Source organism: Balaenoptera acutorostrata, chromosome 17 (genome assembly GCF_949987535.1).
Source record: "Balaenoptera acutorostrata chromosome 17, mBalAcu1.1, whole genome shotgun sequence".
NCBI classification, from domain to species: Eukaryota; Metazoa; Chordata; class Mammalia; order Artiodactyla; family Balaenopteridae; genus Balaenoptera; species Balaenoptera acutorostrata.
In genome coordinates, this window is record NC_080080.1 from 41,813,352 (window position 1) to 41,921,057 (window position 107,706).

The 107,706-nt window shown below is 38.7% G+C and overlaps 1 protein-coding gene and 2 pseudogenes across 4 annotated transcripts; 1 reads left to right on the top strand and 2 right to left on the bottom strand.

Moving 5' to 3' along the window:
* The first annotated feature begins 24,251 nt into the window (after positions 1 to 24,251).
* Positions 24,252 to 36,466, top strand: LOC130705515 (tigger transposable element-derived protein 1-like; annotated as a pseudogene).
* Positions 36,467 to 44,149: 7,683 nt separating this feature from the next.
* Positions 44,150 to 104,886, bottom strand: DPY19L4 (dpy-19 like 4). 4 transcript variants are annotated; one of them, XM_057532043.1, is made up of 20 exons: positions 104,756 to 104,886; positions 103,783 to 103,860; positions 99,206 to 99,316; positions 91,333 to 91,457; positions 89,090 to 89,180; positions 88,692 to 88,813; positions 88,431 to 88,576; positions 79,111 to 79,234; positions 73,490 to 73,624; positions 70,861 to 70,992; positions 70,661 to 70,759; positions 70,030 to 70,103; positions 66,900 to 67,058; positions 65,860 to 65,982; positions 60,554 to 60,674; positions 58,193 to 58,249; positions 57,395 to 57,477; positions 54,695 to 54,827; positions 50,878 to 51,036; positions 44,150 to 48,178 (listed from the first exon to the last, which is right to left on the bottom strand). In XM_057532043.1, exons 4-20 carry the CDS (start codon positions 91,393 to 91,395, stop codon positions 48,014 to 48,016), a joined length of 1,986 nt encoding a protein of 661 aa, XP_057388026.1. In that variant the 5' UTR covers positions 91,396 to 91,457; positions 99,206 to 99,316; positions 103,783 to 103,860; positions 104,756 to 104,886; the 3' UTR covers positions 44,150 to 48,013. The 4 variants fall into 4 exon arrangements, with proteins under 4 accessions (XP_057388026.1, XP_007164995.1, XP_057388028.1 ...); XM_007164933.2 differs by lacking the exon at positions 103,783 to 103,860 and adding an exon at positions 99,777 to 100,040 and having other exon boundaries at positions 104,756 to 104,870; XM_057532045.1 differs by having other exon boundaries at positions 104,716 to 104,756.
* LOC103020247 (60S ribosomal protein L22-like) lies at positions 76,075 to 77,111 on the bottom strand (annotated as a pseudogene).
* Positions 104,887 to 107,706: the final 2,820 nt, after the last annotated feature.

Below are 107,706 nucleotides of genomic sequence, written 5' to 3' on the forward strand. Positions count from 1 at the left end.
ACTAGCTCTCAGCGTTTAGCGCCTAATTAACTCTCTTGATATCCCGGCTAGAGTTACTAAGCCCATTTTACATTTACCTTCATTCTGTAATGTTCTTGTGTTTTTTATTAACGAAGTTGAAAAAAGTGTATTCGTAGATCGTGCACACGATCTATATTGAGTGCAAACTAACCTCTCTGAACCTTAGTTTTCATATTTGTAAATCAGGAATTATAATAGTGCCTAATCTTAGGGTTGATAAGAGAATTAAAGGCAGAACTTGATAATACAGGTAAGCTTTTTAAACAAGGCCTGACATCTAGAAACATGGGCAAATGTTAGCAAATATCATATAGTGCTTTCTTCATATACATGATTCTAGTTTTCTCCTATAAACGACCCTGTTACACATGTTTTAACCAATGAAAACACTGAAGTTCCAGAGTTATCATTTGCCCAAGGTTTCCCAACAAACAAGGGGTGGAGCCAGAACTTTGGTGATCTTTCCACTGTACTCAGGCTGCTTCCAACGTTCGATAGAGAGGATAAGACTGATGGCTATGGTCTTTTCCAGAATGAAATGGTAGAGCTTTGAAAAGTTTTAGGAAAAATAAATGGAAGTAGCTCCTCCATACATGAAAGTAAATCAGTGCTTCAGTGGCAACCATTGCCTTGTTCTCTTGCTGTGCAATCCTCTTTCTGGATTCTGCCCTGCCGCTCTCCCACTCTTTCATTTTGGTGCTTCCTGGGGTCCTGGTATTAGTCCTCTTATCACTGTAAAAACCATCCCTGCATCACTCCCCCCACTCCTGAAACTCTATCCTAGGCTCTAAAGAACACAGCTTGGAAATCATGTATTAGAGTAATAAAATCATGAGGACCTAAATTAACAAAATATCAATAGGAAGACAGTCTCTTCAGCAAGTGGTGTCGGAAAAGTTGACCAGCCGCATATAAATCAATGAAGTTTGAACACACCCTCACACCATACACAAAAGTAAACTCAAAATGGCATAAAGACTTAAAAACAAGACGCCATAAAACTCCTAGAAGAGAACATAGGCAAAGCATTCTCTGACATAAATCGTACCAATATTTTCTTAGGTCAGTCTCCCAAGGCAATAGAAATAAAAGCAAAAATAAACAAATGGGACCTAATCAAACTTATAAGCTTTTGCACAGCAAAGGAAACCATAAGCAAAATGAAAAGATAATCTACAGACTGGGAGAAAATACTTGCAAATGATGCGACCAACAAAGGCTTAATTTCCAAAGTACACAAATAGCTAATACAATTCAATAACAAAAAAACAAACAACCCAATTGAAAAACGGGCAGAAGACCTAAATAGACATTTCTCCAAAGAAGACATACAGATGGCCAATAGGCACATGAAAAGATGCTCGTCTTCGCTAATTATTAGAGAAATGCAAATCAAAACTACAATAAGGTACCACCTCACACCAGTCAGAATGGCCATCATTAAAAAGTCTACAAATAATAAATGCTGGAGAGAGTGTAAAGAAAAGGGAACCCTCTTACACTCTTGGTAGGAATGTAAATTGGTGCAGCCACTATGGAAAACAGTATAGAGGTTCCTCAAAAAGCTAGCAATAGAGTTGAACTATGATCCAGCAATTCCACTCCTGGGCATATACCCAGATAAAACTAAAATTTGAAAAGATGCATGCACCCCTGTGTTCATAGCAGCACTATTTACGATAGCCAAGACATGGAAACAACCTAAATGTCCATCAAAAGACGAATGGGTAAGGAAGATGTGGTAGGGACTTCCCTGGTGGTGCAGTGGTTAAGAATCCACCTGCCGATACAGGGGACATGGGTTCAAGCCCTGGTCCGGGAAGATCCCACATGCCGCGGAGCAACTAAGCCCATGCGCCACAACTACTGAGCCTGCGCTCTAGAGCCTACGAACCACAACTACTGAGCCCACACGCCACAACTACTGAGCCCACGCACCACAACTACTGAAGCCCTTGTGCCCAGAGCCCATGCTCCGCAACAAGAGAAGCCACTGCAATGAGAAGCCCACGCACTGCAACGAAGAGTAGCCCCCGCTCGCCGCAACTAAAGAAAGCCAATGCACAGCAATGAAGACCCAGTGCAGCCAAAAATAAAAAGATAAATAAATAAATTTATAAAATGCACTGAATTTATAGAAAGATTTGAGAAGAATTGACATCTTGAGTCTTTCAATCCATAAATATGGCATATTTTTCCATTTATTTAAATCTTCTTTAGTATCTCTCAGCAATGACTTGTAGTTTTTCAGTACAGAGATCTTTCACATCTTCCTTTAAATTTATTTAAATTCCTTCACAATTTATTTAAATTTTATTACAAATAATTTTTTAAATTTCAGATTCCAATTGTTACTAGTATATAGAATATGAATAGATCTCAAAAACATACTGCTGAGTCAAAAGAAGCAAGTTATGGAAAAAATAAGTACAATATGATATATGTGAATTATAAAACCCCCAGAATGCCATATACTGTCCATAGATATGTATGTATGTATACATACAAATATGTACACATAAATGGACTGAAGTGGCATTGTCAAAGTATAGTCTGCCATCCCCAGAGGACCTCCCAGATCCTTTCAGAGAGTCTTTGAGGTCAGAATTATTTTCACAATACTAAGATGCAATTTGCCTTTTTGCTGTGTTAACATTTGCGCTGATGATTCAAAAGCAATGGTGGGAAGAACTTGTAGCAACTCAGCATGCATCGAAGCAGTGACATTGTTTTTCACCAACACCACTTATTGGCAGTTTTAAAAAATGACGATTTCACTTATGTCCATGGTGACACAGTAACAAGTATTACTTTTATTAACTCTTGAACCTTGAATACATGTCATATCTTTTTAATATTCTCTATATGAAATGAGAAGCACACATAAAGCACCTCTGCTGGAAAGCAAAGTACAGTGGTTGTCTCAACTTGAGCTATTTGAGCTATGATCCGAACTAGCAGCTTTTTCATGAAACACCATTTTTACTTGAAAGAACAAGGACAGACTAATTATGGTTATTCAGACTTGGGTATTTGGCAGACATTTTCTCAAAAATGGACGAAGTGAGTCTGTCACTTCATGGAAAACAACTGACAGTATTTGTGGCTAATGATAAATTTTGAGTTTTCAAGTAAAAACTAGAATTCTGGACTGTGAACTTGACAGCTTTCCAATGCTTACAGACTTTTCTAATGAAATAGGTGGTGATATAATTAGGTTTTTTTTGATATTGGAATAAAATGTGTCAACTTTTGGGTGGTCATATAATTCAGAAAACCAATCAATATTTTTGTAATGGGTACAAGATGCATTCTAATTACAAGACAGAGCAATGGATTTTAATAGAACAGAGTTCGAAAAGTTAACTGATACAATTGCAGATTCCAAATTGCAACTAACCTTTAAAAAACCACCACTGGGCTTCCCTGATGGCGCAGTGGTTAAGAATCCACCTGCCAGTGCAGGGGACACAGGTTCGAGCCCTGGTCCGGGAAGATCCCACATGCCGCGGAGCAACTAAGCCCGTGAACCACAACAACTGAACCTGCACTCTAGAGCCTGCGAGCCACAACTGCTGAGCCCGTATGCTGCAACTACTGAAGCCCACATGCCTAGAGCCTGTGCTCCGCAACAAGAGAAGCCACTGCAATGAGAAGCCCACGCATCACAACGAAAAGTAGTCCCCACTCGCCACAACTAGAGAAAGCCCACGTGCAGCAACGAAGACCCAATGCAGCCAATAAATAAATAAATTCATATATACATATAAAAAATTAAAAAACACCACTTTCTCGAGTTTTGGTATAGTATCAAAGAAGAAAATCCACAATTATCTGAAAAGGCTCATAAAATTCTCCTTTTTCAACTACATAGCTATATGATCATCTCAATAGATGCACAAAAAGCTTTTGACAAAATTCAACACCAATTTATGATAAAAACTCTCCAGAAAGTGGGCATAGAGGGAAGCTTCCTCAACCTAATAAAGGCCATATATGACAAACCCACAGCAAACGTCATTCTTAATGGTGAAAAACTGAAAGCATTTCCTCAAGATCAGGAATAAGACAAGGTTGTCCACTCTCACCACTATTACTCAACATAGTATTGGAAGTCCTAGCCACGGCAATCAGAGAAGAAAAAGAAATAAAAGAAACACAAATTGGAAAAGAAGAAGTAAAACTGTCACTGTTTGCAGATGACATGATACTATACACGGAAAATCCTAAAGATGCCACCGGAAAACTACTAGAACTAATCAATGAATTTGGTAAGGTTGCAGGATACAAAATTAATGCACAGAAATCTCTTGCATTCCTATACAGTAACAATGAAAGATCAGAAAGAGAAATTAAGGAAACAACCCCATTTACCATCACAAAAAAAATAATAAAATACATAGGAATAAACCTACCTAAGGAGGCAAAAGACCTGTACTCAGAAAACTATAAAACACTGATGAAAGAAATCAAAGATGACATAAACAGATGGAGAGATATACCATGCTCCTGGATTGGAAGAATCAATATTGTGAAAATGACTATACTATCCAAAGCAATCTACAGGTTCAATGCAACCCCTATCAAATTACCAATGGCATTTTTCACAGAATTAGTACAAAAAATTTCACAATTTGTATGGAAACACAAAAGACCTGGAATAGCCAAAGCAACCTTGAGAACAAAATATGGAGCTGGAGGAATCAGGCTCCCTGACTTCAGACTATACTACAAAGCTACAGTAATCCAGACACTATGGTACTGGCACAAAAACAGAAATATAGATCAGTGGTACAGGATAGAAAGCCCAGAGATAAACCCACGCACCTATGGTCACCTAATCTATGACAAAAAAGGCAAGAATACAGTGGAGACAAGACAGCCTCTTCAATAAATGGTGCTGGGAAAACTGGACAGCTACATGTAAAAGAATGAAAATAGAACACTACCTAACACCATACACAAAAATAAACTCAGAATGGATTAAAGACCTAAATGTAAGACTGAACACTATAAAACTCTGAGAGGAAAACATAGGAAAAACACTCTGACATAAATCAAAGCAAGATCTTTTATGACCCACCTCCTAGAATAATGAAAATAAAACCAAAAATAAGTGAATGGGGCCTAATTAAACTTAAAAGCTTTTGCACAGCAAAGGAAACCATAAAAAAGACAAAAAGACAACCCACAGAATGGGACAAAATATTTGCAAGTGAAGAAACAAACAAAGGATTAATCTCCAAAATATACAAGCAGCTCATGCAGCTCAATATCAAAAAAACAAACAACCCAATTGAAAAACGGGCAGACGACCTAAATAGACATTTCTCCAAAGAAGACATACAGATGGCCACGATGCACATGAAAAGATGCTCAACATCACTAATTATTAGAGAAATGCAAATCAAAACTACAATAAAGTACCACCTCACACCAGTCAAAATGGCCATCATCAGAAAATCTATATACAATAAATGCTGGAGAGGGTGCAGAGAAAAGGGAACCCTCTTGCACTGTTGGTGGGAATGTAAATTAATACAGCCACTATGGAGAACAGTATGGAGGTTCCTTAAAAAACTAAAAATAGAACTACTATATGACCCAGGAATCCAACTACTGGGCATATACCCTGAGAAAACCATAGTTCAAAAAGACACATGTACCCCAATGTTCATTGCTGCACTATTTACAATAGCCAGGACATGGAAACAACCTAAATGTCCATTGACAGATGAATGGATAAAGAAGATGTGGTACATATATATAATGGAATATTATTCAGCCATAAAAAGAAATGAAATTGGGTCATTTGTAGAGATGTGGATGGACCTAGAGTCTGTCATATAGAGTGAAGTAAGTCAGAAAGAGAAAAACAAATATCGTATATTAACGCATATATGTGGAATCTAGAAAAATGGTACAGATGAACCTATTTGCAGAGCAGGAATAGAAAGGCAGATGTAGAGAACAGACGTGTGGACACGGCGGGAAGGGGGAGGGTGGGATGAACTGGGAGGTTAAGTTGGACATAAATATACTACCATGTGTAAAATAGATAGCTAGTGGGAACCTGCTGTATAGCACAGGGAGCTCAGCTCGGTGCTCTGTGATGGCCTAGTTGGGTGGGATGGGGGGGAGGGAGGTCCAAGAGGGAGGGGATATGTGTATTCATATGGTTGATTCACTTCGCTGTGCAGCAGAAACTAACACAACATTGTAAAGCAATTATACTCCAATAAAACAAAACAAAACAAAACAAACAAAAAAACCCACCACTCTCTCGAGTTTTGGCATAGTATCAAAGAAGAGAATTTACAGCTATCTGAAAATGCTCATAACATTCTCCTTTTTCAACTACATAGCTATATGAGGCTGGCTTTTCATTGAAAAGAAATTTTGATATTTCTACCAAAAGAACATATTGTAACAGTTTGAATGCTGAAGCAGATACGAGAATCCATTGTCTTCTATTAGTCATACATGAAAGAGATTTGCAAAAATATAAAACAATGCTGTTCTTCTCACTATATTTTTAATGAAAATAAAGGGTTTTTGCATAAAAATTATGTTAACACATAATAGGCCTGTTATTTTTATTTTTAAATGAATTATATATTTAAGTTTTTCTCAGTTTTAATTTTTAATATGGTAAATATCAATAGATATAACTGACATAAACAAAGGCTCTTAGGAGTGCTTAATAATTTTTAAGAGTGTAATAGGGTCCTGAGACTAAAAAGTTTGAAAAACTACTTTATTGAGGCTTGCACAGCAAAGTCTTTCCACTGTTTGGCTCTGAGAGAGAGGGGAAAGGGGCTAGGACAGGAGTAGGGTAGGAAGGGGCAGGTGGGGTGGTGGAAGGGTCACAGGTACTGCAGCTTTATCTGTAATATTTATATATTTAATATTTATATTTTATAATTAACATTTGTCAATTCTGGGTGGATGGTGAAAACATATGTCTAGTATATTATTTTTTGTACTTCTAAAATGTTTTTAAATTCTCAAAAATTTAAATAAAACATATTATTCTTAAGAAGTATAAAAATGTATTCATGTTTTTTTTTTTTGAAATTTTTCTGGTTTTTTTGTTTGTTTGTTTGTTTTTTATAGCTACTTTTATTTTATTTTTATTTATTTATTTTTTATTTTTGGCTGTGTTGGGTCTTCGGTTCGTGCGAGGGCTTTCTCCAGTTGCGGCAAGTGGGGGCCACTCTCCATCGCGGCGCGGGGACCGCTCTTCATCGCGGTGCGCGGGCCCCCCACTATCGCGGCCCCTCCCGCTGCGGGGCACAGGCTCCAGACGCGCAGGCTCAGCAGTTGTGGCTCACGGGCCCAGCCGCTCCGCGGCATGTGGGATCCTCCCAGACCAGGGCTCGAACCCGCGTCCCCTGCATCAGCAGGCAGACTCCCAACCACTGCGCCACCAGGGAAGCCCTGTATTCATGTTTTTACAGTCCCAAATATGTCCTCAAAACCCATGAAAACTGTTATGGGCTTATAGAAACAAACTATTATGGAGCATTGGTTATATACCATGACTCATACCAGGTACTCTACCCTCATTTTCTCATTCAATACTTACAACATCCTACAAGGTAGGTATTATGACCCCATCTTACAGCTGAAGAAAGTGAGGATCAGAGAAGTTAAGTAACTTTCCCAAAGTCTCCCAGCAAACAATCCTGGTGAAACCAGAATTTGAGCCCTTATTTGGGCTTCAGTATAATGGACCACCTTCTACCTGATAACTCTAAATTATAATTAGACCGTATGCTGTATTTAAATTGATTTAAATGTTCCAACTGAAACTTTTCTTGGAAATACTTCACCATGTTAAAAAACAGAAAGAGAAGCGATTTTCTGCAAGTACCAAAAAATGAGTCTTTCTGTCATGGCCCGCTGCCTGATGACATTTTCAGTATCTATATGTTCTGAGTTTTTTGTTTCTAAAGATGAGCTATTTTACATTAGAATCTTATTCCTCACAAATAAAATTACATGCCAGAGGAATTATACTTAAGCATAAATTCCTTCACTGCAATTCATAAGCACTAATAATAATTTTAAAAAGAGGGCTAAGTAATTGTTCTAGGTTTCTGAAATTGTAGTTCATCTTCATGGGCTATTTCTATTTTCTTTCTTAACATCAGTTTAACTAACCTGCTCCTTTAAGCTTTGACAGTTCTACCCATGTAGAATCATTTGCTGCTCTTAAATGTGGCAGAAGGAAATATAACCCATTTCTGCATTAAAAATAATAGTTCATATACACTTGTACACTGTTGGTGAGACTGAAAATTGGGTGCAGCCACTGCGGAAAACAGTATGGAGATTTCTCAAAAAATTAAGAATAGAACTACCAAGGACTTCCCTGGTGGTCCAGTGGTTAAGACACTGAGCTCCCAATGCAGAGGGCACGGGTTCGATCCCTGGTTGAGGAACTAAGATACTGCATGTCACGCAGCATGGACCAAAAAAAAAAAAAAAGAGAGAGAGAGTAGAACTACTATATGATCCAGCTACTCTACTTCTGGGTATTTATCCAAAGAACATGAAAATACTAACTCAAAAAGATATATGCACCCGTATGTTCATTGCAGCATTATTTACAATAGCCAAGACATGGAAACAACCTGCAAGTGTCCATTGATAAATGAATGGATGAAGAAGATTATATATATAATGGAATACTACTCATCCATAAAAAAGAATGAAATCCTACCATTTGCAACAACACGGATGGACTTGGAGGATATTATGCTAAATGAAATAAGTCAGACAGAGATGGACAAATGCCATACACTCAAATGTGAAATCTAAGACAGAATGAAACAAATGAACAAACAAAATTAAACAAAAACATAGGTACTGAGAACAGATTAGTGGTTACCAAAGGGGAAGGTGGTTGAGGGGTGGGCAAAATGGGTGAAGGGGGGGACTTCCCTGGTGGTACAGTGGTTAAGAATCCGCCTGCCAATGCAGGGGACACGGGTTCGAGCCCTGGTCCGGGAAGATTCCACATGCCACAGAGCAACTGGGCCCGTGAGCCACAACTACTAAGCCTGCGTTGTAGAGCCCGCAAGCCACAACTACTGAGCCTGCGTGCTGCAACTACTGAACCCGCGCGCTGCAACTATAGAAGCCTGCGTGCCTAAAGCCCGTGCTCCGTAACAAGAGAAGCCACCGCAATGAGAAGCCCGCGCACCGCAATGGAGAGTAGCCCCCACTCGCAGCAACTAGAGAAAGCCCGCGTGCAGCAATGAAGACCCAACGCAGCCCAAAAAAAAAAAAAAAAATGGGTGAAGGGGGTCAGCTGTATGGTGATGGATGGTAGCTAGACTTGTGGTGGTGATCATTCTGTAGTATATACAGATGATGAATAATAATTCTGTACACCTGAAACATATAATAAAAAATAATAGCTAATATAGTATTTATCATTTATGAACAAGGCACTGTGCTAAGTGTTTTACATATACCATCTCATTTAAGCCTCATAACAGTCCTACAATAGGTAAGTACTATTAAGTGTGCCCATTTATAGATGAGGAAACGGAGTCTCAAAGGAATTAAGTGACTTACCCGGTATCACACACCTAGTTAGTAATAAAATAGGGATTTGAGTCTCCATCTTATTGGATCCCAGAAGCCAAACTTACCATTCTACTTCATCAAGAAGATACCTTGCAGGAATTCTCTGGCTGTCCAGTGGTTAAGGCTCGGCGCTTTCACTGCCGTGTGCTCAGGGTTCAATCCCTGTTCAGGGAACTAAGATCCCACAGCCACACAGCGTGGCCAAAAGAAGATACTTTGCTGTTTGTTTGTTTGTTTGTTAATTTTTATTTATTTTATTTTATTTATTTATTTATGGCTGTGTTGGGTCTTCGTTGCTGTGCATGGGCTTTCTCTAGTTGCGGCAAGCGGGGGCTACTCCTCATCGCGGTGCGCGGGCCTCTCACTATCGCGGCCTCTCTTCTTGTGGAGCACAGGCTCCAGACGCGCAGGCTCAGTAATTGTGGCTCACGGGCCTAGTTGCTCCGCGGCATGTGGGATCTTCCCAGACCAGGGCTCGAACCCGTGAGCCCTGCATTGGCAGGCAGATTCTCAACCACTGCGCCACCAGGGAAGCCCTGTTTGTTTTTTAAATAGTTGTAAATCTGCAGAAAAGTTGCAAGAACTCTCACAACCCTTTCACCCAGATGTCTCAATTGTTAATATTTTACTACACTTCCTCCATCATCCTCTCTCCGCAACATCTTCTCGGACCACCCTGCTTCCTTGGACACCAATAGGGTGACCAGCTCATCCTGGTTCGGCCAGGACTGTCCCAGCTTTAAAAGTGAAAGTCCTACAACCCAGTGACCCTGGCTGCCTTCGGGACAAGCCCTAATGCTAGGCAAGTCGCCGTGCAACAACTCCTCACTTTGCCCCCAACTGCTTGGATGCTGGGTGCTGACATCTCCCCTTGGAGGAGGAATACGGGAAGGAAAAGGAAGATGGGAAGGGAAGCTTGTTGTAATTATTAATTAATCAAATGGCCTGAAGGCTGACACAGGACCTGAAAGGCACTGGAGTGTGTAACTTTAGGTCAAGGAAAAATTCACAAAAGAGATGGTACCAGATTTAGTAATATCATAAGAATAAGTGGAATTCTAGCAAACACTTTTACTATGTTGGTTATGTGTCACAGAGTATCTTGCAAGGTCCATATTCTGTATATGCTCAACAATTATTCAAGTAGGAGTTTCTGTTTTATGCTGATAATAAACAGCAGTAGCTGGTCATAGTCTCCTCATGAAGCCTTCATGTTATAAGAAGATTTCGTGAGAGTTTAAAATATTTTCTCTTATATCCTCGCAGCATTCTTGTTCTTCCAGTAAGTCATAAACTCTTGCCTTCTGAAATCTGGCCTCCCCCACTGACTATTATAGGAAAATAGAGTTATAATGAAAAAAAAAATGAATAGAGATATTATTACTATTGTGCACCCTAAAGATTTTTTTCACAAAGGGCCTCTGAGAATCACATAAATATAAATAAATTTAAATGCAGTTCATTTATTTGAAATTTTTTTTAAAAGCCATTGCAATACAATTCAGTTATGAATGTGTAATTTAAACTGTTCAAGTATTTTGCTAATAGTTACACTGCCATCTTGTGGCCTTTTGGGAGTGGTATTCATACCTAGATCACCTCTGATACTTCGCAACGTGGAAGAAGGAACATAACATGAGGCTGGTGATTGGAGGTAATCTAGTCTTTTTTTTTTTTTAATAAATTTATTCATTCTTGGCTGTGTTGTGTCTTCATTGCCGCACGCAGGCTTTCTCTAGTTGTGGAGAGCGGGGGCTACTCTTCATTGCAGTGCACGGGCTTTTCATTGCAGTGGCTTATCTTGTCGTGGAGCATGGTGTCTAGGTGCATGGGCTTCAGTAGTTGTGGCACGCGGGCTCAGTAATTGTGGCGCACGGGCTTAGTTGCTCTGCGGCATGTGGGATCTTCCTGGACCAGGGCTCAAACCCGTGCCCCCTGCATTGGCAGGCGGATTCTTAACCACTGTGCCACCAGGGAAGTCCCAGAGGTAATCTAGCTATCCTGCTACACCTAACTGAATCACATCTTCATAGAGACTTCCAAAAATAGATCTTTGGAGAGATATAATAAGTGAGTCCTATAGCTATCAAACATAAATTCCTTACTCTTACATTAACTTTCTCTGCAGCCTTCTCTGAGTCCTGTTCCGTGTTGCCATAGCACTGCACATCCACATCCTGGCATTCATCTCACCTCCTTGCGATTACTTAATAGTCTAATGTCCCTGCTAGACCCTAAGCTCTCAAGGGTAGAGTGGGAAGGAGCAGGTTAGTGGTTGCATTGTTTACCTAGTACAGTCCCTGGTACATAACAGGCACCCAATAAATATTTGCCAACTAAATAAGACATTTTATTGAACATGTAGCACCTACATTTCACATACAAGCAAATGTGTCCCTATAAACCAGAGCTGCAAACCTTTATCTCCTTTCTCTGACCTATAGCATTACTAAACTGCTCCTAAGACTTGTGATTCACTCCTATGTTCTAGGTTTTACAACCAAGCAACGTATTTAAAGCTCTTACAAGGCAGCATTCACATTGCAAACATCTGTCTTTATATGACCCATAAATAATTCCCAGCTGAATGGGTAACTAAACATAGATCTTCTTTACCTAATACAAGGAACGGGCACATGCTGATCGCCACGATGGAGTCAAAGCTGCGTCCTCGAGATCTTTCTGCTCCGACCTGCCAGCCTCACTCCACCTTCCCGTATAACCCTATCTACAGTGGCAGACAACCTTAGTCAGGGTCTGGGCCAGACAGGTGCCTCCATTTCTGCATTTCCAGTTTTCACAGAAAAAGGCACAGCCCTTCTGACTAGTTGGTAGTCTGTCACGTCCGGTCTATCAGCAGGGCATCTGGAGACAAGAAGTCATGGGAACTTTCATTTTAATCTCTTTTTGTTTTACTTCCAAGTACTATATACCTCTACACTAAAGGCTTGAAAACATAAAAATTTCTCTGCATACAGATAGGACAAAAATTCAAGGTGTGCTTTCAGAATTGGACCCCAGAACTTTACTGACATTCTCAGTAGCTAGAAGAATTTTGTTACATTAACATATCAACCTGGGCACCCACAGGCCATATTTACTCTCAATTTCCTCATGCTGTGGAAGAATCATAAGTGACCAAGGCAGATACTCAGCTCTTAGCAAGCACTTGACTTCATTCAATCTCATGGCATAAGATGAGTTTCCAAAGTGTTATCCAGACAAGGTCAGAATCAGGACAGATGAGAATATGGTGGCCAACGATGTGACTGCTTCAAATCACCTGACTTCAGACCCCATACACACACAGTCAGAGAACAGCAATGCTTAAAGTGGGGTCCACAGACTGGTGTCAGCCCGCAAACTGCTTGTTACTGGTCTGCGGCGAGCTAAGTACTGGGATTGAAAGTATGAGTTTGGAAATGTTCACAGTAAGTGGACATCATCCTGGCCTGCGGGCGAATTCAGCAGAGTTTGGAGGCTGGGGACCTGCGTGGCAGCTCAACATGCAGTGTGAACTGGAAAACCACACGTCAGTCTGTAACAGATTGAAGCTAAAACACAAAACAAAAAACTCGTTCTTCACCATGGGTGGTTTTGAGAAGCACTGTTCTAGCATGAAAGGAATTCTCAGCCACGCTTCAGAAGCCCGAAGTTCACTGTACACAACAAACAACAAAATCCCGGAAGGACCTTTATGAACGAAAAATAATTCAGTTTGTCATTTAAGCCAAATCAGACCTGACCCAATTCCTTCACGTGCTTCTCCGGGAGCCACACCCCCTCGGTCTGGAGGCAAGGTCAGCAGCGAGACAGGACAGGAGAATGCTCTGCGCACGCGCACTCACGCTCTCCCCACGCGTCCCCGCAGCGAGAAGGACTGCCAGGGCTTGGTGTGGCAGCCTGAGGAGCAGCGCCCGGCACAGTGCCTGATCCGCCCATGGCCACAGCAGGCCCCACACTTGTACTGTCCAGAGGTAAAGGTCTTCCGTTCAGCCGCATGTCATGTATCCAAACTACATTGTGAGAGAACAACACAGGACTCGAGACAAAGAGCCGCAAGACTGTCACGGACAACGAGAAACCTAGATGCTGGAACGACTCTGACTGTCACCAAGAGCCACATTCCTTTTGCAAATGTGTGGGGAACTCAGCTCTCGGCTCTAACTAGCTGCAAAGCACTTGCGCTTTTGGTGACTTCAGCTGTGCTGATAATAGAAGCAGGTCACTTCTGATACCCTGCCCTCCTCTACTCTGACAGTTCAGGTGGTGCTGCCCCCCATGAGCTCCTGGGAGAGCCAGGGACCGTCACTTAGCCAAAGGCAGGCAGCCCCCTGGCTGGTCAGCAGTCTGTGACTTCTGCCACATGCCTTCGACGGATGAACTAAGGTGCCCAGAGACTAACGCTGCCTGTGGCAGGCACTGGACCTGGACGATCACGAGGCCTAGGAGCTGGAAGCAGTCCTTCGTAAGCAGAGCAAGCGGGTCTACAAAGAGATGAGAATGGAGCAGACATACAAAGAGAAGCAGAGATACGAAACCAGGTTTAGCTCCAAGGAGAGAGAGAGTAACTAAACGCCTGAAGATTTTTTTTAGTATCCATTTCAGGCCAGTTGCTGCAGATAGAATTAAAGAGACTTTAAGCAGTATTGTGTTTTCCCTGAGTTTCCTGTCTTCCTTGAGATTTGTTTCTTTCCATGACGATGATTGTCTGTTCTTTGTAATCCCTAAAATCTCAGTATACCTCGTCGTTGCCAGTTCCCAGTTTGGGACACTGCATCACATGAATGATTTGTCCCTGCAATATCTTAATGATCCATTGCCACGAGGCAACCGTTGTACGATGCTGCATTTCACAGCGCACCCCTGGACAAGGTGTCTCGACCAATAGAATGGCATTGCCTCTAAGCACTCGCTTTTAAGAGTCTGCTTTCTTACTGAAGGTGAGACTCATTGCCACAGCATGATTTTAGCTTCTTTTTTTTTTTTAATTAATTTATTTATTTATTTTTGGCTGTGTTGGGTCTTCGTTTCGTCCGAGGGCTTTCTCAAATTGCGGCAAGCGGGGGCCACTCTTCATCGCGGTGCGCGGGCCTTTCACTATCGCCGCCTCTCTTGTTGCGGGGCACAGGCTCCAGACGCGCAGGCTCAGTAGTTGTGGCTCACGGGCCTAGTTGCTCCGCGGCATGTGGGATCTTCCCAGACAGGGCTCGAACCCGTGTGCCCTGCATTGGCAGGCAGATTCTCAACCACTGCGCCACCAGGGAAGCCCCATGATTTCAGCTTCTAAATGCTGATATAACGAACGCAACGAGCTGGTGTTAGCAACTCCAACAATGAAATTCCCATAGAAATGTCCTAGAACAAAGTACTAGAGTGCTTAACTTTGGACCAAGAAAAATTCACAGTAGAATTCGTAATTCTACCATAGATAGAGAAAGATGTCTTTCCTTGTTGGTCAGTGAAGGTGTCCATGGCCAAGGATGATGTGTGTCTCATATAATCTGTCTCTCAAAAGAAATTAGGGGATTTTAAACTGTGTTACCTAGGGTGTGCAGTATGATCCAGTGGGATTGCCCAGTGGGTGCTTGAGTCTCACCAATATACCAGCAGCGATCACCTTCTCCCCCAAATCCACAAGGTGAAAAAGACTGGCTCTCTAGACCACGCATTCTCTAAGGGAGGGATATTAGCCCCAAAGAGGAGAAAACTCGTTCTTGGAGGAGTGAAAAATTCTCTTTTTATGGATAAAGCACAACCTACATTCAGGTACATAGACAGATACATACAGTATGTCTGTGGTATTAAATTTTCATGGGGGAAACCATTGCAAAAAGAATACCTGAAAAGGCTCCCTAGGAGGCCATAAGAAAACAGAAGAAATTGAGAAACGTTTGTTTAGACTCACGCTAAATCCTGAGATTTCCACATGGAATGTGGTATAGAGTAGAGAACATTAGACAGAAGCCAGAATGTGGTATAGAGTAGAGAGCATTAGACAGAAGCCAGAAATTCAATTCTGGATTCAGTTCTGGCACAGCTGTGGGAACTTGGGCAAATCAATCCCTCTAAACCTGTTTTGTCTCTTCTAAAATGAGGATAACAATGACTTTTATAGCGTTGTCATCAGGCTCAAATAAAATGATGGATATGACTGTGTCCTGCCCTCATTCTTAAGCCCTTATCTCTACTTTTCTGACTCTCCAGGTCAAAGTCCCCCTTTTTGTTTCCTCCTGCAATTTTATGTAACATGCCACTGCTGTCAAGATCCATAGCATGGACAGTAGCTACTAAGGTATTAGGACCAGCATCTTCTGAGAGAAATATTTTAAACCAAAGTACAGAAAAATGTTCGAATACCATCATGAGTTTTGTTACTAGGACAAGAATCATTCAATCTTAACAACGAAACAAGCTAACTTACTATTTGTTAAGGGTAGACTCCTTTGGGCCTTTGTGATTTTTGGAAAATTTATTCTGGCTGGAATTTTACAATTTTATAAAAACGTAATCATCTTGTTTGATTACAGATGCATACACTTTCCAATGTCCATTCATTCTTTCATCCACTTTGTTCTTAAAAGGATTTCAGGTGGCCTTATTCTCCAATATATGTCACATAAGGGCTGCTCATTAAGTATCCTCTCATTCATGGGTTACTCAGAGTACTAATCCTTTCCGTGTATTTGTGGATAAGATTCTATACCATCCAAGGATTTCTTGTGCTTGGAGAGGAGCATTCACTACTATTTGGACTTTGTTTATTGCTCACATAGTTAAATCCAATAAACACATTTTTGAGAACCAATGTTTCTTAAATATTTAAATATTAATTATAATTTAATCTCTCAAACAATGTGAACTACAATGAACAAATTTAGCGTGGCTGATTCTGATTCAAATACTTTAAAAAGCAGTCAAAATCTAAAACAATTACAAAATGTATTACTCTTTATACCTAAATCTATTCTAAAATATTAACACTGTTGGTCTAATTAAATTATGGTGAATCCAATAGTTACTGCTGCTGCTGTTAGACCACTTTAGGTAGTAACTAAACTGCATAATCAGTTCTCATTGATTTTCCAATTAAAATATTAGGTTGCTGATTCTACTTTTCTTAGAGAATGAGATTTAATCCATCATGAAATGTTTTCATTATTACTGATAATATTTAACCACAAGAGATCTGTGTTAGTTCCTCAGAGCTTCCCCCAACCCCCGCCAAAAAAAGACTTAATGGACACTTTCTAATAGTTATATCTGCACAAAACTGTATCGTTTTAATTCTTCTAAAATTTTTATAATTTTTTGCCACTTTTTAAATTATAAGATCAATACATGTTTATGGAATTAAAACTAGAAAATACAGATAAGCAAAAGGAAGAAGTTAAAAATTGCCAATAATCCTATCACTTTACCATTATCAACATTTTGATATATAGGCAGTCCTTGCTTTGCATAGTAGTGCTGAACCATAAAAATGGCCATGCAAGCTGAAACGATGCAAAAATGATCTCAATAATCAATGGAAAACATTACTATTGTTTCATAACCTTTAAAAATTTTTGTCAGAACATTAAAAGCTCTCTGATGGTTATAAGTGAACAGGGAATTGAAAAAATAGAAAAACTAATATTTATGTAGTACATTGTAACTTAAACATTAGAAATATTGGGAATTAAAATATTTTATTTCCTCATAAAAAATTTACTAGAAGTGGGCCTCCCTGGTGGCACAGTTGTTGAGAATCTGCCTGCCAATGCAGGGGACACGGGTTCGAGCCCTGGTCTGGGAAGATCCCACATGCCGCAGAGCAACTGGGCCCATGAGCCACAATTACTGAGCCTGCGTGTCTGGAGCCTGTGCTCCGCAACAAGAGAGGCCACGACAGTGAGAGGCCCGCGCACCGCGATGAAGAGTGGCCCCCACTTGCCGCAACTAGAGAAAGCCCTCGGACGAAACGAAGACCCAACACAGCCATAAATAAATAAATAAATAAATAAATAAATAAACCCAAAAGGTAAAAAAAGAAAAATTTATTAGAAGTAGTTTCAACAGAGCTTGCCTTCTTCTCATAGATGGAGCGATCATCTTTTCCACACCTTGGCAAATTCCCATACTTTTTTCTAAATTTGGATCAGCTTCCAAAATTTTATCTTTTGTGCTTTCAATGTCATGAAATATCTCTGACAGGTCCTTTAATGTTAAGTTTTTTTTTGCTGATGTGACTTCCTCTGGGACATCTTCGTCTTTCTTCATTTAAAGCAATACATTCATGAAATTCCTCTGGTCGCATATCTAGTCTCTGAACAGTGACAACATTGATATACCCATGGTCAGGTATTTATTCCACAACTCCATTTACATTTGGTTCCAATTTTATTCAAACATTATCACTTTTTCTTTCTTTCTTTCCTGTAGCTTTATTTTGGTTGGTCAACTCCCTCTTTCAATGATCCATTTCTGTAAAATGTCACTTGGGGTTCTCTCTGGGAGTCAATGAATCAACATGCTTTGCTGTCTGTGTGTGAACTGACTAACAGATGTGCAGTTACCAATCACAGACTTTGAAAGAAGTGACCTAATGGGTCATTGATCATGACTCATCATGTATCTGTTATTTCCATAGTGACTCATAGATTGAAGGCCTGGCAGCGAAGTTTATACTTCATTTAATTCCTTACAGTTAATAGACCATGGTAACTGAAATTTGAACTGTATTGTGGAGGGACTGGTGTTATTTAACTAAACCAAGGTAAATGACATCAGTGTATACTGGAACCATGCAAAGCAAGGAAAGCCCATATACCCTTCCCAGTCCTTTTCCTATTCATCTGTATGCACAATGCTTTTTAAAAATTGGATCATCCTTGTGGCATATATGATAAATTGGCTCAACATCACTCATCCCAATGACCCTCTAGTGGCTTCTTTTCTGTAAGGAAAGCTAAAAATCAACATTTCCCAGAATCCCATCCAGAGCTCTGCATGTGACCTAAGGTCCAAGCAGAGGCGGTAGGGATTGTTCTAGGGCAGTTGCATGGTGTGGTTGTTGTTTCTTCTGCCTATCAGTCTTCCTGAAAATTCCTTAAGGCTATAAAGCTACAGTAATCAAGACGGTTTGGTGTTGATGAAATAATAGACAAATAGATCAATGGGACAGAATAGAGCCCCACATAAATAGAGTCAACTGGTCTTCTACAAAGGAGCAAATACAATTCAGTGGAACAAAGGCAGTCTCTTCAACAAATGGTGCTGGAACAATTGGACATCCACATGCAAAAAAAAAAAAAAAAATCTAGACACAAGCTTTACATTCTTCACAAAAATTAGCCCAAAATGGACCATAGGCCTAAAATGAAAAATTATAAAATGTCTAGAAGATAACACAGAGAATATCTACATGACTTTGGGTATGGTGATTACTTTTTAGATAAAATACCAAAGGCATGATCCACAAAAGAAATAGGTGATAAGCTAGACTATTAAAATTAAAAACTTCAGCTCTGTGTAAGGCAATGTCAAGAGAATGAGAAGACAAGCCACAAACTGGGAGAAAATATTTGCAAAAGATATATCTGATAAAGGACTGTTATCCAAAATTGTACAAAGAACTTTGCCCTCAGGAAAAACTATTTAACCACAGCTTAACAGCTGGGGCTTTATCAGAGTCTAAGTGTCCTGGGAGAAGGGAAATACCCAACCCCAGGCCACTCTAGCCATCCTTTCCCACCTAAGTGGGGGAAAGTGAGAAGCACTTGTGAAGTTCACATTCCAGAGGCACAGACTCACTAAAAGGCCAAGACCTAATCATAGGACTAGAGAATGCTTCCCCTTCCTCCACACCTTCCCCCACATATGCTAAAGGCGTAAGTACAGCACTTCAGTAGATTATGCCTACTTATCAAGAAAAAATTACAAGAGACACTAAAAGGCAAGCAGTATAGTTTGAAGAGACATAGCAAGCATCAGAACCAGACATAGCAGGGATGTTGGAATTATCTGACCAGGAATTTAAAACAACTATGATGAATATGCTAAGGGCTCTAATGAATAAAGTAGAGAGCAAGCAACAAGAGATGGAAAATGTAAGCTGAGAGGTGAAAATCCTACGAAAGAACCAAAAAGAATGCTAGAGATCAAAAACGCTGTAATAGAAATGAAGGGTGTCTTTGAGTGCTTATTAATGGACTGCACGTGGCTAAGGAAAGAATCTCTGAGCTTGAGAATCTATTAATAGAAAACCCCAGAATATACAAAGAACTCTTAAAACTCAGCAGTAAGAAAACAACCTCATTGCTGTTCTTACTAAATGGGCCAAAGACCTTAACAGATACTTCACCAAGAAGATATACAGATGGCAAATATATGCTCCATATCATATGTCATCGGGGAAATGCAAATGAAAACAATGACATACCACTACATACCTATCAGAAAGGCCAAAATCTGAAACACAGACAACACCAAATTTTGGAAGGAAATGGAGCAATAAGAACTCTCATTCATCGCTGGTGGGAATGCAAACTAGGACAGCCACTTTGGAAGACAGTTTGGCAGTTTCTTACAAAACAAAATCTATTTTTACCAGGCAATCCAACAGTTGTGCTCTTTGGCATTTACCCAAGGAGTTGAAAACTTACAAAAACCTGCACATGGATGTTTACAGCAGCTTGATTCATAATTGTCAAAACTTGGAAGCAACCGAGCTGTCCTTCAGTAAGTGGGTGGATAAATAAACTGTGGTGCACCCACATGATGGAATATTATTCAGTGTTATAAAGAAATGAGCTGTCAAGCCATGAGAAGACATGGAGGAACCTTAAGTGCATATTACTAAGTGCAACAAGCCCATCTGAAAAGGCTACATACTGAATGATTCCAACTATATGACATCCTGGAAAAGGCACAATTATGGAGACAGTAAAAAAATAAGTGGTGGCCATGTCTTTGGGGTAAGGAAGGGAGATGGATGAATAGGCAGAGTACAGAGAATTTTTAGGGCAGTGAAACTACTCTGTATGATACTATAATGATGGAAACATGACATTATAAAATTGTCCAAACCCACAGAATGTTGATTTCTTCTCCAAAATCCTCAATCCACTTAAATTTTTGCACCTTTTCTTCGTGGGCTTCTCAATTTTCCTGATTTTTTTTACACTGAACATGGATTGCTTTCAGCCTATACTATCTAATTACAGAGAGAACTAGAAGACAGAGGCAGCTCTGCCATTAGGTGATGTAGGTAATCATCCAGGGCCTCCCAAAGGCCAGCGTGTTGCTAAGCCACAGACTCCAGACTTCAACCAGGGCATTCTAGCCTAACAAGAAAATGTGAAATAGTCTACCTGTTCTTGCTTCTCATCAATATTTTCCTGCTTCTCCCATAAAGTGAACCTTGTATAAAGCATACAGTATAAAAGTCTCCTAATTTTCAACTATTTATGAAGGAGAGACATAGCATCTTGGAGCATTTCATTGGCACAATTTGTTGAACTACACACTGTCAAGTATTCGTTAGAATAAATAAAACTATTATTTAAATATATATAGAAGATAAAAGATTTCATTACACTTCGTTGCAAGTGCAATTATTCCAACAGTATTCTCAGTGACCTGGGTTAGGATTAAGAGAACGTCAAGTAATTCAACCCAACAAACTCAACAATAACCATCATGAGCTGGTCAGAGAATCATTTACACCAGCTGTCAGGGCTCTCCTGGTAACACATGGTAGAAGTTGATTAGCATTTTATTTGCAGCAAAAAAACAAAAACAAAACTGAAAAATAAAATCACCAGTGCTCAGTGACTACAGAACATTAAATAAATATTAGATAATAGAATTATGCACAATGCAAACATGTCTAAAAATGGGAGAGAGAACATGACAAGGGCAGAAAATTTGAATCAGGTTGCAGAAAAAAGACTGAAATGGGGCACCATAGATGAACACAACTTACCTGCCTCTCGTTGACTCTGCCCAGCCCCTCGGTAGCTCCAGAGCTGCCTGTGCTCACACAGGAATCCCCCATCCCATGACCACCACCACGATACCACCTTGAGGGCCCCTTGTGTTCAAGGGGCACTGACAACCAGGGTCTGAGAGATAATCAACAACACTGAGCTCATTGCTGGCAATTCCCAGGCCAATATCCCTTTTCAAAGTGGTGCTGTAAATTTCATTGACTTCTCATAGGAACTGAGTGGCTTTTCTTAGGGAAGTTAGCAGGTTGCCTAGCAACAGCACACTGTCGGGAACTCACACTGCCTGAGAAAACGTGGCCCTTCGTCATCCACACTGGCCTCACAGAACTGGGTGGAGGTGGTACCCATCTGTGCGGGGTGCCCCTTGTCCATCGCTAAGACAACAAACTAAGTGCAAAGGGGCTGATTTCTATGGACTCTAGGCCTGGGTCCCCTTGTCTTTGGCTTCCAGTTGGATTCACCCAATGGGAGGCACTGGCAGGAGAGGAGAGAAGGAGGGGGGAGAGGTTAGGTATGCACTTCCTGCCCACCCCCACTGCCCTCCCTCGCTGTGGTACCTCACTTTGAGCAGTGGCTCCTATCCGGTGGCCCCTCTTCAAGGCTACAGTTCTCCCCTGATTCCAGTAACACCCCTGCCCCCTTTGCCTCTTCAGGGCTAACAGTGGCAGCCCTGGGTAATTTTCCATCCTTTGTGGGCCCCTTATGGCCGCCCGTACCTCTCTTCAATTAACTGTTTGAGTGTGCTGCTCATCTGTTTCCTGCTGGGATCTTGACTGCTACACTTATGGCTCCTTTGCTGGTGTATTTTCTGGAATAAGAACACTGTGAATCACATTCATAAACTGGGGAGGCCTGGAACCCACCAAGATGGAGATGGATGCAATTAGGCCTCTGCAGCCATTCTTGTCAGTGGCCTGGACGCCGACCACACAATCCAGGTTCCAGGAAAGCAGCAGCCAGCCAGTTATGACAATAATCACTTTAAATCATACTTTGCCCCCTCAAGAGGAAGTCGGATCCCGGGATAAACTATCTCCACAGACTTAACAAGGATGAGTTTAGTTGTGGAATCATAGCTGTTAATTATAACTTTCCTATTCTTCAGCAGTTTTCACAGAGTTTTTTTAAAGACAAAAACATTTAATTAATATTTAGAGACAGTGCAATAGAAGAATCTCAGGAATGCAAAATCCATATATGTTTATTTTCTGTGGGTTCTCCTCAGTTACAAAATGCTGATTTTTTTCCTCCAGCTTTGAGATATAATTGACAAATAAAATTGTATAAATTTAAAGTGTATATGATGATTTGATACACATATTTGTGAAATGATTACCACAATAAAGTTAGTTAACACATCCATTAACTCACATAGTTACCTTTTCTGTGTGTGGGGTTTTAAGACTTACTCTCTTAGCAAATTTCAAGGACGTATATAATTCAGCATTGTTAGCTCCAGTCACCATGCTGTACGTTAGATCCTCAGAACTCATTCATCTTCTGACTGAAAGTTTGTAACCTTTGACCAACATTTCCTCATTTCTTTCAGCCCTTACCCCCGGCAATCACAATTCTACTCTGTTTCTATGAGTGACTTTTTTAGATTCCACATATAAGTGAGATCATGCAGTATTTGTCTTTCTCTGCCTGTCTTATTTCATTCAGCCTCATGCCCTCAAGGTTGATCCATGTTGTCAAAAATGGCAGGATTTCCTTCTTTTTATGGTTGAATAGTATTCTATTGTATATATATATACCACATGATGTACACTTAGGTTGTTTACATGTCTTGGCTTTTGTGAATAAGGCTGCAATGAACGTAGGGGTGCAGATATCTCTTCCAGATAGCGATTTCTTTCACATTAGCTACACTGGACATGTGCTGGGCACTATATTAAGCATTTTACATCAACCACTTGTTAAAAATCAACAATGAAAAGCAAAAAAGGTTTCATAAGAAAACCCCTTTCAAATATTTTAAAACAGCAAGTTTGTCTCTATTTAGAATGGTTTGAAGTTTTGTCTAAAGACAGGAAGTCAGAATGAATAAATGACATGAGTCCTTCCCAAGTTTATTCATTAGGAGTAAGTTCAGCTGTGAGTGACAGAAAATCCAAAACAACAAGAATCAATCAAGACAGAAGTTCAGGGAATTCGCTGGTGGTCTAGTGGTTAGGGCTCAGCACTTTCACTGCTGGTGCCCTGGTTCGATCTCTGGTTGGGGAACTAGGATCCCACAAGCCATGAGGCATGGCCAAAAAATAAAAATTAAAAAATTAAAAATTAAAATAAGAGGTTTAAAAAAAAAATAAAAAGACAAAGTTCATTTAGCTCTTGTAGGAAAGAGACCCAGAGGTAATATGTCAGAAGCCCAGGCTCCTTTTGTCTTTGTAGCTCTGCTGTCCTCAAAGTGAGGTATTCACCTCATGGTGCGGGATGGCTGCTCCACCTCCAACCATCCTGTTCATATTCTAGCTGGTAGAAAGGGGTGGGGGATGGCACATAGCCGAGGACACTCCACTTCATTTAAGGACACACTAAGAAGTTGCACACACCACTTCTGCTCACATCCCATTGGCCAGCACTTAGTCACATGGCTGCTGTGCCTAGCTGCAAGGGAGGCTGGGAAATGTAGTCATGGTTCTGGGTAACCGTGTGCCCAGCTAAAGTACTTGGAGGTATAGTAGTATCCTACTCTAAAGGAAGAAGGGGGGAATGGGTGTTGGGAGACAATTAGCAGTACCTGCCACATCAAACTGGAAAGAGTTTCTTCTCTACTCTTTCTCTACTCTCGTCCCTTGTCTCCATCCTCTTTGCTGCTATCTCTGCCTCAGTTAAAGCCCTTATCATATGTGACCTAATTGCTCCAGTGACCAGCTCACTGGTTCCTCTGCCATCATTTACACACATCCCCTGCTCTCCTTAAATCCAGCCAGCATTCTGCTGCCATAGGATCTTTCTCTGAGATTAATCAGATCATTTTGAATCTCCCTAAGGATAAAACCCAAAGTCCCCAGCAGGGCATGCAAGGCCTGCCAGACCTCGTCCATCTCTTTGATCTCTGGTCTTGCCATGGTCTCAACTCCTTACACCTTGATTCAGTCACACAGACTGAGCTACAGCTTCCCAATGGTGCCACATACTCTTCTCCTCACAGTCTCTCTGCTGGAGCTCATGTAGCCTAACGCAAGGCTGACTTAGAGACTCTGCTCAGACATGGCCTCTTCTGGTCCTCTCCCCACCACTGGCCTGTCAGTGCCCCATCCTGTGCTTCCACGGCCCCCATCAGAACATTTACCACACTGTACTTAAAATGTATGTTTACTTGTCATCACCAAATTTTGTCTCCCTAAAAGCAGGACTTATATTTAGTTCAAGAAAGTTTTCCTGGATGTCTACTACATGTTATCTGCTATGCTAAATAAGCAGCCTGCAGCGCAAAGATAAAGACTGGCATAAGCATTTGCTGTTTTTCATGTCCAGAATACACTGAACTTTCTTTCACCATTGCACCCCAACTCTCCTCTGGAGAACCAGGGACTCAGACTTCACCCCCAGATTCAGAGCTGGGCAGGTACTAGTGGAGGACACTCAAGAAGTCTTTGGAAAAGTCTCACATGGTGAGGAACTGAGGCCTCCTGCCAATAGCCATGTGTGCGAGCCATTTGGGAAGAAGATTCTCCAGCCCCAGTCATGCCTTAGATGACTATAGTCCCTGCCAACATCCTGATGGAAACTTCATGAGACACCCTGACCCAGAAACACCCAGCCAAGCCACTATCAAATTCCCAATCCACAGAAACTATGAGATAATGTTAATTTTTGTAAGTCACTAATTTTGGGGTAATTCATTACATAAACATTGATAATAAATACTGTCATGTTCATTTGATTTCTAGTTTTCCAGGAGAAGAAAATGAAAACTCAATGAAATAAATTTGTGTTAAATTAAAACTACACACAGAATGGTGCTCAGCATTATTGTATTCAACCAGAAAACTGGCTTTACACTTCCTGTTGGCCTAAAACGTAACACTGGTCTTTGAGTTTTGACCCCCTAGCATTTTGAAGACCTGATGAGAAACAAATGAGCAAACTAATAAAACACACCTTAACTCCACAACTTCATTCTCTAGCAAAAAAGTGATTTTAGATGTAAAGAAATGAGTCTCTCTCAGCACCACTGAAATGTTTCAGAGGATACTGAAATGGAGCACCATGGAATCCCAGCCGTGTCACACAGTGTTGGGGAGCACCCACCACTGCAGTATCTCCCACTCTTACAGCCATGGAATGTTGAAATTATGGAATGTGTTAAGTAGGGCAGAAATCAGTCTCTGTTCCTTGAAGAATGCAATTTAAGAGAAATGTTTAGTAAAGCAGTGGGTGATGGAGTTGGCTCCCAGACTGACCAACTTAAAGGAAGAGAGATCTCCTTCAGCCTCACCCTCTCACTTGTCCCAGTGTTACCCATCGCTTCCACTCAAGTGATGAGAAATAAATGAGAAAAAGAATTTCTCAATATCTTTCTCTAATTTTTCTCCCTGCTTTGTAACAGAACCCTATTCATGACATAGCTTTCCTAAACTGAATGTACTCTGCCTGGGTAGATATAACTAAACTAAGAGAGTCATCTACTAGTTGTCAGGGGTTGGTATGGGAGGGAGGAGCAAGTGGGTAGAAAAGAAAATGTTAACTGACATCACTCTCATACAGTGGTTCTCAAAGTGTTCTTCCTGGACCAGCATCATTACCATCATCAGATTACTTGCTAGAAATGCAAATTTTCAGACCCCACCACAGACCTACTGAATCAGGAAGTCTGAGCATGGAGCCCAAAGAGCTGTGCAATCACAAACTCACTAGGTGATTCTGATGCATGCATTATAGCCATGGGTCTCAAACTTTGATGCACATTAGAATCACCTAGGGAGAGTTAAACAATCCTAATACTCAGACCAACTTAGTCAAAATCCCAGCCTGTTGAATGGAGCCATCAGTATTCTTTTAGAGAGAAAAATTTTAGAACAGTTTTTAGGATTGCAGCAAAATGGAGAAGAAGGTAACGATTTCTCGTATACTCCCTGCCCCAAAATATGTAGCCTCCCCTATTATTAGCATCCCCCACCAGAGTGGTACATTTGTTACAACTGATGAACCTGCTGTGACACATCATTATGACCTAAAGTCCATAGTTTACATTAGGGTTCAATCTTTGTGTTGTACATTCTAGGTGTTTAGACAAACATATAATGACATGTATCCATCATTACAGCATAATATAGAGGAGTTTCACTGCCTCCAAATCCTCTGTGCTCTGCCCATTCATCCTTCCCTTCGACTCCTGGCAACCACTGGTCTTTTTACTGTCTCCATAGTTTTACTTTTTCCAGGATGTCATATAGTTGGAATCATACAGTATGTAGCCTTTTCAAATGGGCTTGTTGCACTTAGTAATATGCACTTAAGATTCCTCCATGTCTCTTTATAGCTTGACAGCTCATTTCTTTATAACACTGAATAATATTCCATCATGTGGGTGCACCACAGTTTATTTACCCACTCACTTACTGAAGGACAGCTTGGTTGCTTCCAAGTTTTGGCAACTATGAATCAAGCTGCTATAAACATCCATGTGCAGGTTTTTGTGTAGATGTACGTTTTCAACCCTTTGGGTAAATGCCAAGGGTCACAATTGCTGGGTTGCATGGTAAAAGTAGATTTTGTTTTATGAGAAACTACCAAACTGTCTTCCAAAGTGGCTGTCCTCCTTTGCATTCCCACCACCGATGAATGAGAGTTCCTATTGCTCCACATCCTCACCAACATTTCGTGTTGTCAGTGTTCCACATTTTGGTCATTCTGATAGGTGTGTAGTGGTATCTCGTTGTTATTTTCATTTGCATTTCCCTGATGACATATGACATGGAGCATTATTTGCCATCTGTATACTTTCTTGGTGAGGTATCTGTTAAGGTCTTTGGCCCATCTGGTTGTTTTCTTATTGTTGAGTTTTAAGAGTTCTTTGTATATTTTGGGGTTTCTATTGATATATTCTCAAGCCCAGAGATTCTTTCCTTAGCCATGTCCAGTCTACTAATAAGTCCGTCAAAGACGTTGTTCATTTCTGTTCCACTATTTTTTTTATCTCTAGCATTTCTCTTTGATTCTTTTTTAGGATTTTCATCTTCCTGCCTATATTTCCCATCTATTCTTGCATGCTGTCTACTTTGTACATTGGAGCCCTTGGCATGTTAACCATATCCTAAATGCCTAGTTGGATAATTCTAACAACCCTGCTGTGTCTGGTTCTGATGCTTGCTGTGCCTCTTTAAACTGTGTTGCTTCCCTTTTTAAATGAGACATTATTTTTAATGGAAAAGGAGATCTTTTGTTTCACTTGAACAGTGATAGTTCTTTTACAAACCAGTTCTTAGCTCCCAAAATGTCTTTTCAAGTCACATAGAAAGTTTAAAAACATGGTGTCCAACACTGAAACCCACAGGTTGGGTCAAGAGCTTGAAGAGGGCAGGACCCACACCATTTCATGGTACTGTTCATCTGGAAGAGTTTAAATGTGTACACGTATCCAAGGTGCATTCCACAGGCACCTCAAATGCAGCTGGCAACAGTGGCCCTTCAGGCACCCGCATGATGCCCACCAACCCAGCATTGGCCACGGCCACGCCCTGCCCACCTCAGGGCCAAAGAAGCCATAGAAGGGCTGTTGGCACCCACTGCTGGACTCACTCACTACACCTCCTGCTCCTTGGTCTCATCCCCCCAGAGCCCTCGGGAAGCATTAGCCTTGAGAGAAGCCTTAGCTTTTGGCCTTTTAAGACACACAAAACTAGGGCCACATGTGAAAGGAGGCTCAAAGTCTATGATTACAGGGCTGAGAGAAGACCAACCCAGCTCACAGGTGAGCCAGGAGAGAGATGGGTGAGCCACCAGTTACAAAAAAACCTGTGAAGGGCCTCATGTTATAAACTGTTATGCAGTGCAGTGTATTCGTTTCCCAGGGCTGCTGTAACAAAGTACCAAACACTGGATGACTAAAGCAACAGAAATTTATTCTCTCAGATTTCTAGAGGCTAGACGTTCAGAATCAAAGTGTGGGCAGGGCTGATTCTTCCTGAGGGCTCAGAGGGAGTGTCTGTCCCATGCCTCACCTAGCTTCCTTGGGTTTCCTGGGCCTGTAGACGCGTCACTCCAATCTCTGTCTCTACATGACTTCTCCCCGTGTGCCTGTGTCTTCCCATGGCATTCTCCTCTTACAAGCACACCTATCACATTGGATGAGGGCCCACGCTAATGTCTTCATCTTAAACTGATTATATCGGCAAAGACTATGTCCAAATAAGGTCACATTCACAGGTGAGGACTTCAACATGTCTTCTGGGGGACATAACTCAACCTATAACCTGCAAAGAATGGACTCCTCTCTGAGGGTGAAGGCAGGCCTCAGAGAGGAGGTAATGGAGAGCAGGAGAGACTGGCCAGGACCTTTACCTGAGGCGCTTCAAAATCGTTGACTGTTTTGATAGGTAAATGTGCAACCCAAGAGTTGCCGGGAAATTGAGAGAGGGCAGAAAGCACGGGCCTGTGTGGCAAATTCCACTACCCTCATGCCAGTTCTTCAGACACAGGCAAGTGCTCTCCTGAGTCTCCTGTTTCCTCGTCTGTAAAGTACAAGTATCACTACCTACCTCACAATGTGGATGGGAGGATAAGTGTCTGGCACAAATAAGCCCCCAGAAGAATGAAGTCCTACCTCCTTCCTCCCATCCCCTGCCGCACCCCCCGCACAACTCCCTCAATGCTCTTCGCATGGCTCACTGTACCAGGTTTTGAACATCCTTGGAGAATACAAACATGCCTTCTTTTACTGAGCTTCACTTCATTGTGCTTCACAAATAACGCTTCCTTTATACAAATTAGTTTGATGCAACCACGCGTTGAGCAAGTCTATTGGCACCATTTTCCACAGCATTTGCTCACTTAGTGTCTCTCACATTTTGGTAATTCTCACAATATTTCAAACTTTTCCATTATTATATTTGTTATTGGGGATCAGTTACCTTTGACGTTACTATTGTTGTTGTTTTGGGGTACCACGAAGCGTGGCCATAATAAGACAGTGAACTTAATGAAAAAAAAACTAGGCTTCTTGCACCAGTTAGCCAAGTGGTGAATGTAAAGGAAAAGTTCTTGAAGGAAATTAAAAGTGATACTTCAGTGAACACTCGAATGATAAGAAAGTAAACAGCCTTATTGCTGACATGGAGAAAGTTTTACCGGTGTGAATAAAAGATCAAACCAGCCACAACATTTCCTTAAGCCAAAACCTAATTCAGAGCAAGGCCCCAACTCTCTTCAATTCTATGAAGGTCGAGAGACGTGAAGAAGGTGCAGAAGAAAAGTCTGAAGCTGGTTGGTTCATGAGGTTCAAGGAAAGATGCCAGCTCCAAAACATAAAAGTGCAAGGTGAAGCAGCAAGTGCTGATGTAGAAGCTGCAGCAAGTTATCTAGAAGATCTAACCAAGATAATTCATGAAGGCGGCTACACTAAACAACAGATTTTCAATGTAGATGAAACAGCCTTCTATTGGAAGAAGATGCCATCTAGGACTTGCATAGCTAGACAGGAGAAGTCAATGCCTTGCTTAAAACTTCAAATGACAGGCTGACTCTCTTATTAGGGGCAAATACAGCTGGTGACTTGAAGTTCAAGCCAATGCTCATTTACCACTGGGAAGTCCTAGGGCCCTTAATAATTACGCTAAATCTACTCTGCCTGTGCTCTATAAATGGACTAACAAAGCCTGGATGACAGCACACCTGTTTACAACAAGATTTACTGAATATTTTAAGCCCACTGTTGAGAATTACAGCTTATGAAAAAAGATTCTCTTCCAAATATTACTGCTCATTAATGCACCTGGTCACCCAAGAGGTCTGATGGAGATGTACAGTGAGATTCAGGTTGTTTTCATGCCTGCAAACACAACATCCATTCTGTAGCCCATCAAGGATCATTTGATCGAGGAGTCATTTTTACTTTCCAGTCTTATTATTTAAGAAACACATTTTGTAAGGCTATAGCTGCCATAGATAGTGATTCCTCTGATTGATATGGGAAAAGTAAATTGAAAATCTTTTGGAAAGGATTCACCATTCTAGATGTCATTAAGAACATTCATGATTCATGGAAAGAGGTCAAAATATCAACATTAACAGGAGTTTGGAAGAAGTTGCTTCCAACCCTCATGGATGACTTTGAGGGGTTGAAGACTTAACTGCAGATGTGGTGGAAACAGCAGAACTAGTATTAGAAGTGGAGTCTGGGGGGGACTTTCCTGGTGGTCCAGTGGTTAAGAATCCGTCTTGCAATGCAGAGGACACCAGTTCCATCCCTGGTCAGGGAACTAAGATCCCACATGACTCGGGGCAACTAAGCCTGTGTGCCATAACAACTGAGCACACGAGCCACAACTAGAGAGCCCTCATGCCACAACTACAGAGCCCACACGCTCTAGAGCCCATGCACCACAACTAGAGAGAAGCCCGCGCACCGCTACGAAGAGCCCACGTGCTGCAGCTAAGACCTGACACAGCCAAGAAATTAAATAAATAAATTAAATAAATATTTTTTTAAAAAAAGAAGTGGAGTCTGAAGATGCAACTGAATTGCTGCAATCTCATGATAAAACTTTCACGGATGAGGAGTTCCTTCTTATGGATTAGCAAAGAAAGTGGTTTCTTGAGATGGAATCTACTCTTGGTGAAGATGCTAGAAGATAGCTGAAATAACAAAGGATTCAGGATATTACATAAACTTAGTTGATAAAGCAGCACCAGGGTTTGAAAGGACTGACTCCAATTTTGAAAGCAGTTCTGCCGTTGGTAAAATACTATCAAACAGCATTGCACGCCACAGAGAAATCATTTGTGAAAGGAACAGTCAATCGATGCAGCACACTTCATTACTGTCTTATTTTAAGAAATCGCCACAGCCAACCCAGCCTTCAGCAACCACCACCCTGACCAGTCAGCTGCCGTCAACATCCAGGCAAGACCCTCCACCTGCAAAAAGATTACAACCCTCTGAAGGCTCAGATGATGGTTAACATGTTTTAGCATTAAAGTATTTTTAAATTAAGGTATGTATATTGATTTTTTAAGACATGCTATTGCATATGAACTTAATAGACTACAGTACCACATAAACATAATTTTATTTGCACTAGGAAACCAAAAAACTCATGTGACTCATTTTACTGTGGTGGTCTGGAACTGAATACCTTCGAGGTGTGCCTGTAATCTAATGAATTGAACCCAACCTTCCTTTCAAGAACAAACACTTCTCCTTTTGCTTCAGGCTGGATGGTTCAGCTTTGGCTATTTCACAGCGAGTAGAGTAGGACTTCTAAAAGAAGTTTGATATCATCCACCTATTATACAAAAGTCTACCCACATAACTGGTATGAATCTCACTCAGTGTTACAGCTGACTCCAGACTCCATCCCGCCAGGCTGGCAGAAAATGTAACCCAGGTCATTCCTGGGGGTCTCACTCACCTTCCTAGGGGAGTATCAAGCTTTGGGTCTTAACATGATGCCAAAGTTTCTCTCAATCCAGCCCACATGAGCTCTTGGGTCTGTGGCTTCCATGCCAGGCATGGTGTCCCCACCAGTGCTGCACTCAGCCAGGCCCTGAGGGGCTCTGCCCTCCTCCACACCTGGCACAAGCCGGGGTCTCCCCGACTGGAAGAATCTGCCAGTGCCCTTCCTTCCCCACCAAAGAATGCATCCCGCACCCCACCACGTGCTTGAATGGGAGACTATAAAGGGGAAAATACGGGGTGAAAAACAAACTTCCCAAGAATCAGTCTTTCCCCCACAAAGTTTTTCCTAAAACTTACCCAAATAGAAGCATGAGAATACCAGGAAGTGAGAACCTCTAATTGCACACTTAAACAACCACCTTTAATATTCTAATAAAAATATTGGTTGTTGCTCCCTTCAAAAAAAGGGTTTTTTTCTTTTTTTTTTTTTTATTAATCAAGGTTTGACAAGTTAAACTCCTTGGAAACCATTTTATTACAAGAGAAGCTAAAGAGAAAGAGAAAACGTCGAAATAAAAGTGTTTGTGCTGGAGAGGGAGGCGTCTGTGAGCCTGGGAAACCATTTCCCCTCTCCTAAAACCATCTGCCTCATAGGACTGTTGGGAGGGTTCAAGGAGAGTAAGAGCATAAAACAGACCGTTCAGGCTGCACAGAACTTGATAAATCTTGTGTATGTTAATGTTGTTGTTATTACTGCATGTGGAAGGCAACTAGAAACCACCAACACCTAACACAATTTTTCTTTCACTGTAAATGCACACAGATTTAGAAGCAGCCTGACTATTTTTGCCAAAATTTTAAAAAGCCCTTTCCTGAGATTTTTAAAGGAACACCTAAACCCACAATCTGACCCCAAAGGCCAGAGCGAAGGGTACATCATTTGACTTCCTCCCTTCAACACAGCGGATAATCCCAGCTGTGACCTCAAATTCGGGGGCTGACAGCACTGGACGCAGAGCTCCCTAAACCACAAAACCATTTCTTCAGGCCACAGTCCATGTGGAGAGGAAGGGCCGTGCATTAAGGTTAGACGTGCAGCTATAAATCTCATGCATATTTAGCATTTGGAAACTAAAAATCTGAAAAAAACCAAACAGTGAAAGTCAGTCTAGGGGCGGTCCAGTGGTTAGGACTTGGCGCTTTCACTGCCAAGCGCCCGCGTTCAATCCCTGGTGGGGAACTAAGATCCCACAAGCCACGGGGCATGGCCAAAAAAAAAAAAAGAAAGTCAGACTAGCATGCCCCCTCTCCAGAAAGAAACACAACCCTACCCTGTGCCTTCCCCAAATGGGCAACTGAGAAATTAAGCTTTTTTTTTTTTTTTTTGCCACAATACTTATATTTTATTCTCTCTTCTTCCTAGTCGTGTGACTCCCCCCAAACATGTTGAGTTGCATCCCCTATCCACCTCCTTTTATCAGTAGGAAAAAGATCTGATACGAAAGCGTTGAAATTAAGCTTCCTAAAGAACCAAACTATCAAGAAAGCTACACTTGAAAACTGATACTTGGCTCACGGTGTCACACTATGCCACAATAGCTCTCAAGTACAGCCAAAATGACAGGCTGAGTGTAATTCTGTTAAAGTCAGGCAAGTTTCGAATGTTTAAAATAACAGTTGAAATAGCAACAGTTATACAAACAAGTACAACTGCTTCAATGAAATGCGACTTGCTGATCTCTTCACTTTTTGGTTTACACCAACTGGCAGCTTACTAACTGTATGCCTGGGGAGTAAAGTAACAGCTGTAGGCACAATTCTCTTCACACACCCAGACAGGGACTCGGGGCACATCTTGAATAATGGTCTCAGGTCCAAAGGGCATTAGTCAATAGGCACCATGTGAGTTCTCAAAAGAGTTAATGGAAAAACAGAAGCTGAGAAAACAGAAGCGGGGGCCAGGGAGGGGGGGGTGCAGTAAGAGCAGAGGGGGTAGGGAAAAGAGGAGTTCTGGAATAAAACAGCCATCTTTGAATGGCAAACACGATCATTGAACAGTGCATATTACACTTAAGCTAACAGTACCAACTGCTAGAGCTGGAGGTAAGTAAAATTATACCAATTTTTATTTCAAGGTAGTCATATTTATTGTAGTACTTATAAATTTTGCAGTCACTTAACATGTGTAAAGCTGTGTTACTGGTCTTATCTCTTTCTTTAAAGAAGTGTCACTGATGACGTTTTTCAGGATAGTGTCCCAACCCTACTTATTCCATAAGCCCTATAGTTTTTCTAAATAAAACTTTTTATGTTGAAATAACTTACAGGAAGTTGCAAAAATAACACAAAGATTCCCCTATATCCTTCACCCAGCTTCTCCCAATGGTGACATCTCATATAGCTGTAGTACAATATCAAAACAGGAAATGGAACGTTAGTCCATTATTGTTAACTATAGGCCTTCTACATATTTTCAGCATTACAAAAAAAAACTGCATTCATTCATGTGTGTGTGTGTGTTAAGTGACCCCTTTTGGTGTCATACACGCTCTCTCACCTCTCCTCACTACTCCTCCCTTTTCCATTCTACGAGCCAAACCAACCACTTACATAACCTAACTCGTCCTTATTTCCCTATTCTGAACTCCTCCCCCAATTATTTTCAATTTGTTTATCTTGTGCTACTATATTTATGTAAACTATTTAAGAACCTTTTGGAATAAGCAGGGGAAATATATATATATATATATATATATATAAGTCATTCCTTCTTGAGAGCTTCAAGGCTGGTGACCAAGTGGAGATTCAGGGAGAGCTGCGAGCTCAGTGAGGACACGGAAGCTCTGCACTGTTTCATTGCGCCTTGACCTGTGCATCTCTTCCATCTGGCTGTTCCTCAGTTATATCCTTTCATAATAAACTGATCATCTCAAGGGGTATTGGGGCTCAGGGCAGGCTGCCCCCAAATATGCCTAAGTGGCATATTAATTATTTTGAATTAAAGTTACTTAAGAAATAGCTGATACAAGAGGGACACTGACCCTCCTCCCTGTCCTCCTGAGAGCAGGAACTGAGTCTCCCATGTGAAAGGTTTCCTCCCTGCCTCTGGAGGTAAAAGGACACCCTTATCACCAGAGACACCCACTGCCTGGGCCGCAGGGAGAGAGCGGCCCAGGCCTTCCAGGAGCAGGGGCGCCCTCCATCCACACTCGACTGCTGCACTTGGCTTTGACTGGGTTTGCTCCTTCTTCCCATCAAGGTGCCTTGAACTAACTCTTCACCAGGTCGTTCCCAGCTCCCAAGTAGGCGCCAAATCTTTCCCATGACCACACTTCGAAAACTTCAGGAACAATAAGGGCATCAAAGTCTCATCACTTCCCGACCACCCCGCCCCCACCATAGGTGGCAGTAGCTAGCTGTAGTGGAATTAGTCTCAGAGAAGGTCAACTCTACCAGGAGCGTCCGGGAGAGGGTAGCAATAACTGAGCGCACCCGAGAGCCAGAGTCCCCCACCGTTCCGGCGGCGCTTCACTCCATTTGTGTTTGCAGCTGTGCCCCAAACTGCTGGCTACTTGCATCCGCCCCATAAAATCAAAAACAACGCTTGCGAACATTAGTGCCTCTGGGAGGACCGAAGAAAGGGCGCATCACCCACAGGACTCCAGAACTCTCGGGCCCCCGACTGGCCGCGGACCCCGAGGTCCCAGTCTCTCCCTCTCCGCTTCCCCGGTGCCCCGACGTCGCGCGGCAGTCGGCCACCTCCGCTCCCCCGGCGGCGGCGATGCAGGCGCAGCCTGGGGAATGGACCCGGGGGCCGCGGAGCTCGGACGGCGCCTCGCCGCCCGGCGCCCGCCGGTATCCACGCGGGAGCGGCGCACCCGCTGCTCCGCCCGCCGGCGGGATTACAGTGGCTACTGGGCAGCTGCACCTCGACGCGCACCTGGGCACGCCCCCGCCGGGCAGCCGCTGGCCGCCTCCGAGCAGTTCAAGCCGGCCGCGCCCCGGACAAGCGCGGGCCTGGGGCACCGCGAACAGCTGGTCGCCAGGCTGTGCTCCCGAGGCCACCAGCACGAGGTGTGACGCCCTCCAGGGGTCCCGCGGAGGCGACAAGGAGGGGCGGGGCCCGCGACCCTGTGAAGCCGTCTGCGGGAGCGCGGGGCTCTCTGAAGCCCAGGAGGAAAGGAGGAAGCAACGCCCGCCCCGGAAACCCGAGACCCAGACGCTGGGGTCTGCAGGCAGGAAAACGGCGGTCTGCGACGGGGATGCCGGAGCTCCCAGACACTAGGACGTGACCCGCTCCCCCATACTCAGCAGCCAATCCGCTCCCCTCGATTGGCGACGGGCCCCGCCCCCTCTCCATTCGCTTCCTGGGCAATTGGCCACCGAGCCTTTGCAGTTGTTTGCTGCGGGAGGGTTAGGCTTCCCTTCACTTTGTCAACTCGGTTTCCATTAATTAGTGCCAAGCAGTATTCTCTAAATACTCGTCGATTTCAGGATGCCTCTCAGCGTTAGCGAACTCGAGAGACTTGGTCTCAACACAGACCACCCACCAGGGGCGCTTCCTGGGGTGCCCATCCTTGCTGCAGTTGCCTAGATTCCAGGCAGAGGGCCCTTTGCGCACTGTGCAGCTGCACTCAGACGGCTCTAGAAGTGGTACACTGAGACCTCACGTTAGCCTCTATCACATGGTCTCTTGGCTTCTGTTTCCTTGAATAAAGCTTACGCACCTGAGAATAATCTGGAACTGATATTGAACAGGGTTCTTGGCCTTCCCCAGTCAATAGAAATTGACCAGAGGCCAGTCAAGAAATTCAGGCAAGGCTTTATTGGGGCCCTTGCTGCATCAGGGAGGAGCAATAACAAGTAAGGTTCCTTTGCTCACTCCCTGAGGGCGGTGAGCTGGTTCCTTATATGGGATGATGGTAGGGGTGTGTCCAGGGGTCGGGCCAGAGCGATGACTCAAGTGTTTTGCCCACCCCTTTGGTGGTGGTGTGTGCGGGGGGCATGTGCAGTAGTACCCTGCTTTTGCTCCGGGTCTTCATAGGTGGCAGTTAGTTTTGGGGTTTCGGGGGGTTTTTTTGGTCTTTTTGTATTTTTTGTCCATAATTCGTCCCAATTGTGCACGCACATAGTTATTTTTAGTCCCTTATAGTTTCTTTGTATCAATATGTTGTAGCTGGAGGAGACGTTTGTCCAGGTACAGGCATTGCAGCAGTGCAGCAAAGGGTACCAGGTCCCAGCCTGTCTCAACCTCTTTGGCGGAGGTTGCTGCTCAGTTCTTTCTGCCAAAGAGGTCCCCATCTCCTAGATCTCCCATTTCCATAAATCTGAGATAAGTGCCAGAAGCCAGCCAAGAGAGTAAATCTAGCTTTAAATCCCAGTTACAACATTTACTTGCTGTATGAACATTATCTGTAAAATGGACATAATAATACTAATTATTCTATAGAGTTGTCAAAGAATTAAATGAAAGAATTATGTCAAAGCATATAGTATAGTGACTAGTACAAAGTAAATGCTCAATAAGTGTTTATTGTTACTAAATATGGCCAGTGGCCTAGTCCAAAAATTCAAGCTGGGCCAGATTCCCTCTCTCAGAAACTTGAAATGAGTATAATAGATCAAGGCAATTAAAAAATTGGAGTTGAAGCTGAAATGATGCCATGACCCAGGTTTAGGAATAGGCCAAGCCAAAGGAATAAAAAAGCAGGAAATGAGTAAGCATAGGTAACTAACTGTTAAGAGAACAGAGGAGATGCAGTGAGATGCAGATGTCTGGTGAGGGACCATGCAGCAAATGAGAGACACTGGTTACTTAAGAGGTCTTGGCTCCTGATATTTATTTCCACAATGAAACTCCTCCCTCCTTAACTTTTATTAAGGTACGTTAACTTCTGCTCTTTGCAAGTGGAAGCGTTTAACTAGAGGATTCCCCAGTTGTGATTGGAACAAAATGACATGACATCACTTTGTTTCTCTGCTTCCATCTGGATTAAGTTAGCAACTATAAAACAGGAGTTTCCAGCTGGTTCTCTGCTCCAGGAAAGCAGGTAGTGATGAAAAGAAACCAGACCCTAACTCTGGTCATACATACATGTTTCATGTGACTAAAGCAGGATTAATTTCAGAGCTGGTCCTATAAATAAAGTATGACCATGAAAATTCTTTGCATTTCACCATTAAAGATGACTCAAAATTCAAATCCAATCATATAAGGTAATAATAGAATGGCTGAGATTTGTTTATATTAATGCTCACTGAGTAGGGAGTAAAAAAGGATCTCAAATATTAAAAAAAATTATATATGTGTGTATGTGTGTATCACTTTTTTTGCTTATAAAAATTATAAGTCCTTAGAATCATGTAAATATATATTGCTAGTTACTTGGTCCAATATACTTATATTTTATTTAATAAGCTCATCCTTAGGGCTGTTTTTATCTCCCCCTTAGGGCTAACCCTTGAATAATTAATTTCTTTTTTTTTTTTTTTTTTTAATGAGGATCTTGAATCAGATGCGTATGTTTGATTGATTGATTGATTGATTGATTTTGGCTGTGTTGGGTCTTCGTTTCTGTGCGAGGGCTTTCTCCAGTTGTGGCAAGCGGGGGCCACTCTTCATCGCGATGCGCGGGCCTCTCTCGTTGCGGAGCACAGGCTCCAGACGCGCAGGCTCAGCAGTTGTGGCTCACGGGCCCAGCCGCTCTGCGGCATGTGGGATCTTCCCAGGCCAGGGCTCGAACCCGTGTCCCCTGCATTGTCAGGCAGATTCTCAACCACTGCGCCACCAGGGAAGCCCTGAATAATTAATTTCTAATGCAACACAATGCTTTTTAAAAGACAATACTGTATAGGAGCTGTGAAAGTGCTTACATTGCTTTGTATTAGGAACTGGACAAAAACTTAATGTGAGAAAATAATAGGTTACATTTACAAAACACTAGCTATGTAGCAAGAACTTAAAATGCTTTACTTAAAATCTGATTTTTATTTCTCACCACTTACCCTACAGGGTAAACATTATCCTCATTTCATTGTACTTTGTCACTGTGGTTATGAAATCCACTAAATAGTATTATAACTGAATATTTGCATCAATTACTTGGGCCTATTTTTTCATTTCTATAGGACATTTATCAGACTGACAAACAGCCATTCCCTCATTCAATAGCTCTAGTCCCAAGTTTTCAGCTAAGCAATAATTCCATTAATTCTATTTCTTTAACAATATACTATCAAGAGAGAAAGTTGATTAGTAGGTACTGTAAATGACCTGCTAAATTTTTCTCCAGTCCTTAATTGCCTTAAAGTTTACATATACACTCCCACAGTTGGAATGGCAGTGTGAGGAGCCCCCTTGAAAAAACCTAACTGGTGACAATGATTTTTTTTTAATTAATTAATTATTTATTTATTTATTTATTTATGGCTGTGTTGGGTCTTCGTTTCTGTGCGAGGGCTTTCTCTAGTCGCGGCGAGTGGGGGCCACTCTTCATCGCGGTGCGCGGGCCTCTCAATATCGCCGCCTCTCTTGTTGCGGAGCACAGGCTCCAGACGCGCAGGCTCAGCAATTGTGGCTCACGGGCCTAGTTGCTCCGCGGCATGTGGGATCTTCCCAGACCAGGGCTCAAACCCGTGTCCCCTGCATTGTCAGGCAGATTCTCAACCACTGCGCCACCAGGAAAGCCCTCCGACAATGATTTTTTAAAAAAACAACCACTTAAAAAATCTCTGGAAATTGATCTAAGGACATATAGCAAATGAAGAAATATTTATTCCAAAAAATCTGCTAAAACTCTGTAAGAACAGCCAGTGCCTGTAGCATTTGACCCCCATGTGGTATTGGAATCCTCCCTTTTCCCTCCAGCTCAGCATGATGGAAACTCCACTCCAGGTGTGTACAGCCCCTCAGTACCCAGCCAAGGGCTACAGTATCTTCCTGAGAGGAGTAGGCTACCAGAATTTCTCATCTCCCCCAGCCACGTGTTGTAGAGGCTAAATTCCAAGCAAGTGAAGCCAAGAAATGAGGGGCTACCTTCTTTCACTTAGTCCCCACTTTTAGAATAGAGCCTCTACCTCAGGCATGACACACTGAGAATAGTGGGCCCCTGATCACTCTCCCCCCAGCTAATTTGTAAGACAGAGTTTCCAAATTGGGAGAGGCATGTCAAGAAGACCAGACCATCCCCACCCAGAAGCCTGCTCCTAAAGTAAGAGTGTCACTCAGACACATAACTCTGTCTCCACTCCCAGCTCCACAGCTGTGGCTCAGTGATTTTGCCTAGGGACAGAACCAGGATGTAAAGCAGAGCTCCAAAGCTATCCCCAAAGGAACTGACTTTATTTGAAACAGAGTGTAGGAAAGATCAAGTCTAAGCGGATTCCAAACAATGGATATTTTGATGGAAAGCAACTAAGAGGAAGCTGGTAGCTTTTTAAGAGATACCAGCTAAACCATAGGCCACCTAGCTTACCAGACAGAACCAGGGAAACAGACAGCTAAGAGCCCTCCTAGCTTTAGAACAAACCAAAAACATTGTTTCCTAATACTACACTTCAAAGGAGCCAGGATTTAATTGGATCAGATTGTGGTGCAATTTACGCCCCAGGGGATTGTTGAAAACTAAATAGAGCAATCAGCTGATGACTAGTGGAGCTTAACAGCTGGATAGGGTCAAGGAAAGATGGTAAGGAGCCCTACTAAAATCACTGTCATGCTAGAGTGTATGTGTACATGATCAAGGCAGTGACATCTGAGGACCAATAACAGAGGCTCCACAATGTGGAGGAAATAGACATCACTAAAACAGTCCATCCAACACTAAGGAAATAAGCCATCTATAATTAACAAGCTCCAGGGGACAGGGGGATGTCAATATCCAGAGTTGCTATAAACAAAGAATATCAAAGAGAAAGAAATTATTTTTTAAAAGAACCAAATGGAAATTCTGAAGTTGAAAAATACAGTAACTGAAATGAAAAACACAGCAGAGGGGCTCAACAGTAGATTTTAACTGACAGAAGAATTAGCAAACTTGATAAGAGATTATGCAATCCCAAGAACAAAGAGAAAAAAGATTGAAGAAAATTGAACAGAGCCTCAGAAAAATGTGGGTCACCATTAAGCACACCAACATATGTGTAATGGGAACATAAGAAGTTCCAACTTTGATTTTTTAAAAACTCTTTTTTTAACACATTTTTAAAAAATTTATTTTATTTATTTTTGGCTGCGTTGGGTCTTCGTTGCTGTGCGTGGGCTTTCTCTAGTTGTGGCGAGCTGGGGCTACTCTTCGTTGCAGTGCATAAGCTTCTCATTGCGGTGGCTTCTCGTTGCGGAGCACGGGCTCTAGGTGCACAGGCTTCAGTAGTTGTGGCACGCGGGCTCAGTAGCTGTGGCTCATGGGCTCTAGAGCGCAGGCTCAGTAGTTGTGGTGCATGGGCTTAGTTGCTCCACGGCATGTGGGATCTTCCCAGACCAGGGCTTGAACCCGTGTCCCCTGCGTTGGCAGGTGGATTCTTAACCACTGTGCCACCAGGGAAGCACTGATTTTTAAAAAACTCTTAATGTATATAACCAAGAAGCTGAACAAACTCCAAGTAGGATGCATACAAGGAGATCTACTTCAAACACATCAAAGTAAAAACGCTGTTATCAATAACACCTAATGTGAATAACAATGCAATCAAAATGAAAAGCATTTGTGCTTCAAAGGGCACTACCCAGGAAGTGAAGTGAACCCACTGACTAGAAGGAAATACAATTGTCCCTCCATATCCACAGGTTCCTCATCCCAGGATTCAACCATGCCATGATTTAGATTGATTGGTTTAATATGCAGATGCCAGACCCCCAGATACAGAAAACTGACTGTTTTATGCCATTTTATACAAGGGATTTGGGTATCTGCAGGGTTCCTGGAACCAATTCCCCAGCGTATGCCAAGGGACAACTGTACGGTTGACCCTTGAAAACATGGATTTGAACTATACAGGTCCACTTATGTGCAGATTTTTTTCAATAAATATAATACTATGTTTATGTTCTGCAGTTGGTTGAATCCACAGATGCCGAATCTGAAGATACGGAGACCCTCTATGGGCCTTGAGTATCCACAGATTCTGGTATACACGGGGCATGGCGGGGCGGGATCCTGGCACCAAACCCTCATGCATACCAAGGGACAACTGTATTTCCAAATTACATATCTGGTAAGGGATTTATAATCTAGAATTATAAAGACCTTTACAATTCAATAATAAAAAGACAACCCAGTTTAGAAATGGGCAATTTATAAATGAACATTACTCCAAAGAAGATATACAAATGGCCACTTAACACACAAAAAGATGTTCAAAATCATTAGACATAATGGAAATGTAGATTAAAACTACAATGATATACCACTTCACACCTTACTACAATGCCAATAATGAAGAAGAAAGATAATAGCAAGTGTTGGTGAGGATGTGGAGAAATTGGAAACTTCATACATTGTTGGAAGGATTGAAAACCAGTCTGGCAGTTCCTCAGTTACTACAGTTATCACATGACCCAGAAATTCTACTCTTAGATATAAATCCAAGAAAAATGAACACATATGTCCACCCAAAAACCTGTACACAGGGACTTCCCTGGTGGTCCAGTGGTAGAGAATCCGCCTTTCAATGCAGGGGATGCAAGTTCGATCCCTGGTCCGGGAAGATCCCACATGCCACAGAACAACTAAGCCCCTGCACCACAACTACTGAGCCTATGCTTTAGGGCCCGTGTGCCACAACTACTGAGCCCGCTGCTGCAACTACTGAAGCCCACGCGCCTAGGGCCCATGCTCCACAAGAGAGAAGCCACCGCAATGAGAAGCCTGCCACTGCAACAAAGAGTAGCCCCTGCTTGCAGCAACTAGAGAAAACCCCATGCACAGCAATGAAGACCCAGTGCAGACAAAAATAAATAAAAAAATAAATAATTTTTAAAACCATAAAAACTTGTACATGAATATTCATAGCAGCATAATTCATAACAGCCAAAAAAGTGGAGACAACCCAAATGTCCGTCAACTGATGAATGGATAAACAAAATGTGGTATATCCATACAATGGAATATTATTTGGCAATGAAAAGGGATACATGCAACAACATGAATGAACTTTGAAAACATTATGCTAAATGAAAGAAGCTAGTCACAAAAGACCACATATTATATGATTCTATTTATGTGAAATGTCCAAAGTAGAACTTTCTGTCCAGAGACAGAAAGCATATTAGTAGAATTTGCTTGAGGACAGAGTGGTTGTGGGTGATAGCCAAAAGGTGTGGGGTCTCTCTTTGGGGGTGATGAAAATATTCTAAAATGGATTGTGATGATAGTTGCACACCCTGTGATTATACTAAAAACTGTTCAATGGCACACTTTAAATAGGTGAACTGTATGGTATATAAATTATATCTCAATAAAGCTTCAACCAAAAAAGGTTCATATATAAATAAAAGACAACTTAAAATTCTAAGAAGAATTCTATTATAGAAACAAAACAAGGAGTGTAATTAAGCATGAAATAATTTCATTCTTGATAGAAGTACATTTAATGTTACAAAGTAAACTAGTTCATAACCCAACTCTTTTAAAGGATTTATGTTTACTGAAATTAACTTTTATTCTTTTGCAAAGATGTAGCCTTAGTTACAGGAAGAACACAATCTAAATATACATTGCTGTAGATGTGATTCAAGAGTCAACAAACATAAAATCAGTTGTATTCATCTTTGTTAAATAGCTGTACAAAGCTATTAATTTAAAATATGAAAGGGTTGTTTATGAGATATCTTACCCCATAAGTATGGAATGCATATTTCTTTTTGATACTATTACCTCACTAAATACAGTGGTCAGATGTTCAGTGTACCTCTTATAAAACTGCACATAAGGGGCTTCCCTGGTGGCGCAGTGGTTAAGAGTTTGCCGGCTAAAGCAGGGGGCACGGGTTTGATCCCTGGTCCAGGAAGATCCCACATGCCACAGAGCAACTAAGCCTGTGTGCCACAACTACTGAGCCTGCATGCCCCAACTACTGAAGCCCACGCACCTAGAGCCTGTGCTCTGCAGCAGGAGAAGCCACTTCAATGAGAAGCCCGCACACCGCAACGAAGAATAGCCCCCGCTCGCCGCAACTAGAGAAAAGCCCGCGCACAGCAACAAAGACCCAGCACAGCCAAAAAAAAAAAAACTGCACATAAGATTATATATACCAAAATTAGAATGTTGCAAATTCTAAGAGACTTCTTAACAGAAATGATTCAGAGATGCTTTTATGTTAAATTCAGCAAATATGGTTCTAAAATGCTCCCCTTTTTTTTTATTATGGAAAACAAATATAATGCTTAGAAACCTTAATGGATGGAAAATGGCTGAATCAAATACATTCCTTTGCAATTTTCACAACTAACTTTATTTAAAGTATTAATTTTACACATTCAAAAACTAAATAATGAGCTATTATTTCAATAAGAAATTGTTCAATTTTACTTGCAACTTTTCAGAGCTGTCATTTTAATACATATTGGGATCTAAAACTATTAGCAAATAGCAACAATAGAGAATATATATTTTAAAAACTGGACAAATGAGATAATACATTGAGATGTAAATCAGGAAGTAGTTATTTGCTTTACAATAGGTTCTTAAATACACAGAATAGTTCATAATATATGCCTTTTAAATATTCATGCATTTAACATAAATTTACCAAGAAATTGACTTACATACAACTTTTAGAAACCCCAAAATTTTATAAAGAGAGACACTACTTTTACCCACAAAAGGCAACAAAATGTTTTAACAGTTCAAAAACAGAAAGGGCCAAAAAACAATTGATTTCCCCAAAACAACAAAGTTTAATAAGATGGCTATTCACTGTTCCTTTCAAGAAATTAACAGCCTATTTTTTTAAAGCATATTTTTCAGCCCCAACTTGTAACACACTTTGACCTCCATTTCTACTTTTCCTTGAATCAATCTAGACTGTACGGAAGAGTGTCATAACATTAGGCTTTTACCAATTTGGGTTAATGTCCTGAAAAAACATGCTGTTTATATATTCAGAAAGTAATGAAGAAAAAAATTTAGAAGTGCAATGCATACTCCATAGGCTGTGAAACCCTACCAGTCTAACAAAAAGCACCCACACAGATGCCAAAGTTAGAGAAAATATAAACCAGCAGAGTCAATATCATACATCTTATCAAGTAAGTTTTACTTGTTCGATTGTTTGACATTTGAGAAGCTAAATAAATTAATTTAGCAGGCTAGAAATCCCATCACTACCCTTAACAAAGATTTGCTTACCAATGAATTAAAGTTAATAGTGAAAATAGCATAGTGAGGATTCTTTCTCTGTGCTTAATGATGAGGAAAAAGTTACCAAACTTTTCTTATGAAAAAGTAAGAAATGGATAATTGTTTTTGAAAATAAAAAGTAAACTTTTATTTACTTTTAACCTTCTTGTTTTAACCTCCTTATTAAGGCACTTATTTCAATAGTTTTGCAACATCAAGGGCAAAGTATCTACGTTTTGTATTTCTTTGAGAAATTCCTTCTACCCCAAACCCATAAATTTTGCCCCTTTCACAGTAGATCTTTATTGTCATACCTAACAACTGTAAGTTACCCAAATGGAATTACTTGCAGAATTCTTAATCATTTCTTACTCTACAAATAAGGAAATTAATTAAATGCTCCTCAAAGTTTTCTAGCACTATTGTTTTAACTATAGCTAAGATAGAAGCAAATAAGCTTATCTTTCATACCCAGTATTATTATTTCTATAATAAAGTTCACATTTTTCTTTTCAACTGATGCTGAGTGAAAAATTCATTATTTAAAAAATTCAATTAAAAACTTATCCAAACCTATTTTATTTAAGAAATAAGTTGACAGAAGCAAAAGCAACTTACTAATATGTCAAAAACAAAAACAAAAAACATACAACAATCAAAACTAATTCAGCATATTTGATCATAAAGTAAATCAATAAAAATTCAATTAAATATTTCATGCTACGTAGAAAGTAGGTTGTTCTATTTCCCTTTCAAAATATGCAAGCTGACTTTTAAATTACATTATTTTACATGCTCCCTCTAATTGTAAGTACTACCCTGTGACTATTCACTGTGTACTTAGGTAACTATGGTAATATTTTTGTAAGGCTTGATGCTAAATACTAGTGACTCACTATTAAGATGTACAGAGAACCTGAAATAACCTGCCTGTAGCTATCTTAATATAATTGTTAAAAGTTATATAAAAACGTGAAATGAGAACCAATAAAACTAATGCACCAGACATATGACACTGCCATCAAACAATTCTTAAGCTCCAAAAGAACAAAACATCTTAGAGCTAATCTAAGAATGCATGTGCTTTTGTACTTTTAAAATATATATTACAGAAAATAAAGAAAATGGAAAGATGTTCCTTTCTAATGTAGTAATTTAGAGTAATGAAATTGCAATTTTTACAACACTCTAACAAGTGAAAAATTTTTAAATCTGTTCACTTAACAGGTGTATAAGGTAAAACTGAACATGTATCCCATCTTATTAAAATGATACATCCATCCTGAATTTCTTTATAAGGCCAAATTAATCATTTAGAATTTCTTTTAATTAATAATTAAAAATATGAAAACATTTAACTTAAAGGAACATAACAGATTGTGGAACTGTGCTCTGAATTTTATTATAATTGTCATTTTGCTCTTAATGTTGAAGATTGTATCATCATTTCATAAATAATAGCACTTGTGTTTTATCATAAATACACCTCTATGCAGAGGTATGTTGAACAGCATCTGCACATATCTCCAGAAATTGTTGCTCATTTTAGTTGCTCATATTCTCATTCTGATAAAGATTTAATTTTTTACTTAATACTTCAATGGGAAACATGTGAATAGATTATATACTCCATATCCATATTTTTTAAAAACCTAAACAACATTCTTTTATTTTTTTCTTATTTTTAAATTTTGAACATTCTTTTAAATGTCTGTTTTAAAAAATACATAGGTAACAAGAGTTACTGTTTTATCATGATTCAATTGGTATCAAATTTATGGGCGTAAGTGAAAAAACTAACCACTTAATAGTCATAAAGTGATGAAATGCAATATCATACACTGTATATTACTAAGAAAATGCTCATTTACATAAGCAGCAGATGAGGAGAGCAGTATCATGGAAAATCTGGATATATCTTTATGTATATCCTTAAAAATCACTTTCCTTTATATAATTTCCATTTTAATTTAAATGCCACAAATTTTCAGTGAACATTTAAATTAGTTTTTGATTGTAATATTTCAGTTCTATTATACAACATGAAATACCTTCAGAAACTGCCTTGAGGGAAAGAGTAATTCTTTCCTTCTATTCTATATCACATTAAGTATTTATTAAATGTTATATTTGAGATATATACTCTGACCTTGAACATATTCAAATTCAAGACTAATGTTATGATGGAATGAAGATTTATGAGGAAAATTTTACAATAGTTTAGAAGGTAAAATCTTTAAAGACCATGTAGCAATAAGGAAAACACCTGGCTGGAATGATGCAGAGCGGCAGATTTGACATTTTACCAAAGTACAGTAATGTTTGATCTTCTTCCCCCCACAGAATTCTAGATCCAGTTAACAGCAGGAGGGGAAAAGCAGCAGCAACATTTCAAACGTCCATACTCTGATTTCCAAAAGACACCACGTAGGTAGAAGAAAATTGCATTTTACTTCAGGTGGTATAAGTCTTTGAAACGAAGGCTCTGCTATTTTTCAAGACTGAAAGGATATCACAGTGTTGATTTTATATACAAAGTAGGATCTGTTCCAGTATACTCTAGTGAAATAATTCACATAAGGAGAATAGTTAATTTTGACCTCATGACAAAATCTTCCATGTTTTGAGTAGGTTATCTTGTCACCTTCTTCACAAACCACCTATCAAACGATATGAAACAAAATATTAAAAAGCTTATTAAGCTTACAGGAGAAATGCAATCAATGTACAAGTGATGATGTTTATATGAAAAAAAATATTATTGCTAAACATGGACTATCTCACATTAGTTAGCAAACATCTCATATTGTTCAGCAAATAAAAGCCTCTTCATAAGAGTTACCATGTCCACTAAATTCTTGAGCTTCCCATTGAGACTGAGAAATCAGTATAAAGTGTTTTCCAATTTTTAAAAGATTTAATCCTAAAATTAAAAGGCTATGTCTCCATAGTCTACTATCATTCCTCTGAAGAACCTTATCATGGAGCCTACCAAGGCTGAGAAATGGACATATACTCTTTTTTTTCTTTTTTTTAAATTTTATTAATTTATTAATTAATTTATTTATTTATTTTTGGCTGTGTTGGGTCCTCATTGCTGGCTCTACAGCACAGGCTCAGTAGACGTGGCACACGGGCTTAGTTGCTCCACAGCATGTGGGACCTTCCCAGGCCAGGGCTCGAACCTGTGTCCCCTGCACTGAGAGGCGGATTCTTTTTTTTTTTTTTTTTTTTTTTTTGACTTTATTTTTTTATTTATTTATTTATGGCTGTGTTGGGTCTTCGTTTCTGTGCAAGGGCTTTCTCTAGTCGTGGCAAGCGGGGGCCACTCTTCATCGCGGTGCGCGGGCCTCTCACTATCGCGGCCTCTCTTGTTGCGGAGCACGGTCTCCAGTCGCGCAGGCTCAGTAGTTGTGGCTCACGGGCCTAGTTGCTCCGCGGCATGTGGGATCTTCCCAGGCCAGGGCTCGAACCCGTGTCCCCTGCATTGGCAGGCAGACTCTCAACCACTGCGCCACCAGGGAAGCCCAAGAGAGGCGGATTCTTAACCACTGCACCAGCAGGGAAGCCCCGGACATATACTCTTAATGTATATTCATACTTTTCTCCTTGTGCAGGACTGACTCACATTAGTAAGCAAGTTTCTGTGACTTATCCAGTACAATCCTTTACATTTTCACCTTAATGAGGTTCACTAAGATAGCTTAGCTAGCTTGAAGAGTTTTCTATAATAAAATACTAAATATTATTCTAATGCCTAGAAAAGATGTCAGAGAGTCAACTTTAAGAATAAAAGGATGGGGACTTCCCTGGTGGCGCAGTGGTTAAGAATCCGCCTGCCAAAGCAGGGAACACAGGTTCGAGCCCTGGTCCGGGAAGATCCCACATGCCGCGGAGCAACTAAGCCTGCGGGCCACAACTACTGAGCCTGCGCACCTAGAGCCCGTACTCTGCAGCAAGAGAAACCACCATGATGAGAAACCCGCGCACCGCAACGAAGAGTAGCCCCTGCTCGCCACAACTAGAGAAAGCCCGCGTGCAGCAACGAAGACCCAATGCAGCCAAAAATAAATAAATAAATTTATTTAAAAAAAAAAAAAAAAAAAAGAATAAAAGGATGGATTCGCTTTAAGTCCATGCCAGGCATTACACGAAAGAAGAAGTAACCTGATCTCCAAAATGGAGCAAGAGGGTAGCCAAGAGCAGAAGGAGAAGGCTCTAGATAGCATATGGCAGTACAGCAGGAATTACTGAATACCTGATGCTTACTAAAGTTCCATTTTGTCACCAATGAAGCCAAAGACCACAGATATCAAGTGCCAACAGAGAAAATTCAAAATACATGCAGCAGAAAACAGAATAAGTTTATAAGATTAAAAGGTCATGAAGAGAGGGAAAGGTGGAAATCATAAAAACTAATTTCTCGGGACTTCCCTGGAGGTCCAGTGGTTAAGACTCTGCGCTTCCACTGCAGGGGGCATGGGTTCGATCCCTAGTCGGGGAACTAAGATCCCACATGCCGCAGAGCATGGCCCCCCAAAAAAAACCAACAAACTAATTTCTCACCTCCAAACTGGTCTGGGATGATTATGACAAAGAGCTAATTAATTAGGAAGGGACAGAAAAAGTCTTGGCTGCAACCTGAATAGAATATGCACTCCAAACAAGAATGACCTACTGAACTTTGCCTAAGATCCTTCACCCCCAACTTTCCCAGGAGTAAAGGCACCCTTTCCAGTGCCTAATTATCAGATATACAAACACTAATTACCAGATATGCAAACTCCCCTGTCAGTCTTAGTTGCCAGGTATACAGTATACACTGTAGGCTGAGAAGTAAGAAAGCTTGGTAAAATAGCTAAAATCAATGAAAAATTAAGATACAGTTAAATCCTAACAACTAAAGTAGCTCTGAATACACTAATGTTTGTGGATAATAGGGACTCAATGTACAGGACTGTGTCAATTTAGTAAGCAATTTTTCTAGATATGTATCAAATTACAAGAAAGTTCTCAACATAAGAATATAACAAAACAAACGGCTGCTCTTTATGTTAAAATAAAATCATCATTCAAAACAAACTATTTTTTTGTTTATAAATGTTGAACATGCACAAGTACACGCAACAAATAAGGAATCGAGATATTGGTAAACTTTTTTTTTTTGCAAAATTGCCCAACTTTCCTTTTGTACACTGAAAAAATAGTTCAAACTACTTTTAATAAGCTCCCCCCACTGTTATATAACTTTTAATTATATTCTTAGTTAAGTTCCAAAAATAAAGCTTGAAGATACTTTTATAGGTTTAAATAAAGTCATTTTTCTCAAAAAAATTTCATTTTCCGAATGGTTACTTACGTGGCCATTTGCAATGTCTAATAAATCTTTAACCCTACAGCCTCTCACAGGTCCCACCTCACTGCAGATAGCATCTTCTACAATTAGGTAATTAGCCTTGTAGGATGTCAGTATTTTATAAATATCCTCAGCAGATCGCTTTGAATAGATTTGATAGATCTGAAAGAATATAATTAAAACAACAACTTTAAAAAACATTTAAAACTTCTGTTTATCAAAATTATACATTAAGCATCTACTACGTTCTTAGTACTATCTGTGGAAAATAAAGATATTCACTAAGACTTGATTCCTTCCCTCAGGAAGCTCATATTCATCTGCTATTGGCCACTTGTGTATCTTCTTTTGAGAAAGGTCCATTCAAGTCCTTTGCCCATTTTTCCCCAGTTTTATTGAGATATAATTGACATATAACATTGTGTAAGTTTAAGGTGTACAACATGTTTATTTGATATGCTCATATGTTGCAAAATGATTAGCACCATAGCTTTAGCTAACACCTGCATCATGTTACATAATCGCCATTTCTTTTTTGTGGGGAAAACATCTAAGATCTACTCTCAGCAACTTTCGAATATACAATACGGTGTTATTAACTATAATCACCATGCTGTACATTAGATCCCTAGAGTTTATTCATCTTATAACTAGAAGTTTGTACTCTTTCACCAACATCTCATTTCTCCAACCCTCCCAACCCCTGGCAACCACAACTCTTCTGTTTCTATGAGTTCAGCCTTTTTAGATTCCATATATAAGTGATATCATAGAGTATTTGTCTTTTTCTATCTGACTTACTTCACTTAGTGTAATGCCCTCAAGGTTCATCCACGTTGTTGCAAATGGCCTTTGTCCATTTTTTTAATTGGGTTGTCTTTTTATTATTGAGTTGTAATTGTTCCATTACTTTTTTTTATTACCATGTATCATAGTATTTTATACTCATTTTATACATGAGATAAAGTCAGTGAGGTTAAAAATAATTTGACCCTTGTCACAAATACTGAAAGAACAGGGATGCATGCTTAAAACTCATGTCTTGATTACGTGGTGTTTTTCATTACAATTTTGCTGACCTTATTAGATAATAAACTTTGGATCTTATCAGATAATACGTTTTTCAGGTTTTCTGAAATGTTAACCTTGGATAACCACAAAAGTTAGGCCAAAAGTATCATATACTGTTTGTTATGAAAATACTGAGATTTGCAACCTAGATTGGACAAGATTCCAGTCTATCTGCAGAATATTCAGCAGCTGCTTACTACATGTTATGGTTGCTGTCTATCCAGCAACTTTAGGTCCAATGTCCATTGAGGTGCTAGAGATACTCATTCTGTGGAACACAGAATGTTAATAAATCAAGAGGAAGTTTCTCACTCACTTCACTTTGTTAAATAAGTTCATGTGAATGGTTCTATCTTATCCACCTTATACTTATTTATAGTTTTTTATACATATTTTTACTTATTTTTAAGTTTGGGGAAACTGTAACATACTACTGGGGCATATAAAAAACACCTCTATGCAATGACAATAACATTACTGTTAGACTAGAGCGAGGTTTCTCAACCTCAACGCTATCGACATTCTGGGCCAGGTAATTCTTTGTCAGGACAGAATGGAGGCTGTTCTGTACACTGGAGGATGTTTAAGAGTATCCCTGGTCTCTACCCACTAGGTGTCTGTAGAACCCCTCCCCTAGCTGTGACAACCAAAAGTGTCTCCAGACATTGCCAAATGTCCCCTGGGAGCACCATCTTCCCAGGTTTGAGAATCACTGGCCTATAATCACTGATTATAAAGATTAGTCACATGTTATGAATTATAGACAGTGTCTAATTCAAATGGTATGGTCTCACTTATGGAGTTCAATTTGAATTTTATTTTAACAACAAATTTATTCAGTACTTGTTATGTACTAGACACCATATAGAAAGACCAAGATTTGAAAAAAAAAATGGTTCCTATTCTCACAGCGAAGTCACATAAAACTAAAAACTCTAAAATGTTTAAATTTAATTAGAACCTAATTAGAACTCTGACCTAATTATAAGTGATTCTGAAATTCTATATTAGGACAAAGACCAATCAAAAGACAACAAAGAAAACAAAGCCATGTCAGAGTCTGTTGGTTTAAATCCACAAAAAGTAAAGTTTAGGAATATGCAGTAGTGTATCTTCTAAGCAACACTACCTTTTCAACTGCAGCAAATACTAATCAGAGGCAGCTGTTGTCTCTCAGGTAAATCACTGCGAGGCAGATCTCCCCGTCTCTGACCTCTCCCCTGCTTCAACTGTTCCCTGACCTTAATTAACTCTAAAACAGATCTAAGGTTCCACTCCTGGGCTTATGAAAGGTCTTTGATGACTCCCAAATGCCTCCAGGGCAAGTCTAAATTCTTTTTTTTTTTTTTAATTTTATTTATTTAATTTATTTATTTATTTATTTTTGGCTGTGCTGGGTCTTCGGTTCGTGCGAGGGCTTTCTCTAGTTGCGGCAAGTGGGGGCCACTCTTCATCGCGGTGCGCGGGCCTTTCACTATCGCGGCCCCTCCCGTTGCGGGGCACAGGCTCCAGACGCGCAGGCTCAGCAGCTGTGGCTCACGGGCCCAGCCGCTCCGTGGCATGTGGGATCTTCCCAGACCAGGGCTCGAACCCGTGTCTCCTGCATTAGCAGGCAGATTCTCAACCACTGCGCCACCAGGGAAGCCCGCAAGTCTGAATTCTTAAGCATGACCTTCCAGGTCCTCCAGAATTTGGCCTTATTTTATTTTCCAGTTTCATGGCCAAACAAATTTCAAGGCTCATGTGACTTTTTTAACCTGGAATCACTGTATTCTTTTTCCAAACAAGTTTCTAGTCATTCTTCAAAGCCCAGATCAAGCAAATGCCCTTTATGAAGACTTGGATTTTTGTAGGCAGAACTGACTGCTCCTGCTTTTGAACTCCTCTCTACTTTCTGTGGTTATATGTGAATGTGTGTGCGCACATACAATTATAATTTAATAGTACATATTAATACTAGCTAACATTTAAATTTTACTGTTTCAGGCATAGTGCATTATCTTATTTAATTCTCACAACTAGGAGGTAAGAACTATTATTACTTCCAGATTCAGAAACTTGCTCAAGGTCATAAAGTTTAGAGTCTAACCTTTGTATTAGAGTCTAACTTCTATACTGCTACACTTCCTCCTTAGCTTAGAGTATACTTAAAAACTATATGAAATTCTCTCCAACTGAAAAACAGAATATTTAGAACTCAGGTTCAGTTGGTCATTACCTTCAGATATGAAGTTACCATTTAAATCCATACCAAACATTCAAAATAATACATTCTCTGAACAAGAAGCAATTAGATACCATACTAATGTTATACTAAGTTATTAATAATAGCCCATAATGAAAAATAAATCAGTGTTTTATAAGCAATAATAGAATTTTGGCTTGGAAATACAAAGTGTATAAAGACATTAACTGAAAGCCTTCCTTCAATAATTTGATTGAGAACAATGATATTCTCAAAAGAATGCTTCCCTTTATAAAATATTACACATCAGTCCCTTGAAACCTTGTGGGAAATGAAATGTTTCTCCTAGAAACATATCCATACTTTCCATAAAACAAAGAACTTCATATTCTAATGTTGGCCTCTCGATTAAATGTATTATACAGCTTTTTTAAAACTAAAGCTAATTAACTCTTCTAAAATTGTCTGGATTTTCCTAGCTAACCAGGAACATATGCATCATTACAGAACTATACTAAGGAGTCATATAAAAATGATCCAAATGTAGAATCTAAAATGCCTTACATTTTCATTTCTCTTGAGAAGATCATCATCATTGTAAAGAGGCAAGCTTGTCACCATCCATCCAGTGCATAATTTAATCACACCCATTAACTGTGGACTTCCTGCAAAAACAGCTGCAACTGGAGCTTGCCTTCTGCAAAGAACCATAAAGATTCACACACTGAAAAGGTAAGTATACTATTTAGATCACTGATTTATATCATTCTGAAATACCAAGCAACTTAAAATGTATTGCACACTTAAGTTTCAATGTCAGTTTTCATTTCATTTAATTTTTGGATTTATTAAAAAAAACTGAGCATCTATTATGTGCCAGAAACTTTTCAGAGTGCTAAAGATAAATAAATATTTAAAAAAGAGAGGTGGGAGGACAAGGTCCCTGCTTTCAAGAGGGAGCAGGCGGAGAGGATAAACATATAGGTCAGGTGGTAATAACACTATTAAAAAATAAGGCAGGGTAATGGGAGTGACAATTCAATGCTGATACTGTGAATTCTCAAATTCATCTTTGGCAAATATTAACCACCAGAACCCAACTCCTTCCAGATCCATCTATCCTCCTGCTCCTTCCCTACCTTTACCCATATGTCTATCTCCGGATAACACATGAAGGACTTCCCTACTCTAAATCATAATCCAAAGTCCCAGATAGATGCCACTCACAAGACAGGTCCCGAAGGGCTGCTCTTATGTCCTGACTTATTTATTACCTCCCTGTATTCAACATTCAGCATCTACCTACTATATGCTAGTGATATTGTCAAGCTATGAAAATAAAGAGACAGCACACAGCCACTGTCCTCAAGGAGCCCCCAGTAATGGGGAAACAAAAATGAAACAGAAAAATCACAACACAGTGACATAAATGTCCAATCATTTGATGTAAAAGGTCCAATGTTTAGGCCTTTGCTGTTTTTGAAAATACTGTGGTAAATCACACACAAAAAATGTGACTTTCTCTTTTGTTAATGACAACACAAGGTTATATAATCAGTGTTCCACAAAGGTAAATACAATTCACAAAAAAGTATTAATAGGCAGTAGTTAAGGATGATCTAAAAAAATAATAATTTTTATACATACAAGAGGTGTCATTATAATAACGAGAACTTACAATAAGACCTATTATTCTCATTTCTATATACCTATTCTATAAACCTATTCCTCATTTCTAGAAACATTTTTTGCCTTTTTTCCCCTAGTATCCTGGCCTTTTCTGAGAGTGTTTCATTCCTTTTTCAAGTTTTAGTTTCTTCTTCTATGTGTTTAAAAAATTTCAAACTATTTTATAGTCTCTATCCATAGGGTAGACTGGTTGGAAAAATGGTTACAATGATTCTTTTCTATAGATATGCTCTTGGAGGAAACACTGGTCTTTGTCATGTGACTTGTTTTGGCCAATAGGACAACAGCAAACATAATTTGAGCAGAGACTTAAAACATGCTTGACCTTGCGACTCGTCCTCTCTTGCTGCTCTTGGCAACTCTACAACCACCACCTTACGAATGAGCCCAGTCTCACCTGGGCTGGATAATGAGAAGCATGTGGCTAAGTCAACTCCATGACCTCAGCTGACACCTACCCAGTCTAGACATGTGAGAAAGGCCATGCCAGACTATCCAGTCCCAGATGAGCTGGCCCAGACCAGAAGAATCCTACCAATTGCTTCTACTCAGCTGACCACTGAAATGGTGCAAAATAACAAATGTTTATTGTTTGTACGCCACTAAGTTTTGTGGTAGTCCACTGTGCAGCAAAAACTGACACAAGCAAATTTTATTATCAGAAGTTGCTAGAAGTCTACTTCTATTGCTTATCACAACCGACAACTGATTCTTGCTGTGTTGAACTGTTTCTTCATGTGTTTTGTAACTTTAGAGCTTATCTTCATGAAGCTTTATTTGTGAAATCCTGGGTAGCCTGGGTTGAGGATTATATCAGGCACTCCAGACCATCCCAGAACCACTTTTTATGCTAATCTCTTGATATAGGGTTTCCTGGATTAGACAAGTATAATTTCAAACTACAAACATGTGAATTCAGATGCATTGCTACAAATTCAGGAGAGACACTTTATTTCTGACCAAGAGCTGAAACCAAGGAAGACGTGCTTTCTTATCATCTTTCTCTACCACTTGATGGCTATTTTGTGATAGTCCATCCTTTCACTGATAGTGTAGCCCTTTGAGGGTCCCTTAGTTATATATGTATGTTAGGGGAGGGAACGAGGTGTTTCAATTAAAATTCCCAGCTTCTATAGTCCCAAGAGCACATCTCCTGTCGTATTAAAATCTGCATGAGTGTTAAAATTAAAATTAAAAATCTTGTTAACCTTGGTTATCAAGACTAGAAATCCACCGCTCATTCATCTCCAACTCCGGTTAAAAGAAGCATCTCTTGACTATCTAAATAAAAGAACATTGGTTCCTTTTTATTCCACATTTCTAGATGTTTAACAGCTAGAGTTTCATATCTAAAACTTATCAATACTATATTTTGATGGAAATGAGTTCAATTAGAAAATTAGAATTGTATGTCTAAATGAAAACTAAATATCCCTAAAAATACAGGGTAAAATCCCTGAGATTTATGAGAAGAACTTGGAAAAGGATTAATTTATTATTTCCCCTGAATCCACTAAATAGCATCCAATGATTAATTAATAGCTTAACAACAGTCTTGGGCAGTTCAGTTCTTACTTTATCCAGGTCATAAGTTCCACCGTATCTGGGTCATAAAATTCTTGTAGTTCCATTAATTCTGTCATTAATCTTGGAAAAAACTAAAATACAAAACAAAATCCCCAAAACCTGTAAGTATTTAGAAAGTTTAAAACTGTTTCAGAGTACTTCCAAAGACTAAGAGGCCAACTTACGACAAACAATGTTACAACACTGTTCTCACAGAGAAAATGGCAAGGATTGCTTTACTTTCCTTCAGTTTCTTGCTAGTTCTTCTCAGCCCAAATAATCTACTGTGTGGTTAATTCACTGCCTACGCTCAATACATAATTTTATCCACCAAACAAGTAATCATCAGTTGTATCTTTCATGCACATGCACACTGAATAAATAACTAAGCAAACAAATAAATTTCAGATCAAGTCAAATAATTCACAGGTTTACTGACAATTAATTTCATGTTACATTACGATAAGCCAAAGAGTTTACATTATTTTATAAATATTTAAATTGGGGGATTGCCAAAATACTTTTTACTTTTTACTAATAAATACCATTTATTCAGCCATTTCCTTTGTCAATTATAAACTGAATTAATACCAGTATTAGACTACAATTGCATCAGATGGCATTGTAAAAATGTTTTACCTCTTCTATCATGTTCCTATTGGTAGAAAATTATGTATTATTAAGTATATCACGCTTTATTTTGTTAGAATACTGTTCCAATATAAGTATCCTACACACACATATAAATTTATCACTACCTTATAGATAACATATATTTTCATCTTATGAAAAATCTAATTTTCTTACCTCTTTCCATAAGCTGAGACCTATTATAGTAGGGACAGCCATGCTCAGAATAAGAGCCTAAAATGTTAAAGCAAAAAGGGTTATGGATAAATACATTTCAGAATGTACTATAGAGGCACTGACTCTATGACCAATCAAATATTCTTACAGTTTAACAATTTCAGTCAGAGAAATTGGAGTCAGCATGGAACCTAGTTCACAGAGTGAGATGGGTGAAGAATAATAAATTTTATATCAAGCTGGAGACAAAGTGAGAAATACATATTTGCAACATAAATTTAAGGCAGAACATAAAAAGGGTAATGCACATCGCAATATTTAAAATAGTAAGTCAATATTTGACAATTTTTCCAGGAATTTAACTTATGAAGAGCTTACAAAAAACATTGAACTGCTATGAAAATAGCTAACAACAACAACAAAAAGACAATGAATTAACACAGGAAAAATAGCCAATATACATCAATATACTACTATGCTAAGATAAGAATGCATAAAAACCTCCAGAAAAAAGACTGGCAAAATACAACATGACTATCATTAGAGGTAATTTATCATCTTCCTACCAAAACCTGTTCTCTTCCTATTGTCCTATGTCTATTGGTGACCCCACAATCCAGTCACACAAACCCAAAACCTAAGAAACATCTATGACTTCTCCCTATTCTTCATTCTCCCATACTTAATGAGGCACCAAAGCTTATTACTCTTCTATTTTTTTCACTTCAGTGTAGTACAGTATTAATTAAATGGGCTTTGGAGCTAGAAGAACCCAGGTGTGAATCATGGTTCTTACACTTACAAGTTATGTGATCTTGGGTGAGTTATTTAACCACTTTATGCCTTAGTTTCTTTGTCTATAAAATACAGATAATAAAACTTAACTAACAGGGTCTTTGTAAGCTTTGAATAGCATGTGAAATGCTTCAAATAGTACCTGACACATAGTGAGCTCTCAAAACAATTGAAGTTTTTATCGTTTCCATCCTCCATGGCCTGTACCTGGGTGACAGCCCCCTTCCTGATTCCAGTCTCTCACCCTTAAGCCTATCCTTCACAGAACTATAAGGGTGAGCTGAGAGAAAATGTAAGGCTGACTCTCTCCCGCCCTTGCATAAACATGTCAATGTCTTCCTACTGCCTGTGGGATAACACCAAGCAGGACAGGACACTCAAAGGCCTCGATGACCTTACCCTCCTAGACTTCTCCAGTCTCATTTCTTGACCACTCCTACCTCACATTTTATGTGCCAACAAAACTAAATATATCGTGCTTTTTCTTTACCTCTGTTTTTATTCCCTTTGAATTCATCAAACGGAATAAAAGGTAATCCCTAAAAAAATTGAATTAATTAGCCCTTCTCTGTTCCAACAGCACCCTATCAACACTTCTTATCTGTTTTTATGACTGGGAGACTGTAATCCACCTGATGAAATTAATCTCTTTGTTTTCTCTTTTTTTTTTTTGGCCGCACCACAGGGCATGCAGGATCTTAGTTCCCCAACCAGGGATCGAACCTGTGCCCCCTGCAGTGGAGGCACAGAGTCCTAACCACTGGACTGCCAGGGAATTCCCCTAATCATGTTTTATTTATCTTTTTATTGCAAGCACATCACACATAGCGGGCACAGTGTAAATGTTCCATTCTCACTGAAAACATACCATAGTTCTAAATCAAACTGAGAAAAATATTATCAAAATTAATTTTTGAAAGCCTCTCACATTGATTCACTTATATTTTTACCTTCTATTTTTTAAGTAGTCTGCATTGAAACACACTACTTTTACAATCAGAAATTATTAAAAAAATGTTTTCCATAGACTCTTTTTTTCTACCTATAAATCATAATGCGATTTACTCATGCTATTATTTTTCATAAATTTATTTATTGATTTATTTTTGGCTGTGTTGGGTCTTCATTGGTGCATGCAGGCTTTCTCTTTCACGCGGGTGAGTGGGGGCTACTCTTAGTTGCGGTGCGCGGGCTTCTCATTACGGTGGCTTCTCCAGTTGCGGAGCACGGGCTCTAGGCGCGCAGGCTTCAGTAGTTGCAGCAGGCGGGCTCAGTAGTTGTGGCTTGTGTGTTTCAGTAGTTGTGGCATGCAGGCTCAGTTGTTGTGGCTCATGGGCTCTAGAGTACAGGCTCAGTAGTTGTGGTGCACGGGCTTAGTTGCTCCTCAGCATGTGGGATCTTCCTGGACCAGGGCTCGAACCCGTGTCCCCTGCATTGGCAGGAGGATTCTTAACCACTGCACCACCAGGGAAGCCCTACTCAAGCTATTTTAATTGTATTCATGTGGTTCCCATTTATATAATTCAAAGAGAAACAAGAACTTAACACAAAATAACAATGACTCACCAACAATACTGGGTGTACAGTTCGTAATCGAAGCCACTTGAAAAGTGTCATCCAAAGTTCAGGAGAACATACACCAAATGCTGCTAACATGCACACATAAGGAGTCCAGAGGTATTTCAAGCTGGAAAAGACAAAAAGAGTCATACATGAGCTATCCTATAAACATCATTATTATGTGACTTCTCTTTTCTGAGTTCTTTCCTAATACTCATGAAAATACCACAATGTTGAAGGAGAATGAAAAAGCTTAGCCTCTAATTTTCAGCAACATATTGTTACTCACTTCTTAAATAATCAAGAGACATGTGGGTTACTAAAATGAGATGAAAGAAGACATTAATATAGATGAGGTGTAGTAAAACTGTACTGTTGGAGAGAATATAAACTGTTATACTTTTTCAGAAGGCAATTTGGCAGAACCTGTAAAAATTCTAAATACCCCAAGACAATCCCATTTCTAGTAATCTAGACTACAGATATATTAGCATAAACGTATAAAGATATACATGTGGGGTTTTAACTGCAGTATGTTGTTTTAATTGCAAAAAAAAAAGAAACCTATCCTTCAACAGGTACTGATTAAATAATAAATCCTTATGAAAAACACAATAGCAAACTGCAAAATTTTATGTATACTGTTACCCTAGTTTTTTGGTGATTTTTTTTTCTAATGTACATATATGCAGTATAGCCAAAAAATAACATCTGAAAAGATATTGCTGACAGTTGTGACCTCTGAGGACTGGGATGGAAGGATTTTCATTTTTTACTTCATACATATCTATATTATTTGGGTTTGTTACACAATCTGCGTTATTACTTTTGAGATTAATTTTTTAAAAACAGGATTGAAAAATTGGGGCCCTTAACTTAAAAAGATTAAAAATCCAGATGTACAGAAAAATGAACTTGTGCAAATAAAAGGCAGTACCTTACTTTAGCTTGTAACTTGTAGAGGAAACAAAAGAAACCCATCACCCTAGGTGATGGTAAAAGCTGAAGACAGAAGAGGAAGCGTTTAGAAAAATTTGTGGATGTCATTGCTTCACACAGATTATCAAGGAAAAATAACAGCTCAGAAGATAACTTTTGTAGTTAAGACTAAGGAAACAACAAGATCCTTCTAAGATACATTCTTTGATGACAAACTCAAAAAAGACTAGAAGAATATGAGGCCAGAGTATAAATGTGAACTATTTTGGTTTTATAAAACAGCAAAGCTATGAAATGGGGAAAACAAAGTAACATTCATCTAATAAAAATTTATTGATCATACACTTCAGAGTGACCAAAGTACTAAAGAGGAAAAAAGAAAAACAAGACATGGCTACAGCCCTCAAGGAGGGCTTTATTAAGATGGAATAAAACTGAACACATGGGAAACAATTAGAAAATAAGTATAAAAGAAATTATATAGGGTCTAGGGTGATATGAAAGCAAAAGGACCAATTTGAAAATGTACTTAAGGTTTAAAAAAATGAATACTGAATCGGGCTTTGAGAGAAGTAGTTGGATGTATATGGAATACATGTTGCTAAGACAGGAATTGCATTTGTTTCCTCTGGTTAACCAGTTATCTCCTCCAACCAATAACTTCCCCATTTCAGAAAATACCAAACCTATTTTTCCAGTCAGCCAGAATCAATACTAGAGTCTGGTTTATGACTCCAGGAGAGACTACTCATATTGAACTACATGTATATGACATCCCTTGGAACACAAACTCTCTGCTCTAGACATTGCACCATTGTGCCAATCCACTGATTTCTTCGTATCCAACCCCTCCTTACCATTTTATTTCAATAGCCAGCTAATTAACATCTCAACTTTTAAATTCTCTTCCAATTCAACCAAATGCCAGATGAATCCTTTTCAAACATAACTACGAGAAGACATGTTCTGTTCAAAAATCTTTAGTTTCCCAATACCTACAGAAATAAACGAAAACTCACCCAAATGGTTTTCAGCGCCCTCTAAAATATGGTCCTGACATACCTTTTCAGTTTTTTCTCCTACTACTTCCCTAAATGATTAGAGTTCCAGCCAGAGTTTGCAGAACAATCTCAGTGCTTCCATCCCATAATGCACACAAGTTTCTCCCTCCTGGTAAAACTGCACCCCTCTCTAGTTGCTGCCTTAGCTTCTGATTCCCTTTATAGCCAGACTTCTTGAAGTCTACACTCATCTCTCTTTCCTCACCTTCTTTTCTCTCTGATCATATCCTATAAAAACTCGTCCTTTGGCTTCTGAATTGCAACTCTTCCTAGGATCCCTCCACCACAGTCCCTGCTACTCCTTATTTAGTTTCCAATTCCCAAATATCTTAGTTTTGGCCCCTTTACTCCATCTCCATTGCTACTCACTTCTAGATTCTACTATGATACCTTCTTAACTGGTTTATCTTCCTCTAATCTTGTTTTCCTCAAACCTTTCTCAATCATTGCTGCCAGAGAGATTTTCCCTAAAAAAGTAAAGTTGATCATGTCAAATTTCTGCTTAAAACACTTGATCTGTTCCCTGCTTATTTTTCCAGACATATCTCGTTATTTCCCTCACATTCATCCCATAGTATTGGTTCCCAAAGAATACTTCTTTTTCCCAGATTATTATACACACACACACACACACACACACAGGCACATGAGAAAACTGACAGCCTGGCCAATCTCTATCTCTCAAGACTGTGGACCTGTTTAGGAAATCTCCCTTAAGCTGATTTCCCCTACTTACCTTCCACAAGTGAGTTAGTACCTCTCCTCTGGATGACCAAAGCACCCTCTGTATACCTTTCTCATAGTATTTTACTTTGTTCTAGCTCTTGGTTTACTTATCTAGAATAGGAACTCTTTGAAAAGATTCAAAAAGACTAGATTTCATACCTCTCTAATCCCTACTGCCTACCTGGTAGAGTGCCGGGCACCTCCTAGGGGACCATGCAAGTTACCTGCATGAATAGATGATCATGTCTTAGAGGTCTAGTGAGTAAATTAGAGAATTAAGGACCAATGATAGAATAATGCAGATTACATGTTCAAAAAAGGGATCTTGAACTTAAAATGGCAGATCCAACAATGAAGAATGGTGGGAATAACAAAAAGTTCTTTTTCAGAGAGAAATAAAACTGAGGAAGGAGGGGAAGGAGGGGGAAAAGGTAAACCATGCTCCAAAATTCTAGTACTACAAGGCAACAAGATGAGACTCAAACCCTGAATCACTTAAAATATTCATGGATTAATACACTTCTTCATCCTATTTAGGTACTATGGATTGCTAACTATTAGAGTGAACCTTATTCTCACTTCAAGATTCCATAAAGAGATACCCCCTAGTCATGGGTTTGGCAGTCTGATAAAGTCTGTGGACCCCTTATAAGAAAACATTTCTAAATGCATAAAATACATGGACTTATAAAGGAAACCAGTTATACTGAAATACTGATATCAAATAATAAAATTTGTATTTGTAATACAGCAATATTTGTACTTGTTTATTAATACATTAAATGCAGGTCTAATAATTACTATAATTTTGAAGTAGTGATATATAAAAACAATATTCAAGATACCTGTAAAAAACCAATACAATGAGAAAATAACTATGCTTTGTGTTGGTGAAAGCACCACGGGTACTGCTAAAATGACTGTGATTCTGTATCTGTATTCGTAATTAAAGGAAACTTAAATCTTTTACTATATCAATACTCTTCACCTCTCCCTGCTTTCATTCCCCTCCCTATACTTCAGAGCCTTAACTGCTCCTCCTCGTGGCAGCAATTCATCTGATCTGTGAGTGTCAGGTGACACACAGTTGAGCATACTCAACACTTATAGGCTTTTACATTTTGGATCTTCCTTTTGCAGCATGGGTGTATATACGTGCAGCAGGCTTACCAAGGCTCTGGCCATTCAAGAGGGAAGGCCTGAAATTTAAGGACTAAACTCAGTTTGGGGTGGAAGATATTCGAAGGTCTTTTGGTCACACATAAAAAAGAGTTCTCCAATGCAACTTTTATCAGAATCAGAATCATTCAGATGACCAAAATATATTTCTCATATATATTTGGTTTTTGACCACGGGTTTCTGGCTCACAACACCCAAAACCCTTGGAATTTCCTAAGTGCTGAGAGTTTAAATGTATCTTTTATTATGTTAATGAGGTGACTTTCAGAAAGCAGCTAAGAATGGGGACTGGTTGCCAGTGGAGCCAACCAGGCGATGAGAGGAGGGCTGGAACCTTCAGTCCTACCCCCTAGACCTCTGGGGAGGGGAGAGGCTGGAGGCTGAGTTCAATCACCAATGGCCAATGATTTAATCAATCGTGCCTATGTAATGAAGCCTCCATAAAACCCCAAAAGTACAGGGTTCAGAGAGCTTCCCGGTTGGTGAACATGTAGGGATTTCTCTCTCCTGGAGAGAGCATGGGAGCTCCAGCCCTTTCCCCATACCTTGCCCTATGAACCTCTTCCATGTGGCTGTTCCTGATTTATATCCTTTGATAATAAACCAGTAATCTAGTAAGTAAAATGTTTCTCTGAGTTCTGTGAGCTGCTCTATCAAATTAATCAAACCTGAGGAGGGTGTCTTGGGAACCTCTGATCTATAGCCAGTTCACCAGAAACACAGGTGACAACCTGGACTTGTAACTGGTTGTCTGAAGAGGTAGCAGGGGAGTCTTGTTGGACTGAACCCAAGCCTGTGGATTCTGACGGTACTTCTGGCAGATAGTGTCAAAATTGAGTTGAATTGTAGGATACCCAACTGGTGTCCAGAGAATTGTTTGTTGGTATGAAGAAACCTCCTCCCCACTTTGAAATTGGGTGCTCAGAACCATTTTATACTCCTCTGTCTTATTTCTCATCTGAGTCAAACCTCAAAGAAAAGGGTATACTGAACCCTCACCCTCATAACACCATTTACCTCTCCTTCGCTTATCAAAGTTATAATTTTATTTTTGTGTGGTTAGCATCTGTCACCTTCATTAGACCATAAGTTACATAAGGTTAGAGATTCTTGTCCACCACTGTACCCCCAGCACCTAGCACAATGCCTGGCCCTTGGAAAACATTCAATAGTTTTTTTGTTTTGTTTTTTTTTTTGTTTTTTTTTTCATTCAATAGTTTTTGAACACATAAATTAATAAGTAAATATCGGTTCATTGTACTATAAACATCTCTCTAAACTCCAGTTAGATTAAGGTTTTTTTGAGTTTTTATAGTGTTTTATAAATGTGTTCTTGAAAGTATCCACTAACTACCATTAGAAAGGACAATTCTTTGTAAAAACAAATGGCTCAAATATACACTTACCCTTCTATAATCATTGCAAGAGAGCCCAATAAAATAGTGTGAATCACGTGATAAATTATTTCTGGCCTTTCTCCAATTTGTCCATCTTCAAGCGTAACAGTTTCTTTCAGGGACTTACCACTACTGAAAGAAATGTGTTTTTTACTACTTCGAAAATATTTATTTGAAAAATCAAAGATCTTTAATATCTTCATAAAAAAATACAGGTAGTTCTTAAAATTTGAAAGTATATTCTTCTGGTCAAATACCTAACTTACATATCTCCAAGTCTTTGAAAATGGCTTTTGAAACTTGAAGACAATTGCCTCAGTAAAGACTAAACATGAAAGTTCAGGAAATATAATAAAAAAGATACACAGGTTCCTTTTCTAAGATGAATTATCACTAAACTAGTGATTGCTAAATCAATATAGTTAAATAGTAATTTGAATTACTAAGTTCTCAAAATTAAGATACTACACACAACCTCCTTTCAAGCTTGATAAAAATATTTTTAAATAGTCAAACTTTATAATTTAAAATCACTTATACTACTAGTTTCATGTAAGTAGAAAAAATTATGCTTACAGTAAGTAAAAAATCTGAGTAAATTAGTGAACGAGTCTGTAAAAGTTTAACTGATTATTTAAATATTATTCCTGCATTAAAAATGGACATTACAGGGACTTCCCTAGTGGTCCAGTGGGTAAGACTCCACACTCCCAATGCTGGGGGGCTGGGTTCGATCCCTGCTCAGGGAACTAGATCCCGCATGCATGCCGCAACTAAGAAGTCCGCATGCCGCAACTAAGGATTCCATGTGCTGCAACTAAAATCCGGCACTGCCTAAATAAATAAATATGGATATTACATATTTAGATGTATAAGCTTAAATTTGAATTTTATCTAGTTAACTTATAATGATATTTTACACACTGATAAAGAGAGAATTCAATTAGAAACTCTAAAACACACAAATATTGGAAGGATATTAAAAATAAGTTTTATATATTTCCATAATTTATTAGTTAGGAATATGATTGGTTCTCCCAGGTACTTACTTAATTCTCCTAAAAATAACTTGAATCATAGACAGAAAACAAGTAATTAACACTAAAATATAGAAAGGTAATAAAGAAGACTGTGTCAATCGCAAAAAAAATTCTTGAGATGGTGCCTGAAGGGATTCTTGACATAGGAGCCAATTCATTGTAAAATTCCTACAGAAAACAAAAGCATGATATTAAAATCACAGATGTTTTAAAGTACTGAACTTAAAATTATTTTTTTCATCTCAGTAAAAACTAAGACAAAACTAAACACATTTCCTAAATCCATTAACTTAAAACAGCAAGGTCATACCCTTTATAAATGAAAATAATAGCATTAGTAACCCTCCTCAACAAACTGCCCTAATAAATTTAAAACTACTACTTTTTTATGATCCAGCAATGTGACCATCTCTAGAACCCAATACAGTTTTAGGGGAGTTTTACTTTCTATTTTTACCTGGCAGATAACAAAAAAATTCAACTGTCTAACCTCTAAAAGCACTGTCCAGTATGATAGCCACTAGCTACATGTAGCTAATAGCACATGAAATGTGGCCAGTGCAAATGGAGATAGTCTTTAAAGCACAAAATACACCCTGGACTTCAAAGATAAAAAAAGCATGAAAAAAGGAATTTAAAAAATACAAAATATATCTCAATCATTTTATATTGTTTACACATTAAAATAATATTTTTAATATGTTGGATTAAATAAAGTACATTATTGAAATTCAATTCACTTGTTTCTTTTTACTTTTTTTAATGCAACTACTAGAAAATTAGGTATGCAACTAATGTCATATTGTTATTGGACAGCCCTGTTTTATACTGATAAATGTAACTCGACTAGGACCCATTTTAAAAAGAGGTATCTAATTATTAAGACAGAAATCGTAAAATTTGAAATGTAAGTTTTCTGAGCTATAAGAGCCCGGATAAACTTTTTTTTTTTAACCCACACTAAATATAATCAACAAGCCTCCTAGTTATACGTAGATTTATCTGCATTCTCACTCCCAATCCATCTTCAACCTCCATTTAATCCTGAAATTCCTAGCCCTGGGGGAGGAGGTAAGCGATGGAATGATGTTCAGGAGTGCTCACGGATAGATTGAGAATGCTTCATAAATCACTGGGTTTAAACTAAAAGGTCAAAGTTTCACAATGTGCCAAACAGCTATACAACTGTATCAAAGAGGCTGCCATCAAAATATTTTGTACCTAGGACGAAAGCACTTTTTAAAAAAATCTGCCTACTAAAGTAACTAATTCTATAAGGTCTAATTCAAATTCCAATTTAATGATATTCTTTCCATAACCCCAGTCTCAATCCTTCCTTCCCCATATTCCCATGGTAATTTAATTATCCCTTTATTATAGTGCTTAACGCAATCTGCTATGTGTTAGATTGCAGTCATTTTTGTATCCCCCAGAGTACCTGGCCCAGTACCTTGCACATTAAATAAATATTTATTAACACTTCTTTACTGATTCTTAGAAGTCCGTCTCAACAGAAATGTTTCCTGAAATTCTGGTGAATTACAAATCCTGATATCCAACTGGCACATTTGCGCATAAGGCACTTATTATTTATACCACCCATGACATTAATTGTATAAAAACTATCTAATGGGGCTTCCCTGGTGGCGCAGTGGTTGAGAATCTGCCTGCTAATGCAGGGGACACGGGTTCAAGCCCTCGTCTGGGAAGATCCCACATGCCGCGGAGCAACTAGGCCCGTGAGCCACAACTACTGAGCCTGCGCGTCTGGAGCCTGTGCTCCGCAACAAGAGAGGCTGCGACAATGAGAGGCCCGCGCACCGCGATGAAGAGTGGCCCCCGCTTGCCGCAACTAGAGAAAGCTCTCGCACAGAAACGAAGACGCAACACAGCCAAAATTAAATAAATACATTAACTAAAAAAAAAAAAAAAGATTTAAAAAAAACCCAAAAAACTATCTAATGAGCTGGCAATATTCTTAAGGACAAGATTAATAAGTTTTAATCTTAAAATACCCAGTATATTACCTTGTGAAGCCTAGTACCTGACATGAGGAACAAAGGCGCACTATATAACATCAACTAAGAAACACTGGACAAAAGCAGACCTTAATGCTAGGCTCATTCTAGAGTCTTCCAAGGTTAAAGAGAAAGTCAGTGAAAAGGCCATCAATTATGGAGGTCTGCAACCAACTTTTACTAGTTGCCTACTGAGTGTCAGGCCTACAAATACACCTGAAAAAGACATGGTCCCTACCTTTATGAAGCACATGGCCTCTTAAAGGATCCTTTTATCTTAGTAGATAGCCATATACGATTTACACTTCAGAAGATTTCTCCAGTGTTTAAGCCATGTCAAACACTTGGTTAACTGATATATCACAACATAAAATTTCATTCACAGTATCTAAAATCCCATGGAATCCCAGCAAATGATTATAAGATTCTATGGTCTACTATATGAACTAGAGATATATATAGGTGAATATATATTTTGTTATGCAAATGAACTCTATCAGTACATAAAATCATTTATTTTAGATTTAAAAAATGCATTTAACCAACAAACAAAAGGTACAACACTATTTTTGAATTTAAAAAGTCAGCTTCTGGTCCAATCCACTATTATGACCAAAGGTAAGATTCTTTGCTATGAAATAAATATCTTACTGACCACCCCATTTTTAATGCCTATGCCCTTTTTTTTTTTTTAAGTATAGATTTGGAGTATATCATGAACTTTTTTCTTTTTTTAATTGAACTATAGTTGATTTACACCCATACTCTTTGTAATATAACATTTTGCTGGGTAGTGGTTAAAATTTCCTTGGTTCTTTATTCATTTTAAATCTTTAATTTATTCTGACCTTAGATTGTATCATCATTCCTCATCAAGGAAAGTAGCCTCAACATACTGTGATGCTATTGAGGTTTAAGTATATCTAATTTTAAAAGACTTAAATGAGATTATTTTTTAAATGAGAAAAGTATTAATGTCTTATTTCTTCTAGATATTGTAATATCCCAAATTATTTTCTAAGTGGTATGTAATTAGGTGTATACTCCCTCCTTTGATTATTTTTGCTCTTTATCTTCTAAGTGGTATAGAGTTAGGTAAACTTACATAATCTAAAACTTACTTAGTCATATTTAGTCCAAATTTTACTTCAAGGAATTTCAGCATATGTCCATTTTCTTTGTGTGGGACAAACATCTGAAGGAGAAAAACACTAGTTACAACAAAGAACTATTAGCTAAGTTTATAGCAATATGCTTCAGTCCAATACTAGAACTAGAAAACACAGCAAGACTACAAAACAAAAAATATGAATTAAAAATACATGATGTAACTATGAAGCAAGGAGATTTATTGGCATAGTCAATCACATTACCTTATAGTTAAGCATAAAACTATAATGGGGTAGTAAGATTTTAACTTTATCCCACCTGGCTTAAATAACTTACCCACTCTTTTGAATGTCTTTTACTCATCTGAATTTATTCCATATATTACTTAGTGTTAATTGGGTAATGATGACATTTTAAATTAAATGAAAAATAAAGTGTAATTTTTAAAAAGTATTTCTATAGGAAAGACTCAGAATCCTATTTTCTCACCTAATATACTAGGTATGATTACTGTTCAACTAAAAATGTTACTGCACAAACTCTATTACTTTGCTATCCCATTATTCTCGTTAAAATTTAGCCCAGTATATTTCATTAGTCAATTTGCTCTACCACATGAATCTCAAACACAGAGTTACTTACCTTCATTATAATATTCAATGTCACTGTCAGAGTACACACCAAGTAAAAATTAATCACTTTCATTATTTTAGCCACGAAAGTTCCTTTCTTCACATTCAGCTATGCAGGGGGGAAAATTATATGAACAAAGAAGTGAGGTTTAAAAAAATTAACAATTTAAAAATTCACCCCAAGAATGATAAAAAGGCAATTCTAATTACCTGAAGGCACTTAGCAAGCATTAAGGCTATTACAAAACTTAATAAAGGAGATACCAATAAAGCTGAATTCTCAAACTGCAGTAAATATCCCAGAAAGAGAGAAAATATATAGATTTTATAAACTTCATGAACCTGTTGGGACAAAAATAAAATGAATGAGAATAAAATTAATTTTATTGTACATCTTTTCATTAGATAAGATTTGACTACAATTATAAAGTAAATGCTCTACTATAATTTTGGACAGTATTATATTTACAACCATTCAATTCGTAGTTTTAATGCCATGGGATGTAACTAATTTATCACTTCCTTTTTAGAAAGAACTCTCCGCAAACAAAGTAAAAAGCTTTGAAACCATGGATGTCTAAATCAGACTGGAAGAACCTTCTTTAATCCCAGGCTCTGACTTAATTTCACTTGGTTTGTCTTGTCCATCTATGCAACATCAAGCTGCATAAATCAAAACTCATAACCGTTAGCAGCAGTTCCCAAAACCTACCCAGTGAAAATATACTCCCATGAAATGTAGCACCAGAGAAAAGTATTTTGCACTTGGTCCATTTAACAGTGACAATAAGAAAGTTAAATTCAATTTCCTAATAGAAGATCTCCCAGGAAAGTTATGTCTTACTATATTTCTTTTCTAAAATTCAATAGTATAATAATTTAATCTATCATAAAATAAATTCTTTTTAGAAAGGGGAGAACTAAGACAAAATATAGACACTAGTTGGGGGGAGGGGGAGGAATCAAAAGGCAGAGTGTTAAAAGTTAAAAAAAAAAAAGAAAAAAAATCCCTAAAAGGCCAGAGCCATTTTTTAAAAAGATACCTCACTGTCGGGAGGCTGAAGCAATGACAAGAGAGGGCATTCTGGGATCTTCTGGGTTCTGGTAATGTTCTATTTTTTCATTTCGGCTGCTGGTTCTCTTAGCTCCAAACCTATCCCTCTATCCTGGCCTCGTAATGCTGGGGCCGGCTTCTTCAATCTACATTTCTGCTTTTTCATTTGGTTCCCTATTAATCTCTGCCAATCCATGCTAGAGAGAGATAATAAGGTTGGAGGAGAGAGCAGGGGCGTGTTCCTTACTGCAGCCTGCAGTTCCTGGGAGGATCACCTCAGCAATGCTTCTTCACTCCAAGAGAGTAATTCCTTCCTGTTAAGGCAGCTGGATGCAGCTGCAGTTTTCCTAACACTTGAAGAACGAGCTTTATCACATCTTCTTACCCCAGAGATGGCAGAATCAGCTGGCCAGAGTACCATTCTCAGAAGTCTGGGTCCCATTTCCACAGAGCCCTTCTTCCCAGTTCAGAGATACCAGCAAAGCTGAGTAGTGGCCCTTCCTCAGAAGTCTGTTACAGCTCCACAGGTTTCCCTCCTCTAAGCTTCTACGTGTTAATAATTCAAAATTCTTCCTTTCAGCCCTCAGCTCTAGGGGTGGTAGCTGCTTCCTGAAGTTGCTACCTCTATAATACTTTCAGGTACTTATTACCTTTTCATTTAACAAGTTAACAACTTTATACTTGGTTAATGATTGTTTATATTAAATTCTCTCTATTGAAATAACCTAAATGTTGGTACTCATCAGAATTCTGGACCATCTGAAGAAAAGGAAGAGAAGAGCGAGAAGATTCCCAAATTTCTGGCTTAGACAACATATTGAATACTTAATACATGTTTATAAATAAAGAAAAAAAGATAAGAGAGGGCAAAAGAGAAAAAGATAAAGAAACAAAGGAACAAAATGTTTATGGGAACCTTTACTGCTGACTGAAGTATAAATTGATATAACCATTCTGGGGAAAGGCTTGATATCTTTAGTTAGATTGAATACGTACACATCCTTTGACTTGTAATTCCACTATGAATTTGACTTGTAATTCCACTATATATTCTAGAAAAATCTTGCACTTCTGTGCCAGGTGACATGTATAAAAATGGTTATAGCAGCATTGGTCATATGAACAATAAACTGGAAAAAACCTGAAATGTTCATCAGCAATAGAATACATCAATAAATAAAAATGAATGAAATATAGCTCTGTACATCACCAGGGATGAATCTCAGAAGGAAATCAGGCAAAAGTAAACAATACATTATTTGACAACATAGTTTTAGGAATACATAGATAGGTGGCAAAAAAACCAAAGAAAAAGAAGGAAAGGATTAACAAAATTCAGGACAGTCAGCCTCTGATGGGGAGGGAGCAGGATGTGACTGAGAAAAAGGGGCTTCTAGTATTCATATGCTCCATATCTTGGCCTGGGTGTTCAAATACTCATATATTTTCTATACACTGTATATACAGCATACATATACTTTTGTACATTCCTATATTTCACTTTTTTCTTTTTTTAAAGAAACAGAAAGGGAAGATGAAGAAATGGCTAGAAATAGAGAGGAAGCACAGGGGTGACTTTGGTCAAGCAGACCATGTTTAAGGGAATTTCAAAGTGCTTCTAAAAGGACTAGGGGAGAATGAGTTTAGCAACATTTTGAGTATAAGTATAAATCAGAGTCTATTAAAACATTTCAAATTAAGCTTAAAAGCTAAATGGTTTTATACAACCCTATAAAGACATTTATTCTCTAGATTTAAAATCATAATTTTGAAATGCCATAATACCTTGTCACTTTGCTCCAGTGAAAAACTATCTAGCAAGAAGAGAGATATTGCTTGAAGAAACAAGAGATAGTGGCTGTACTCCCACATCATCATAAATGTGTAAGTTGAAGCACTCATCAACAAGTAGCAAAACCTCTAGGGAAAACAAAGAAAGAAACTAAATATCAACAGCTTCATTACTATAAAAATCTATGAGGTTGTTACCTCAAATTTTGCAGCTCTGTTAGGGGTTCCACTTTAAGGCTATACAATTTTTGAAACTTTGTTTTTAAATCACATAATTATTAAATCCTTACATAAACAATAAGATCTTAAATCAAGCACTCTAGAGAGAAATCAACTACTTGCCCTTCAATGTTCAACATTATACTGAGAACTTCAGGAAGACAAAGAAAAAAAGAAAATTCAGTACAATTTTCTTTCACCCCAAAAGAGATAAAGGAATAAATATTTTTAAATGGTGGCTTTTACTAGACTTGACCTGGTGCTTCATATTTTCCTAAGAGCTTCCATGTGATTAGTCTATTTATGTCTCAGCCTATTCCACACCCCATGGAAAAAAGTCCATTTCTTTTTTCATTTCCTTTCAGCACAGTGTGGCCTTACCTTTTCCCAAAGTTTATACTGTCAACCATATAAAACTCTCAGCTGTTTTCATCTGCTAAAATACTAAACACAAGGATTTCACTGCCCTTGCCTGAAATATGCCTGGCTAAAATCTATTCTGTCCTTTCAAATGTCATCTTCCAAGTGATCCCTTAGTGAGAAACCAAGTCTTAGCATATTTCTAGCAACAGTCTCAACTTCTTCTAGGGACCTACCTTTTTATTCCTAATTCCTCCATCAGCCATAGTGTCAAAAGAATTGGTTCTGATAAGAACAATGAAAGGACAATAAGAGTCAAGTCAAGAAACCTAAGATAAGAAATGTGTTCTCTAAAACTAAATCTTTCAGACTCAGCTGACTATACGCAATGATAAATTCCAGTCAGAGATACCTCAGACCATCAGCAGATGTAAGAATTTTTCAGCATCCTGAATAAGATTAAGACCAGATAACAAAATGTAAGAGATGGAAAAATTCCACCAGTTGATCAAATATCAAGGGCAAGGCCCAGAAGGGCTCAGCAATAATAGAATACATAAGCTTCTGTTCTATCTATCACCATAGCTGTAAGGGAAAGTGTTCTGGAAATCTTCTAATGTGGAACAACAGAACTGTAATAACCAGGCCTAAAACCATTATCCTCAGAAAAACCAGCTCCAGAAATCAATGAAGGGTCAGATCTAGATCCAGCTTAAGTAACCTACTGGCCACTTAGAGATTACTTTGGGGATGCTAGGGAAAAGCTACAGTATAATGAAACAAATTGCCAATTCCAAAGGTTTATTCTCAAACTACTCTAAGAACATGCAGTGAAAATATGAAGAGGGAATTCCCTGGCGGTCCAGTGGTTAGGACTCGGCGCTTTCACTGGCAGGGCCCAGGTTGGATCCCTGGTCAGGGAACTAAGATCCCGCATGCCGTGCAGTGCCGCCAAATTAAAAAAAAATAATAATAATAATAATAGAAACACATGTCAAACACAATCGGGAAAATGACCTAAGTTTCTCCTTTCTCCAGACATTTTCAAAACTCTATGCACTCTTGTCTACCCCTTACCTTTCTCACTTCATTTTCAACTATGCCTTTATTGTCAGCTTTTTTATATACATTACTTAAGTAACATTAAATGGGTTTCAGTAATCAACCACAGATATCTCTGGATGGCTCCAGGTAACTGCACAAAAGATCTGATCTTGGATATTCTGATGCAACTGGGACCATGAGATCTAGTCTCAAGAGTGGAAAGCAAAGTACAAAATATATGATTAAAATATCCATGTTGCTATACAACTACTCAGTAACAAAAAGGAGCAAACTACTGGTACATGCAACATCAACTTGGATAGATGTTTATGGCATTAGGCTTTATGAAAAAAGTCAATCTTGAAGGATAACATACTACAGAATTCCATTTACATAACCTTTCAAAGTGACAAAATTACAGTGATAGAGAACAAATCTATGGTTACCAGAGGTTAGGGCTGAGGGAAAGATATGACTATTAAGGGATAACATAAGTGACGTATAGTGTGTGTGTATATATACATACACATCTTGATTATGGTAATGGTTACTTGAAATTACACATGATAAAAATTCATACAATTATACACCCTTCCCCCCAGAAAAGGAATGCATGTAAAAATGTTATAATAAAAAATACATATATATATTTAGTTTGAATTAGTTCACATGAAGTTGCAAAAACAGTACAAAGAATTCCCATGGGACTTCCCCGGTGGTGCGGTAGTTAAGAATCCGCCTGCCAATGCAGGAGACACAGGTTCGATCCCTGGTCTGGGAAGATCCCACATGCCACGGAGCAACTAAGCCCACGCGCCACAACTACTGAGTCTGTGCTCTAGAGCCCGCGAGCCACAACTACTGAAGCCCGCATGCCTTGAGCCTGTGCTCCATAACAAGAGAAGCCACCGCAATGAGAAGCCGGCACACCGCAATCAAGAGTAGCCCCCTCTCGCCTCAACTAGAGAAAGCCCGTGCACAGCAACAAAGACCCAACACAGCCACAAAAGAAAAAAATAAAATAAAAAAAGAATTCCCATGGACTGCCTCACCCAGCTTCCCTCAACGACAATATCTTACGCGACCATTATACACTGTCAAAACCAGGAAATTGATGCTGATACAATACTATTAATTCAGGTACAAACCTTCTTTAGATTTCAACACACACACACACACACAAAGGCATGTGTGTATAGGGTAAGTTCAAGGGGAAGCAAACATAATTGAAGGATTGGACAGTTTTGCTTTTTATATAGGTATATTTTTTGGTTCCTAAGTTTTATTCAAGAACTCATACAAAATATACCAGATAATTGAGTTTTATTCCTCGTCTTCCTCCTCTTCTTCATCTTGATTAATCTGGAAGTAATGCAATTCATAACTTTCTTTGCTGTTAGCAACTACGCATAACCAATCACAGATTATTCTTCTTCAAATATTTTTTGGTGAGATATTTCAAACACCTTTTGGAAAAAGGCACCTCAGAAGTTACAGTAATCTTGCTTTTGCTTCTTTCAATTGTTACAACACCTCCACCAAGATTCCTAGCTTTTCCATTCACTTTCTCTCCTGAAGAAACTGCTCAAAATTGGCAGCATCCGTGACTTCATCTTCTACAGAATGGGTATAGTCAAGAGTAAACTTTAGGACCTACTTCTTTTTTTTGCCCACCCTGTGCCACAAGCTTTTTCACGGGCACCATGGCGGCAGCAGAGGCAGAAAGAGCAGTTTTGCTTTTTAAAAAATTGAGTTTTAAGCTGAAGGGCTAAGAATACAGTAAACCTGCTTTTTTTTACTACCATGTTTTTATAGAATCCTTAGTATTGTTACCCTTTAATATTTGCATAGATATTTTGCTCTTGCTGTGTACTCTTGAGTATCAGATGAGTGGTTAGTTATAAATAATCAAATAACTGATAAGGACAATTTTCCTCCTTTACCTTAATACGAAGAGAGGAAAAAAAGAGAAAGAGGAAGGGAGGGAAGAAGGGAGAATATTACGGAATACTTTCAAAATAGAGAAGAATAATTGTGGTTAAATAAAAAAGGAGAAACAAAGTGTAAACTAAAATAGGGGTATAAGCTATTCTTGGATCCCTTCAAAAAGCACCAGGTCCTTGGTAAACAACAGTAAACTGAACGGAAATATACTTTTCACTGTATATCTATCCATCTGCACTGACTGAATTTTTTTTTTACCATCTGTACAATGTAGATGTATTACTTTAAAAAAAATTTATTTATTTATATATTTTATTTTTGGCTATGTTGGGTCTTCGTTGCTGCACACAGGCTTTTTGTCTAGTTGCAGCGAGTGGGGGCTACTCTTTGTTGTGCTGTGCAGGTTTCTCAATGTGGTGGCTTCTCTTGTTGCGGAGCACGGGCTCTAGGTGTGCAGGCTCCAGTAGTTGCGGCGCGTGGGCTCAGTAGTTGTGGTGCATGGGCTTAGCTGCTCCACGGCATGTGGGATCTTCCCAGACCAGGGATCGAACCTGTGTCTCCTGCATTGGCAGGCGGATTCTTAACCACTGCACCACCAGGGAAGCCCCTGTATTACATTAATTTTGAAAAGTTAGAATTTAAAAAATACTGGAAAGAATACATAAAATGGCAATAAAAAAAAGTTATCCAGAAAAATATAAAATATAGTATAGAAGGGAAAAAATAAGTTTACATTTCATTCTACCTTTTCCAAAACTCCTTCTTTTAAAATAAGTAAGAATAATGGTTTTATTAAAAAGATATTTGAAAGGGAATTCCCTGGAGGTCCAGTGGTTAGGACTCCACGCTTCCACTGCAGGAGGCACGGGTTCGATCCCTGGTCGGGGAACTAAAATACCACGTGCTGGGCGGTATGGCCAAAAGTAAAATAAAATAAAATAAATATTTGATAAACCTTTTTTTTGGCAACAAAACTTTCATATTAATTCAAAATAATGGTAAATACAAAGAAGCTTAGGCAGTTCATTTTGCTATATTATACACTTTTATTCAAAAATTGAAGAACTATTCTTCCCTAAGAGAAGGCTGCACAACATAACAGGAAAACACTCAAAGACTCCCTATTACAGAAAATATTCTTTCTCAGAAAGCTGTTTATACAAAACCAACAAAAGGAAAATTACAAATCTGAAATGTGTTATTATTTTAGATAAAAAAGGAAATACTAGTGTTATAAAAAATGAAATAAAGTTTGCTATGCTCAGGACATCTGACGTCACTGAAAGGAGGAAAGAACATTTTTCAGAGATTTCAAAAAGGAACCGTAAGTAAATACAATTTCCTGGCCAACCTGGTCCCTACAGTCCCTTTTTCTAGCCAGGAATTCTTAACCTAAGACAGGCAGACAGACTGTCAAAGGATTGCTACATTTAAGTCAATTTCAGTGTAATTGGTTGCCTTTTATAATCACATTTATTTTATTTTATGCATTTAAAATCATTATTCTGAGACAGAGTCTCTAAGCTTCACTTGACTGCTGAAAGGGCTTATGGCAACAACAACAGCACAACAACAGTAAGAATCTAAACTATCCAGGGTAGTTTCCTGAAGCTCACTAGCTTACCTACACCTCAGTCACAGAAAACAAACGGGCAAACAAAATATGCAGTGCTACCATTGTTGTCCCTTGTAGTCACTCTTTATATCTTCATTAATATTCTTCAACTTGTGATGATTAAAGGCCATCAATGTTCCAGAAGTGAGAGAAATGGTAAAATAACGAGCCATTAATTATCAAAATAAGATATTCTTCATAAATTTGTCAAATAACTGTACTAAAACAATATAACATCTCCTTTCTCATAAATATAATTTACTGTCAATCAGATTACAGAATAACTGTTATAACAAGACTATCTAACTATATCCTTTACTGTTTAGTAACCAGGTTTCACTGAATATAATTTAACTCTTGATATGAATAGCTTTAAAATTATGTACCACATTTGCAATACATCAGAATTGTGACAAATAAATTTGTATCTTACCTCTCCATAAGAATTTAAGTTGCTTTTTAAATAGCCTGTAAGTGCAGCAACTTGGCATGCAAAATATGGTAGTGCCCAGTTTTCTCTTAAAGGAATGGAGTATTCAATTCTTGTCGTATCTACCCTAAAATGAACCACAGATGAACAGCAAAATAGCAAGACATTATATTTGTGTAACACTATACTTTTCAAGGCACTTTCACACACTGTTCTCCACATCCTGTGAGGTAGGCATGGACAAAGCCACCATTACCTATACAGCATCTTTGAACAAATTAATAGTGTTTCACCCTTACCTTACCTCCTACCCAGGAAGACTTAGTGCTGCTGTGTCTGCTTGATGAATAGATGGGCCTCTGTGAGAAGTTGAAAAAGGCATCCCTGCTCTGGGCAGATACAGCCTCATGCTACAACACACAGCTTGCTGCAGAGTACACTGGAGTTCAGCCCCCCACCCTCCCCTCCCTTAACAAGATGGCTATCCCTCTCTAGAGCACAATGTGCACTACATAACTAGCAGGCCTGGCAGATCCACAGTTCTTATACTAACCCTTATATAAAAGGAATACGAAGTTCAGAGAGGTGATGACTTAATGAAGTCATATAGCTAGTAGGTGACACAACTAGGATTACAATGCATATCTTCTGATATCTAGTTTAATACTTTTTTCAATCAGCAGGTTACCCAGAATTAACATTACAGTAGTCCTTTATGTGACAGATCCAGAGAGCTTTGAAAATCTCCAGAATCAAACACAATGTCTTTGCAGGCTCCTCCTAAGCTTCTCCTCTATCAGTTTTCATTGAGAGCCTGTTGTCTCCTATGCATACCCCACACCGCAATGGACTCCCTTCCCAACAATAATTAAATCTGGATCTCATAAACCCAATGGCTATTTCCCACACAAAAAACAAAGGTGCTACTGCTTAAATAGCTTCATGAAAATTGCTGCATAATTCTTCTAATGGAGACAAACATTCTTGCATGTAATTTAGTTCAGTCAAATTGTGGTATAGGGAATTCCCTGGTGGTCCAGTGGTTTGGGACTCCATGCTTTCATTGCCGAGGGCGCGGGTTCAATCCCTGGCTGGGGAACTAGGATCCCACAAGCCACGTGGCACGGCCAAAAAAATAAATAAAATAAATTAAAAAAAATTTTTTTAATGTGGTATAGCCATACAATAGGATACTACTCAGCAATAAAAAGAAATGAACTATTGATACGTATACCCAACATACATGAATCTCAAAATAATTATGCTGAGTGGAGGAAAAAAAAAAACCGAAAAAGTATATGCTATATGACTCCATTTATATAAAATTCTAGAAAATGCAAACTAATTTATAGTGACCGAAAGCAGATCACTGGTTTCCTGAAGACAGTGGAACAGCAGTAGAGGTGGGGTAAGAAGAGGAAAGAGGGAGAGATTACCAAGAAGCACAACAAAACTTTTGGGTGTGATAATGTGTATTATACTGATTTTGTTGATCGTTTCACAAGTGTGTCTAAATGTCTAAAATTATCAACTTCTACATTTTAAATATGTACAAGTTTATTCTATGCCAATTACATCTCAATAAAACTTCTAAAAAGTATTAGAAAACAACCTGTGTTCTATGAATGTATATGTAATTGAATATATATACATAAATTAAAAACTTGAAGATAAAGTGAAATAAAAGCTGGAAAAAACTTAGTACAGTGTCCAGAACCTAGTAAACAGCATTAGGTCTTATCTCTTTTATAACTCTGTAATGAACTATTTTTACTTAACAATATATTATGAGCATCTTTCCATAGTATATATGTCAATATACTTCAAGAATATTGAATAGTCATGGCACATAACTGTACAGGTTTATCATAATCTAACCAGTTCCTATTGTTATACACTTACATTGTTTCTGACTTTACCTATTAAAAATGGTTTTTAAAAACAGGAACCAATGTTTTTGTATAGTGATCATTGGTTTCATTGTTAACTTTTAATTCTTTAATCCAATTGGAATTTATTTTACTATGTGTGCAATAAGTATTTCTTTTCCAGATATGATTGCTGCCATACCATTTAGTGAACATCATGTATTCTAAAGGCCACCTACTTTCACACAATATTATTTATGAAAAATTGTTGTGAAATTTAGCTTTCTAAAAGACAAAACAAGGGCTTCCCTGGTGGCGCAGTGGTTGAGAATCTGCCTGCCAATGCAGGGGACATGGGTTCGAGCCCTGGTCTGGGAGGATCCCACATGCCACGGAGCAACTAAGCCCGTGAGCCACAATTACTGAGCCTGCGTGTCTGGAGCCTGTGCTCCGCAACAAGAGAGGCCGCGATAGTGAGAGGCCCGCGCACCGCGATGAAGAGTGGCCCCCACTTGCCTGCAACTAGAGAAAGCCCTCGCACAGAAACGAAGACCCAGCACAGACATAAATAAATAAATAAATAATTTTAAAAGACAAAACAAGATATTCACATGTCATAAGTCAGGAAGTACGAAGGAGAAGATGTCTATTCTCAAGTCAGGACTCTGCCAACCACTCTATCAGCCTAGGATTGGGAAGGTGAACCTGGCAATCCTCATTCCAAAGACTCACTCACTACCCCGACCCAACACACAGCGTAGTGCAGTGAAACCTATAAAACTCTGCACCAGAAGCACTGTCTGGAGAAGGGATGAAGGAAATCTTCTCTAGTTACTGCAGCAAAAACTGAGTAGGGTCTCTGCCAGTTATTCTCTACCCGTGAACAAGCCTCCTCACGGCCACAGTCCTGAACACCTGTGCTACTCTTGCTCTTCCCCACACCATCCATGCCTGGTGGTAGTGAGAACCAGAAGGCTAATAGTGGGATGTGACAAAATCCAACGAGACTCACTTTTTCTCCCCAGTGGCAGAGTCTAGCAGACAGCAGCACAAACCAGCAATTCAAATAATAACTACTTTTATCAATTGCATCTATGGATACATTCCCAGAGATCAGCTAACTCTGAGTTTTTGTGTTTTCATTTTAAACACATCATAGTATAAACATAACCTGAATCACTTGGATGACCACTTTGTAACTCACTACTGCCAAAAAGATTTCAGGACTCACTTCCATGTTTGTGTTAACAATCCAGTTGGTAACACAGTACTACTTCAATTAGCTTGGGCTAATCAGAAAAAAAATGAGATGGTCTTAATACTAAATGATGTATTGCCAAGTAAAAACAGAATGATGTACTGATCACTGTGGTAAAAGAAAAAAAAAAGAGATTTCATAATGGACTGAACAGAGCAACATGATGAGAAACGAGTCATCTCACGGTACCTAACTGTGTAGGTTTGTCATACACAGAGAGTAGAAATTTGGCGTTAGCAAAATATAATTTTTCACATTAATGTTTTTAGTTAATATTTTACTGGTTTGTTACTTTATTAGTAAATTGGTTTCAATACATAAGGAGCTTAAAAACATAGTTTAATGCTGTATATTTAAGTAGCATTACCATTCAAATTATTTAAATCAACACACGGAATCCATGATTATTAAGTTTTTAATATGTATAACTGAAGTTTGAGAAACATTGATTTAGATTAGACGTGAAAAACAGCTTGGCATGTCAATCCAATGTATAATGTGTGGAAGTTGAAAAACACCTATGCAATATCAGTATAACTTCTAATGGCTATATGTTCCCTTGCATTGACATATTACAATTTACCTAACCATTCCCTTATATTTAGGTTGTTTTCTAATTTTTCATATTATTACAAATAATACTATAATAAATAAGTTGAAGCAGTGAACTCTTTCCTTCTTTTTTGAATTATTAAATTATTAATAATAATTAAATAATTCAAATTTTTTTTTTGAATTATTCCTTGGAATACAATGAAATTCCTGGGAAAAACTGGCATCTAAAATTGAAAAACTTTATACTTCCACAAGCATCCAGAGTATACCAATATCATTATTACAGACCCAGCACCATGTGTTACCATTATTTTTGTTAACTCTGGGACATGTGCATTCCTTGCATCTTACCCTTTTATGAATCACCGATGTGCACAGTTACCCTTTTTTGGCCAAAGATTAAACTTAGTATAGACTTTTAATCAGATATATTTTCTTTGCTTTTCAAATATAAACATGTGTCCACTGAAAGTGATTCTCAAAGATATATTTGTAGATGAGAAGATCAGTGGGGACCAAGAGCAATTTCTATATTGTTTATACATGAAGACTGGACTCAGGTTAGCCCATTTTGGTGATAAGTCTGATCAAAGGGAGTCATCTGCCTCTGATTTCCCCCCACTACTATATGCACAGTGCTATTTCCTGAAATTTTCTTGAATTTTCTAGTATACCTACATCCTTTAGTTTGAACAAACAGGAGCCATTTTATAATCCTGCTTTCTACTTCTAATATTAAGGAACGAGTATCACAAAATGTCATTAAGAACACAACTAATAATCATAATATAATGGAATGACTAATATCTTTTTGCACTTTTCTAGGCAATCATATATAAACCAAAGCTGATAAATAAAAAAGACAGCATACTCTTTCATGGCATTCAAATATATTTTGCAGTATAAAATATATACCAATATGGGACTTCACTGACGGTACAGTGGTTAAGACTCAGTGCTTCCACTGCAGGGGGCACGGGTTCAATCCCTGGTGGGGAACTAAGATCCCACATGCCGCATAACACATGGCCAAAAAAAAAAGGAAAATATATACCAATAAAAAATAAACAATGCAAAACAAACACATAAAGAAAAAGCTACTTGCTAAGATGTTTCAATTGCTAAAAGATACACTTTAACAGAATATATCAGATTAATATTTCTACCTAACTCCTGCTCCAGCTACCCAGGATATATCGTGCCATTAAACAAGGCAATTTAATAAGGCAATTGAATTATAATTAAATAAGGCAATTTCCTTACAGTTCTCACTAAGATCTTTAAAATAATTTATTTGACAGGGAGTCTTATTATTCTTTAATTGCTGTTATTTTTACATGATAAAATTGCCTAGTCTTGGGCTTCCCTGGTGGCGCAGTGGTTGGGAATCCGCCTGCTAATGCAGGGGACACGGGTTCGAGCCCTGGTCTGGGAGGATCCCACATGCCGCGGAGCAGCTGGGCCCGTGAGCCACAATTGCTGAGCCTGCGCGTCTGGAGCCTGTGCTCCGCAACAAGAGAGGCCGCGATAGTGAGAGGCCCGCGCACCGCGATGAAGAGTGGCCCCTGCTTGCCGCAACTGGAGAAAGCCCTCGCACGGAAACGAAGACCCAACACAGCCAGATAAATAAATTAATTAATTAATTAAAAAAAAATTGCCTAGTCTTTCTCTTTGAACTTCTGATGAAGAAAGATCTAGGGATTAAATGAAATGAATATTAAAGTTCATTGTAGGTGACAGCCAGCCTCCAAGATGGTTCATAACAGTCCCTGCCTCCTGGTATTAACACCCTGTGTAGCCACTTCCCATGTTGTGCCACAATTAGTCTGCATGACCAACAGAATATGGCAGAGTGATGTTCTATCATTTCTGATATTAGGTTATTAAAGATAGCTGGCTTCCACTATGACACATTCACTCCAGTCTCTCTTGGATCATTCACTCTAAAGGAAGCCAGCAACCAAGCTGTGAGCAGCCCTCTGCAGAGGTCCATGTGATGAGAAACTAAGGCCTTCTAGGCCAAGAGCCAGAGAGGAACTGAGGCTTCTTGCAAAAGCCACACGAAGTGAACTAAGTAAAAATGATCCAGGCCAGTCAAGCCTTCAGATGACTGTAGCCCCAACCAACTACTGACTCAACCTCACAAGAAACCCTTAGCTAGAACCACCCAGATAAGCCACTCTGGATTCTTGACCCTCAGAAATTGTGAGAGATAATGTTTGTTGTTTTAAGCTGTTAAGTTTTGGGTTGATCTGTTATACAGCAATAACTAATGCATCACATAGTCAAGAAAGCAATCCTTTTAGAAGGTCTCTATTTTAAATAATGCTGTACACGAAACACACTTTCACTCTAAAAAGCAAGAAATTTCTAGACCTAGTCTATTAGCACTGAAATAAATTCTGTGAGTGTGCTATTAAATTTCTAACAATGAATCCTAATGAAATTTTAGAAGAGTACATGGCAACTTAAAATATTCTCTAACGGGCACTTTCTGACTTAACAAGAAGTCATCTATACCCCTAGCATCCACACCAGATTCTCTAATACTATTTTATACTAAAAGGAATCAAAGCTCCAAAGAGAAAAGGCTAATCACAAATCTTTCATTGGAATATACAAGGTGAGCCTGCTCTTCCTGCGGAGCCAGAAAAAAAGGACACTTTCAAAGATTACTGAAGATGTGTCAAAAGAACTCGGGAGCCAGTCTGAAAGCACTCCCGTCGACCAATGCTGTAAAAATTTAAGCAAGAGAAAGAACAATGATGGTAATGTATTTTAGCCCTATTGAATCAATGAAAATCTCTAAGTACAGAAAGATGCTTAAAAAGGAGAACACCAGAAAATGCTTTTAATCACTGTACGAGACAGCTATTAAAACAATCTCTTACAAAGAAATTGGTAATTAAAGCGAAATTAAGCATTTGTCCTAACTTTCTAATAGTAACTGAATTTAAAGGTAACCAAAGAACCTGGTTAATAAAGAAAGATTCTGCTTTTGAAGAATGAAGCTAATGAAAATAGAAAAACCTAATTTTATAAACCCTAAATTATGCAAAGACTGTCAACTAGAGTTATAACCCTTGGGTATATTGTTAATGGTGAAAAGGATGCTCACTTGATGCCCCAGAACACCACACAGATTGTGTTATAGTCATAAGAGGAAAACATAATTATTCAATGGAGAGATCAGACTGTCATCCTTCAAACCAGCAGTCAATTTCAGCTTCACTAGGGTTAGGCCAACTAAATACCCTGTAACTTGTAAAGTCACAGAACATGAAAACTACATCATCGACAATATATTCTAACCAAAATTGCTTATCTTGAATCCATCAAGCCTTTAGAGGTATCTTCCAGATTACATAAACACAGAAGACAGAGAAAAGTTAAATAACACCACAAGGAAGCAAAAGGAAAAATTCAGAAGTTGGGACATTCTGTAGGACGACTGACTTGGTCCCTTCAACAAGCCAACTGTCATTAAAAAAAGGGACTATGTTAGATTTAAAGAGAGTTAAGGAACGTAACAACCAGATGCAATACGTAGTCCTGGATTAAATACTGGTTTGGATAAACCAGCTATAGAGGGTATTTTGGGGTCAACACAGGAAATTCTAATATGGGCTGGGTATTAGAAAAGATAAAAAAGTTATTGAGGGCTTCCCTGGTGGCGCAGTGGTTGAGAATCTGCCTGCCGATGCAGGGGACACGGGTTCGAGCCCTGGTCTGGGAAGATCTCACATGCCGCGGAGCAACTAGGCCCGTGAGCCACAACTACTGAGCCTGCGTGTCTGGAGCCTGTGCTCCGCAACAAGAGAGGCCGCGATAGTGAGAGGCCCGCGCACCGCGATGAAGAGTGGCCCCCGCTTGCCGCAACTGGAGAAAGCCCTCGCACAGAAACGAAGACCCAACACAGCCAAAAATAAATAAATAATAATTAAAAAGCTCTTTGTGTCTAAAAAAAAAAAAGTTATTGAAATAGAAAGGCAGAGGCTTCTAAATAAGGAAAGCAGCATATAAAACAGTATGTGCAATATATCTCATCTTGGTTAAAAAAATATATACATATATATACATACATATACCACAAATACATACATGTATACACACACATATTCACAATAGAAAAAGGTCCAAAATAATATGCACCAAGATATAAACAATGCTGAGTGATTTCCAGGTGGTGGGAATGTGAAGTTATTATTTTATTTTTGCTGGTTTCAATTTTTTTATGATGTACATATGTTGCTTTTATAATAATAAAGTTTGGTTCATATCTGTACTCCCTTTATGAGTTAAGAAGAAACATACTGATAACTCATAAAGCTGGACAGCTATACTTGAAAACTTCTAAGGAAGATTTTTTAAATTGCTTACTTCAAACAGTTGCCAGCATGTGACCCTAAACAAAGCCCAGTAAGAGATATAGCCCTAAATCTGAAACTCAGTGTCTTTGAAGTACCATATTTTTCATTTGGCAGTTGCCAAAAGAAAATGTATAACAGAAGAAGGGTCTCATTTTCTAAAATTTAATCACGTTAAGTGTTATGAGGGGAAAGTGCTATGGAGAGGAAGCACGTTCAAAAGCCAAAAAAGGATCATTCAAAAAATAAATTTTTGACACTGACCAATGCCAAGAAAATTTTAGCTCTCCAGCTCAAAGAAGTCCCATCCCCTACTCTTTGTACCCACTATTAAAGAACTGAGGCTCCTTTAATCACCAAAAGGAATGGATTTATTATTCAAAGCACACTGTCATAGATTAATATAGTGGTTAACTTAAAACTGATACATCTGATGCCTCTTCCTTCTTTTCATGAAGCTATGTCATCAATTTTAAATAAATGAGGAAAGACATGTATGCCAATGTTGCTATGGTTGAAAAAAGAGAGATAGAGGTGGGTGTATTATTTTTCAACTGTTGCATGACAAATGACCACAAATGTAGCAGCTTAAAATAACACAGATTCATGAGCTCACAAACCCAGCACAGTATGGCTGGATTCTCTGTTCAGGGCCTCCTTAAGCTAAAATCAAAGCATCAACTGGGGCTGTAGTTCTTATCCAGGGCTTGTAGAGTTTTTACAAGCTCACTGGTTGTTGGCAGAATTCATTTCCTCCTCACTTCAATCCAGCAACAAGGCACCAAATCCTTCTCATGCTTCAAATATCTCTGACTTCCCTTCTGTACCAGCTGCAGAAAGCTGCTCACTTTTAAGGGCTCATACGATTAGATCAGGCCCACCAGCTAACCTTCCTACCTTAAGGTCAACTATGCCGTATAACTGGGGTCCCCAACCCCGGGCCACGGACCAGTACTGGTCCACGGCCTGTTAGGAACTGGGCTGCACAGCAAGAGGTGAGCGGCGGGCGAGCGAGCGATGCTTCACCTGCCACTCGCGTTACTGCCTGACCCATCCACCCCACTTTGTGGAAAAACTGTCTTCAAAGAAACCTGTCCCTGGTGCCAAAAAGTTTGGGGACCGCTGCCGTACAACACAACATAATCACAGGAATGAAATCTCATCATATTCACAGGCAGGAATCAGGGCATGGAAGGTTTGGAGAGGGGAGCCATTTTTAGAACTCTACCACAGTCACAAAAAATTGCAAAACTTAATGAAAAACACCTTTCTTACCTGTTAATAATGAACCATGCAACAGTTAGCATTCCTGCTAGCCAAGTTCCACTCATAAGCCAACTTGTAACAAATAAAGCAGTGACATATATTCCTTGCAATCCAAAAACAATGCCAATATAGAAATATACTGGCTCAATAATCTCCTAATTGGGGAAAAAAAAAAGAGAGAGACAAGGAGATAATAGGATGACAATGTATAATTTTGAGGATTCATAAATATGTGAGAAAATAAATATTAAAGTCAAAAGAGACACATACATTGCTACCAGTTGCTTGATATAAAACGCTGGCAATAAGTTCTGGATATAGAGACATTTGCTGCACTGCATTTATAGTCTTCAGAGATACAGTTTTGTTATTGTGTGTCAGTTCGTATACACCTAAAGCCAGAAAAATTTTTCTCCAGATTATTTATTCTGCTTTTACAAGAATTGAACATGTTATTCAGAAGTCATTAAATACTTTAAACTATTATCAAGAAGGATCTCAAAATATAATACTCTGTGCCTCATTTTTCCAATTTTTAAATTAACTACAAGAAAGACCAATACCTACATTCTGAGACAAATCTCCACATTCAAGGGCTCCCACATATAAGAACAATGTTTTATTTTAGGAAAATATTGTTACTAAATATACAAATGTAGTTATCATACCTCTTTCAAATGAAGGTGCCTTTAACATATCCTTATAATAAGAATAATAAATGGCACTATCACCCTGAAATGTGATTTCCCGTTCAAGCTCCTAAAAGAAAATGAAATGATTATTTCAATACCAGTGTCTTAAATTTCAACTGCAATCTTTTTCTCTCCTCATATTCCAAATTAATGCTATTTATTTATCCTTTTATTCAAAGACATGTTTGAATTTTCCTTTAATCACTAGTGGCCATATTAATAAGATTACACTTTTCAATAATCTGGCAATCACTTTAACGAAATACCTAAGGTTTAAACTAGATTGTAACTCGTTAAGTTATTTGCCTATTATATATAAGAAAAATCTGACAGGAAAACCCAAAGTAGTAACATAAGGAGAACAAGAATAGTATAGCAGGAAATAAAAAATGATGGTTGAGGTGTTAGAAGTCCATAATAAAAATATAAGTTTAAAAAGAAAGTATTATTTTTCTATTGCTATTCCACTTCCCTAGGTATCCAGAATAGCAAGCCCTTAATTAGGGCTTTTCAAGAGCAGCAGATAACTAACCAGTTCTTTTCAAATGAACTCCCAGAAATGTAAGTAAATCTTAAAATTCCTAAAATTAGGCTGTACAGAACCAAGAATATAGGTAGTCAAAAACATTGAAACCTGTGCTTTTCATGCTGAATCAAGCTTTCATAAATCTATAATCTTTTAAAATGAAACATGTTTATTTTCATGCATAATTTTATCAATTAATACAAAAGATATCAGAGCAGTTTCCCCAAAGTTTGATCAACAGAACTTCCTAAGGTATTAATGGGTGTTACCTAAAAAGAGTTAAATAAGCTATGTCAAGGCTGGATTAGAGAAAGTTAAATGAGTTTTTTCATTGCAAGACTTTTCAGAGTTTCAGTATTCATTATGCACTGAGAATCTCTATAAAGTCTTTCCTAGATCTATTTGACCAGTGAACCCCTTGTTTTTTTCTCATTTAGAGATTATTAGTCTAAATAAATTTCCTCAAAATTATTTTTTATGAATGGGTATTGATTTTTCTTTCTAAAATTTCAAAGATGTAAACTCTTAATCAGTGCTTCTCAAAGTTAATGTGCATATAAAACTTCTAGAGATCTTATTCAAACATAGATCCTGATTCTAAAGTGTGGCCTGAGAATCTGCAGTTCTGAAAAAGCTCCCAGATGATGCCAATGCTCCTGGCTCATCACAATGCTCTTTATGGACGTCTTCTAGATTTTCAAACCTTATTGTTCTCAATTCTGCCTACATAACAGAATCACATGGAAAGATTTTGTGCAATGTTGACCCCAGACACTCCCCCCACCCCACCTAAGAATCTGTGAGGGAAGTTATTTTTTAAATCATCCCAGATTTTTCTATTGTACATCCAGTGTTGAGAACAACTAATACTTAATCTTCATAACATTTTCAAGGAAACAGGATATACAAAAGCCTTGGTCAAATCAATACAGGTAAGTAATTATTCAGTTAAATGTTTTGGTGGTGTTAGATAAATCAATGGCTTAAAAACATTTAGTCAGCTTGACTACTCACTCAAAAATAAGAACAAAAAAGAGTTTGGGCTAAAACAAAAACAAAAAAAACTTTAGAGTCAAGTGGTAACACCACGAACTTTGCCAATGCATATTACAGGTATACCTGATTGTGAAGGTAAGTCTGAAAACAAACTTATTCAAAGGCCAAATGAATTATGAATATAACTATAGTGAGTAAAGAGTCCGTGATTAACACATGATTTAAAACCAAACATTAAACATACTAATATGAGGCAACATTTTAATAAATACTGTTATGTTTTGCTAATCATTTTCAGCACCTCAAAACATTCTAATCTAAAAATTAAAATATTTTGATGCTGAAACTTCCACAGACTGTTTCTTAAATGTAAACTACCAAAACTACTAAAAAGCTGACTAAACTTCATAACATTTCACTGTCATCAAAAGTCCTGATAAATCAATTGCATGAAGGAAAGCCCCCTCATAATTTCTGTTCTACCACCTTGAAATACATTCTATTAAATTTTTCAAGGTTGATACTGTGACTCAAAACAGCTTCTATACCATTTTGTTCCTACTGGCTTACAGCCATAACATTAAGAAAGCACTTGTCACACTTACCATGCATATGTTTTGGCTCCCTGGAAAACACATTTAAATTAACATTAAATATTAAAACAAATGTTCATATGCTCAAAATTCTTTCTTCTTACCTGCCTGTTGGAAAACCAGAATTTCCGTTCATGGTATGCTGATAAATAGAGAGCATACATCATACCACTAGTAACTGCTGCAAGACAGCCAATGAATATCTTTGCAAAGCGCTGAAATAATATATCTGAAAAAGCATATTAAAAGTAATCAGTTGTGGATGATATTTATATTTATGGACTTCTATTAAAAAGAAAAAGTAATCAAAGGTTGTATGTATCCTTGATATGATGTGACAAAAATGGCATTCTAACTCTGTGGTCTTCTTCCCCAAAACCCATAATCCCAGTCTAATCATTAGAAAAACAGCAGGCAAATTCCAAGGGAGGGCCATCCTACAATATACTCGACCAGTACTCCTCAAAACTGTCAAGGTCATCAAAAACAAGGAAAGTCTGAGAAACTGTCACAGCCAAGAGAAGTCTAAGGAGACATGATAACTATATGTAATGTGGTATCCTGGATGTGATCCTGGAACAGAAAAGGACATTAGATAAACACTAAGGAAATATGAATAAAGTATGGACTTTAGTTAAAAATAATGTATCAATATAAGTTCATTAATTGTAACAAATGTACCATACTAATATAAAATGTTAATAATAGGGAAAATTCGGGGGGGGGGCATGTAAAATGGGAACACTGTACTATACCGTCTGCTCAATTCTTCTATAAATTTAAAATTAAAGTCTACTAATTTAAAAAAGGAATAAAAGGAACGTACTACCAAATATCTAGAGAAAAAAAAAAAGGTTCATTCAGAATTACTATTGTTATTTCTTTCCTTATCAAGAAATTTTTTTATTGAGAAATAATTTACATACTATAAATTACATACAGCTCTTTAAATTGTACAATTCAATGACTTTTGATGATTACGTATTTAAAACATCATATACAACATCATATACAAAGTATTCACATTATATATATGTAAATACATTTTTTAAAAAATATTATTTATTTATTTATTGGCCGTGTTTGGTCTTCGTTGCGGCGAGCGGGGGCTACTCTTCGTTGCAGTGTGCGGGCTTCTCATTGCAGTGGCTTCTCTTGCTGCGGAGCATGGGCTCTAGGCGTGTGGGCTTCAGTAGTTGTGGCACATGGGCTCTACTAGAGCGCAGGCTCAGTAGTTGTGGCGCACGGGCTTACTTGCTCCGCGGCATGTGGGATCTTCCTGGACCAGGGCTTGAACCCGTGTCCCCTGCATTGGCAGGCAGATTCTCAACCACTGCACCCCCAGGGAAGCTCCTATGTAAATACTTTTTGATGAAAACGTAAAACACATTTGAATTTTCTACACACAGGATGATTTAGTCCTGCTATAGCTATTAACTATAATTCAGTATAATAATAGCAAATACTATATGATTTCACTTATATGTGGAATCTAAAAAACAAAACAAATGAACAAACATAACAAAACAGAAACAGTGTCATAGATACAGAGAACAAACAGGTGGTTGCCAAAGCGCAGAGAGGTGGGGGAGGAGAGAAATAGGTGAGGGAGATTAAGAGGTACAAACTTCCAGTTGCAAAATAAATGAATAACAGGTATGAAATGTACAGTGTGGGGAATATAGTCAATAATTATAGTGACAGATGACAACCTGACTTACGGTGGTGATCATTTTGAAATCTACAGAAATAGCAAATCACTATGTTGTGTAACAGGAACTAACATAGTATTGTAGGTCAATTATACTTCAAAAACAAACAAACTCATAGAGAAAAAGATCAGACTTGTGGTTACCAGAGGTGACAGGTGGAGGAGAGGGAACTGAATGAAGGCAGTCAAAATTACAAACTTCCAGCTGTAAGATAAATAAGTACTAGGGATGTAATGTACAACAAGATAAATATAATTAATACTGCTGTATGTTACATATGAAAATTGTTAAAGTAAAATCTTAAGAGTTCTCATCACAAGGAAAAAAATTTTTTTTCTATTTCTTTAATTTTGTATCTATACGAGGTGTTCACTAAACTTTTGTAATAATCATTTCATGATGTATGCAAGTCAAATCATTATGCTTATACAGTGCTGTATGTCAATTATATCTCAATAAAACTATAGGGGAAAAAAAAGATTCAGTAAATTAAGCCCAGGCCTAAAGGCCCAAAGCCCAGTGTTACATTATTAAATGACTGAGAGGTTTGTAAAAACAAACTTGTTGACTTATTAACTTGGCTAAACTAAAATCTTAGCTATTTTCAAAACATTATTTAATAAATATTAATTTGTATAGCATACTAGAGACATTAAATAGAATAACTAGCTAGATATCACTAAATTAAAAAGAATTATATTCAAAGTGCTTGAAAGACACTACTCAATAAATCAAACATTAGAATCAGGGAATTCCCTGGAGGTCCAGTGGTTAGGACTCTGCGCTTTCACTGCCAAGGGCGCGGATTCAATCCCTGGTCAGGGAACTAAGATCCCACAAGGCTTTCGGTGCAGCCAAAAAATAAAAATAAATAAATAAACAAAATAAAAATTAAAAGAAAAATCAGCATGACACAATTGCTTTAAAATTACTGCTTTCCAACTGACAAAGGATTAATCTCCAAAATATACAAGCAGCTCATGCAGCTCAATATCAGAAAAACAAACAACCTAATCCAAAAATGGGCAGAAGACCTAAACAGACATTTCTCCAAAGAAGATATACAGATTGCCAACAGACACATTAAAGGATGCTCAACATCACTAATCATTAGAGAAATGAAAATCAAAACTACAATGAGGTATCACCTCACACGGGTCAGAATGGCCATCATCAAAAAATCTACAAACAGTAAACACTGGAGAGGATGTGGAGAAAAGGGAATCCTCCTGCACTGCTGGTGGGAATGTAAATTGATACAATCACTATGGAAAACAGTACGGAGGTTCCTTAAAAAACTAAAAATAGAACTACCATATGACCCAGCAATCCCACTACTGGGCATATACCCTGAGAAAACCATAATTCAAAAGAGACGTGTACCAAAATGTTCATTGCAGCTCTATTTACAATAGCCAGGACATGGAAGCAACCTAAGTGTCCATCGACAGATGAATGGATAAAGAAGATGTGGCACATATATACAGTGGAATATTACTCAGCCATAAAAGGAAATGAAATTGAGTTATTTGTAGTGAGGTGGATGGACCTGGAGTCTGTCATACAGAGTAAAGTAAGTCAGAAAGAGAAAAACAAATACTGTATGCTAACACATATATATGGAAACTAAAAAAAAACATGGTTCTGAAGAACCCAGGGGCAGGACAGGAATAAAGATGCAGACATAGAGAATGGACTTGAGGACATGGGGAGGAGGAAGGGTAAGCTGGGACGAAGTGAGAGTGTGGCATGGACATATATACACTACCAAATGTAAAATAGATAGCTAATGGGAAGCAGCTGCATAGCACAGGGAGATCAGCTCAGTGCTTGGTGACCACCTAGAGGGGTGGGATAGGGAGCGTGGGAGGGAGACGCAAGAGGGAGGGGATATGGGGATATATGTGTACATATAGCTGATCCACTTTGTTATACAGCAGAAACTAACACAACATTGTAAAGTAATTATACTCCAATAAAGATGTTAAATAAATAAATAAATAAATAAATAAAATAAAATCACTGCTTCCAATAGTACGTGTAAAGCATTTGGCCTGGCACATAGTAAGAGATCAGTAAATACTGTCAATAGGTATTATAATTGGGCTACAGAAGCATACTTGCAAAAATATATGACAGTTAATTAAAGCAATGTTGACAAAATGTAAACTATAAACAGACTAATAAAAAAACTTACCTACCATGGCAATTTGGTAAAAGTGCTACAAAGTTCCTAAATATGTATCTTTTCCTGTTTTTTTTTTAATTAAGTCTTGGACAATGACAAATTAATCCTAATTATCAAGGGCTATTACAAAAAATATATTCAACCAAATCTTATATATAAATGCCTTACCTTAGTGCTATTTTGTTTTTGAAAGATTTTGTAAAGAGTCAAAGCTGGAATCAAGCTATCAGTGTTTGGTATAAGTGTATATATTTTAGAGAAAATACAGAGCACTGGGCCCTGAAAATTATTTATTAAAAAATTATCACGGGGGACTTCCCTGGTGGCACAGTGGTTAAGAACCCATCTGCTAATACAGGGGACACAGGTTCGATCCCTGGTCTCGGAAGATCCCACATGCCGCGGAGCAACTAAGCCCGCAGGCCATAACTACTGAGCCCGTGTGCCGCAACTACTAAAGCCCACACACCTAGAGCCCGTGCTCCTCAACAAGAGAAGCCACCACAATAGAAGCCCATGCACCACAACGAAGAGTAGCCCCCGCTCACCGCAACTAGAGAAAGCCTGCGTGTAGCAACAAAGATCCAATGCAGCCAAAAAAATAATAAATAAATAATAAGTAAATTTATAAAAAAAAAGTTATCATGGGCATTCCCTGGTGGCCTAGTGGTTAGGATTCCAGGCTTTCACTGCCGTGGCCCAACCAGGGTTCAATCCCTGGTCAGGGAACTGAGATCCGGCAAGCCACGCAGCCAAAAGAAAAAAAAAAATTGTAGGACTCAATTTCACAAAAAGTGAAAAAAAGAAAAGAAAAAAGTACAAATACATTGAAAAAAATATAAGCAGTAGTTGCCAAAATTTTAAGAATAGTTATTATCTACTGGAATTATGCATATATTTTCATTATACTTATCTCTATTTTCACATTTTCTACCCTAAAAATATATTTTTGTAACCAGGGGAAAATACTATTTTATAGGAGCTATCTCTAAATTGTTTAAACACCTTTCTTATACTGTATTTTCCAAAACGTTTTAAATGATCACTCTATTAGTCAGCTTTGCTGTAGTAAAAAAGTGACCCCTCTATTACCAGTGGCTTACAGAACAAATATTTAATTCTCATTCATGTTACTGTGGGTTTGGGGTCAGCAGTTACTCTCCACTCAATTTCAGACTTTAGATTAGCTGTGGCTCTTCTTGTATCTTCAGAATTCCAGAATGGAATCAGTCCCTATTTGGGACGTGCTGTTCTCATTACAGAGGAAAAGAGCAGGAGAACAGGCAAAAACATACAATGCCTCTTACAATTTCTGGTCAGAACTAGTACACTGCTACTTCCACTCACATTCCATTGGCCCAGGCAAGTCACATGGATAAACCTGACAATGGGGTAGGGAAGTATACTCCACTTCAGAGAGGCAATCCAAATCACATGGTAATGGGAAGGAATGTATAATCCACTTTCAGGGCAGGGAGAAAACATTTGGGAACAATAGAAGGATCCACCAGGGTTTGCCCCATTAGTCACAAATGTCTACTTCCCTCCCAAAGGCAAAACACACTCACTCCTTCTCAAGAAAGATACCTGGGACTTCCCTGGTGGCGCAGTGGTTAAGAATCCGCCTGCCAATGCAGGAGACACGGGTTAGAGCCCTGGTCCGGGAAGATCCCACATGCCGCGGAGCAACTAAGCTCGTGTGCCACAACTACTGAGCCTGCACTCTAGAGCCCGCGAGCCACAACTACTGAACCCATGTGCCACAACTACTGAAAAGTTTCTAATGACTCTTTCTTTAATTTTTTTGCCCCTCCTGAAGTTCCTGAGAGTGGAGATCTGGATGATGCTGCTGAAGCTATCCTTGCTGTGGACTTTGAAATTGGTCACTTTTTATGTGAGCGTATAATCCCAAGATCAGTGTTATACTTTATTGGAGAAGCTATTGAAGATGATGATGATGATTATGATGAAGAAGGTGAAGAAGCAGATGAGGAAGGGGAAGAAGAAGGAGATGAGGAAAATAATCCAGACTATGACCCAAAGAAGGATCAAAACTCAGCAGAGTGCAAGCAGCAGTGAAGCAGGATGTATGTGGCCTTGAGGATAACCTGCACTGGTCTACCTTCTGCTTCCCTGGAAAGGATGAATTTACATCATTTGACAAGCTTATTTCAAGTTTTTTGCTATTTGTTTGTTTGCTCGTTTTTGTTTTTTGCAGTCTAAAATAAAAATGTCAAAAAAAAAAAGCCGCTGATAATCAAGGGACTCTAGTAGTATTCTGTTTGTGATCTTGTTACTTAAAATAATTTAAAAATTAGTATTAAAATTGCAGCTATTCACAGGAAACAGTTCTATAAAATGTTTTGTCACGCACAGATGGATTATTATTTTCCAGCTCCCAAAAAGTTTTCTTGCTGCTAACCTTTGAACTAGATCTGTAGGTGACTCACTGCCTTTATCTTATGTGAGCAAATTTATATAAATGGCCCCTGAACTCCCTATGGGAAAGAATCTATTTACGAAAGTTGTTCAGCTCCTAAGGATGGCATATTCTCCAAAGCCACTTTCAGATATGCTTCAGAAGGCTAACAGAAACGGAAGGACCTCCAGAGGATGAAGCCAAGGATGACAAAGAACAATGAACTGGGAAACTACTTCCAAGGAAAACAACTAGGGCCTAATCAAGAAACATTCCCTACCCCAGAGGAGGAAGACCTCATATTTACCTAGTAGGATTTCAAAATTGCTATGGACCAGTGGTTAATGTGTCTCTCGCTCTTCCTCTTTCTGAATGGAAGCATTTATTTTGGTATCCTATCCCCATCCAAAAGTGTATAATGGGAGAGGGAGCATGTGCTTTGCTAAGAAAAGCCTGCTTACAAGGTAGGCTCTTGGCAGGCATCTGGGACCCTGGATTTCAAAAGGGTTCCTACCATTTTCTACTGAGTGGTTTACTGTGCCTAACTTATTTGTGCAAACAGTGTGGTTCATACATACTGCTTTCCTTCTGGCTATCTAGAATTTTCCTACTCATTAAGCAGAGGCTACATGGCCAGCCACCAGTAAAAACCCTGAGCAGAGCTGCTAATAAGCTTCCCAGGTAGACAAACCTACAAATGTCACAATTTGATCCTGAAGGAATTATGCATTAGTCTTCCTATGTGACTTGGAAGCTTCTGCCTAGTTTCTTGCAGTCTTCAGCCCATAGGCCCTTTCCCTTTGCTGATTTTGTTTTGTACTGTTCACCGTAATAAATTATAGCTGTGAATATGACTAAATTCTGAGACCTGTGACTCCTTCTAAGCTCTAAACATGGGGGTGTTCTTGGGGACCCCTGACACAGAGCAGATAACTTGTCTTTTTAATTCATAGGTCTCTGGATTGAATGAGTCATAGCTGACCCTGATGAAGATAACAAGACCTTGGGCTTCAAGACTGATGCCCTGACTGGATAAGACTGAGTGTCCTCCTTGGGGTCGGGGAGGTACCAAGTATATTTTGTCTGAGGGAGACAAGTAAATATTCATGACCAAAAGGCCAGAATGTGGTAGACTGCTATTATTATTCCCAACTATTTTGTCCTTTCCTATAAAAAGATTTTTCATCCCTGCCTATTACCATGTGACTTGCCATGCTTCCCTGTAGTCAGACTAAACTTCTCCATCCCACTGTCTAGATTGATTATATGACTTGGTTGGGCCAACAGAATGTGAGTACAAGTGACAGTGTGCCAGTTCAGCAGAAACTTTAAGAGGTACTGCATGACTCTGCCTGTTTTCCTGCTCTTTTTCTCTGCCGCAAGAAAAACACATCCCAAATAGGGATTATGCCTTCATGACATGAAGCTACATCAGCCAACCTACAGCCGCAACATGTAATGTTGATCAGAAATAAATGTTTTTCGTAAGCCAGTGAGACTTACGAATTGTTCTACAGCAAAACCTAATGAAAGTTGACCAATATCACCACATACTTAAGACAACATATGTTTATACATTTGAAATATTAATGTAAAATGTATTACCTAACATAACTATTTTTGTAATAGCACAAAAACTCCAAATCTCTCTAACTTACGTTTTGGAACTCTTTCAGGAATTGCAGTATTGTTGATTTTCTCTTCTTTGGCAGAGTCTTTATTTTCTGAAGACTTTGGCTTTTTTCTTTGGCGCAGTTCTATAGTTGGTCCTTAAAATATTTGAGAAGTTATTGCAATGTATGTATCAAATTATTCTGTCTATATCTCGAACTGATTTACTTTTATTATACTTAGGCAAAAGTCCCATGAAGAACTATTTGTACCAAAGATAACTTTCTTCATAATTATTTTAGCACTCTCCGCAAAACGTTCCTTTACTACAAACAAAAAGACAATATAAGTTCTGCCTCCAACTCGTGCTTTCAGAGTCCTACTGATAAACTGAGCTCTTCTCCTGAAATGCTATTTTTAAAATATCCCAAAATAAGTAAACTCTTTTCCAGAATGACTGGAGAACAAAGTGTTATTTAATATATTAGCTTATTATTCTAGTTACCTGAGACTATAACATGCATCATTCATGAGTTAACAATTTTTTTAAATAAAAATAAAATAAAATACATTGATCATAAAACTATACTTCATTTTTTAAAAATAAATTTTATTTACTTATTTATTTTTGTCTGCATTGGGTCTTCTCTGCTGCACGTGGGTTTTCTCTAGTTGCGGTGAGCGGGGGCTACTCTCATTGCGATGGCTTCTTTTGTTGCAGAGCACAGGCTCTAGGCACGAGGGCTTCAGTAGTTGTAGCACATGGGCTCAGTAGTTGTGGCTCGCGGGCTCTAGAGCGCAGGCTCAGCAGTTGTGGCTCACAGGCTTAGTTGCTCCGCAGCATGTGGGATCTTCCCGGACCAGGGCTCGAACCCGTGTCCCCTGCATTGGCAGGTGGATTCTTAACGACTGCGCCACCAGGGAAGTCCTATACTTCATTTTTAAAAATAACCCTAAAGGTTCTTAGAGAATTTCAGTGCTGTGGTATCATTATCATTCAACAGTCTTAGAGATTTAGGTATTGGAAAATAGGCTGAACCTATAAAAATCCCTATATTTGGGAAACTCTCAGAAATTTTCCCAAAATTAGAGTATCTACTCTTTCTATACCCGATTAAAAAAATGTAATGCAGAAAGTACCTCCAAATCAGTAAACTAAATTCCAAATTAAACAGGAATTTATGATATTCAACTTAGCTACTTTTCCTCCCTAGAGTTAATTATGAGGTAGACTATGTCATGTAGATGTAAGATACTATGATGGGCTGTCAAGGTTTCAGGTGGTACAAGAACTTATCTCCTTCTAAGAGAAGCAGAGAAGAGTTTTTTCTTTTCTCTCAGTAATGGCTTAAGGCTAGGAAAAATGAGCCTAAAAAGAGGAGTTAAAAAAGGAGAAATGAATCAGCTACTGTTGCTGATGATCAGATGGCTGATTCTCTAACTTTACTGTGGAAAATGAGTAAAATGGATTTTAAAGTAGCTTCAAAGCAAATTCACGTTTGCTAAAATATCTTTAAACACTGACACACTGAGGGAAATAATACTGTATATTTAGTGGATTCTTTCTGACTAGTTAATTTTTAACCATTTCTATACTATTTATCATTTATTTTATAATCATGTTAAGTAGTAAAGTCAGTGAATACATTAGAAAATGACATTATTAGAAAAGCCATACCATGGATATTGAGTATTTTTGCATATAAATCTGGGACAACTAATAAATATTATTATATTCCTTCTTCATGATTTCCTTTTAATTTTCCTCTGCTATGGGTTAAAGCAAAAGTTAGAAGCATTCAACAAGAAAGAAAATTTATGTAAAGCCAAATGAAGTCTTCAAATGCAAGTTATTATTTTAAATTTTATTAAAAAGAATACATGGAAAAAATATAACCACAAGACATATACTTAGTAGATACACTTGCATGATTAAACACATTAACAGTACTGGATTTAAAAAAAAATTTAACTGGGTAATTTCAGAAATCAAGTTAACAAATCTATTGAGGAAGTTAACAAATTATGTGACCAATGGGTTAGATAGGGCTTTTTTTATTAGACAGTCTAAAAGCACACATTTAAGATAAAGATAATTTGGGAAGGAAGGGGATATTCACATAAAAAAGTGTTCTTTACAAAAAGCTATCATTTTTCTTTTTAAAAAAATTTCTCTATAAAACTAATCACTTTACAAGAATTTTAACAAAGTGTTCTCTGTGCACATAAATGGTTTTTTGTTTTGTTTTGTTTTTGTTTTTGGCCACAGTGCGCAGCATGCAGGATCTTAGTCCCCTGACCAGGGATGGAACCTGTGCCCCCTACAGGGGAAGCATGGAGCCTTAACCATTGGACCACCAGGGAATTTAACAAAAATTTTGCACAGAACCCCGTTCTTTATGAAGTATATAAATCTTAGTCATCTCTCAGGAATCTATATTAGCAATGTTTATCATACAAATAAATAATCTGTAAAGGATCTATAATACTGTATTTTCTTTATTATTATTTTTTGGCCATGCTGCACTGCTTGTGGGATCTTAGTTCCCTGACCAGGGATTGAACCCGGGCCCTCCAAAGTGAAAGCGCAGAGTCCTAACCACTGGACTGCCAGGGAATTCCAATACTATATTTTCTTGATTCTAAGAAGCCATATATTTTAATATACTATTTGATAAGTTTTTCAAGGGGATAACTGGCACTACCATGTTAAATATGTGCATTGATTTTAAGACATGGCAATTTCAGTAGCATTAAATTGTGGGAGCAAAAAGTACTACTTGGGAAATACAGTAAACTTTTTAACCCATCTCTTCAATCTTGCCCCTAAATTTTTTGCCTGTGACCATAAATCAAAACTGACTGGATGCAAACTTTACCTCATTTCCTTTATATTGATCTTTTAACTTCATAATTGATAAACAAAGCCCAGAATCTTTAGGTGGATAAGTAACAAAGGCCAAAGCAGTGGACAAACTAGATTATTAATCCTGATAGGAAAGCTCTGGGATAGAATCCAGGTTTCCTTTTCACTATCTTATACTTTTAGCATTGTAAAGAAAAAGTCAAAGTAGTAAATCAACTATATTTCAATTAAAAAAAAAAAAGAGGGATTTCCCTGGTGGTACAGTGGTAAAGAATCTGCCTTCCCATGCAGGGGAAGCGGGTTCCATCCCTGATCGGGAAACTAGGCTCCCACATGCCACGGGACAACTAAACCCGTGCGCCACAACTACTGAGCCCACGCACCCTGGAGCCCGTGCGACAACTAGAGAGAGAAAACCCACACGCCACAACTAGAGAGAAGCCCGCACACTACAAAGAAAAATCCCGCATGCCTCAACGAAGACCCCACGTGCCGCAATTAAGACCCAACAGCCAAAATAAAGGAAGAAAAAAAAAAGAACCTGTCCATATCAAAAATAAGGAATAAAAAAAGAAGTCAAATAAATAAAAATAACATAGCCACAAAAATAACCTGCTATTTCAGTCTCTGGCCCAGTGATCTTCACATAAGATAGTTAACAGGGCTACAAACAGGCTTGCAAATGCCCATCTAGACTATACATAGCAACTTCCAAGTGAATTGTGAACACTGCTCTGCTCAAGGCTATCACTTCTTCCTTTGTTCTAACATATCTTCCAGGAAACATAAATATAAATACCATGACCCTCTACAGCATCAAGAGAAGATGAGATTTCCCAAAGAGTATTTACTTAGAGAAAAGTGGGACAATGAAGAGGATCCAAGTGAATGTGAATGATAAGTAAAAAGCGATACAGAGAACATCTGGATACAAGTAAAATAGACTATTTAGTCTAATTTTAATGCAGTGAATACAAATAACATGCATTTTGAAAAAAAGTATAGAGTGCCTAATAAATGGAAAGTACTCAGAATAATGCCTAGGACATAGACATGTTTACTATAAATATCATTACTAGATTACAATAAATGAGAATTACTCACTCATTGTTGACTATTATATCCCAGTACCTAACACATTAGACAGCCGAATATTTATGGAATTAAAAAATTTGTTGAATAAACTTTAACAAAATTGCAATCCATTAATTGTTCCAAGATGTATTTCATTGCTTTGGATTATCTGTAATTCTACAAACAAAAATCATTTTTCATTTTATATCACAGAATTAAATTTCACAAACTTGTATGGTTTGTGAAACCATAACTGGTTCTACATCATACCTATTTGGTTAGGTGTAACTATAGCCTCTTAAAACAATTTCTCATTTGCATGATATATAATATTAAAGACTTTTAGTACTGCAGTATTAATTTTTTTATGCTTTAAGTGCTCATGGAAACATAGAAGCTAGCTCATCAACCTACCCCTAGAGATTTGCAGTTAGTCAGAAAAGGAAAAAATATCAAAAAATGTATTACAGATACTGCAACCAAAGATAAAACCAAGGCAACAAACAGAATTACATTCTTCCTTACGAACTACAAAGAGTTTTGGTTTTGAAGCTGTTTTTAGGTAGAGTGTCTTAAATTTAGATCAGTTTTAACACAGGAAACTTAAGGAAGAGGAGGCAAATATGAAGCAAGAGGGAGCACAGGGACAGAGCAGCAAGTCACAGAGCAGCAAACAATTCTTACAATTAATTTTTTTTTAATTGCTTTCCACTGAATTCTTGAAACTCCCTTCTTGCACTCTTGGTTCAGTAAGGCTTCAATCTAAATAGATCACATTCACAACCCCCCTCAGTAAGGTAAAAAGTCATGTTTTCCAAAAGGATGAAAAATCTAACTGCTCAGTCAAGAGACACCATTATACCTATGCCTGAAAGTAGCATGCCCATCATGAAGATATCATGACATGAAGGTTTCCTATAACATCTCTCAGTAAGTTCCTCCCAACTCCCCATTTTTCCCTCATACCTATCGATTTCTATGAATTAATTTTCTTGGCATTGGCTCTGAAGGGGCATGAAAAGCTTTCTCCAGCCCACACACTTTCACCTGAAATCACTCCTGGCTTCCGGATCCCCCCAAAACCACTTACATCCCTTCTCCCTTTGCCATCTCGCCCTAACCTGTAAGTGAACTTGACCTTCTTCAGTTTCTGCTTGCTCATCCCCTCCCAATCCACTTTACCACGTCTACCCCAAACCCTTGCCTCTTTTTGTCCCCTTGGCCTGCGGCTCCTCGTCAGAATCCACAGACCTCTAAAGAGCGCACTCAGACCGAGCGGCATTTGGTTAAACAACTATCCCTCTCGAAAATGCACTCAGTACCTAAACCTACATCTTCTAAACCAAAGTATGTCCCCCACCCCATTAATCATCTGCTCGCAGCCCTCCCTCTCCACCACTCCCCCCACGGGTTTCTCTCTTCCTACACGATTCCCAACTTCAAGCTCCACTTTTGCTTCCCACTAGAGCCGACACAACTCCGGGCTATTTACTCCGCTCCTCCTGAATTTCTCCACACACCTCCCCCCGCCGCCCCGCTCTTTCCCGCCGGACCGCCGCGGCCGCCCGCAGCCCCGGCCTCCGGGGCCCTCGAGTCCCCGCCCCTCTTTCCCGAGACCTCGGGCGATAGTAGGCGCGCTGGACCCCGGGGAGGTCACCTTCTTCCTCCGCCATCGTCCCCGCGGAGGCCGGGGCGCCCCTCCGGCTCCCGCGCGGCCCAGAGTCTCCCGCCCTCCGTGTTGCGGAACCCCTCGGCCTCCCCAGACCAGCTGCCGGCCGCCGCGCCCCCACTTCCTGACCCGCCCCCCTCCGGTGTCGCGGCCAACCGCGTCCCCCCGGGCGGCCCTGGAACCAGAGTGCCGGGAGCGGGGGGCGGCCGGAGCGTTTGGCGGGCGCGCCTGGTCCTGCGCGGGCAGGAAGGCGGCTCTACGCGAAGTGGCACCGCCCACCGCTGGTGTTCCGGGCCCGCTCCCCCGCCTCCCCCGTCCCCCACCGGAAGCGAGTGTGGGGGTCCCGCTGCAGCCCCTCCCCTCGCCCGTCCTCCCCGTAAAGGTGGGCGCCCGAGCGGGCTTTCTGGGGCTTTTGTGGTTGGACTCAGGTAGTCAGAGAATATCCAGATCCAGCCCGCATACCCGCCCCATTTTACAGAGAGGAAACTGAGGTGCAGCGAGTGTAAGTCACAAAGCTAGTCTGAGCCAGAACTGGAACCCAGGGCTCCTGCGTCCTCCGGGTGCTTTCAGAGCGAGGCAAAACCCTCTGGGTTGACGCGTTGGTTTAGTAAGCCGCTAGACATCTACAGGAAAGAAGCTTGTACTTGGAACTTAGTGTTTTTAACCACCCAAACTGGTTAAACAAATGTATTTGCATGATATTATTTTGAAAACAGTAATACTATGGTCAGTGCGGGGGAGGGGGTGCGTTTAGATATTCCACAATGGAACATAGTTTTAACTTGTTATACTGTTTGTCTTCACTTTTATTATATCTGGCATTCTCCAAATATACCAGGATCTATCTCCCTCAACAGTACTAAGAAGTAATTTAGGAACTGACAAAATGCCCATTATAGAACGAGAGGAAAAAGGCACAAGAACTCACTGAAGTCATAGGGTTATTAAGGTTGTCCCATTCTTAGCAGGCAGCAAGAGTCTCCTTCCGTTATCAAGTTAGGATATTTGGGGAGAAGCTATCAGTTTTCAGTGCTGTGCAAAAACAGTTCCAGGAACTCTTTTTATGCCTTTGGTTGCTTGTAAATATGTCTTGCCTGTCAAACAGCACTGGACCAGAGTTAGAAACACGGGTGGAAGATACCAGTTGCCCAGAAAAGGCCTGGGTCAAAGCAGAGAGAACAAAACTGTTGGTCTTTGAAAACCACAAGGGCCCACGTACACAGCAGCAGATTTCAGTGCCCAGCTTATCAGATGACAAGCAGGCAGGGCTCCACCTCATGCGAGAACAATACAGTGGCCACTGAGGGCCACTGTTTTCCAAGTCTAGGGCCTTGAGGTGATGACCATTCCTCCTATAGTTCCTTCATGATCACCTCAAGGACTTAATTGTAAATTTAGGTATAATTTAAATTATACTGCATGCTCTATACAGTAGTGGAGACAGAGAAAAAAATAGCTTCTCAAAATCAAATGGAAACATGAAAGAAGAGAGATAGTTATTCAGTTTTTAGATACTAATCAGTGGAATCGTGATTGTGTTCCCTAGTAGAAACATTCTTCCCTTGAACCCTAAACCTCCACATAAGAGTAATGAGAATGGGTCATTTTACCCCTGAAATGGGTAATTTTGCTATGAGAAAAATAAGACATTTTTTGTTCAAAATATCAACTTATCCAAAAAGATGTACTCCTCACTGCTCAAGATGTTGCCTTGCAGCTGGCCGTATAGCTGAGCGTTCAGTAAGTCATTCCATAACTCGATAAGACCAGCTGCTTCCAGATAGTAATGCACATAACTAGTGGACACATGGTCCTAAGATAACTTCCGATTAGAACTTGATTGACCATTTTACGACTGCAAACTATGGGCTGCTAGTTTCCCATCCAGAATTTGAAGGGTTATTTCATTATCCTTTGCCTCATCGTGACCAATCCTAAACACCTCAAATTTTCTCAAATGGTCTTTTATTTACAGTCCACTCTCAAAGAACAATATGACTTTCTGCCTCCTCTAGAAGTTTGAGGACCCCTTTAGTATGCTGTAGATATTTTTAGGGATTGATGTGAAATGCTTTGTTGTAAGTCTTTTAAGAAAATGTAGATTAGGAAGCTATTGTAGTAAACTGGGTTAAAAATAAAGTCTTGAAATAAGGCAATGGAAATAAAAATGTTCAAAGAGAAGGGATTCAAAGATGCTGGAGGTAAATCTACAGGGCCTAGTGACAAATTGGATGTGATAAATGATGAGTTGAAATGATTCCTAAGGTTTCTATCTTAAAATTAATTATGTGTCTTCTGTGTGCCAAGTAGTTTGTTACCAGGATATGAGACAAATATAAAACAAAAGCCCCTGAAGACTTACCTACTTGAAACCAAAAAAATACAGGCAAAGTCTATTTTAAAAGCATTCTCCTATCCAATGCTTCACCTTATTATTAGTAACAATAATTAGTGTGAAATCTTTGCGTTAGTTCAGCTCTTCTTCTGTTAAAGATATGGAACTCTGTTTCATCTTTATTATGTCATAAATTTGTAATTATCCATTGATTAACATATTTAAATTATTTTCAAACACCATCTCCTTTGTGAAGTCTGAACCAAATATGATCAATTCATCTTTGAAAACGCATAACACTCTTACCACCATTATATCCTGGCTTGTATTTTGGTAATGTTTTATACCATTCTTTCAACTCTTTGAAACACATTGTAGACAAATATTTTGGTAACTGACTTAAAAGTTGTTGACAATAGTATTAGCTGTGGGTGTCTTAGAAGACCAACGTGATAAGCTGTATATTTTGCACTATCAACGAGAACTATGATTTGAAGCCGTTTTGTCTTAGCTTGTCACTAGTTCTACTTGTGACTATGGATTAATTTTTTTCTATGCCTCTTCTGTAAAAAAGGGGATAAGGGGCTACACTGTCAGTTGCTCC

Coding starts and splice junctions, on each gene's coding strand:
- DPY19L4 (XM_007164930.2), bottom strand. Junction 58,250..60,553: donor CTGTACACCCAGTATTGTTG/GTGAGTCATTGT, acceptor TTAACATTTTAG/GCTCTTATTCTGAGCATGGC. Junction 51,037..54,694: donor TTCTCAAGAGAAATGAAAAT/GTAAGGCATTTT, acceptor ATATTCTTTCAG/ATCTATCAAATCTATTCAAA.